General features: G+C 43.9%; 4 protein-coding genes and 1 long non-coding RNA gene across 8 annotated transcripts; all 5 read right to left on the reverse strand.

Annotated features, from left to right (window-relative positions):
• Positions 1–11,117: 11,117 nt before the first annotated feature.
• On the reverse strand, positions 11,118–20,936 carry LOC123482864. The gene is made up of 3 exons (XR_006657953.1): positions 20,851–20,936; positions 11,874–11,929; positions 11,118–11,705 (listed from the first exon to the last, which is right to left on the reverse strand). It is a non-coding gene; the product is annotated as an uncharacterized LOC123482864 (long non-coding RNA).
• Positions 20,937–21,926: 990 nt separating this feature from the next.
• On the reverse strand, positions 21,927–33,941 carry LOC121554396 (mucin-5AC). 3 transcript variants are annotated; one of them, XM_045211833.1, is made up of 11 exons: positions 31,572–33,941; positions 31,356–31,471; positions 31,188–31,249; positions 30,929–31,059; positions 29,946–30,017; positions 27,653–27,818; positions 26,995–27,150; positions 25,517–25,635; positions 24,969–25,087; positions 24,610–24,750; positions 21,927–22,814 (listed from the first exon to the last, which is right to left on the reverse strand). In XM_045211833.1, exons 1-11 carry the CDS (start codon positions 33,895–33,897, stop codon positions 22,782–22,784), a joined length of 3,441 nt encoding a protein of 1,146 aa, XP_045067768.1. In that variant the 5' UTR covers positions 33,898–33,941; the 3' UTR covers positions 21,927–22,781. The 3 variants fall into 3 exon arrangements, with proteins under 3 accessions (XP_045067768.1, XP_045067767.1, XP_041723898.2); XM_045211832.1 differs by having other exon boundaries at positions 21,927–22,819; positions 31,572–33,939; XM_041867964.2 differs by lacking the exon at positions 31,572–33,941 and having other exon boundaries at positions 21,927–22,819; positions 31,356–31,550.
• Positions 33,942–45,311: 11,370 nt separating this feature from the next.
• Positions 45,312–49,378, reverse strand: LOC123482845 (mucin-5AC-like). The gene has a single exon (XM_045211779.1). The coding sequence runs from the start codon at positions 49,359–49,361 to the stop codon at positions 45,312–45,314; it is 4,050 nt and encodes a 1,349-aa protein (XP_045067714.1). The 5' UTR covers positions 49,362–49,378.
• A 3,206-nt stretch (positions 49,379–52,584) lies between these two features.
• On the reverse strand, positions 52,585–58,175 carry LOC123482846 (mucin-2-like). Its single transcript, XM_045211780.1, has one exon. It carries the CDS (start codon positions 58,075–58,077, stop codon positions 52,585–52,587), a length of 5,493 nt encoding a protein of 1,830 aa, XP_045067715.1. The 5' UTR covers positions 58,078–58,175.
• Positions 58,176–95,711: 37,536 nt separating this feature from the next.
• LOC123482865 (mucin-5AC-like) lies at positions 95,712–105,828 on the reverse strand. Of its 2 annotated transcripts, XM_045211837.1 has the most exons (11): positions 104,127–105,828; positions 103,911–104,026; positions 103,742–103,803; positions 103,483–103,613; positions 102,500–102,571; positions 99,528–99,693; positions 98,986–99,141; positions 97,683–97,801; positions 97,134–97,252; positions 96,754–96,951; positions 95,712–96,546 (listed from the first exon to the last, which is right to left on the reverse strand). In XM_045211837.1, the coding sequence occupies exons 1-11, from the start codon at positions 105,691–105,693 to the stop codon at positions 96,502–96,504; spliced, it is 2,751 nt and encodes a 916-aa protein (XP_045067772.1). In that variant the 5' UTR covers positions 105,694–105,828; the 3' UTR covers positions 95,712–96,501. The 2 variants fall into 2 exon arrangements, with proteins under 2 accessions (XP_045067772.1, XP_045067773.1); XM_045211838.1 differs by lacking the exon at positions 104,127–105,828 and having other exon boundaries at positions 103,911–104,108.
• Positions 105,829–129,811: the final 23,983 nt, after the last annotated feature.

A 129,811-nucleotide genomic window follows, 5' to 3' on the forward strand; every position in this document is an offset into this window, starting at 1 on the left:
TAAAGCACGTAAAACCGTCTGTCCTCGGTTGCAACACTCACTACCGAGTTCCAAACTGCCTTTGGAAGCAACATCAGCACAAGATCTATTTGTTGGGAGCTTTATGAAATGGGATTCCATGGGCAAGCAGCCGCACACAAGCCTAAGATCACCATGCGCAATTCCAAGCTTCGTCTGGAGTGGTGTAAAGCTCGCCGCCATTGGACTCTGGAGCAGTGGAAACACCTTCTCTGGAGTGATGAATCACACTTCACCATCTGGCAGTCCGACAAACGAATCTAGGTTTGGCGGATGCCAGCAGAACGCTACCTGCCCGAATGTGTAGTGCCAACTGTAAAGTTTGGTGTAGGAGGAATAATGGTCTCTGGCTGTTTTTCATGGTTCGGGCTAGGCCCCTTAGTTCCAGTGAAGGGAAATCTTAACGCTACAGGATACAATGACATTCTAGATGATTCTGTGCTTCCAACTTTTGTGGCAACAGGTTGGGGAAGGCCCTTTCCTGTTTCAGCATGACAATGCCCCCGTGCACAAAGCGAGGTCCATACAGAAATGGTTTGTCGAGATCAGTGTGGAAGAACTTGACTGGCCTGCACAGAGCCCTGACCTCAACCCCATCGAACACCTTTGGGATGAATTGGAACGCTGACTACGAGCAAGGCCTAATCGCCCAACATCAGTGCCCGACCTCACTAATTCTCTTGAGGCTAAATGGAAGCAAGTCCTCGCAGCAATGTTCCGACATCTAGTGGAACGCCTTCCCAGAAGAGTGGAGGCTGTTATAGCAGCAAAGGGGGGACCAACTCCATATTAATTCCCATGACTTTGGAATGAGATGTTCGACGAGCAGGTGTCAACATACTTTTGGCCATGTAGTGTATCATTTTGATATCATGCATGGTCAGTCCTTGCATCCATAACACTGTTTATGAATTTGAGAGTGGTTACATTTATCCAGCCCCATCCCTCAGCTTTTTACTGAAACGGGTGGGGAGTACACTTTGTTATTGTTTCTACTGCTGATTGCCCTTTTAAGCTAGAGATACCTTTTTTGCATCGGCTGCATCATCTGCCGATGTCAGCCTTCCGCTTCTGTAGTGGAAGGTGACAGAGCTACAGCGGTGTTTGTCAGACAAGGAGACATCCGAAAATTGGTCTTCAAAAACGTCTGTAGTGTCCGAATAGTTTGATAATAATATGACCCCACCATCGAAAAGTGAGACTCTCACAAACACGTACGTCGGTTGTTTTGCTCTAGGATGCCCAAAAGCCTCACAAGACTCGTCTGAAGGAAGTCCGGTACCCGTTCAAAAAATGAATGGAAGTACAGTGCTTTCAGAAAGTATTCTGACCCCTTGACTTTTTCCACATTTTGTTACGTTACATCCTTATTCTAAAATGGATTAAAAAAAAAATAAATCCTCATCAATCTACACACAATACCCCATAATGATAAAGCGAAAGACAGGTTTTTAGAAATGTTTGCAATTGTATTAAAATAAAAACCGAAATACCTTATTTACATAAGTATTAAGACAATTTGCTTTGAGACTCGAAATTCAGATCAGGTGCATCTGAACAAAAAAGGGCACTTATTAGATACAGGCTTCTTTTTGACCCAGGTGTCTATTTTCTTAATGCACACAGCTTTTACTCATCTGAATAGTTAATTGTTCCAGCATTCACTTCCAGCATTTTAACCCTCTACAGACTAAGCTCTGTCTAAGCCGGCGGAGGGGGGGGGGGGGGTTTCTTCTAAGCTAACATTTGGAATTGTTTTAAGACGATCATACCAAGGATCATTTAGCTATTTGATTTTGAATTTTAAGACCCTTTAAGGTATCAAAAAAATTATAATATTTGATGAAACATTGAATTTGGCATTAATGCTATTAGCCAATAGAAACACATTGACTAACAGATTCAAGAAAATCTAAAGGAAGTTTGTTCTGAAGTGTCTATCCTATATCTGAGAGATATAAGAAAGATCAGGAAACTATTAAAATTATACTTCCATTCATTTTTTTTACTGATACTGGGGACCTTCAGACAAGTCTTTTGAGGCTTGTGGGCGTCCTAGAGCAAACGCCATCGTCTCAGCTTTCCACAGAGGGGTCATATTAGTGTGTGGCCCAAACCGTTAGTACACTACAGATGTTTTCGTGAAAAGACCGATTTTCAGGATGTCTCATGGTCTGACAAACACCTTTCACTGCAGATGCGGAAGGGCGATATTGCCGGATGCGGTCGATTGAGTCGTAACCCATGCAAAAAAAACAGATATCTCTAGCTTAAACAGATTTTTTTATTATGTTAACTACATTTCTGCAGGGCCACTTTGAATTTGCATTTTAGTCAGTTATTAGTTTTGCCAATAGAAGTTGTTGACTGGTTTTGTGCTTGCTAGTTAGCTAGCAGTTCACAGCTGTTAGCAGCCAATGGCTAGTAGTGTCTTACTGATGATAAAAACAGATGATTGCTATTACAGAATTATTTAATGTAACAAATCAAACCTTAAACCTTATAAACAATCCATGGTAATTCATAGTATCCTCATAAACAATTTTAGACCCTGCGTTTATTTGAAAGAGGTGTTTATTTGCTGAAATGTGTGCTGTTGCCTGGCTAGTAAAAGGGACAGGCAGCTATTTGAGACTCAGTATTTAATTGAAGTTTTACGGTAGATAGATTATGTCATCAATACAGTCCAATCTTAAAACTGTTTTGTCTCATTGGAGTCTCTCACCAGGCTAGCACCCTTCAGTTCCACAGACACCTGTAAGAGAAATGACATACAAGAAACTCTTTCATGTACTAATTGAGTTTTTACTAGCTAACACGTTCTGTTCTTACAATAACAACTTGGCAATAAGATAATAGGACCCAGAGTTAGGGTTGATTTCATTTTAATTCAGTCAATTCAGGAAATGGAATAGACCCCAACTCTGATAAAAGCACAATGTCTTCATTGCCTGTCTGTGGCAATAAGGAAAACAGTCTATAATATGCTTCTTGTTGTTACCTGTCTGAGTGGGTCCATCCTCCTTCTCTTCTTCCTCATGGTGGAAAGTCTGTCCATCTGGTTGGGTCCTCCAGCACAGTTGAATGTCAGACACACCCTGCTTCAGGAGCTCTACATGCAGCTAGATTAAAGCAAAAGCAGTTAGATTATATTTTCTCCCTCTCTCTCACCTGCTGTAGGAGCTGGTCACCGACTGCCTGGTCTGTCAGATCAGCATCTGATTGGATCTTCATCCTCACCACCGTTCTCTTTGACTTGGGGGCTGAAATACATTTGGTGATTTTTTTCATGGTGCAAAATATTTCAAATCTGTGCAAAATACTGGAAATACTACAAAATTCATTATGACTTGACAGTATGATTTAATTTGACATATTACTTTAACAATGCTCTGCACAAAAAGGTGATTGTTTTACTAGAGTTTATTAAGCTGAGCAATGCATAACTAGTGTTATTTTTTTTAAACGCACGTTGTTGCTGAACATGTTTTTCACACTGCCAGATTATAATGACTTTTACGGTATTTTTTTACACAGATTTGTACTAGTGAGAGAGAGAGAGAAGGGTGGGGGACAAAGAGAGAAGGAGGTGGGGGAGAGAGAGAAAGAGGGGGGGTGAGAGAGGGTGGTGGGGGTGAGAGAGAGCAAAAGGGGGGTGGGAGAGAGAGAGAGGGGGTGTGGGAGAGAGAGAGGGGGTGGGGGAGAGAGAGAGAAGGGGATTGGGGAGAGAGCAAAGGACATGATTATTGTACAGAAAGAGAGGTGGGGGACCGAGAGAGGGAGGTTGGAGAGAGAGAAAGGGGGGTGGGGGTTGGGGAAGAGAGGGAGGGAGGGACATGATTATTGTACAGTTCGTTGCTATAGTGAAAATGCCTCTTCACTACAGGAAGACTGAACATATCAACATATTTCATGAATAACAGTTTTTTTATTGAATCACATAAACTGCTGAATTACAGTACAATGTTTTTTATTCTATTTCACTACTCACCTGGGGTTGTTGATGCCGTTGTTCTCCAGTGAATTACCAATGCGGATCTCAGCACCATCAAGCCTCTCAGGAACAACATCTCTTCTGTTAGTGATGCTGACAGCTGTCACTCTGGTCACATTCAGCAGGTCCACTCTCCACCAGGGGTTGATGTTAAACACAGTGCTGCTGCAGGATCCACCACTCGATGACTTTGCTTGGACTACACCATAAATCCCAAAGGGAAGACTGAGCGGCCACTCCTCTCAACGCCACGTTGTCTATTTGAGTGACAGAGACAGATACAGTGGGGGAAAAAAGTATTTAGTCAGCCACCAATTGTGCAAGTTCTCCCACTTAAAAAGATGAGAGAGGCCTGTAATTTTCATCATAGGTACACGTCAACTATGACAGACAAAATGAGAAAAAAAATTCCAGAAAATCACGTTGTAGGATTTTTAATGAATTTATTGGCATATGATGGTGGAAAATAAGTATTTGGTCAATAACAAAAGTTTCTCAATACTTTGTTATATACCCTTTGTTGGCAATGACACAGGTCAAACGTTTTCTGTAAGTCTTCACAAGGTTTTCACACACTGTTGCTGGTATTTTGGCCCATTCCTCCATGCAGATCTCCTCTAGAGCAGTGATGTTTTGGGGCTGTCGCTGGGCAACACAGACTTTCAACTCCCTCCAAAGATTTTCTATGGGGTTGAGATCTGGAGACTGGCTAGGCCACTCCAGGACCTTGAAATGCTTCTTACGAAGCCACTCCTTCGTTGCCCGGGCGGTGTGTTTGGGATCATTGTCATGCTGAAAGACCCAGCCACGTTTCATCTTCAATGCCCTTGCTGATGGAAGGAGGGTTTCACTCAAAATCTCACGATACATGGCCCCATTCATTCTTTCCTTTACACGGATCAGTCGTCCTGGTCCCTTTGCAGAAAAAACAGCCCCAAAGCATGATGTTTCCAACCCCATGCTTCACAGTAGGTATGGTGTTCTTTGGATGCAACTCAGCATTCTTTGTCCTCCAAACACGACTTGAGTTGAGTTTTTACCAAAAAGTTATATTTTGGTTTCATCTGACCATATGACATTCTCCCAATCCTCTTCTGGATCATCCAAATGCACTTCAGACGGGCCTGGACATGTACTGGCTTAAGCAGGGGGACACGTCTCGCACTGCAGGATTTGAGTCCCTGGTGGCGTAGTGTGTTACTGATGGTTGGCTTTGTTACTTTGGTCCCAGCTCTCTGCAGGTCATTCACTAGGTCCCCCCGTGTGGTTCTGGGATTTTTGCTCACCGTTCTTGTGATCATTTTGACCCCACGGGGTGAGATCTTGCGTGGAGCCCCAGATCGAGGGAGATTATCAGTGGTCTTGTATGTCTTCCATTTCCTAATAATTGCTCCCACAATTGATTTCTTCAAACCAAGCTGCTTACCTATTGCAGATTCAGTCTTCCCAGCCTGGTGCAGGTCTACAATTTTGTTTTTGGTGTCCTTTGACAGCTCTTTGGTCTTGGCCATTGTGAAGTTTGGAGTGTGACTGTTTGAGGTTGTGGACAGGTGTATTTTATACTGATAACAAGTTCAAACAGGTGCCATTAATACAGGTAACGAGTGGAGGACAGAGGAGCCTCTGAAAGAAGAAGTTACAGGTCTGTGAGAGCCAGAAATCTTGCTTGTTTGTAGGTGACCAAATACTTATTTTCCACCATAATTTGCAAATAAATTCATTAAAAATCCTACAATGGGATTTTCTGGATTTTTTTCCCTCAATTTGTCTGTCATAGTTGACGTGTACCTATGATGAAAATTACAGGCCTCTCTCATCTTTTTAAGTGGGAGAACTTGCACAATTGGTGGCTGACTAAATACTTTTTTTCCCCACTGTATAATACACAGGTTTATTCATTAGTGGACACAAAGTATCAGGCATAAAACCGTTTTGCAGCTTAGTTCGGTGTCTACAGTACTTACCAGGCATAAAAGAAAGCTACATCAAAGTTGATACTGTGAGATTTCAAAATGTTTAAAACGATGACTAGAGAGAGACTGTCGACGAATACAGCAAAGAGATGCTGTGTTTATGAGTGAGTTCATGTTTACGTTGTTACTCAGCACTGTCAACACTTCGAATTCAACACTTTTATAAGCTATAAAATGTGCGTTCTTCCTATTTCCACTCAGCGCTACAACAAGCACTGCAGCAGTAATGAATGAGTAGGAAAGTGTATCGATAGGCTTGTTATTGTTGTTATTATTAGCAGATTTGGTCTTTTTTAATATTGAGGAATATTTACCTTCCTCTGTTCGTAGGAGTAACAACATGAATTTGTGCAAGAGGCAGAAATAATGTGGTGTGACTTGAGTTTTCACCATCTGAAGGATGGTGTCCCTTTTTGGTCAGTGTCAGTGGAGGAAAGGGAGAGTGGAGTGGTGTTAAGAGGTGGACCCTCAGTCTGCTGTTCTCTCCCTCTGCTGAGACTGACCATCAGATGCAGGCATCATCAGCCCAGTAAAATAAAAATAAAAAGCACATTATTTAAACGAATTAATAAGCTAAATCATGCAAATATAACTTGTCTGTATATAAGAGATCTAACGGGACTGCCCCAGTAGAGCACCTGAACAAACGTTCAGTATGGTGCATCAAGTTTGTTGGAAACTCTCTAGTTTACTGTTAATAAACAGTGTTTCATTTAAGATTGATTTTGAGTGTCCTTGTGTAAGAATTTCCACAATAGTTGCATTCTACATTATTCTCCATTATTCTCCATTATTCTCCATTATTCTCCATTATTCTCCATTATTCTACATTATTCTCCATTATTCTACATTATTCTACATTATTCTACATTATTCTCCAAACTTTTGACTGGTACTGTATATTATCATCCTAATTTTTCATAGAATTAGCCAAGGTTATAAAACAGTATATCCAAACATAAAATAAACATACCTGTATTGAGAGGGCTATCTTGTCCTCAGCTGAATCCCGCGCTTGTCACACCCTGTTTCACCTGTCTTTGTGATTGTCTCCACCCCCCTCCAGGTGTCGGCCATCTTCCCCATTATCCCTAGTGTATTTATACCTGTGTTCCCTGTTTGTCTGTTGCCAGTTCGTTTTGTTTGGTCAAGCCTACCAGCGGTTTCCCCCTTGTTCTTGTTTTCTAGTTTTGACCATTTTGCATGCCGTTTTGTACCTTTTGGACTCTGCTCTGGATTACTGACCTCTGTCTGCCCTTGACCTGTCATTTGCCTAGCCCCAGTTTTTTTGTTTTTGTTTTTTTAATAAACTTTTGTTACTTTGACACTGCATGCATCTTCTCCTGAAACGTGATATCGGTCCTCTCCTCCTCCTCAGTGTGTGTGATCGATTCTTCTTGCACTTTTTTTTAAAAATCACTCTGGCCAACATGCAAACCTGGGTCATGTTCATTAGTGCACACAACAGAAAAGGAGCAACTTTTTGCAACTGAAAACAAAAATGAGTGTTTGTTATTGGATAAGATCAGGTAGTCCCTCACTCCCTACTTCAATCTGTTTTCTTCCGTTTGGTGCCGTCTGAACACAACCCTGTATTAGCCAAACATGGGGAGGGAAAGGTGAGGTGTATTTGGTTAGCAGTGGTCCATAGCCCACCACCCTGTGTGTGTGTGTGTGTGTGTGTGTGTGTGTGTGTGTGTGTGTGTGTGTGTGTGTGTGTGTGTGTGTGTGTGTGTGTGTGTGTGTGTGTGTGTGTGTGGTGTTGTTTCCCGGGGGGATTTGGTTAGCAGTCATCCATAGAACCTAATCCACTCCCTGAGGTGACAATAGTTACACAACTTAAACCTTTTCTAAATAACCCCTTTGGACACTGAATCTGTTGCAAATTAAATACTTCATTGTAAATATTCAAAAACCATGAAGGCAGAAACAAGTTGGTTCTACCTTAAACAAGAATGAAGCTCTTTAATTTGTTTCCATTAACCTTCAATTTGCCTCCTTACCACCTAACCATTCATTTATTTTTACTTATATATTATCATTCTTTTTTATAGTATTAGCCAAGGTTATGAATAATCCAACATTATATCCAATCATAAAATAAACATACCCGTATTGAGTCACTCACTCCCTGTTTCAATCTTTTTTCTTCCGTTTGGTGCCTTAAATACACAACCCTGTATTAGCCAAACATTGGGAGGGTATGATGTTTTTGGTTGGCAGTGTTCCGTAGCCCACCACCCTGTGTGTGTGTGTGTGTGTGTGTGTGTGTGTGTGTGTGTGTGTGTGTGTGTGTGTGTGTGTGTGTGTGTGTGTGTGTGTGTGTGTATGAGGTGCTGCTTCCTAGGTGTATTTGATTATCAGTCATCCATAGAACCTTAACCCCTCCCTGAGGTGAAATAAGTCAACAGTGGTTTATCTAATAACAGCACTTTTACATTTAATGTTTCTTTAGAATAAAAAAATTAAACTATTAAATTGAGGCTCAGATATACTGTAGTATTAAAAGAGGGGATGTCTTTATTTCATGCATATGTATAAATTCGGTCAAATGCAGAATTTAGACTAACTGTAAAAGATAAAACATAGTGTGAAAATTGACTGTTGGGAACCAAACATTGCAGGTTCAAAACATGTTCAGATTGTCAACATATGAAGTGTAAAACATATTTTTGTGTTTGAATAATTAATAAATGCTGTACAAATGTCCTATGAATGAAATTGAAATGCCTTGTGTCTCTATATCACCTACAATACAGTCCTCAAATGTTAATTTTAATCTGGAAACAAATATAAAAAGGATGTATTCCAATCTGCTTTAATTTGCATGCTGAGAAATGCAAATACCACATTTTCTAAATATTCTTGAAATGTTCTGAGGACCTCCAAGACAAGGTAAAAGTTCCTCCAGAAAGTATTCACCCTCATTTACATTTTTGTCATTTAGCAAACGCTCTTATCCAGAGCGACTTACAGGAGCAATTAGGGTTAAGTGCCTTGCTTAAGGGCACCTTGACAGATTTTTCACCTAGTCGGCTCGGGGATTAGAACCAGCGACCTTTCGGTTACTGGCACAACGCTCTTACCCACTAAGCTACCTGCCGCCACCCCTTGACTTTTTCCACATTTGGTTTTGGTACAGCCTGAATTTAAAATGTAAATTGAGAATTTGTGTCACTGGCCTAAACACAATACCTCATAATGTCTAAGTGGAATTATGTTTGCAGAAATGTTTGCAAATTAATTCAAAATGAGAGCTGAAATATCTTGAATCAATAAGTATTAAATCCCTTGAATTGATTATAACATGTATTGACTCAGGGGGTTGACTACTCATCTAATGAAGATATATTAGTGTTTTATATTTTATAACGTTTTTACAAATGTTAATATTTTTCTTCCACTTTGACATTACAGAGTAATCTGTGTAGATCATTGACCTAAAAAGTACAATTACATCCATGTGAATCCCACATTGTACACAACAAAATGTGGAAAAAGTGAAGGGGTGTGAATACTTTCTGAAGGCTGTACAGTGGGGAAAAAAAGTATTTAGTCAGCCACAAATTCTGCAAGTTCTCCCACTTAAAAAGATGAGCGAGGCCTGTAATTTTCATCATAGGTACACGTCAACTATGACAGACAAAATGAGGAAAAAATAATTCAGAAAATCACATTGTAGGATTTTTTATGAATTTATTTGCAAATTATGGTGGAAAATAAGTATTTGGTCAATAACAAAAGTTTCTCAATACTTTGTTATATACCCTTTGTTGGCAATGACACAGGTCAAACGTTTTCTGTAAGTCTTCACAAGGTTTTCACACACTGTTGCTGGTATTTTGGCCCATTCCTCCATGCAGATCTCCTCTAGAGCAGTGATGTTTTGGGGCTGTCGCTGGGCAACACGGACTTTCAACTCCCTCCAAAGATTTTCTATGGGGTTGAGATCTGGAGACTGGCTAGGCCACTCCAGGACCTTGAAATGCTTCTTACGAAGCCACTCCTTCGTTGCCGGGCGGTGTGTTTGGGATCATTGTCATGCTGAAAGACCCAGCCACGTTTAATCTTCAATGCCCTTGCTGATGGAAGGAGGTTTTCACTCAAAATCTCACGATACATGGTCCCATTCATTCTTTCCTTTACACGGATCAGTCGTCCTGGTCCATTTGCAGAAAAACAGCCCCAAAGCATGATGTTTCCACCCCAATGCTTCACAGTAGGTATGGTGTTCTTTGGATGCAACTCAGCATTCTTTGTCCTCCAAACACAACGAGTTGAGTTTTTACCAAAAAGTTCTATTTTGGTTTCATATGACATTCTCCCAATCCTCTTCTGGATCATCCAAATGCACTCGAGCAAACTTCAGACGGGCCTGGACATGTACTGGCTTAAGCAGGGGGGACACGTCTGGCACTGCAGGATTTTAGTCCCTGGCGGGCGTAGTGTGTTACTAATGGTAGGCTTTGTTACTTTGGTCCCAGCTCTCTGCAGGTCATTCACTAGGTCCCCCTGTGTGGTTCGGGATTTTTGCTCACCGTTCTTGTGATCATTTTGACCCCACGGGGTGAGATCTTGCGTGGAGCCCCAGATCGTGGGAGATTATCAGTGGTCTTGTATGTCTTCCATTTCCTAATAATTGCTCCCACAGTTGATTTCTTCAAACCAAGCTGCTTACCTATTGCAGATTCAGTCATCCCAGCCTGGTGCAGGTCTACAATTTTGTTTCTGGTGTCCTTTGACAGCTCTTTGGTCTTGGCCATAGTGGAGTTTGGAGTGTGACTGTTTGAGGTTGTGGACAGGTGTCTTTTATACTGATAACAAGTTCAAACAGGTGCCATTAATACAGGTAACGAGTGGAGGACAGAGGAGCCTCTTAAAGAAGAAGTTACAGGTCTGTGAGAGCCAGAAATCTTGCTTGTTTGTCGGTGACCAAATACTTATTTTCCACCATCATTTGCAAATAAATTCATTAAAAATCCTACAATGTGATTTTCTGGATTTTTTTTCCTCAATTTGTCTGTCATAGTTGACATGTACCTATGATAAAAATTACAGGCCTCTCTCATCTTTTTAAGTGGGAGAACTTGCACAATTGGTGGCTGACTAAATACTTTTTTTCCCCACTGTATGTGTTCAAGAGAAAGTTCCAGAGTAGAGAGACCCACATTAGCATCTATAATTGAGTACTCACAGTGTCTGCTATGGCAGGTGGGAAAGTGTAAATTCCCTGAAAAAGATCTAATCTCTCAATGTTCTAATCTCTCCATGTTAAACAATTATTAGTAGGTTGATTGGTAAGCTTAATGTGGCTCATTTCACTGTGTTTTCAGAGTCCCGCAATATGAGCTACGATGCTAATATTTGTTTAAACTCTTCACAGTTGTGTTCTGTGGTTGTCACTGAGTAGACTGATACCCCATTTCATTGATCCACAATCCATAGGTGATGCTGTTCAGTGAAATATAAGTATGCCCCAATGCAATTCTGAAGTCTAATCCATCCACAGTGAGATTTGATGTGATTTGATCATATGATGAAAAACGCAGCATCATATGATGCAAAATGCGTCATATGATGCAAAATGCGTCATAGGGGGATGATTTCTCTATTTTGAAAGTTAAATATCTTGAAAACTTGAGTGCTCCATTCGCAAGCAGAGGAGCGCAGACAGCAGTGCACTTAAGGGTTTCCACGGTCTTCATCTTACTGCGTTTCTACTGCAGAGGAATACGGGTTAGGGAAAGAGGGTCAAAAGGTTAGAGAGATTTTACTCGTTGATTTTGGCTCTGAGGAGAGATTATGTTCATGGGACAGTTATACTGTAAGAGTTTGTGAGGGAGTGAGTTGAGAATTTCTTTGAATTGTGGACACTGTTCCATCCATACCTTTTTATTAGCTTGTGGAGAATTCAGTTGTTCAACAGTGTGCGATGACTCTGGACCTGCGAGGAAGAGAAAGAGGAAACCAAGTAAATTATACTGAACAAAAATATCAACTCAACATGCAACAATTTCAACGATTTTACTGAGTTACAGTTCATATTAGGAAATCAGTCAATTGGAATTAATTCATTAGGCCCTAATATATGTATTTCACATGATTTGGCAGGGGCGCAGCCATGGGTTGGAGGGCATAGGCCCACCCACACGGGAGCCAGGCCCACCCACTGGGGAGCTAGGCCCAGCCAATCAGAATGAGTTTTTCTCCACAAAAGGGCTCTATTACAGACATAAATACTCCTCAGTTTCATCAGCTGTCTGGGTGGCTGGTCTCAGACGATCCTGCAGATGAAGAAGCCGGATGTGGAGGTCCTGGGCTGGAGTGGTTACACGTGATCTGCGGTTGTGATGCCGGTTGGACGTACTGCTAAATTCTCTAAAACTACATTGGAGGCAGCTTATTGTAGAGACTTGAACATTTAATTATCTGGCAACAGATCTGGTGGACATTCCTGCAGTCAGTATGCCAATTGCATGCTCCCTCAAAACTTGAGACATCTGTGGCATTGTGTTGTGTGACAAAATTGCAGATTTTAGAGTGTCTTCTATTATCCCCAGCACAAGGTGCACCTGCGTAATGATCATGCTGTTTAATTAGCTTCTTGATATTCCACATGTCACGATCGTTATGAACAGCGGACCAAGGCGCAGCGTGATATGCGTACATCTTTTAATGAGTACTTTACAATACAACAAAACAAAACAACAAAACGATACGTGAAGTCCTAAGGTTAACAAAACACAAACCTCTCCGGAACAAGATAATCCGTGAATGTTGACCTGTTTAAAGGTCTTACTCACATCGGCTACGGAGAGCGTGATCACACAGTCGTCCGGAACAGCTGATGCTCTCATGAATGCTTCAGCGTTGCTTGCCTCGACGCGAGCATAGAAGTAATTTAGCTCGTCTGGTAGGCTCATGTCGCTGGGCAGCTCTCGGCTGTGCTTCCCTTTGTAGTCTGTAATAGTTTGCAAGCCCTGCCACATCCGACGGGCGTCAGAGCTGGTGTAGTACGACTCAATCTTAGTCCTGTATTGACACTTCACCTATTTGATGGTTCGTCGGAGGGCATAGCAGGATTTCTTATAAGCGTCCGGGTTAGAGTCCCGTTCTTTGAGAGTGGCAGCTCTACCCTTTAGCTCAGTGCGGATGTTGCCTGTAATCCATGGCTTCTGGTTGGGGTATGTACGTACGGTCAGTGTGGGGACAACGTCATCGATGCCCTTATTGATGAAGCCAGTGACTGATGTGGTGTACTCCTCAATACCATCGGAAGAATCCCAGAACATATTCCAGTCTGTGCTAGCAAAACAGTCCTGTAGCTTAGCATCTGCGTCATCTCACTTCTTTATTGACAGAGTCACTGGTGCTTCCTGCTTTAGTTTTTGCTTGTAAGCAGGAATCCGGAGGATATAATTATGGTCAGATTTGTCAAATGGAGGGAGAGCTTTGTACACGTCTCTGTGTGTGGAGTAAAGGTGGTCTAGAGTTTTCTTTCCTCTGGTTGCACATTTAACATGCTGGTAGAAATGAGGTAATATGGATTAAAGTTTCCCTGCATTAAAGTCCCCGGCCACTAGGAGCGCCGCCTCTGGATGAGCGTTTTCCTGTTTGCTAATGGCCTTATACAGCTCATTGAGTGTGGTCTTAGTGCCAGCATCGGTTTGTGGTGGTAAATAGATAGCTACGATAAAATATAGATGAAACTCTCTTGGTAAATAGTTTGGTCTACAGCTGTCACACCCTGGTTCTGGGACTCTATATGTTGAGCCAGGGTGTGTTCATTCTATGTGTTATATTTCTATGTTGGGAGTTCTAGTTTGGTTATTTCTATGTTGGCCAGAGTGGCTCCCAATCAGAGGCAACGAGTGTCAGCTGTTGTGGGTTGTCTCTGATTGGGAGCCATATTTAAACTGTCTGTTTTCCCTTTGTGTTTGTGGGTTCTTGTTCCGTGTTGGTCTATGTTACCTAGGACGTTACGAGTCGTTTGTTGTTTTGTTCATTGTCAGAATTTATCACTATAGATAAATAAACATGTTCGTTCATCACGCTGCGCCTTGGTCTATTCCCTACGACGATCGTGACAGAAGAACCCACCATACCAGGACCAAGCAGCGTGTCCAGGAGCAGGCAGCCTGGACATGGGAGGCGCGCCGTAGAGAGGAGCAGCGGCGGCAAACGGGTCAACGTCAGACAGGCGAGAGGCAACCCCAAGACATTTTTAGGGGGGGGGCACATGGCATGGACGACGGGGCTGACGGAGGCAGACAAGGGGCGAATTCAGAAGGCCACCAGGTTACGGGGGTCACTGGTCAAAGAAGGGAAGGAAGGTGTAGAGGCACGGCGAGAGGTACTGGGGTGTGTTACCAGTCCGGTCCGGCCCGTTCCAGATCCCGGTGTAGGGCCAGTGGTGTGTGTCCCCAGTACGGTCCGGCCTGTTCCTGCCCCTCGCACCAAGTGTACGGTGCGCGTCGCCAGCCCGGCCCGGCCTGTTCCTGCCCCTCGCACCAAGTGTACGGTGCGCGTCGCCAGCCCGGCCCGGCCTGTTCCTGCCCCTCGCACCAAGTGTACGGTGCGCGTCGCCAGCCCGGCCCGGCCTGTTCCTGCCACTCGCACCAAGTCTACGGTGCGCGTCGCCAGCCCGGCCCGGCCTGTTCCTGCTCCTCGCACCAAGCCTACGGTGCGCATCGCCAGCCCGGCCCGGCCTGTTCCTGCCCCTCGCACCAAGCCTACGGTGCGCTGTCGCCAGCCCGGCCCGGCCTGTTCCTGCCACTCGCACCAAGTCTACGGTGCGGCGTCGCCAGCCCGGCCCGGCCTGTTCCTGCCACTCGCACCAAGTCTAAGGTGCGCGTCGCCAGCCCGGCCCGGCCTGTTCCTGCCACTCGCACCAAGTCTACGGTGCGCGTCGCCAGCCCGGCCCGGCCTGTTCCTGCTCCTCGCACCAAACCTACGATGTGCGTCGCCAGCCCGGCCCGGCCTGTTCCTGCCACTCGCACCAAAGCTACGGTGCGCGTCGCCAGCCCGGCCCGGCCTGTTCCTGCCACTCGCACCAAGCCAGGGGTGCGAGTCGTCAGCCTGGTCCAGCCTGTTCCTGCCACTCGCACCAAGCCAGGGGTGCGAGTCGTCAGCCTGGTAAGGCCCGTTCCTCCTCCACGCACCAAGCCAGGGGTGCGAGTCGTCAGCCTGGTAAGGCCCGTTCCTCCTCTACGCACCAAGCCAGGGGTGCGAGTCGTCAGCCTGGTAAGACCCGCTCCTACAATGTCCAGTTCAGCTCCAGCCAGCGGGACCGGACCAGGGGCGCTATGGGGGGATTATTGGAGGGTGGTGGGCAAGCCCGGAGCCAGAACCGCCGCCGAGGAGGAATGCCCACCCAGCCCTCCCCTGTTTTGCTCTGGTTGAGGCGCGGTCGCAGTCCGCGCCTTTAGGGGGGGTACTGTCACACCCTGGTTCTGGGACTCTATATGTTGAGCCAGGGTGTGTTCATTCTATGTGTTATATTTCTATGTTGGGAGTTCTAGTTTGGTTATTTCTATGTTGGCCAGAGTGGCTCCCAATCAGAGGCAACGAGTGTCAGCTGTTGTGGGTTGTCTCTGATTGGGAGCCATATTTAAACTGTCTGTTTTCCCTTTGTGTTTGTGGGTTCTTGTTCCGTGTTGGTCTATGTTACCTAGGACGTTACGAGTCGTTTGTTGTTTTGTTCATTGTCAGAATTTATCACTATAGATAAATAAACATGTTCGTTCATCACGCTGCGCCTTGGTCTATTCCCTACGACGATCGTGACAACAGCTTATCATGAGATACTCTACCTCAGGCGATCAAAACCTTGAGACTTCCTTAATATTAGATTTTGTGCACCAGTTGTTGTTTACAAATATATACAGACCGCCACCCTTTGTCTTACCGGAGGCCGCTCTTCTATCTTGCCGATGCAGCGTAAACCCAGCCAGCTTTATATTATCCATGTCATCGTTCAGCCACGAATCAATGAAACATAAGATATTACAGTTTTTAATGTCCTGTTGGTAGGATATTCGAGATCGTACCTCGTCTATTTTGATATCCAATGATTGTACATTGGCTAATAGGACTGATGTTAAGAGGCAGCTTACCCACTTGTTGTCGGATCCTTACAACGAACCCCCACCTACGTCCCCAATATCTCCTTCTCTCTCCTGGGAATGACGGGGATTTGAGCTTTGTCGGGTGTCTGAAGTAAATCCTTCGCGTCCGACTCGTTAAATAAAAAATATTCTTCCATTACGAGGTGAGTAATCGCTGTCCTGATATCAGAAGCTCTTTTTGTTCATTAGAGACTGTGGCAGAAACATTGTGTACAAAATAAGTTACAAATAACGTGAAAAAACACACACAATAGCACAATTGGTTAGGATCCCGTAAAACGGCAGCCATCTCCTCCGGCGCCATTACATTATGATGCCATTCCATTTGCGCCGTTCCGGCCATTATAATGAGCCGTCCTCCCCTCAGCAGTTTGCAATTGTATTATTGGTTTGATATTATGCAGTTTACAAAAATGAGTGGGGAAATAACTATTCGTTTTTGGTACACATTTGAAATATGTTTTGTGTGTGTAAGAACTACCACAGTGCAATATCTCTTCTCTATATACAGACCCATTGTTAGGCCATATTATTATATACATGTGATATTACAACATTATTTACATTCATTTGTTTTAGTACCAAAGTAGTACCAAAGTGCAAAACAAGATATGCTAATTGGCAAACTGGTATAAGTAAGATATCATATCACTGGGCAGACTAATTGTAAACATGGATCACTGTATATCAATATGAATACAATTAAAATATGTTGTTTCCTTAGATGTCCTGATAAGTACAGTGAGGGAAAAAAGAATTTGATCCCCTGCTGATTTTGTACGTTTGCCCACTAACAAAGAAATGATCAGTCTATCATTTTAATGGTAGGTATATTTTAACAGTGAGAGACAGAATAACAACAAAAAAATCCAGAAAAACGCATGTTATAAATTGATTTGCATTTTAATGAGGGAAATATGTATTTGACCCCCTCTCAATCAGAAAGATTTCTGGCTCCCAGGTGTCTTTTTATACAGGTAAGGAGCCGAGATTAGGAGCACACTCTTAAAGGGAGTGCTCCTAATCTCAGTTTGTTACCTGTATAAAAGACACCTGTCCACAGAAGCAATCAATCAATCAGATTCCAAACTCTCCACCATGGCCAAGACCAAAGAGCTCTCCAAGGATGTCAGGGTCAAGATTGTACACCTACACAACGCTGGAATGGGCTACAAGACCATCGCCAAGCAGCTTGGTGAGAAGGTGACAACAGTTGGTGCGATTATTCGCAAATGGAAGAAACACAAAATAACTGTTAATCTCCCTCGGCCTGGGGCTCCATGCACGATCTCACCTCGTGGAGTTGCAATGATCATGAGAACGGTGAGGAATCAGCCCAAAACTACACGGGAGGATCTTGTCAATGATCTCAAGGCAGCTGGGACCATAGTCACCAAGAAAACAATTGGTAACACACTACGCCGTGAAGGACTGAAATCCTGCAGCGACGATGGACCGTCAAACCTTGGGTGAGAACCTCCTTCCCTCAGCCAGGGCATTGAAAATGGGTCGTGGATGGGTATTCCAGCATGACAATGACCCAAAACACACGGCCAAGGCAACAAAGGAGTGGCTCAAGAAGAAACACATTAAGGTCCTGGAGTGGCCTAGCCAGTCTCCAGACCTTAATCCCATAGAAAATCTGTGGAGGGAGCTGAAGGTTCAAGTTGCCAAACGTCAGCCTCGAAACCTTAATGACTTGGAGAAGATCTGCAAAGAGGAGTGGGACAAAATCCCTCCTGAGATGTGTGCAAACCTGGTGGCCAACTACAAGAAATGTCTGACCTCTGTGATAGCCAACACAGGTTTTGCCACCAAGTACTAAGTCATGTTTTGCAGAGGGGTCAAATACTTATTTCCCTCATTAAAATGCAAATCAACTTATAACATTTTTTACATGCGTTTTTCTGGATTTTTTTGTCTCTCACTGTTCAAATAAACCTACCATTCAAATTATAGACTGATCATTTCTTTGTTAGTGGGAAAACGTACTAAATCAGCAGGGGATCAAATACTTCTTTCCCTCACTGTAATTGATTTGAGATCAGATTATTCCATTAATGAACCTGAGGTTGGGTTTCACGTCCACCTGTATCAGTGAGTCCATGGAAACCATACAGCTTTGGACAATCCGATGTAGTGTTTTTTTAAAGCATTGTCCCACAACCGTTATTCAGGCTTCACTCCCAAAGACGAGACTGTCCCATAGAGATCGTTTTTCCGTCTGTTTTATTCCGTTGGTCGATGAGAAACACTTCTTTAAATGTATTATCCTGTTATTTTTCCAGTCCTGATGTTTTAAGAGTTGAGAATGTCCCTCTAGATCTCAGAGTAAGTAAAAAAAAAGGTTTTTGAATATGGAAAAGGTTTTTGAATATGGAATAGGTTTCTAAACTGATCATTAGCTCCTCTGTGTGTCCTCAATCACTTAGTAATTTACTTGGAAAGTGCACACCCAGAAGGCTGAAAAGGTTCATGAGGGGCAACCATACCTATTACTTACATACATACAGTGAGGAGAACAAGTATTTGATACACTGCCGATTTTGCAGGTTTTCCTACTTACAAAGCATGTAGAGGTCTGTAATTTATATCATAGGTACACTTCAACTGTGAGAGACGGAATCTAAAACAAAAATCCAGAAAATCACATTGTATGATTTTTAAGTAATGAATTTGCATTTTATTGCATGACATAAGTATTTGATACATCAGAAAAGCAGAACTTAATATTTGGTACAGAAACCTTTGTTTGCAATTACAGAGATCATACGTTTCCTGTAGGTCTTAACAAGGTTTGCACACACTGCAGCAGGGATTTTGGCCCACTCCTCCATACAGACCTTCTCCAGATCCTTCAGGTTTCGGGGCTTTCGCTGGGCAATACGGACTTTCAGCTCCCTCCAAAGATGTTCTATTGGGTTCAGGCCTGGAGACTGGCTAGGCCACTCCAGGACCTTGAGATGCTTCTTACGGAGCCACTCCTTAGTTGCCCTGGCTGTGTGTTTCGGGTCGTTGTCATTCTGGAAGACCCAGCCACGACCCATCTTCAATGCTCTTACTGAGGGAAGGAGGTTGTTGGCCAAGATCTCGCGATACATGGCCCCTTCCATCCTCCCCTCCATACGGTGCAGTCGTCCTGTCCCCTTTGCAGAAAAGCATCCCCAAAGAATGATTTTTCCACCTCCATGCTTCACGGTTGGGATGGTGTTCTTGGGGTTGTACTCATCCTTCTTCTTCCTCCAAACACGGCGAGTGGAGTTTAGACCAAAAAGCTCTATTTTTGACTCATCAGACCACATGACCTTCGCCCATTCCTCCTCTGGATCATCCAGATGGTCATTGGCAAACTTCAGACGGGCCTGGACATGCGCTGGCTTGAGCAGGGGGACCTTGCGTGCGCTGCAGGATTTTAATCCATGACGGCGTAGTGTGTTACTAATGGTTTTCTTTGAGACTGTGGTCCCAGCTCTCTTCAGGTCATTGACCAGGTCCTGCCGTGTAGTTCTGGGCTGATCCCTCACCTTCCTCATGATCATTGATGCCCCACGAGGTGAGATCTTGCATGAAGCTCCAGACCGAGGGTGATTGACCGTCATCTTGAACTTCTTCAATTTTCTAATAATTGCGCCAACAGTTGTTGCCTTCTCACCAAGCTGCTTGCCTATTGTCCTGTAGCCCATCCCAGCCTTGAGCAGGTCTACAATTTTAACCCTGATGTCCTTACACAGCGCTCTGGTCTTGGCCATTGTGGAGCGGTTGGAGTCTGTTTGATTGAGTGTGTGGACAGGTGTCTTTTATACAGGTAACGAGTTCAAACAGGTGCAGTTAATACAGGTAATGAGTGGAGAACAGGAGGGCTTCTTAAAGAAAAACTAACAGGTCTGTGAGAGCCGGAATTCTTACTGGTTGGAAGGTGATCAAATACTTATGTCATGCAATAAAATGCAAATTAATTACTTAAAAATCATACATTGTGATTTTATGGATTTTTGTTTTAGATTCCGTCTCTCACAGTTGAAGTGTACCTATGATAAAGATTACAGACCTCTACATGCTTTGTAAGTAGGAAAACCTGCAAAATCGGCAGTGTATCAAATACTTGTTCTCCCCACTGTACATACATACATACATACATACTTGACAGCTTTATGATTAACATTCCCTTCTTCTACCCACCTCTGATTGGCTGCCAGGGTCACTTAATGTAAAATTAGCCTTCCTCCCCTCAGCAGCCTCCTTTGATGGCCACGTCCATTGTGATATCAGTGCAAATGTCTGCCACAGCCACTGTACAATCAGTGCAGTCCCTTTCTGCCTCATCATTTATCTGGTCCTACTACAAAACTGCAGTCCCAGTCTCTGCCACAAGGTGATGCTCACACTTGCAAGTCCAACGTGCCTTCCACTCAGCCAGCCATTCAGCTGGCAGGAGCATTCTCTCCAGCCTCCGCTGGTGTATCAAAACAACAACAAACCTCTGTTACCCCGGTGTCCTCTACCTCCACTGGGCCAACTGCTGCCAGTATGTCAAGAACAACAACAGCCCTCTGCTGCAGCCTCCTCTACGGGGCCACAGCATCCCGGGCCGAGAAAAAGTAAACATGGGAGATGCCAGGGGAGCATGTTCCTGTGTACGGTCCGCATGCTGAGTGAATGTTTCAGACTGACTCTTATGGTTAAGATGATAACTAATGTTGGTATGTGTCTGTGTGGGTGTCAGTTATACACTTTGTACCTTATAACAGATGCCAGTCATACATGATAATCTGGTTTCTTTCAGTCAGTCCCATTTTCCTCATCACAACCTTCTTCTTCTTCTTCTTCTTCTTCTTCTTCACATAAAGTGCTGTCATGCTGGATCTGCTGATGTCTCTGTCTGAACAGCGCCCCCTCCTGCTCCAGATACGGTATACTCAAACCACAGATCTACGATCCGATTGCCCTGCCCCTAGAGTAAGAGTGCTGATCTAGGATCAGTTTTGCTTTTTAATTCATATTAAATAAGAGTTGGAACCTGATCCTAGATCAATACTCGTATTCTGATGCGCTTTGTGAGTACGGGCCCAGGTCTAGAAATACGGATGGGTAATAGATCTTCACCTCAGTCATTTCAGTGTGAGGGAGTTTGCGCCACCATCTTAAATTTGTTCTCTTTAATATATTATTTCCAACATCTCTCCCTTTTGAGATATACAGAGTGTACAAACATCAGGAACACCTTCCTAATATTAAGTTGCACCCCCTTTTGCCTACAGAACAGCTTCAATTTGTAACTGTTGAGCATGGAAAACCCAGCAGTGTTGCAGATCTTGACACACTCACACCGGTGTGCCTGGCACCTACTACCATACCCCGTTCAAAGACACTTAAATATTTTGTCTTGCCCATTCACCCTCTGAATGACACACATACACTATTCATATCTCAATTGTCTCGGCTTAAAAATCCTGTAACCTGTCTCCTCCCCTTCATCTACACTGATTGAAGTGGATTTTACAGGTGATATCAATAAGGGATCATAGCCAAGGACAGGGCTGGTTGTGTTGCAGGAGAGGACAGAGGAAAGAGCCAGAACTGAAACTGTCTGCCCTTTGCATGCCAATGGAGAAGCACAAGGACAAACGCCCAAATGACGAGTCAGCAAAGTCAGGGACAAGGAAGCCTGACTGGGAGAAGGCGGGGACTATGTCCCCTTAACGGTGCACTTGAAACTGTTGGCACGGCGACAGATCCATTTGGTGGAAGAGGTGTTGACGTAGTGTCCATTTTGTTTGTTTTAATATTCTGAGAGAATCAAAATGGCTGACAATCTTGAGGATTTCATAGAATGTTTATATGCACTTGATTAGTAAAAATTGAGATATACAGTCATATTACAGCAGTATTTATTTGATCAGAAATGTCTCACTTGGGCCTTCAATCATGGTTCATTTGATTGCCAATTTCATCAAGTGCGATTATTGTTCTATTTGTGTGTGAATAGTGTTAAAGCCGTATATATTCTAAACACAATTTGCAATTGTATTATTGGTTTGATATTATGCAGTTTACAAAAATGAGTGGGGAAATAACCATTTGTTTTTGGTACACATTTGAAATATGTTTTGTGTGTGTAAGAACTACCACAGTGCAATATCTGTTCTCTATAAACAGACACATTGTTAGGCCATATTATTATATACATGTGATATTACAACATTATTTACATTCATTCGTTTTAGTACCAAAGTAGTACCAAAGTGCAAAACATGATATGCTAATTGGCAAACTGGTATAAATAAGATATCATATCACTGGGCAGACTAATTGTAAACATGCATCACTGAAGTACAGTATATAAAATATGTTGTTTCCTTAGATGTCCTGATAGGTAATTGATTTGAGAGCAGATTATTCCATTAATGAACCTGAGGTTGGGTTTCAAGTCCACCTGTATCAGTGAGTCCATGGAAACCATACAGCTTTGGACAATCCTATGTAGTGCTTTTTAAAGCATTGTCCCACAACCATTATTCAGGCTTCACTCCCAAAGACGAGACTGTCCCATAGAGATCGTTTTTCCGTCTGTTTTATTCCATTGGTCGATGAGAAACACTTCTTTAAATGTATTATCCTGTTCTTTGTCCAGTCCTGATGTTTTAAGAGATCAGGATGTTCCACTAGATCTCAGAGTAAGTCCTTATCCCCGGTCTGCTGATCCTAAACTGTCAGGGAATATTTAAAAAAGGTTTTTGAGTATGGAATAGGTTTCTAAAGTGATCACTAGCTCCTCTGTGTGTCCTCAATCAAGTAGTAATTTACTTGGAAAGTGCACACCCAAAAGGCTGAAACGGTTTGAGCGGCAACCATACCTATTACATAAATACACTGCTCAAAAAAATAAAGGGAACACTTAAACAACACAATGTAACTCCAAGTCAATCACACTTCTGTGAAATCAAACTGTCCACTTAGGAATCAACACTGATTGACAATACATTTCACATGCTGTTGTTCAAATGGAATAGACAACAGGTGGAAATTATTGGCAATTAGCAAAACACTCCCCAAAAAAGGACTGGTTTTGCAGGTGGTGACCACAGACCACTTCTCAGTTCCTATGCTTCCTGGCTGATGTTTTGGTCACTTTTGAATGCTGGCGGTGCTTTCACTCTAGTGGTAGCATGAGACGGAGTCTACAACCCACACAAGTGGCTCAGGTAGTGCAGCTCATCCAGGATGGCACATCAATGCGAGCTGTGGCAAGAAGGTTTGCTGTGTCTGTCAGAGTAGTGTCCAGAGCATGGAGGTGCTACCAGGAGACAGGCCAATACATCAGGAGACGTGGAGGAGGCCGTAGGAGGGCAACAACCCAGCAGCAGGACTGCTACCTCCGCCTTTGTGCAAGGAGGAGCAGGAGGAGCACTGCCAGAGCCCTGCAAAATAACCTCCAGCAGGCCACAAATGTGCATGTGTCTGCTCAAACGGTCAGAAACAGACTCCATGAGGGTGGTATGAGGGCCCGACGTCCACAGGTGGGGGTTGTGCTTACAGCCCAACACCGTGCAGGACGTTTGGCATTTGCCAGAGAACACCAAGATTGGCAAATTCGCCACTGGCGCCCTGTGCTCTTCACAGATGAAAGCAGGTTCACACTGAGCACGTGACAGACGTGACAGAGTCTGGAGACGCCGTGGAGAACGTTCTGCTGCCTGCAACATCCTCCAGCATGACCGGTTTGGCGGTGGGTCAGTCATGGTGTGGGGTGGCATTTCTTTGGGGGGGGGTCGCACAGCCCTCCATGTGCTCGCCAGAGGTAGCCTGACTGCCATTAGATACCGAGATGAGATCCTCAGACCCCTTGTGAGACCATATGCTGGTGCGGTTGGCCCTGGGTTCCTCCTAATGCAAGACAATGCTAGACCTCATGTGGCTGGAATGTGTCAGCAGTTCCTGCAAGAGGAAGGCATTGATGCTATGGACTGGCCTGCCCGTTCCCCAGACCTGAATCCAATTGAGCACATCTGGGACATCATGTCTCGCTCCATCCACCAACGCCACCTTGCACCACAGACTGTCCAGGAGTTGGCGGATGCTTTAGTCCAGGTCTGGGAGGAGATCCCTCAGGAGACCATCCGCCACCTCATCAGGAGCATGCCCAGGCGTTGTAGGGAGGTCATACAGGCATGTGGAGGCCACACACACTACTGAGCCTCATTTTGACTTGTTTTAAGGACATTACATCAAAGTTGGATAAGTCTGTAGTGTGGTTTTCCACTTTAATTTTTAGGGTGACTCCAAATCCAGACCTCCATGGGTTGATACATTTGATTTCCATTGATAATTTTTGTGTGATTTTGTTGTCAGCACATTCTACTATGTAAAGAAAAAAGTATTTAATAAGATTATTTCATTCATTCAGATCTAGGATGTGTTATTTTAATGTTCCCTTAATTTTTTTGAGCAGTGTACATATTTGACAGCTTTATGATTAACTTTCCATTCTTCTACCCACCTCTGATTGGCTGCCAGGGTCACTCAATGTAAAATGCTGCCCTGACGGGTTGGCAGTAGTCTGTATGACTTGTATGGCGTCCCTATCAGCACCCCAGGAACTGTAGTCATGGCAGATGGTCTCAGACCTCCTCCTGGACATCTTTTGAAGAAGAAAAAGAAGACTTGATTGTCCACTGTCATTTTCAGATCATGGAATTTCATTTTTTGCTTTTTTAATCCCTTAAGTAACACACTCGTCTCACACACACACAGCCGGAGGGGTCGGAAGCCAGGGTCAGCCATGGGTTAAGTCAAGTGCCTTGCTCAAAGGCACCACAGCAGGAGATGATATCTAGGATAGCTAGAATAGATCCCCACCTGTGCCTGTGTTCCATGTAAGGGAGACGGCAGCCTTGTACTGGAGCATGACAGGGAATCTGCCTCTGCGTCGTACTGCAAGCCCACTCGGCCACCATAAGGTGGGTTAGGGTCGTTCTCTTTATAATAGGGGACAGAAATTATATTTACAAATGGTCCTCTGAAGCTACTCATGTTTTAAAACATGCCAAGGTAATCTACAGATAAGATTATTTTAAAATAAATTGTTCGGAAGGGGGCAGCATAATGCCACACTTTCTAAAGTAAAATGAAATCAATGTTTACGTGTTACGTGCACAGGATACAGCAGGTGTAAACAGTACAGATAAATGCTCACTGACAAACTCTTCCTCAGCAATGCAGTGCTCAATATCAAAGTAAGAAATAGAAAATCCAGAATATGATCATAAAAGAGCACGGAATCAAAACTAGGTCAGATAAAAGTTACAGACCGTATAACAATGGCATATTATTAATTAACCCCTTAAAAACACAATTACAGCAACAACCTATGACAGGTGAGGCAGAGTAGGCTTCAGACAGTGTACCTGTTAGGACTGTGGTACTACTTGAACAAACCAAGTGGCCACTGATATTTGGCCTGTTGGGCCATTCAAAGTCTTCCTCCAGCCACTGGTTAACTTGTTCAGTATGGACGTCTTTCACCCTGAAGGAAAGGGGGAGAGAGGAAACTTAGTTCATGAGCTTACATTACTGATCATCGGAGTATGATCATTGTTTTGAGAATAATTATTGGCTGGTGTCATTGATTGCTACAACTATTTGTTTTAAAGTTCCAACTTTTTACACAGTTCTATATGTGTTGGAGGTTAGAGTTCATCGTATTCTTACACAGTTCTATATGTGTTGGAGGTTAGAGTTCATCGTATTCTTACACAGTTCTATATGTGTTGGAGGTTAGAGTTCATCGTATTCTTACACAGTTCTATATGTGTTGGAGGTTAGAGTTCATCGTATTCTTACACAGTTCTATATGTGTTGGAGGTTAGAGTTCATCGTATTCTTACACAGTTCTATATGTGTTGGAGGTTAGAGTTCATCGTATTCTTACACAGTTCTATATGTGTTGGAGGTTAGAGTTCATCGTATTCTTACACAGTTCTATATGTGTTGGAGGTTAGAGTTCATCGTATTCTTACACAATTCGGTATGTGTTGGAGGTTGGAGTTCATCGTATCCAAATTCGGTACAAATGCAGAGTTCTGTGATACATTTTTGAGTCTCACCTGCAGGCTTGTCGTCTGTGCCAACATCTTACACCAGTTCTTTATCTTTACAAATCCACACATTAGCTTCTCTTATGACTAGACGGTGAAAGGCTTCTCTCATGATTAAATGGTGAAGGCTTCTCTCATGAGTAGATGGTGAAGGCTTCTCTCATGACTAGATGGTGAAGGCTTCTCTCATGACTAGATGGTGAAGGCTTCTCTCATGACTAGATGGTGAAGGCTTCTCTCATGACTAGATGGTGAAGGCTTCTCTCATGACTAGATGGTGAAGGCTTCTCGTATGAATAGATGGTGAAGGCTTCTCTTATGAGTAGATGGTGAAGGCTTCTCTCATTAGTAAATGGTGAAGGCTTCTCTCATGACTAGATGGTGAAGGCTTCTCTCATGACTAGATGGTGAAGGCTTCTCTCATGACTAGATGGTGAAGGCTTCTCTCATGACTAGATGGTGAAGGCTTCTCTCATGACTAGATGGTGAAGTCTTCTCTCATGACTAGATGGTGAAGGCTTCTCTCATGACTAGTTGGTGAAGGCTTCTTTCATGACTAGATGGTGAAGGCTTCTCTTATGACTAGATGGTGAAGGCTTCTCTCATGACTAGATGGTGAAGGCTTCTCTCATGACTAGATGGTGAAGGCTTCTCTCATGACTAGATGGTGAAGGCATCTCTTATGACTAGATGGTGAACGCTTCACTTACTGCACATAAACATCTATGTCACTCTCTGTGTTGTCCCTGATATTTTTAGCTGCTGTGTTGATCTGTAGTCAGTCTCACCTGTGTAATTGTCGTCTATGCCAGGTTACGTAGACCACCATGACCCCCACAGCTGCTATCACCAGTCCTGTCAGGGTCAGTAACGCGGCAAAGAGGTCCCTCTTCAGGATAGGACTGTAGCAGTCGGAGTCTAGGTACCAGTAGTCCTGGTTACATCTGTGTGGGTGGTGGATGGGACACAGAGGGATGGAGGGTTAAGTGGAGTCATTGGGCTGGTTTTATGTTGGCTATTTGTTATATGTTGGCTATATGTTGTATGTTGGCTATATGTTGTATGTTGGCTATATGTTAAATGTTGGCTATATGTTATATGTTGGCTATATGTTATATGTTGGCTATATGTTATATGTTGGCTATATGTTATATGTTCGCTATTTGTAAAATGTAAATGTATTTGTTATATGTTGGCTATATGTTGTATGTTGGCTATATGTTGTATGTTGGCTATATGTGGTGCTATGTTGTGTTATGGTACTATCCAGTTGCATAATTTTGCGACCCAACTGGAGAAATGTCAAGCTGTGGAGAGATCTTACCGGTACAATCTTAACTCCATTAGATATGCTGTGCTATGTGTTATGTAATGTTATGCTATGTAATGTCATGTTATGTTATGCTATGTCATGTTATAAGAAGTCATAAGATGTAATGCTCTTACCTGCAGACCGGGCCGTCCTGTGACATACTACAGGTGCCGGTGTTGCAGTTCTTTGTCCTGTTGTGTCGGGAGGAACAGGGAGAGACGCAGCTCAGTCGCCCATCTATTTCTGCTGCATGGTAGTATATCCTCAAGTCCTTATCTAGTCTGGCCTGGTCGCATACCGCTACACAAAGATGATGGTAAGTTTAAAATAATATTAAGTTTGAAGTTTAAAAGTAAATTACTGTTATGTTAAAAAGCATGTTAAGTCAATGCAGGAGATTAATTTGAATTTTTCAATTCACTATAGCCAATTGAATATATATACAGTACCTGTAAAAAGATTGGACACACCTACTCATTCAATTGTTTTTCTTTATTTTTTACTATTTTCTACATTGTAGAATAATAATGAAGACATCAGAACTATCAAATAACACATATGGAATCATGTAGTAACCAAAAAAGTGTTAAACAATTCAAAACATATTTTATATTTGAGATTCTTCAAATAGCCACCCTTTGCCTTGATGACAGCTTTGAACACTCTGGGCACAAAAGAACTGTCAATCTCCCTCGGCCTGGGGCTCCATGCAAGATCTCACCTCATGGAATCAGCCCAGAACTACACAGGAGGATCTTGTCAATGATCTCAAGGCAGCTGGGACCATAGTCACCAAGAAAACAATTGGTAACACACTACGCCGTGAAGGATTGAAATCTTGCAGCGCCCGCAAGGTCCCCCTGCTCAAGAAAGCACATATACATGCCCGTCTGAAGTTTGCCAATGAACATCTGAATGATTCAGAGGAGAACTGGGTGAAAGTGTTGTGGTCAGATGAGACCAAAATGGAGCTCTTTGGCATCAACTCAACTCGCCATGTTTGGAGGAGGAAGAATGCTGCCTATGACCCCAAGAACACCATCCCCATGTCAAACATGGAGGTGGAAACATTATGCTTTGGGGGTGTTTTTCTGCTAAGGGGACAGGACAACTTCACCGCATCAAAGGGACGATGGACGGGGCCATGTACCGTCAAATCTTGGGTGAGAACCTCCTTCCCTCAGCCAGGGCATTGAAAATGGGTCGTGGATGGGTATTCCAGCATGACAATGACCCAAAACACACGGCCAAGGCAACAAAGGAGTGGCTCAAGAAGAAGCACATTAAGGTCCTGGAGTGGCCTAGCCAGTCTCCAGACCTTAATCCCATAGAAAATCTGTGGAGGGAGCTGAAGGTTCGAGTTGGCAAACGTCAGCCTCGAAACCTTAATGACTTGGAGAAGATCTGCAAAGAGGAGTGGGACAAAATCCCTCCTGAGATGTGTGCAAACCTGGTGGCCAACTACAAGAAACGTCTGACCTCTGTGATTGCCAACAAGGGTTTTGCCACCAAGTACTAAGTCATGTTTTGCAGAGGGGTCAAATACTTATTTCCCTCATTAAAATGCAAATCAATTTATAACATTTTTGACGTGTTTGTCTGGATTTTTTGTTGTTGTTATTCTGTCTCTCACTGTTCAAATAAACCTACCATTAAAATTATAGACTGATCATTTCTTTGTCAGTGGGCAAACGTACAAAATCAGCAGGGGATCAAATACTTTTTTCCCTCACTGTACACAGCCTGGAGCTGTGTTGGGTCATTGTCATTTTGAAAAACAAATGATAGTCCCACTAAGCCCAAACCAGATGGGATGGCGTACTGCTGCAGAATTCTGTGGTAGCCATGCTGGTTAAATGTGCCTTAAATTCTAAGTAAATCACAGACAGTGTCACCAGCAATGCACCCCCACACCATAACACCTCCTCCTCCATGCTTTACGGTGGGAACTACACATGCGGAGAACATCCGTTCACCTACTCTGCGTCTCACAAAGACACGGCAGTTGGAACCAAAAATCTCAAATGTTTGGTTTGTGGGAAGCTGGTTGAGAGAATGCCAAGAGTGTGCAAAGCTGTCATCAAGGCAAAGGGTGGCAACTTTGAAGAATCTGAAATATATTTGGATTAACACATTTTTGGTTACTACATGATTCCATATGTGTTATTTCATAGTTTTGATGTCTTCACTATTATTCTACAATGTAGAAAATAGTTTTAAAAAATAAAGAAAAACCCTTGAATGAGTAGGTGTGTCCAAACGTTTGACTGGTACTGTATATTTAAATGAACTTGCAGAATTACAGTAACTGACCCCAACCCTGGTAGGAACAGCTTTACAGTATAACCCCTTTCACTAAAATGTGTTGAAAGGATAACCATAGATACCCTGGTGTGGACTCACAAATATAGGCTTTAGTATACTTACATTCTTTATCAAACGTGGAATTCTTTACTATGACATCTCCTATGATGTCCAAGTCAAGACAGCCGTCTTGGCCTGTGGATGCAACAGAAATGTTTGTTATGCAAAACAAATGATTTGACAAGTGATTTGTCAATAATACCATATTTTAACGCAGTATAATTGTTTTGTGAATGTAAAGTTCAAGAGTGATAATTTCTCTCTCTCTTCTTTTCTTTCATACACATTGGTCAGCTAACCTGGCCCAGGTCTAATATGTGATTTTAACAACGGTGGGTGTGTTCGTAAATTCAACGTGGAGTGCCACAGTGAGCTCTGGGCGTTCGTACATTCAGAACTTTGTCAGATTGTCCATTCATAAATTCAGAGCTTTTTGAACGCTCTGGCTGGGGAGTTGGGTTGACCTCACAAATGAAGTCATGTACCCAAGCTAACTGGCTAACTACTTCCAGACACAAATGAGAGAACACCTCACTCTGACCATTTTACTCGCCCTAGCAGAGCTCGTTAGGCTGTTTTCATGTTATCCAGAGCGTTGGTGACTGTAACTGTGCTGCTGAGAACAATTTAATTACGCTTTTTTGCGGACGTTGACTGACACCAAACATATTCAACTGGTGTTGAGCGTCAGTAAATTAATCAGTTATTCTGCGCTCTGGCACACTCAGACCAGAGTGCTCTAGAATCGGAGTAATTTAGATAGCCAGATCGAATTTACGAACGCTAGTCAGAGTTAGTTAGTTGGCTAAAACTGTGTAGCTCAGTGGGTAAGAACATGGCGCTAGTAAGGCCAGGTTGGCGGCTTCATTTCCCGCAGGGCCTACCCATACCACAATGTATACGCTCAGTGTCGTAAGTCGCTTTGGATAAAACCGTCTGCTAAATGGCATATGTAAAATGGCACAAACAGCAGATCTTGGATAAGCCAAATGGCCTACTTAACAACCGGTTTCTGATATCGTAAGTGTCTGTAGTCGGTTACTGACCTGTGGTGCAGTTTTTGGCCTCATTGAGAATGTCCTTGATCTGTTCTTCTGACTCAGCAATGTCATTAGTTAGGTTCTTCCCATTCACTATGCGCAGTAGAACCTCATGCTCCACCACGACACTGCCCTTCCTAATAGAGAGAGAAGAGATTCCAAAAAGAGGTTCCACATTTAAATAGAAGTTCTAAAAAGAGATTGAACTAACTTGTTTAATTCATACTATTTCTGTGTTGAGACGTTTCCTCAAATGTTCACATACCTGAGTCCTATTATCACTATGCCGATAAAATTCTTAATAGTTCTGTTGTATAGTAAGGTCATCTGGAAAACAAAAGTTGTTATAGCTCAGTTAGTTACTATTAATGAGCTCATTAAGATTATACATGTATGATTTTAAAAAAAGACTGTATGTAAATTAAGCACGTACCGTGTTAGTGAAATCTTTTGTAAAATTTTTATATTCCTGTGTTGATGGGTCACGGAACTCTTCTTTAAATGTTTTGTTGAGTCTAACAATGACATCTGTTGATACTTCAATGGTGTCTGTAGTTCATTAACATGAAAAGGACAATAAGGAACAACAATTAGAACCTCCAAGCCCTAGTAGTATCACAGAGTATTTCCTGGTCATGTGATCACTCACCCAAAGTCACATTAATCGGAGGTGTAGGTCCAGTTGTTGAGGGTGAAGGTGACGTCAGTGAAGGAGGTGCAGTTGTAGAAGTTGGACTGGGTGTAGTAGTTAGGGTAGTTGGAGAAGGTGTGGTAGGTGTAGTTGGTGCCCTTGTTGTGTGCTCATCAGGGGTTCCAGCAGTGCTAGTAAGAGACTCACTCGTAACGTCAGAGGGCGCTGTTGTGTGACCAGAAGTCATTGAGGGAGATGGGCTTGTCAAAGTCTCTTGGCTAGCCGATGGTTCTTGTGTGACAGTGGTTGTTGCTTCACCTGGCATTGTTGTCATTTCTGCCTTTGTTGTGTGCTCATCATGGGTCGTTCCAGCTTCAGTTGTTGTGTCAGTTGGCTGTGTAGTTGTACTTTCAGTTCCCTGGGTAGATGAGAGTCCAACGGTGGTGGCTGATATTTGCCCATCCGTGACTGCTGAAGTTTGTTCATTTGCAGTGGCAGTCTCACTGGTAACCGTAGAAGGTTGTGAGGGACTTGTTTCCGGCGAGATACTGGTTGAAGTTTCTGTTGCACTTGAGGACATAGCTGTAGTTGTTTCCATTGTGTCTTTGGTTGATTCTTGTGTCATAGTCACTCCCGATGTTGAAAACGTAGCTTCCACAGTTACAGTTGTGAAACCATCTGTGGTCGCTGTTGATTCTTCAGGAGATGTTTTTGCTTCATAAGTTGTTGTTGATGCCTCACTTGGAGTTGAGGTTCCAGCAGTGCTAGTAAGAGACTCACTCGTAACGTCAGAGGGCGCTGTTGTTTGACCAGAAGTCATTGAGGAAGATGGGCTTGTCAAAGTCTCTTGGCTAGCCGATGGTTCTTGTGTGACAGTGGTTGTTGCTTCAGCTGGCATTGTTGTCATTTCTGCCTTTGTTGTGTGCTCATCATGGGTCGTTCCAGCTTCAGTTGTTGTGTCCGTTGGCTGTGTAGTTGTACTTTCAGTTCCCTGGGTAGATGAGAGTCCAACGGTGGTGGCTGATATTTGCCCATCCGTGACTGCTGAAGTTTGTTCATTTGTAGTGGCAGTCTCACTGGTAACCGTAGAAGGTTGTGAGGGACTTGGTTCTGGCGAGGCACTGGTTGAAGTTTCTATTGCACTTGAGGACATAGCTGTAGTTGTTTCCATTGTGTCTTTGGTGTATTCTTGTGTCATAGTCACTCCCGATGTTGAAAACGTAGCTTCCACAGTTACAGTTGTGAAACCATCTGTGGTCGCTGTTGATTCTTCAGGAGATGTTTTTGCTTCATAAGTTGTTGTTGATGCCTCACTTGGAGTTGAGGTTCCAGCAGTGCTAGTAAGAGACTCACTCGTAACGTCAGAGGGCGCTGTTGTGTGACCAGAAGTCATTGAGGAAGATGGGCTTGTCAAAGTCTCTTGGCTAGCCGATGGTTCTTGTGTGACAGTGGTTGTTGCTTCACCTGGCATTGTTGTCATTTCTGCCTTTGTTGTGTGCTCATCATGGGTCGTTCCAGCTTCAGTTGTTGTGTCAGTTGGCTGTGTAGTTGTACTTTCAGTTCCCTGGGTAGATGAGAGTCCAATGGTGGTGGCTGATATTTGCCCATCCGTGACTGCTGAAGTTTGTTCATTTGTAGTGGCAGTCTCACTGGTAACCGTAGAAGGTTGTGAGGGACTTGGTTCTGGCGAGGCACTGGTTGAAGTTTCTGTTGCACTTGAGGACATAGCTGTAGTTGTTTCCATTGTGTCTTTGGTGTATTCTTGTGTCATAGTCACTCCCGATGTTGAAAACGTAGCTTCCACAGTTGCAGTTGTTAAACCATCTGTGGTCGCTGTTGATTCTTCAGGAGATGTTTTTGCTTCATACGTTGTTGTTGATGCCTCACTTGGAGTTGAGGTTCCAGCAGTGCTAGTAAGAGACTCACTCGTAACGTCAGAGGGCGCTGTTGTGTGACCAGAAGTCATTGAGGAAGATGGGCTTGTCAAAGTCTCTTGGCTAGCCGATGGTTCTTGTGTGACAGTGGTTGTTGCTTCAGCTGGCATTGTTGTCATTTCTGCCTTTGTTGTGTGCTCATCATGGGTCGTTCCAGCTTCAGTTGTTGTGTCAGTTGGCTGTGTAGTTGTACTTTCAGTTCCCTGGGTAGATGAGAGTCCAATGGTGGTGGCTGATATTTGCCCGTCCGTGACCGCTGAAGTTTGTTCATTTGTAGTGACAGGCTCACTGGTAACCGTAGAAGGTTGTGAGGGACTTGGTTCTGGCGAGATACTGGTTGAAGTTTCTGTTGCACTTGAGGACATAGCTGTAGTTGTTTCCATTGTGTCTTTGGTTGATTCTTGTGTCATAGTCACTCCCGATGTTGAAAACGTAGGTTCCACAGTTGCAGTTGTTAAACCATCTGGGGTCGCTGTTGATTCTTCAGGAGATGTTTTTGCTTCATAAGTTGTTGTTGATGCCTCACTTGGAGTTGAGGTTCCAGCAGTGCTAGTAAGAGACTCATTCGTAACGTCAGAGGGCACTGTTTTGTGACCAGAAGTCATTGAGGAAGATGGACTTGTCAAAGTCTCTTGGCTAGCCGATGGTTCTTGTGTGACAGTGGTTGTTGCTTCAGCTGGCATTGTTGTCATTTCTGCCTTTGTTGTGTGCTCATCATGGGTCGTTCCAGCTTCAGTTGTTGTGTCAGTTGGCTGTGTAGTTGTACTTTCAGTTCCCTGGGTAGATGAGAGTCCAATGGTGGTGGCTGATATTTGCCCGTCCGTGACCGCTGAAGTTTGTTCATTTGTAGTGACAGGCTCACTGGTAACCGTAGAAGGTTGTGAGGGACTTGGTTCTGGCGAGATACTGGTTGAAGTTTCTGTTGCACTTGAGGACATAGCTGTAGTTGTTTCCATTGTGTCTTTGGTTGATTCTTGTGTCATAGTCACTCCCGATGTTGAAAACGTAGGTTCCACAGTTGCAGTTGTTAAACCATCTGGGGTCGCTGTTGATTCTTCAGGAGATGTTTTTGCTTCATAAGTTGTTGTTGATGCCTCACTTGGAGTTGAGGTTCCAGCAGTGCTAGTAAGAGACTCATTCGTAACGTCAGAGGGCACTGTTTTGTGACCAGAAGTCATTGAGGAAGATGGACTTGTCAAAGTCTCTTGGCTAGCCGATGGTTCTTGTGTGACAGTGGTTGTTGCTTCACCTGGCATTGTTGTCATTTCTGCCTTTGTTGTGTGCTCATCATGGGTCGTTCCAGCTTCAGTTGTTGTGTCAGTTGGCTGTGTAGTTGTACTTTCAGTTCCCTGGGTAGATGAGAGTCCAATGGTGGTGGCTGATATTTGCCCGTCCGTGACCGCTGAAGTTTGTTCATTTGTAGTGGCAGGCTCACTGGTAACCGTAGAAGGTTGTGAGGGACTTGGTTCTGGCGAGATACTGGTTGAAGTTTCTGTTGCACTTGAGGACATAGCTGTAGTTGTTTCCATTGTGTCTTTGGTTGATTCTTGTGTCATAGTCACTCCCGATGTTGAAAACGTAGCTTCCACAGTTGCAGTTGTTAAACCATCTGTGGTCGCTGTTGATACTTCAGGAGATGTTTTAGCTTCATAAGTTGTTGTTGATGCCTCACTTGGAGTTGAGGTTCCAGCAGTGCTAGTAAGAGACTCACTCGTAACGTCAGAGGGCACTGTTGTTTGACCAGAAGTAATTGAGGGAGATGGGCTTGTCAAAGTCTCTTGGCTAGCCGATGGTTCTTGTGTGACAGTGGTTGTTGCTTCAGCTGGCATTGTTGTCATTTCTGCCTTTGTTGTGTGCTCATCATGGGTCGTTCCAGCTTCAGTTGTTGTGTCCGTTGGCTGTGTAGTTGTACTTTCAGTTCCCTGGGTAGATGAGAGTCCAATGGTGGTGGCTGATATTTGCCCGTCCGTGACTGCTGAAGTTTGTTCATTTGTAGTGGCAGTCTCACTGGTAACCGTAGAAGGTTGTGAGGGACTTGTTTCCGGCGAGATACTGGTTGAAGTTTCTGTTGCACTTGAGGACATAGCTGTAGTTGTTTCCATTGTGTCTTTGGTGTTTTCTTGTGTCATAGTCACTCCCGATGTTGAAAACGTAGCTTCCAGAGTTGCAGTTGTTAAACCATCTGTGGTCGCTGTTGATTCTTCAGGAGATGTTTTTGCTTCATAAGTTGTTGTTGATTCCTCACTTGGAGTTGAGGTTCCAGCAGTGCTAGTAAGAGACTCACTCGTAACGTCAGAGGGCGCTGTTGTGTGACCAGAAGTCATTGAGGAAGATGGGCTTGTCAAAGTCTCTTGGCTAGCCGATGGTTCTTGTGTGACAGTGGTTGTTGCTTCAGCTGGCATTGTTGTCATTTCTGCCTTTGTTGTGTGCTCATCATGGGTCGTTCCAGCTTCAGTTGTTGTGTCAGTTGGCTGTGTAGTTGTACTTTCAATTCCCTGGGTAGATGAGAGTCCAACGGTGGTGGCTGATATTTGCCCATCCGTGACTGCTGAAGTTTGTTCATTTGTAGTGGCAGTCTCACTGGTAACCGTAGAAGGTTGTGAGGGACTTGGTTCTGGCGAGGCACTGGTTGAAGTTTCTGTTGCACTTGAGGATATAGCTGTAGTTGTTTCCATAGTGTCTTTGGTGTATTCTTGTGTCACAGTCACTCCCGATGTTGAAAACGTAGCTTCCACAGTTGCAGTTGTTAAACCATCTGTGGTCGCTGTTGATTCTTCAGGAGATGTTTTAGCTTCATAAGTTGTTGTTGATGCCTCACTTGGAGTTGAGGTTCCAGCAGTGCTAGTAAGAGACTCACTCGTAACGTCAGAGGGTGCTGTTGTTTGACCAGAAGTCATTGAGGAAGATGGGCTTGTCAAAGTCTCTTGGCTAGCCGATGGTTCTTGTGTGACAGTTGTTGTTGCTTCAGCTGGCATTGTTGTCATTTCTGCCTTTGTTGTGTGCTCATCATGGGTCATTCCAGCTTCAGTTGTGTCAGTTGAATGTGTAGTTGTACTTTCAATTCCCTTCGTAGATGAGAGTCCAATGGTAGAGTCCGATATTTGCCCATGTGTGACTGCTGAAGTTTGTTCATTTGTAGTGGAAGTCTCACTGGTAACCGTAGAAGGTTGTGAGGGACTTGTTTCCGGCGAGGGACTGGTTGAAGTTTCTGAGGGAATGGTTGAAGTTTCTGTTGCACTTGAGGACATAGCTGTAGTTGTTTCCATTGTGTCTTTAGTTGATTCCGGTGTCATAGTCACTCCCGATGTTGAAAACGTAGCTTCCACAGTTGCAGTTGTTAAACCATCTGTGGTCGCTGTTGATACTTCAGGAGATGTTTTTGCTTCAGAAGTTGTTGTTGATGTCTCACTTGGTGTTGAGGTGCCAGCAGTGCTAGTGAGAGACTCACTTGTAACCTCAGAGGGTGCTGTTGTGTGGCCTGAAATCATTGTGGGAGATGGGCTTGTCAAAGTATCTGGGCTAGCCGATTGCTCTTGTGTGACTACGGTTGTTGTTTCATCTGTCATTGTTGTCATTTCAACTCTTGTTGTATGCTCATCAGGGGTCATTCCCGTTTCAGTCGTTGTGTCAGTTGGCTGTGTAGTTGTACTTTCAGTTCCCTGGGTAGATGAGAGTTCAATGGTAGAGTCCGATATTTGCCCATGAGTGACTGCTGAAGTTTGTTCATTTGTAGTGGCAGTCTCACTGGTAACCGTAGAAGGTTGTGAGGGACTTGTTTCCGGCGAGGGACTGGTTGAAGTTTCTGAGGGAATGGTTGAAGTTTCTGTTGCACTTGAGGACATAGCTGTAGTTGTTTCCATTGTGTCTTTGGTTGATTCCGGTGTCATAGTCACTCCCGATGTTGAAAACGTAGCTTCCACAGTTGCAGTTGTTAAACCATCTGTGGTCGCTGTTGATACTTCAGGAGATGTTTTAGCTTCAGAAGTTGTTGTTGATGCCTCACTTGGTGTTGAGGTGCCAGCAGTGCTAGTAATAGACTCACTTGTAACCTCAGAGGGTGCTGTTGTGTGGCCTGAAATCATTGTGGGAGATGGGCTTGTCAAAGTCACTGGGCTAGCCGATTGCTCTTGTGTGACTACGGTTGTTGTTTTTTCTGTCATTGTTGTCATTTCAACTCTTGTTGTGTCCTCATCAGGGGTCATTCCCGTTTCAGTTGTTGTGTCAGTTGGCTGTGTAGTTGTACTTTCAGTTCCCTGGGTAGATGAGAGTCCAATGGTGGTGGCTGATATTTGCCCATCCGTGACTGCTGAAGTTTGTTCATTTGTAGTGGCAGTCTCACTGGTAACCGTAGAAGGTTGTGAGGGACTTGGTTCTGGCGAGAAACTGGTTGAAGTTTCTGTTGCACTTGAGGACATAGCTGTAGTTGTTTCCATTGTGTCTTTGGTGTATTCTTGTGTCATAGTCACTCCCGATGTTGGAAACGTAGCTTCCACAGTTGCAGTTGTTAAACCATCTGTGGTCGCTGTTGATACTTCAGGAGATGTTTTAGCTTCAGAAGTTGTTGTTGATGCCTCACTTGTTGTTGAGGTGCCAGCAGTGCTAGTAATAGACTCACTTGTAACCTCAGAGGGCGCTGTTGTGTGGCCTGAAATCATTGTGGGAGATGGGCTTGTCAAAGTCGCTGGGCTAGCCGATTGCTCTTGTGTGACTACGGTTGTTGTTTCATCTGTCATTGTTGTCATTTCAACTCTTGTTGTGTCCTCATCAGGGGTCATTCCCGTTTCAGTTGTTGTGTCAGTTGGCTGTGTAGTTGTACTTTCAGTTCCCTGGGTAGATGAGAGTCCAATGGTGGTGGCTGATATTTGCCCGTCCGTGACTGCTGAAGTTTGTTCATTTGTAGTGGCAGTCTCACTGGTAACCGTAGAAGGTTGTGAGGGACTTGTTTCCGGCAAGGGACTGGTTGAAGTTTCTGAGGGAATGGTTGAAGTTTCTGTTGCACTTGAGGACATAGCTGTAGTTGTTTCCATTGTGTCTTTGGTTGATTCCGGTGTCATAGTCACTCCTGATGTTGAAAACGTAGCTTCCACAGTTGCAGTTGTTAAACCATCTGTGGTCGCTGTGGATACTTCAGGAGATGTTTTAGCTTCAGAAGTTGTTGTTGATGCCTCACTTGGTGTTGAGGTGCCAGCAGTGCTAGTAATAGACTCACTTGTAACCTCAGAGGGCGCTGTTGTGTGGCCTGAAATCATTGTGGGAGATGGGCTTGTCAAAGTCACTGGGCTAGCCGATTGCTCTTGTGTGACTACGGTTGTTGTTTCATCTGTCATTGTTGTCATTTCAACTCTTGTTGTGTGCTCATCAGGGGTCATTCCCGTTTCAGTTGTTGTGTCAGTTGGCTGTGTAGTTGTACTTTCAGTTCCTTGGGTAGATGAGAGTCCAATGGTGGTGGCTGATATTTGCCCGTCCGTGACTGCTGAAGTTTGTTCATTTGTAGTGGCAGTCTCACTGGTAACCGTAGAAGGTTGTGAGGGACTTGTTTCCGGCGAGGGACTGGTTGAAGTTTCTGAGGGAATGGTTGAAGTTTCTGTTGCACTTGAGGACATAGCTGTAGTTGTTTCCATTGTGTCTTTGGTTGATTCCGGTGTCATAGTCACTCCCGATGTTGAAAACGTAGCTTCCACAGTTGCAGTTGTTAAACCATCTGTGGTCGCTGTTGATACTTCAGGAGATGTTTTAGCTTCAGAAGTTGTTGTTGATGTCTCACTTGGTGTTGAGGTGCCAGCAGTGCTAGTGAGAGACTCACTTGTAACCTCAGAGGGTGCTGTTGTGTGGCCTGAAATCATTGTGGGAGATGGGCTTGTCAAAGTATCTGGGCTAGCCGATTGCTCTTGTGTGACTACGGTTGTTGTTTCATCTGTCATTGTTGTCATTTCAACTCTTGTTGTGTGCTCATCAGGGGTCATTCCCGTTTCAGTTGTTGTGTCAGTTGGCTGTGTAGTTGTACTTTCAATTCCTTGGGTAGATGAGAGTCCAATGGTGGTGGCTGATATTTGCCCGTCCGTGACTGCTGAAGTTTGTTCATTTGTAGTGGCAGTCTCACTGGTAACCGTAGAAGGTTGTGAGGGACTTGTTTCCGCGAGGGACTGGTTGAAGTTTCTGAGGGAATGGTTGAAGTTTCTGTTGCACTTGAGGACATAGCTGTAGTTGTTTCCATTGTGTCTTTGGTTGATTCCGGTGTCATAGTCACTCCCGATGTTGAAAACGTAGCTTCCACAGTTGCAGTTGTTAAACCATCTGTGGTCGCTGTTGATACTTCAGGAGATGTTTTTGCTTCAGAAGTTGTTGTTGATGTCTCACTTGGTGTTGAGGTGCCAGCAGTGCTAGTGAGAGACTCACTTGTAACCTCAGAGGGTGCTGTTGTGTGGCCTGAAATCATTGTGGGAGATGGGCTTGTCAAAGTATCTGGGCTAGCCGATTGCTCTTGTGTGACTAAGGTTGTTGTTTCATCTGTCATTGTTGTCATTTCAACTCTTGTTGTGTGCTCATCAGGGGTCATTCCCGCTTTCAGTTGTTGTGTCAGTTGGCTGTGTAGTTGTACTTTCAGTTCCTTGGGTAGATGAGAGTCCAATGGTGGTGGCTGATATTTGCCCGTCCGTGACTGCTGAAGTTTGTTCATTTGTAGTGGCAGTCTCACTGGTAACCGTAGAAGGTTGTGAGGGACTTGTTTCCGGCGAGGGACTGGTTGAAGTTTCTGAGGGAATGGTTGAAGTTTCTGTTGCACTTGAGGACATAGCTGTAGTTGTTTCCATTGTGTCTTTGGTTGATTCCGGTGTCATAGTCACTCCCGATGTTGAAAAGGTAGCTTCCACAGTTGCAGTTGTTAAACCATCTGTGGTCGCTGTTGATACTTCAGGAGATGTTTTAGCTTCAGAAGTTGTTGTTGATGCCTCACTTGGTGTTGAGGTGCCAGCAGTGCTAGTAATAGACTCACTTGTAACCTCAGAGGGCGCTGTTGTGTGGCCTGAAATCATTGTGGGAGATGGGCTTGTCAAAGTATCTGGGCTAGCCGATTGCTCTTGTGTGACTACGGTTGTTGTTTCATCTGTCATTGTTGTCATTTCAACTCTTGTTGTGTGCTCATCAGGGGTCATTCCCGTTTCAGTTGTTGTGTCAGTTGGCTGTGTAGTTGTACTTTCAGTTCCTTGGGTAGATGAGAGTCCAATGGTGGTGGCTGATATTTGCCCGTCCGTGACTGCTGAAGTTTGTTCATTTGTAGTGGCAGTCTCACTGGTAACCGTAGAAGGTTGTGAGGGACTTGTTTCCGGCGAGGGACTGGTTGAAGTTTCTGTTGCACTTGAGGACATAGCTGTAGTTGTTTCCATTGTGTCTTTGGTTGATTCCGGTGTCATAGTCACTCCCGATGTTGAAAACGTAGCTTCCACAGTTGCAGTTGTTAAACCATCTGTGGTCGCTGTTGATACTTCAGGAGATGTTTTAGCTTCAGAAGTTGTTGTTGATGCCTCACTTGGTGTTGAGGTGCCAGCAGTGCTAGTAATAGACTCACTTGTAACCTCAGAGGGCGCTGTTGTGTGGCCTGAAATCATTGTGGGAGATGGGCTTGTCAAAGTCACTGGGCTAGCCGATTGCTCTTGTGTGACTACGGTTGTTGTTTTTTCTGTCATTGTTGTCATTTCAACTCTTGTTGTGTCCTCATCAGGGGTCATTCCCGTTTCAGTTGTTGTGTCAGTTGGCTGTGTAGTTGTACTTTCAGTTCCCTGGGTAGATGAGAGTCCAATGGTGGTGGCTGATATTTGCCCGTCCGTGACTGCTGAAGTTTGTTCATTTGTAGTGGCAGGCTCACTGGTAACCATAGAAGGTTGTGAGGGACTTGGTTGCTGGAACTGGTTGAAGTTTCTGTTGCACTTGAGGACATAGCTGTAGTTGTTTCCATTGTGTCTTTGGTTGATTCCGGTGTCATAGTCACTCCCGATGTTGAAAACGTAGCTTCCACAGTTGCAGTTGTTAAACCATCTGTGGTCGCTGTTGATACTTCAGGAGATGTTTTAGCTTCAGAAGTTGTTGTTGATGCCTCACTTGGTGTTGAGGTGCCAGCAGTGCTAGTAATAGACTCACTTGTAACCTCAGAGGGCGCTGTTGTGTGGCCTGAAATCATTGTGGGAGATGGGCTTGTCAAAGTCGCTGGGCTAGCCGATTGCTCTTGTGTGAATACGGTTGTTGTTTCATCTGTCATTGTTGTCATTTCAACTCTTGTTGTGTGCTCATCAGGGGTCATTCCCGTTTCAGTTGTTGTGTCAGTTGGCTGTGTAGTTGTACTTTCAGTTCCTTGGGTAGATGAGAGTTCAATGGTGGTGGCTGATATTTGCCCGTCCGTGACTGCTGAAGTTTGTTCATTTGTAGTGGCAGTCTCACTGGTAACCGTAGAAGGTTGTGAGGGACTTGTTTCCGGCGAGGGACTGGTTGAAGTTTCTGAGGGAATGGTTGAAGTTTCTGTTGCACTTGAGGACATAGCTGTAGTTGTTTCCATTGTGTCTTTGGTTGATTCCGGTGGCATAGTCACTCCCGATGTTGAAAACGTAGCTTCCACAGTTGCAGTTGTTAAACCATCTGTGGTCGCTGTTGATACTTCAGGAGATGTTTTTGCTTCAGAAGTTGTTGTTGATGTCTCACTTGGTGTTGAGGTGCCAGCAGTGCTAGTGAGAGACTCACTTGTAACCTCAGAGGGTGCTGTTGTGTGGCCTGAAATCATTGTGGGAGATGGGCTTGTCAAAGTATCTGGGCTAGCCGATTGCTCTTGTGTGACTACGGTTGTTGTTTCATCTGTCATTGTTGTCATTTCAACTCTTGTTGTGTGCTCATCAGGGGTCATTCCCGTTTCAGTTGTTGTGTCAGTTGGCTGTGTAGTTGTACTTTCAGTTCCCTGGGTAGATGAGAGTCCAATGGTGGTGGCTGATATTTGCCCGTCCGTGACTGCTGAAGTTTGTTCATTTGTAGTGGCAGTCTCACTGGTAACCGTAGAAGGTTGTGAGGGACTTGTTTCCGGCGAGGGACTGGTTGAAGTTTCTGAGGGAATGGTTGAAGTTTCTGTTGCACTTGAGGACATAGCTGTAGTTGTTTCCATTGTGTCTTTGGTTGATTCCGGTGTCATAGTCACTCCCGATGTTGAAAACGTAGCTTCCACAGTTGCAGTTGTTAAACCATCTGTGGTCGCTGTTGATACTTCAGGAGATGTTTTTGCTTCAGAAGTTGTTGTTGATGCCTCACTTGGTGTTGAGGTGCCAGCAGTGCTAGTAATAGACTCACTTGTAACCTCAGAGGGCGCTGTTGTGTGGCCTGAAATCATTGTGGGAGATGGGCTTGTCAAAGTCACTGGGCTAGCCGATTGCTCTTGTGTGACTACGGTTGTTGTTTTTTCTGTCATTGTTGTCATTTCAACTCTTGTTGTGTCCTCATCAGGGGTCATTCCCGTTTCAGTTGTTGTGTCAGTTGGCTGTGTAGTTGTACTTTCAGTTCCCTGGGTAGATGAGAGTCCAATGGTGGTGGCTGATATTTGCCCGTCCGTGACTGCTGAAGTTTGTTCATTTGTAGTGGCAGGCTCACTGGTAACCGTAGAAGGTTGTGAGGGACTTGGTTCTGGCGAGAAACTGGTTGAAGTTTCTGTTGCACTTGAGGACATAGCTGTAGTTGTTTCCATTGTGTCTTTGGTTGATTCCGGTGTCATAGTCACTCCCGATGTTGAAAACGTAGCTTCCACAGTTGCAGTTGTTAAACCATCTGTGGTCGCTGTTGATACTTCAGGAGATGTTTTAGCTTCAGAAGTTGTTGTTGATGCCTCACTTGGTGTTGAGGTGCCAGCAGTGCTAGTAATAGACTCACTTGTAACCTCAGAGGGCGCTGTTGTGTGGCCTGAAATCATTGTGGGAGATGGGCTTGTCAAAGTCGCTGGGCTAGCCGATTGCTCTTGTGTGAATACGGTTGTTGTTTCATCTGTCATTGTTGTCATTTCAACTCTTGTTGTGTGCTCATCAGGGGTCATTCCCGTTTCAGTTGTTGTGTCAGTTGGCTGTGTAGTTGTACTTTCAGTTCCTTGGGTAGATGAGAGTTCAATGGTGGTGGCTGATATTTGCCCGTCCGTGACTGCTGAAGTTTGTTCATTTGTAGTGGCAGTCTCACTGGTAACCGTAGAAGGTTGTGAGGGACTTGTTTCCGGCGAGGGACTGGTTGAAGTTTCTGAGGGAATGGTTGAAGTTTCTGTTGCACTTGAGGACATAGCTGTAGTTGTTTCCATTGTGTCTTTGGTTGATTCCGTGGCATAGTCACTCCCGATGTTGAAAACGTAGCTTCCACAGTTGCAGTTGTTAAACCATCTGTGGTCGCTGTTGATACTTCAGGAGATGTTTTTGCTTCAGAAGTTGTTGTTGATGTCTCACTTGGTGTTGAGGTGCCAGCAGTGCTAGTGAGAGACTCACTTGTAACCTCAGAGGGTGCTGTTGTGTGGCCTGAAATCATTGTGGGAGATGGGCTTGTCAAAGTAACTGGGCTAGCCGATTGCTCTTGTGTGACTACGGTTGTTGTTTCATCTGTCATTGTTGTCATTTCAACTCTTGTTGTGTGCTCATCAGGGGTCATTCCCGTTTCAGTTGTTGTGTCAGTTGGCTGTGTAGTTGTACTTTCAGTTCCCTGGGTAGATGAGAGTCCAATGGTGGTGGCTGATATTTGCCCGTCCGTGACTGCTGAAGTTTGTTCATTTGTAGTGGCAGTCTCACTGGTAACCGTAGAAGGTTGTGAGGGACTTGTTTCCGGCGAGGGACTGGTTGAAGTTTCTGAGGGAATGGTTGAAGTTTCTGTTGCACTTGAGGACATAGCTGTAGTTGTTTCCATTGTGTCTTTAGTTGATTCCGGTGTCATAGTCACTCCCGATGTTGAAAACGTAGCTTCCACAGTTGCAGTTGTTAAACCATCTGTGGTCGCTGTTGATACTTCAGGAGATGTTTTTGCTTCAGAAGTTGTTGTTGATGTCTCACTTGGTGTTGAGGTGCCAGCAGTGCTAGTGAGAGACTCACTTGTAACCTCAGAGGGTGCTGTTGTGTGGCCTGAAATCATTGTGGGAGATGGGCTTGTCAAAGTATCTGGGCTAGCCGATTGCTCTTGTGTGACTACGGTTGTTGTTTCATCTGTCATTGTTGTCATTTCAACTCTTGTTGTGTGCTCATCAGGGGTCATTCCCGTTTCAGTTGTTGTGTCAGTTGGCTGTGTAGTTGTACTTTCAGTTCCCTGGGTAGATGAGAGTCCAATGGTGGTGGCTGATATTTGCCCGTCCGTGACTGCTGAAGTTTGTTCATTTGTAGTGGCAGTCTCACTGGTAACCGTAGAAGGTTGTGAGGGACTTGTTTCCTGCGAGGGACTGGTTGAAGTTTCTGAGGGAATGGTTGAAGTTTCTGTTGCACTTGAGGAAATAGCTGTAGTTGTTTCCATTGTGTCTTTGGTTGATTCCGGTGTCATAGTCACTCCCCATGTTGAAAACGTAGCTTCCACAGTTGCAGTTGTTAAACCATCTGTGGTCGCTGTTGATACTTCAGGAGATGTTTTAGCTTCAGAAGTTGTTGTTGATGCCTCACTTGGTGTTGAGGTGCCAGCAGTGCTAGTAATAGACTCACTTGTAACCTCAGAGGGCGCTGTTGTGTGGCCTGAAATCATTGTGGGAGATGGGCTTGTCAAAGTCACTGGGCTAGCCGATTGCTCTTGTGTGACTACGGTTGTTGTTTCATCTGTCATTGTTGTCATTTCAACTCTTGTTGTGTGCTCATCAGGGGTCATTCCCTGTTTCAGTTGTTGTGTCAGTTGGCTGTGTAGTTGTACTTTCAGTTCCCTGGGTAGATGAGAGTCCAATGGTGGTGGCTGATATTTGCCCGTCCGTGACTGCTGAAGTTTGTTCATTTGTAGTGGCAGTCTCACTGGTAACCGTAGAAGGTTGTGAGGGACTTGTTTCCGGCAAGGGACTGGTTGAAGTTTCTGAGGGAATGGTTGAAGTTTCTGTTGCACTTGAGGACATAGCTGTAGTTGTTTCCATTGTGTCTTTGGTTGATTCCGGTGTCATAGTCACTCCCGATGTTGAAAACGTAGCTTCCACAGTTGCAGTTGTTAAACCATCTGTGGTCGCTGTTGATACTTCAGGAGATGTTTTAGCTTCAGAAGTTGTTGTTGATGCCTCACTTGGTGTTGAGGTGCCAGCAGTGCTAGTAATAGACTCACTTGTAACCTCAGAGGGCGCTGTTGTGTGGCCTGAAATCATTGTGGGAGATGGGCTTGTCAAAGTCACTGGGCTAGCCGATTGCTCTTGTGTGACTACGGTTGTTGTTTCATCTGTCATTGTTGTCATTTCAACTCTTGTTGTGTGCTCATCAGGGGTCATTCCCGTTTCAGTTGTTGTGTCAGTTGGCTGTGTAGTTGTACTTTCAGTTCCCTGGGTAGATGAGAGTCCAATGGTGGTGGCTGATATTTGCCCGTCTGTGACTGCTGAAGTTTGTTCATTTGTAGTGGCAGTCTCACTGGTAACCGTAGAAGGTTGTGAGGGACTTGTTTCCGGCAAGGGACTGGTTGAAGTTTCTGAGGGAATGGTTGAAGTTTCTGTTGCACTTGAGGACATAGCTGTAGTTGTTTCCATTGTGTCTTTGGTTGATTCCGGTGTCATAGTCACTCCCGATGTTGAAAACGTAGCTTCCACAGTTGCAGTTGTTAAACCATCTGTGGTCGCTGTTGATACTTCAGGAGATGTTTTAGCTTCAGAAGTTGTTGTTGATGCCTCACTTGGTGTTGAGGTGCCAGCAGTGCTAGTAATAGACTCACTTGTAACCTCAGAGGGCGCTGTTGTGTGGCCTGAAATCATTGTGGGAGATGGGCTTGTCAAAGTCACTGGGCTAGCCGATTGCTCTTGTGTGACTACGGTTGTTGTTTCATCTGTCATTGTTGTCATTTCAACTCTTGTTGTGTGCTCATCAGGGGTCAGTCCCGTTTCAGTTGTTGTGTCAGTTGGCTGTGTAGTTGTACTTTCAGTTCCCTGGGTAGATGAGAGTCCAATGGTGGTGGCTGATATTTGCCCGTCCGTGACTGCTGAAGTTTGTTCATTTGTAGTGGCAGTCTCACTGGTAACCGTAGAAGGTTGTGAGGGACTTGTTTCCGGCAAGGGACTGGTTGAAGTTTCTGAGGGAATGGTTGAAGTTTCTGTTGCACTTGAGGACATAGCTGTAGTTGTTTCCATTGTGTCTTTGGTTGATTCCGGTGTCATAGTCACTCCCCATGTTGAAAACGTAGCTTCCACAGTTGCAGTTGTTAAACCATCTGTGGTCGCTGTTGATACTTCAGGAGATGTTTTAGCTTCAGAAGTTGTTGTTGATGCCTCACTTGGTGTTGAGGTGCCAGCAGTGATAGTAATAGACTCACTTGTAACCTCAGAGGGCGCTGTTGTGTGGCCTGAAATCATTGTGGGAGATGGGCTTGTCAAAGTCACTGGGCTAGCCGATTGCTCTTGTGTGACTACGGTTGTTGTTTCATCTGTCATTGTTGTCATTTCAACTCTTGTTGTGTGCTCATCAGGGGTCATTCCCGTTTCAGTTGTTGTGTCAGTTGGCTGTGTAGTTGTACTTTCAGTTCCCTGGGTAGATGAGAGTCCAATGGTGGTGGCTGATATTTGCCCGTCCGTGACTGCTGAAGTTTGTTCATTTGTAGTGGCAGTCTCACTGGTAACCGTAGAAGGTTGTGAGGGACTTGTTTCCGGCAAGGGACTGGTTGAAGTTTCTGAGGGAATGGTTGAAGTTTCTGTTGCACTTGAGGACATAGCTGTAGTTGTTTCCATTGTGTCTTTGGTTGATTCCGGTGTCATAGTCACTCCCGATGTTGAAAACGTAGCTTCCACAGTTGCAGTTGTTAAACCATCTGTGGTCGCTGTTGATACTTCAGGAGATGTTTTAGCTTCAGAAGTTGTTGTTGATGCCTCACTTGGTGTTGAGGTGCCAGCAGTGCTAGTAATAGACTCACTTGTAACCTCAGAGGGCGCTGTTGTGTGGCCTGAAATCATTGTGGGAGATGGGCTTGTCAAAGTCACTGGGCTAGCCGATTGCTCTTGTGTGACTACGGTTGTTGTTTCATCTGTCATTGTTGTCATTTCAACTCTTGTTGTGTGCTCATCAGGGGTCATTCCCGTTTCAGTTGTTGTGTCAGTTGGCTGTGTAGTTGTACTTTCAGTTCCCTGGGTAGATGAGAGTCCAATGGTGGTGGCTGATATTTGCCCGTCCGTGACTGCTGAAGTTTGTTCATTTGTAGTGGCAGTCTCACTGGTAACCGTAGAAGGTTGTGAGGGACTTGTTTCCGGCAAGGGACTGGTTGAAGTTTCTGAGGGAATGGTTGAAGTTTCTGTTGCACTTGAGGACATAGCTGTAGTTGTTTCCATTGTGTCTTTGGTTGATTCCGGTGTCATAGTCACTCCCGATGTTGAAAACGTAGCTTCCACAGTTGCAGTTGTTAAACCATCTGTGGTCGCTGTTGATACTTCAGGAGATGTTTTAGCTTCAGAAGTTGTTGTTGATGCCTCACTTGGTGTTGAGGTGCCAGCAGTGCTAGTAATAGACTCACTTGTAACCTCAGAGGGCGCTGTTGTGTGGCCTGAAATCATTGTGGGAGATGGGCTTGTCAAAGTCACTGGGCTAGCCGATTGCTCTTGTGTGACTACGGTTGTTGTTTCATCTGTCATTGTTGTCATTTCAACTCTTGTTGTGTGCTCATCAGGGGTCAGTCCCGTTTCAGTTGTTGTGTCAGTTGGCTGTGTAGTTGTACTTTCAGTTCCCTGGGTAGATGAGAGTCCAATGGTGGTGGCTGATATTTGCCCGTCCGTGACTGCTGAAGTTTGTTCATTTGTAGTGGCAGTCTCACTGGTAACCGTAGAAGGTTGTGAGGGACTTGTTTCCGGCAAGGGACTGGTTGAAGTTTCTGAGGGAATGGTTGAAGTTTCTGTTGCACTTGAGGACATAGCTGTAGTTGTTTCCATTGTGTCTTTGGTTGATTCCGGTGTCATAGTCACTCCCCATGTTGAAAACGTAGCTTCCACAGTTGCAGTTGTTAAACCATCTGTGGTCGCTGTTGATACTTCAGGAGATGTTTTAGCTTCAGAAGTTGTTGTTGATGCCTCACTTGGTGTTGAGGTGCCAGCAGTGCTAGTAATAGACTCACTTGTAACCTCAGAGGGCGCTGTTGTGTGGCCTGAAATCATTGTGGGAGATGGGCTTGTCAAAGTCACTGGGCTAGCCGATTGCTCTTGTGTGACTACGGTTGTTGTTTCATCTGTCATTGTTGTCATTTCAACTCTTGTTGTGTGCTCATCAGGGGTCATTCCCGTTTCAGTTGTTGTGTCAGTTGGCTGTGTAGTTGTACTTTCAGTTCCCTGGGTAGATGAGAGTCCAATGGTGGTGGCTGATATTTGCCCGTCCGTGACTGCTGAAGTTTGTTCATTTGTAGTGGCAGTCTCACTGGTAACCGTAGAAGGTTGTGAGGGACTTGTTTCCGGCAAGGGACTGGTTGAAGTTTCTGAGGGAATTGTTGAAGTTTCTGTTGCACTTGAGGACATAGCTGTAGTTGTTTCCATTGTGTCTTTGGTTGATTCCGGTGTCATAGTCACTCCCGATGTTGAAAACGTAGCTTCCACAGTTGCAGTTGTTAAACCATCTGTGGTCGCTGTTGATACTTCAGGAGATGTTTTAGCTTCAGAAGTTGTTGTTGATGCCTCACTTGGTGTTGAGGTGCCAGCAGTGCTAGTAATAGACTCACTTGTAACCTCAGAGGGCGCTGTTGTGTGGCCTGAAATCATTGTGGGAGATGGGCTTGTCAAAGTCACTGGGCTATCCGATTGCTCTTGTGTGACTACGGTTGTTGTTTCATCTGTCATTGTTGTCATTTCAACTCTTGTTGTGTGCTCATCAGGGGTCATTCCCGTTTCAGTTGTTGTGTCAGTTGGCTGTGTAGTTGTACTTTCAGTTCCCTGGGTAGATGAGAGTCCAATGGTGGTGGCTGATATTTGCCCGTCCGTGACTGCTGAAGTTTGTTCATTTGTAGTGGCAGTCTCACTGGTAACCGTAGAAGGTTGTGAGGGACTTGTTTCCGGCAAGGGACTGGTTGAAGTTTCTGAGGGAATGGTTGAAGTTTCTGTTGCACTTGAGGACATAGCTGTAGTTGTTTCCATTGTGTCTTTGGTTGATTCCGGTGTCATAGTCACTCCCGATGTTGAAAACGTAGCTTCCACAGTTGCAGTTGTTAAACCATCTGTGGTCGCTGTTGATACTTCAGGAGATGTTTTAGCTTCAGAAGTTGTTGTTGATGCCTCACTTGGTGTTGAGGTGCCAGCAGTGCTAGTAATAGACTCACTTGTAACCTCAGAGGGCGCTGTTGTGTGGCCTGAAATCATTGTGGGAGATGGGCTTGTCAAAGTCACTGGGCTAGCCGATTGCTCTTGTGTGACTACGGTTGTTGTTTCATCTGTCATTGTTGTCATTTCAACTCTTGTTGTGTGCTCATCAGGGGTCAGTCCCGTTTCAGTTGTTGTGTCAGTTGGCTGTGTAGTTGTACTTTCAGTTCCCTGGGTAGATGAGAGTCCAATGGTGGTGGCTGATATTTGCCCGTCCGTGACTGCTGAAGTTTGTTCATTTGTAGTGGCAGTCTCACTGGTAACCGTAGAAGGTTGTGAGGGACTTGTTTCCGGCAAGGGACTGGTTGACGTTTCTGAGGGAATGGTTGAAGTTTCTGTTGCACTTGAGGACATAGCTGTAGTTGTTTCCATTGTGTCTTTGGTTGATTCCGGTGTCATAGTCACTCCCGATGTTGAAAACGTAGCTTCCACAGTTGCAGTTGTTAAACCATCTGTGGTCGCTGTTGATACTTCAGGAGATGTTTTAGCTTCAGAAGTTGTTGTTGATGCCTCACTTGGTGTTGAGGTGCCAGCAGTGCTAGTAATAGACTCACTTGTAACCTCAGAGGGCGCTGTTGTGTGGCCTGAAATCATTGTGGGAGATGGGCTTGTCAAAGTCACTGGGCTAGCCGATTGCTCTTGTGTGACTACGGTTGTTGTTTCATCTGTCATTGTTGTCATTTCAACTCTTGTTGTGTGCTCATCAGGGGTCATTCCCGTTTCAGTTGTTGTGTCAGTTGGCTGTGTAGTTGTACTTTCAGTTCCCTGGGTAGATGAGAGTCCAATGGTGGTGGCTGATATTTGCCCGTCCGTGACTGCTGAAGTTTGTTCATTTGTAGTGGCAGTCTCACTGGTAACCGTAGAAGGTTGTGAGGGACTTGTTTCCGGCAAGGGACTGGTTGAAGTTTCTGAGGGAATTGTTGAAGTTTCTGTTGCACTTGAGGACATAGCTGTAGTTGTTTCCATTGTGTCTTTGGTTGATTCCGGTGTCATAGTCACTCCCGATGTTGAAAACGTAGCTTCCACAGTTGCAGTTGTTAAACCATCTGTGGTCGCTGTTGATACTTCAGGAGATGTTTTAGCTTCAGAAGTTGTTGTTGATGCCTCACTTGGTGTTGAGGTGCCAGCAGTGCTAGTAATAGACTCACTTGTAACCTCAGAGGGCGCTGTTGTGTGGCCTGAAATCATTGTGGGAGATGGGCTTGTCAAAGTCACTGGGCTAGCCGATTGCTCTTGTGTGACTACGGTTGTTGTTTCATCTGTCATTGTTGTCATTTCAACTCTTGTTGTGTGCTCATCAGGGGTCAGTCCCGTTTCAGTTGTTGTGTCAGTTGGCTGTGTAGTTGTACTTTCAGTTCCCTGGGTAGATGAGAGTCCAATGGTGGTGGCTGATATTTGCCCGTCCGTGACTGCTGAAGTTTGTTCATTTGTAGTGGCAGTCTCACTGGTAACCGTAGAAGGTTGTGAGGGACTTGTTTCCGGCAAGGGACTGGTTGAAGTTTCTGAGGGAATGGTTGAAGTTTCTGTTGCACTTGAGGACATAGCTGTAGTTGTTTCCATTGTGTCTTTGGTTGATTCCGGTGTCATAGTCACTCCCCATGTTGAAAACGTAGCTTCCACAGTTGCAGTTGTTAAACCATCTGTGGTCGCTGTTGATACTTCAGGAGATGTTTTAGCTTCAGAAGTTGTTGTTGATGCCTCACTTGGTGTTGAGGTGCCAGCAGTGCTAGTAATAGACTCACTTGTAACCTCAGAGGGCGCTGTTGTGTGGCCTGAAATCATTGTGGGAGATGGGCTTGTCAAAGTCACTGGGCTAGCCGATTGCTCTTGTGTGACTACGGTTGTTGTTTCATCTGTCATTGTTGTCATTTCAACTCTTGTTGTGTGCTCATCAGGGGTCATTCCCGTTTCAGTTGTTGTGTCAGTTGGCTGTGTAGTTGTACTTTCAGTTCCCTGGGTAGATGAGAGTCCAATGGTGGTGGCTGATATTTGCCCGTCCGTGACTGCTGAAGTTTGTTCATTTGTAGTGGCAGTCTCACTGGTAACCGTAGAAGGTTGTGAGGGACTTGTTTCCGGCAAGGGACTGGTTGAAGTTTCTGAGGGAATGGTTGAAGTTTCTGTTGCACTTGAGGACATAGCTGTAGTTGTTTCCATTGTGTCTTTGGTTGATTCCGGTGTCATAGTCACTCCCCATGTTGAAAACGTAGCTTCCACAGTTGCAGTTGTTAAACCATCTGTGGTCGCTGTTGATACTTCAGGAGATGTTTTAGCTTCAGAAGTTGTTGTTGATGCCTCACTTGGTGTTGAGGTGCCAGCAGTGCTAGTAATAGACTCACTTGTAACCTCAGAGGGCGCTGTTGTGTGGCCTGAAATCATTGTGGGAGATGGGCTTGTCAAAGTCACTGGGCTAGCCGATTGCTCTTGTGTGACTACGGTTGTTGTTTCATCTGTCATTGTTGTCATTTCAACTCTTGTTGTGTGCTCATCAGGGGTCATTCCCGTTTCAGTTGTTGTGTCAGTTGGCTGTGTAGTTGTACTTTCAGTTCCCTGGGTAGATGAGAGTCCAATGGTGGTGGCTGATATTTGCCCGTCCGTGACTGCTGAAGTTTGTTCATTTGTAGTGGCAGTCTCACTGGTAACCGTAGAAGGTTGTGAGGGACTTGTTTCCGGCAAGGGACTGGTTGAAGTTTCTGAGGGAATTGTTGAAGTTTCTGTTGCACTTGAGGACATAGCTGTAGTTGTTTCCATTGTGTCTTTGGTTGATTCCCGGTGTCATAGTCACTCCCGATGTTGAAAACGTAGCTTCCACAGTTGCAGTTGTTAAACCATCTGTGGTCGCTGTTGATACTTCAGGAGATGTTTTAGCTTCAGAAGTTGTTGTTGATGCCTCACTTGGTGTTGAGGTGCCAGCAGTGCTAGTAATAGACTCACTTGTAACCTCAGAGGGCGCTGTTGTGTGGCCTGAAATCATTGTGGGAGATGGGCTTGTCAAAGTCACTGGGCTAGCCGATTGCTCTTGTGTGACTACGGTTGTTGTTTCATCTGTCATTGTTGTCATTTCAACTCTTGTTGTGTGCTCATCAGGGGTCATTCCCGTTTCAGTTGTTGTGTCAGTTGGCTGTGTAGTTGTACTTTCAGTTCCCTGGGTAGATGAGAGTCCAATGGTGGTGGCTGATATTTGCCCGTCCGTGACTGCTGAAGTTTGTTCATTTGTAGTGGCAGTCTCACTGGTAACCGTAGAAGGTTGTGAGGGACTTGTTTCCGGCAAGGGACTGGTTGAAGTTTCTGAGGGAATGGTTGAAGTTTCTGTTGCACTTGAGGACATAGCTGTAGTTGTTTCCATTGTGTCTTTGGTTGATTCCGGTGTCATAGTCACTCCCGATGTTGAAAACGTAGCTTCCACAGTTGCAGTTGTTAAACCATCTGTGGTCGCTGTTGATACTTCAGGAGATGTTTTAGCTTCAGAAGTTGTTGTTGATGCCTCACTTGGTGTTGAGGTGCCAGCAGTGCTAGTAATAGACTCACTTGTAACCTCAGAGGGCGCTGTTGTGTGGCCTGAAATCATTGTGGGAGATGGGCTTGTCAAAGTCACTGGGCTAGCCGATTGCTCTTGTGTGACTACGGTTGTTGTTTCATCTGTCATTGTTGTCATTTCAACTCTTGTTGTGTGCTCATCAGGGGTCAGTCCCGTTTCAGTTGTTGTGTCAGTTGGCTGTGTAGTTGTACTTTCAGTTCCCTGGGTAGATGAGAGTCCAATGGTGGTGGCTGATATTTGCCCGTCCGTGACTGCTGAAGTTTGTTCATTTGTAGTGGCAGTCTCACTGGTAACCGTAGAAGGTTGTGAGGGACTTGTTTCCGGCAAGGGACTGGTTGACGTTTCTGAGGGAATGGTTGAAGTTTCTGTTGCACTTGAGGACATAGCTGTAGTTGTTTCCATTGTGTCTTTGGTTGATTCCGGTGTCATAGTCACTCCCGATGTTGAAAACGTAGCTTCCACAGTTGCAGTTGTTAAACCATCTGTGGTCGCTGTTGATACTTCAGGAGATGTTTTAGCTTCAGAAGTTGTTGTTGATGCCTCACTTGGTGTTGAGGTGCCAGCAGTGCTAGTAATAGACTCACTTGTAACCTCAGAGGGCGCTGTTGTGTGGCCTGAAATCATTGTGGGAGATGGGCTTGTCAAAGTCACTGGGCTAGCCGATTGCTCTTGTGTGACTACGGTTGTTGTTTCATCTGTCATTGTTGTCATTTCAACTCTTGTTGTGTGCTCATCAGGGGTCAGTCCCGTTTCAGTTGTTGTGTCAGTTGGCTGTGTAGTTGTACTTTCAGTTCCCTGGGTAGATGAGAGTCCAATGGTGGTGGCTGATATTTGCCCGTCCGTGACTGCTGAAGTTTGTTCATTTGTAGTGGCAGTCTCACTGGTAACCGTAGAAGGTTGTGAGGGACTTGTTTCCGGCAAGGGACTGGTTGAAGTTTCTGAGGGAATGGTTGAAGTTTCTGTTGCACTTGAGGACATAGCTGTAGTTGTTTCCATTGTGTCTTTGGTTGATTCCGGTGTCATAGTCACTCCCCATGTTGAAAACGTAGCTTCCACAGTTGCAGTTGTTAAACCATCTGTGGTCGCTGTTGATACTTCAGGAGATGTTTTAGCTTCAGAAGTTGTTGTTGATGCCTCACTTGGTGTTGAGGTGCCAGCAGTGCTAGTAATAGACTCACTTGTAACCTCAGAGGGCGCTGTTGTGTGGCCTGAAATCATTGTGGGAGATGGGCTTGTCAAAGTCACTGGGCTAGCCGATTGCTCTTGTGTGACTACGGTTGTTGTTTCATCTGTCATTGTTGTCATTTCAACTCTTGTTGTGTGCTCATCAGGGGTCATTCCCGTTTCAGTTGTTGTGTCAGTTGGCTGTGTAGTTGTACTTTCAGTTCCCTGGGTAGATGAGAGTCCAATGGTGGTGGCTGATATTTGCCCGTCCGTGACTGCTGAAGTTTGTTCATTTGTAGTGGCAGTCTCACTGGTAACCGTAGAAGGTTGTGAGGGACTTGTTTCCGGCAAGGGACTGGTTGAAGTTTCTGAGGGAATGGTTGAAGTTTCTGTTGCACTTGAGGACATAGCTGTAGTTGTTTCCATTGTGTCTTTGGTTGATTCCGGTGTCATAGTCACTCCCCATGTTGAAAACGTAGCTTCCACAGTTGCAGTTGTTAAACCATCTGTGGTCGCTGTTGATACTTCAGGAGATGTTTTAGCTTCAGAAGTTGTTGTTGATGCCTCACTTGGTGTTGAGGTGCCAGCAGTGCTAGTAATAGACTCACTTGTAACCTCAGAGGGCGCTGTTGTGTGGCCTGAAATCATTGTGGGAGATGGGCTTGTCAAAGTCACTGGGCTAGCCGATTGCTCTTGTGTGACTACGGTTGTTGTTTCATCTGTCATTGTTGTCATTTCAACTCTTGTTGTGTGCTCATCAGGGGTCATTCCCGTTTCAGTTGTTGTGTCAGTTGGCTGTGTAGTTGTACTTTCAGTTCCCTGGGTAGATGAGAGTCCAATGGTGGTGGCTGATATTTGCCCGTCCGTGACTGCTGAAGTTTGTTCATTTGTAGTGGCAGTCTCACTGGTAACCGTAGAAGGTTGTGAGGGACTTGTTTCCGGCAAGGGACTGGTTGAAGTTTCTGAGGGAATTGTTGAAGTTTCTGTTGCACTTGAGGACATAGCTGTAGTTGTTTCCATTGTGTCTTTGGTTGATTCCGGTGTCATAGTCACTCCCGATGTTGAAAACGTAGCTTCCACAGTTGCAGTTGTTAAACCATCTGTGGTCGCTGTTGATACTTCAGGAGATGTTTTAGCTTCAGAAGTTGTTGTTGATGCCTCACTTGGTGTTGAGGTGCCAGCAGTGCTAGTAATAGACTCACTTGTAACCTCAGAGGGCGCTGTTGTGTGGCCTGAAATCATTGTGGGAGATGGGCTTGTCAAAGTCACTGGGCTAGCCGATTGCTCTTGTGTGACTACGGTTGTTGTTTCATCTGTCATTGTTGTCATTTCAACTCTTGTTGTGTGCTCATCAGGGGTCATTCCCGTTTCAGTTGTTGTGTCAGTTGGCTGTGTAGTTGTACTTTCAGTTCCCTGGGTAGATGAGAGTCCAATGGTGGTGGCTGATATTTGCCCGTCCGTGACTGCTGAAGTTTGTTCATTTGTAGTGGCAGTCTCACTGGTAACCGTAGAAGGTTGTGAGGGACTTGTTTCCGGCAAGGGACTGGTTGAAGTTTCTGAGGGAATGGTTGAAGTTTCTGTTGCACTTGAGGACATAGCTGTAGTTGTTTCCATTGTGTCTTTGGTTGATTCCGGTGTCATAGTCACTCCCGATGTTGAAAACGTAGCTTCCACAGTTGCAGTTGTTAAACCATCTGTGGTCGCTGTTGATACTTCAGGAGATGTTTTAGCTTCAGAAGTTGTTGTTGATGCCTCACTTGGTGTTGAGGTGCCAGCAGTGCTAGTAATAGACTCACTTGTAACCTCAGAGGGCGCTGTTGTGTGGCCTGAAATCATTGTGGGAGATGGGCTTGTCAAAGTCACTGGGCTAGCCGATTGCTCTTGTGTGACTACGGTTGTTGTTTCATCTGTCATTGTTGTCATTTCAACTCTTGTTGTGTGCTCATCAGGGGTCAGTCCCGTTTCAGTTGTTGTGTCAGTTGGCTGTGTAGTTGTACTTTCAGTTCCCTGGGTAGATGAGAGTCCAATGGTGGTGGCTGATATTTGCCCGTCCGTGACTGCTGAAGTTTGTTCATTTGTAGTGGCAGTCTCACTGGTAACCGTAGAAGGTTGTGAGGGACTTGTTTCCGGCAAGGGACTGGTTGACGTTTCTGAGGGAATGGTTGAAGTTTCTGTTGCACTTGAGGACATAGCTGTAGTTGTTTCCATTGTGTCTTTGGTTGATTCCGGTGTCATAGTCACTCCCGATGTTGAAAACGTAGCTTCCACAGTTGCAGTTGTTAAACCATCTGTGGTCGCTGTTGATACTTCAGGAGATGTTTTAGCTTCAGAAGTTGTTGTTGATGCCTCACTTGGTGTTGAGGTGCCAGCAGTGCTAGTAATAGACTCACTTGTAACCTCAGAGGGCGCTGTTGTGTGGCCTGAAATCATTGTGGGAGATGGGCTTGTCAAAGTCGCTGGGCTAGCCGATTGCTCTTGTGTGAATACGGTTGTTGTTTCATCTGTCATTGTTGTCATTTCAACTCTTGTTGTGTGCTCATCAGGGGTCATTCCCGTTTCAGTTGTTGTGTCAGTTGGCTGTGTAGTTGTACTTTCAGTTCCTTGGGTAGATGAGAGTTCAATGGTGGTGGCTGATATTTGCCCGTCCGTGACTGCTGAAGTTTGTTCATTTGTAGTGGCAGTCTCACTGGTAACCGTAGAAGGTTGTGAGGGACTTGTTTCCGGCGAGGGACTGGTTGAAGTTTCTGAGGGAATGGTTGAAGTTTCTGTTGCACTTGAGGACATAGCTGTAGTTGTTTCCATTGTGTCTTTGGTTGATTCCGGTGGCATAGTCACTCCCGATGTTGAAAACGTAGCTTCCACAGTTGCAGTTGTTAAACCATCTGTGGTCGCTGTTGATACTTCAGGAGATGTTTTTGCTTCAGAAGTTGTTGTTGATGTCTCACTTGGTGTTGAGGTGCCAGCAGTGCTAGTGAGAGACTCACTTGTAACCTCAGAGGGTGCTGTTGTGTGGCCTGAAATCATTGTGGGAGATGGGCTTGTCAAAGTATCTGGGCTAGCCGATTGCTCTTGTGTGACTACGGTTGTTGTTTCATCTGTCATTGTTGTCATTTCAACTCTTGTTGTGTGCTCATCAGGGGTCATTCCCGTTTCAGTTGTTGTGTCAGTTGGCTGTGTAGTTGTACTTTCAGTTCCCTGGGTAGATGAGAGTCCAATGGTGGTGGCTGATATTTGCCCGTCCGTGACTGCTGAAGTTTGTTCATTTGTAGTGGCAGTCTCACTGGTAACCGTAGAAGGTTGTGAGGGACTTGTTTCCTGCGAGGGACTGGTTGAAGTTTCTGAGGGAATGGTTGAAGTTTCTGTTGCACTTGAGGAAATAGCTTTAGTTGTTTCCATTGTGTCTTTGGTTGATTCCGGTGTCATAGTCACTCCCCATGTTGAAAACGTAGCTTCCACAGTTGCAGTTGTTAAACCATCTGTGGTCGCTGTTGATACTTCAGGAGATGTTTTAGCTTCAGAAGTTGTTGTTGATGCCTCACTTTGTGTTGAGGTGCCAGCAGTGCTAGTAATAGACTCACTTGTAACCTCAGAGGGCGCTGTTGTGTGGCCTGAAATCATTGTGGGAGATGGGCTTGTCAAAGTCACTGGGCTAGCCGATTGCTCTTGTGTGACTACGGTTGTTGTTTCATCTGTCATTGTTGTCATTTCAACTCTTGTTGTGTGCTCATCAGGGGTCATTCCCGTTTCAGTTGTTGTGTCAGTTGGCTGTGTAGTTGTACTTTCAGTTCCCTGGGTAGATGAGAGTCCAATGGTGGTGGCTGATATTTGCCCTTTCGTGACTGCTGAAGTTTGTTCATTTGTAGTGGCAGTCTCACTGGTAACCGTAGAAGGTTGTGAGGGACTTGTTTCCGGCGAGGGACTGGTTGAAGTTTCTGAGGGAATGGTTGAAGTTTCTGTTGCACTTGAGGACATAGCGGTAGTTGTTTCCATTGTGTCTTTGGTTGATTCCGGTGTCATAGTCACTCCCGATGTTGAAAACGAGCTTCCACAGTTGCAGTTGTTAAACCATCTGTGGTCGCTGTTGATACTTCAGGAGATGTTTTAGCTTCAGAAGTTGTTGTTGATGCCTCACTTGGTGTTGAGGTGCCAGCAGTGCTAGTAATAGACTCACTTGTAACCTCAGAGGGCGCTGTTGTGTGGCCTGAAATCATTGTGGGAGATGGGCTTGTCAAAGTCACTGGGCTAGCCGATTGCTCTTGTGTGACTACGGTTGTTGTTTCATCTGTCATTGTTGTCATTTCAACTCTTGTTGTGTGCTCATCAGGGGTCATTCCCGTTTCAGTTGTTGTGTCAGTTGGCTGTGTAGTTGTACTTTCAGTTCCCTGGGTAGATGAGAGTTCAATGGTAGAGTCCGATATTTGCCCATGAGTGACTGCTGAAGTTTGTTCATTTGTAGTGGCAGTCTCACTGGTAACCGTAGAAGGTTGTGAGGGACTTGTTTCCGGCGAGGGACTGGTTGAAGTTTCTGAGGGAATGGTTGAAGTTTCTGTTGCACTTGAGGACATAGCTGTAGTTGTTTCCATTGTGTCTTTGGTTGATTCCGGTGTCATAGTCACTCCCGATGTTGAAAACGTAGCTTCCACAGTTGCAGTTGTTAAACCATCTGTGGTCGCTGTTGATACTTCAGGAGATGTTTTAGCTTCAGAAGTTGTTGTTGATGTCTCACTTGGTGTTGAGGTGCCAGCAGTGCTAGTGAGAGACTCACTTGTAACCTCAGAGGGTGCTGTTGTGTGGCCTGAAATCATTGTGGGAGATGGGCTTGTCAAAGTATCTGGGCTAGCCGATTGCTCTTGTGTGACTACGGTTGTTGTTTCATCTGTCATTGTTGTCATTTCAACTCTTGTTGTGTGCTCATCAGGGGTCATTCCCGTTTCAGTTGTTGTGTCAGTTGGCTGTGTAGTTGTACTTTCAGTTCCTTGGGTAGATGAGAGTCCAATGGTGGTGGCTGATATTTGCCCGTCCGTGACTGCTGAAGTTTGTTCATTTGTAGTGGCAGTCTCACTGGTAACTGTAGAAGGTTGTGAGGGACTTGTTTCCGGCGAGGGACTGGTTGAAGTTTCTGAGGGAATGGTTGAAGTTTCTGTTGCACTTGAGGACATAGCTGTAGTTGTTTCCATTGTGTCTTTGGTTGATTCCGGTGTCATAGTCACTCCCGATGTTGAAAAGGTAGCTTCCACAGATGCAGTTGTTAAACCATCTGTGGTCGCTGTTGATACTTCAGGAGATGTTTTAGCTTCAGAAGTTGTTGTTGATGCCTCACTTGGTGTTGAGGTGCCAGCAGTGCTAGTAATAGACTCACTTGTAACCTCAGAGGGCGCTGTTGTGTGGCCTGAAATCATTGTGGGAGATGGGCTTGTCAAAGTCGCTGGGCTAGCCGATTGCTCTTGTGTGAATACGGTTGTTGTTTCATCTGTCATTGTTGTCATTTCAACTCTTGTTGTGTGCTCATCAGGGGTCATTCCCGTTTCAGTTGTTGTGTCAGTTGGCTGTGTAGTTGTACTTTCAGTTCCCTGGGTAGATGAGAGTTCAATGGTAGAGTCCGATATTTGCCCATGAGTGACTGCTGAAGTTTGTTCATTTGTAGTGACAGTCTCACTGGTAACCGTAGAAGGTTGTGAGGGACTTGTTTCCGGCAAGGGACTGGTTGAAGTTTCTGAGGGAATGGTTGAAGTTTCTGTTGCACTTGAGGACATAGCTGTAGTTGTTTCCATTGTGTCTTTGGTTGATTCCGGTGTCATAGTCACTCCCGATGTTGAAATCGTAGCTTCCACAGTTGCAGTTGTTAAACCATCTGTGGTCGCTAAAGATACTTCAGGAGATGTTTTAGCTTCAGAAGTTGTTGTTGATGCCTCACTTGGTGTTGAGGTGCCAACAGTGCTAGTAATATACTCACTTGTAACCTCAGAGGGCGCTGTTGTGTGGCCTGAAATCATTGTGGGAGATGGGCTTGTCAAAGTATCTGGGCTAGCCGATTGCTCTTGTGTGACTACGGTTGTTGTTTCATCTGTCATTGTTGTCATTTCAACTCTTGTTGTGTCCTCATCAGGGGTCATTCCCGTTTCAGTTGTTGTGTCAGTTGGCTGTGTAGTTGTACTTTCAGTTCCCTGGGTAGATGAGAGTCCAATGGTGGTGGCTGATATTTGCCCGTCCGTGACTGCTGAAGTTTGTTCATTTGTAGTGGCAGTCTCACTGGTAACCGTAGAAGGTTGTGAGGGACTTGTTTCCGGCAAGGGACTGGTTGAAGTTTCTGAGGGAATGGTTGAAGTTTCTGTTGCACTTGAGGACATAGCTGTAGTTGTTTCCATTGTGTCTTTGGTTGATTCCGGTGGCATAGTCACTCCCGATGTTGAAAACGTAGCTTCCACAGTTGCAGTTGTTAAACCATCTGTGGTCGCTGTTGATACTTCAGGAGATGTTTTAGCTTCAGAAGTTGTTGTTGATGCCTCATTTGGTGTTGAGGTGCCAGCAGTGCTAGTAATAGACTCACTTGTAACCTCAGAGGGCGCTGTTGTGTGGCCTGAAATCATTGTGGGAGATGGGCTTGTCAAAGTCACTGGGCTAGCCGATTGCTCTTGTGTGAATACGGTTGTTGTTTCATCTGTCATTGTTGTCATTTCAACTCTTGTTGTGTCCTCATCAGGGGTCATTCCCGTTTCAGTTGTTGTGTCAGTTGGCTGTGTAGTTGTACTTTCAGTTCCCTGGGTAGATGAGAGTTCAATGGTAGAGTCCGATATTTGCCCATGAGTGACTGCTGAAGTTTGTTCATTTGTAGTGACAGTCTCACTGGTAACCGTAGAAGGTTGTGAGGGACTTGTTTCCGGCGAGGGACTGGTTGAAGTTTCTGAGGGAATGGTTGAAGTTTCTGTTGCACTTGAGGACATAGCTGTAGTTGTTTCCATTGTGTCTTTGGTTGATTCCGGTGGCATAGTCACTCCCGATGTTGAAAACGTAGCTTCCACAGTTGCAGTTGTTAAACCATCTGTGGTCGCTGTTGATACTTCAGGAGATGTTTTAGCTTCAGAAGTTGTTGTTGATGCCTCATTTGGTGTTGAGGTGCCAGCAGTGCTAGTAATAGACTCACTTGTAACCTCAGAGGGCGCTGTTGTGTGGCCTGAAATCATTGTGGGAGATGGGCTTGTCAAAGTCGCTGGGCTAGCCGATTGCTCTTGTGTGACTACGGTTGTTGTTTCATCTGTCATTGTTGTCATTTCAACTCTTGTTGTGTCCTCATCAGGGGTCATTCCCGTTTCAGTTGTTGTGTCAGTTGGCTGTGTAGTTGTACTTTCAGTTCCCTGGGTAGATGAGAGTTCAATGGTAGAGTCCGATATTTGCCCATGAGTGACTGCTGAAGTTTGTTCATTTGTAGTGACAGTCTCACTGGTAACCGTAGAAGGTTGTGAGGGACTTGTTTCCGGCGAGGGACTGGTTGAAGTTTCTGAGGTAATGGTTGAAGTTTCTGTTGCACTTGAGGACATAGCTGTAGTTGTTTCCATTGTGTCTTTGGTTGATTCCAGTGTCATAGTCACTCCCGATGTTGAAAACGTAGCTTCCACAGTTGCAGTTGTTAAACCATCTGTGGTCGCTGTTGATACTTCAGGAGATGTTTTAGCTTCAGAAGTTGTTGTTGATGCCTCATTTGGTGTTGAGGTGCCAGCAGTGCTAGTAATAGACTCACTTGTAACCTCAGAGGGCGCTGTTGTGTGGCCTGAAATCATTGTGGGAGATGGGCTTGTCAAAGTCACTGGGCTAGCCGATTGCTCTTGTGTGAATACGGTTGTTGTTTCATCTGTCATTGTTGTCATTTCAACTCTTGTTGTGTGCTCATCAGGGGTCATTCCCGTTTCAGTTGTTCTGTCAGTTGGCTGTGTAGTTGTACTTTCAGTTCCCTGGGTAGATGAGAGTTCAATGGTAGAGTCCGATATTTGCCCATGAGTGACTGCTGAAGTTTGTTCATTTGTAGTGACAGTCTCACTGGTAACCGTAGAAGGTTGTGAGGGACTTGTTTCCGGCGAGGGACTGGTTGAAGTTTCTGAGGGAATGGTTGAAGTTTCTGTTGCACTTGAGGACATAGCTGTAGTTGTTTCCATTGTGTCTTTGGTTGATTCCAGTGTCATAGTCACTCCCGATGTTGAAAACGTAGCTTCCACAGTTGCAGTTGTTAAACCATCTGTGGTCGCTGTTGATACTTCAGGAGATGTTTTAGCTTCAGAAGTTGTTGTTGATGTCTCACTTGGTGTTGAGGTGCCAGCAGTGCTAGTGAGAGACTCACTTGTAACCTCAGAGGGTGCTGTTGTGTGGCCTGAAATCATTGTGGGAGATGGGCTTGTCAAAGTATCTGGGCTAGCCGATTGCTCTTGTGTGACTACGGTTGTTGTTTCATCTGTCATTGTTGTCATTTCAACTCTTGTTGTGTGCTCATCAGGGGTCATTCCCGTTTCAGTTGTTGTGTCAGTTGGCTGTGTAGTTGTACTTTCAGTTCCCTGGGTAGATGAGAGTTCAATGGTAGAGTCCGATATTTGCCCATGAGTGACTGCTGAAGTTTGTTCATTTGTAGTGGCAGTCTCACTGGTAACCGTAGAAGGTTGTGAGGGACTTGTTTCCGGCAAGGGACTGGTTGAAGTTTCTGAGGGAATGGTTGAAGTTTCTGTTGCACTTGAGGACATAGCTGTAGTTGTTTCCATTGTGTCTTTGGTTGATTCCGGTGTCATAGTCACTCCCGATGTTGAAATCGTAGCTTCCACAGTTGCAGTTGTTAAACCATCTGTGGTCGCTAAAGATACTTCAGGAGATGTTTTAGCTTCAGAAGTTGTTGTTGATGCCTCACTTGGTGTTGAGGTGCCAACAGTGCTAGTAATATACTCACTTGTAACCTCAGAGGGCGCTGTTGTGTGGCCTGAAATCATTGTGGGAGATGGGCTTGTCAAAGTATCTGGGCTAGCCGATTGCTCTTGTGTGACTACGGTTGTTGTTTCATCTGTCATTGTTGTCATTTCAACTCTTGTTGTGTCCTCATCAGGGGTCATTCCCGTTTCAGTTGTTGTGTCAGTTGGCTGTGTAGTTGTACTTTCAGTTCCCTGGGTAGATGAGAGTTCAATGGTGGTGTCTGATATTTGCCCGTGCGTGACTGCTGAAGTTTGTTCATTTGTAGTGGCAGTCTCACTGGTAACCGTAGAAGGTTGTGAGGGACTTGTTTCCGGCAAGGGACTGGTTGAAGTTTCTGAGGGAATGGTTGAAGTTTCTGTTGCACTTGAGGACATAGCTGTAGTTGTTTCCATTGTGTCTTTGGTTGATTCCGGTGGCATAGTCACTCCCCGATGTTGAAAACGTAGCTTCCACAGTTGCAGTTGTTAAACCATCTGTGGTCGCTGTTGATACTTCAGGAGATGTTTTAGCTTCAGAAGTTGTTGTTGATGCCTCACTTGGTGTTGAGGTGCCAGCAGTGCTAGTAATAGACTCACTTGTAACCTCAGAGGGCGCTGTTGTGTGGCCTGAAATCATTGTGGGAGATGGGCTTGTCAAAGTCGCTGGGCTAGCCGATTGCTCTTGTGTGAATACGGTTGTTGTTTCATCTGTCATTGTTGTCATTTCAACTCTTGTTGTGTGCTCATCAGGGGTCATTCCCGTTTCAGTTGTTGTGTCAGTTGGCTGTGTAGTTGTACTTTCAGTTCCCTGGGTAGATGAGAGTTCAATGGTAGAGTCCGATATTTGCCCATGAGTGACTGCTGAAGTTTGTTCATTTGTAGTGGCAGTCTCACTGGTAACCGTAGAAGGTTGTGAGGGACTTGTTTCCGGCGAGGGACTGGTTGAAGTTTCTGAGGGAATGGTTGAAGTTTCTGTTGCACTTGAGGACATAGCTGTAGTTGTTTCCATTGTGTCTTTGGTTGATTCCGGTGGCATAGTCACTCCCGATGTTGAAAACGTAGCTTCCACAGTTGCAGTTGTTAAACCATCTGTGGTCGCTGTTGATACTTCAGGAGATGTTTTAGCTTCAGAAGTTGTTGTTGATGTCTCACTTGGTGTTGAGGTGCCAGCAGTGCTAGTAATAGACTCACTTGTAACCTCAGAGGGTGCTGTTGTGTGGCCTGAAATCATTGTGGGAGATGGGCTTGTCAAAGTGCTGGGCTAGCCGATTGCTCTTGTGTGAATACGGTTGTTGTTTCATCTGTCATTGTTGTCATTTCAACTCTTGTTGTGTGCTCATCAGGGGTCGTTCCGCTTCAGTTGTTCTGTCAGTTGGCTGTGTAGTTGTACTTTCAGTTCCCTGGGTAGATGAGAGTTCAATGGTAGAGTCCGATATTTGCCCGTGAGTGACTGCTGAAGTTTGTTCATTTGTAGTGGCAGTCTCACTGGTAACCGTAGAAGGTTGTGAGGGACTTGTTTCCGGCGAGGGACTGGTTGAAGTTTCTGAGGTAATGGTTGAAGTTTCTGTTGCACTTGAGGACATAGCTGTAGTTGTTTCCATTGTGTCTTTGGTTGATTCCGGTGGCATAGTCACTCCCGATGTTGAAAACGTAGCTTCCACAGTTGCAGTTGTTAAACCATCTGTGGTCGCTGTTGATACTTCAGGGAGATGTTTTTGCTTCAGAAGTTGTTGTTGATGTCTCACTTGGTGTTGAGGTGCCAGCAGTGCTAGTGAGAGACTCACTTGTAACCTCAGAGGGCGCTGTTGTGTGGCCTGAAATCATTGTGGGAGATGGGCTTGTCAAAGTATCTGGGCTAGCCGATTGCTCTTGTGTGACAGTGGTTGTTGCTTCAGCTGGCATTGTTGTCATTTCTGCCTTTGTTGTGTGCTCATCATGGGTCGTTCCAGCTTCAGTTGTTGTGTCCGTTGGCTGTGTAGTTGTACTTTCAGTTCCCTGGGTAGATGAGAGTCCAATGGTGGTGGCTGATATTTGCCCGTCCGTGACTGCTGAAGTTTGTTCATTTGTAGTGGCAGTCTCACTGGTAACCGTAGAAGGTTGTGAGGGACTTGTTTCCGGCGAGGGACTGGTTGAAGTTTCTGAGGGAATGGTTGAAGTTTCTGTTGCACTTGAGGACATAGCTGTAGTTGTTTCCATTGTGTCTTTGGTTGATTCCGGTGTCATAGTCACTCCCGATGTTGAAAACGTAGCTTCCACAGTTGCAGTTGTTAAACCATCTGTGGTCGCTGTTGATACTTCAGGAGATGTTTTAGCTTCAGAAGTTGTTGTTGATGCCTCACTTGGTGTTGAGGTGCCAGCAGTGCTAGTAATAGATTCACTTGTAACCTCAGAGGGCGCTGTTGTGTGGCCTGAAATCATTGTGGGAGATGGGCTTGTCAAAGTCGCTGGGCTAGCCGATTGCTCTTGTGTGACTACGGTTGTTGTTTCATCTGTCATTGTTGTCATTTCAACTCTTGTTGTGTGCTCATCAGGGGTCATTCCCGTTTCAGTTGTTGTGTCAGTTGGCTGTGTAGTTGTACTTTCAGTTCCCTGGGTAGATGAGAGTTCAATGGTAGAGTCCGATATTTGCCCATGAGTGACTGCTGAAGTTTGTTCATTTGTAGTGGCAGTCTCACTGGTAACCGTAGAAGGTTGTGAGGGACTTGTTTCCGGCGAGGGACTGGTTGAAGTTTCTGAGGGAATGGTTGAAGTTTCTGTTGCACTTGAGGACATAGCTGTAGTTGTTTCCATTGTGTCTTTGGTTGATTCCGGTGTCATAGTCACTCCCGATGTTGAAAACGTAGCTTCCACAGTTGCAGTTGTTAAACCATCTGTGGTCGCTGTTGATACTTCAGGAGATGTTTTAGCTTCAGAAGTTGTTGTTGATGCCTCACTTGGTGTTGAGGTGCCAGCAGTGATAGTAATAGACTCACTTGTAACCTCAGAGGGCGCTGTTGTGTGGCCTGAAATCATTGTGGGAGATGGGCTTGTCAAAGTCGCTGGGCTAGCCGATTGCTCTTGTGTGAATACGGTTGTTGTTTCATCTGTCATTGTTGTCATTTCAACTCTTGTTGTGTGCTCATCAGGGGTCATTCCCGTTTCAGTTGTTGTGTCAGTTGGCTGTGTAGTTGTACTTTCAGTTCCCTGGGTAGATGAGAGTCCAATGGTGGTGGCTGATATTTGCCCGTCCGTGACTGCTGAAGTTTGTTCATTTGTAGTGGCAGTCTCACTGGTAACCGTAGAAGGTTGTGAGGGACTTGTTTCCGGCGAGGGACTGGTTGAAGTTTCTGAGGGAATGGTTGAAGTTTCTGTTGCACTTGAGGACATAGCTGTAGTTGTTTCCATTGTGTCTTTGGTTGATTCCGGTGTCATAGTCACTCCCCATGTTGAAAACGTAGCTTCCACAGTTGCAGTTGTTAAACCATCTGTGGTCGCTGTTGATACTTCAGGAGATGTTTTAGCTTCAGAAGCTGTTGTTGACGCCTCACTTGGTGTTGAGGTGCCAGCAGTGCTAGTAATAGACTCACTTGTAACCTCAGAGGGCGCTGTTGTGTGGCCTGAAATCATTGTGGGAGATGGGCTTGTCAAAGTCACTGGGCTAGCCGATTGCTCTTGAGTGACTACGGTTGTTGTTTCATCTGTCATTGTTGTCATTTCAACTCTTGTTGTGTGCTCATCAGGGGTCATTCCCGTTTCAGTTGTTGTGTCAGTTGGCTGTGTAGTTGTACTTTCAGTTCCCTGGGTAGATGAGAGTTCAATGGTAGAGTCCGATATTTGCCCATGAGTGACTGCTGAAGTTTGTTCATTTGTAGTGGCAGTCTCACTGGTAACCGTAGAAGGTTGTGAGGGACTTGTTTCCGGCGAGGGACTGGTTGAAGTTTCTGAGGTAATGGTTGAAGTTTCTGTTGCACTTGAGGACATAGCTGTAGTTGTTTCCATTGTGTCTTTGGTTGATTCCGTGGCATAGTCACTCCCGATGTTGAAAACGTAGCTTCCACAGTTGCAGTTGTTAAACCATCTGTGGTCGCTGTTGATACTTCAGGAGATGTTTTTGCTTCAGAAGTTGTTGTTGATGTCTCACTTGGTGTTGAGGTGCCAGCAGTGCTAGTGAGAGACTCACTTGTAACCTCAGAGGGTGCTGTTGTGTGGCCTGAAATCATTGTGGGAGATGGGCTTGTCAAAGTATCTGGGCTAGCCGATTGCTCTTGTGTGACAGTGGTTGTTGCTTCAGCTGGCATTGTTGTCATTTCTGCCTTTGTTGTGTGCTCATCATGGGTCGTTCCAGCTTCAGTTGTTGTGTCCGTTGGCTGTGTAGTTGTACTTTCAGTTCCCTGGGTAGATGAGAGTCCAATGGTGGTGGCTGATATTTGCCCGTCCGTGACTGCTGAAGTTTGTTCATTTGTAGTGGTAGTCTCACTGGTAACCGTAGAAGGTTGTGAGGGACTTGTTTCCGGCGAGGGACTGGTTGAAGTTTCTGAGGGAATGGTTGAAGTTTCTGTTGCACTTGAGGACATAGCTGTAGTTGTTTCCATTGTGTCTTTGGTTGATTCCGGTGTCATAGTCACTCCCGATGTTGAAAACGTAGCTTCCACAGTTGCAGTTGTTAAACCATCTGTGGTCGCTGTTGATACTTCAGGAGATGTTTTAGCTTCAGAAGTTGTTGTTGATGCCTCACTTGGTGTTGAGGTGCCAGCAGTGCTAGTGAGAGACTCACTTGTAACCTCAGAGGGTGCTGTTGTGTGGCCTGAAATCATTGTGGGAGATGGGCTTGTCAAAGTATCTGGGCTAGCCGATTGCTCTTGTGTGACTACGGTTGTTGTTTCATCTGTCATTGTTGTCATTTCAACTCTTGTTGTGTGCTCATCAGGGGTCATTCCCGTTTCAGTTGTTGTGTCAGTTGGCTGTGTAGTTGTACTTTCAGTTCCTTGGGTAGATGAGAGTCCAATGGTGGTGGCCGATATTTGCCCATGAGTGACTGCTGAAGTTTGTTCATTTGTAGTGGCAGTCTCACTGGTAACCGTAGAAGGTTGTGAGGGACTTGTTTCCGGCGAGGGACTGGTTGAAGTTTCTGAGGGAATGGTTGAAGTTTCTGTTGCACTTGAGGACATAGCTGTAGTTGTTTCCATTGTGTCTTTGGTTGATTCCGGTGGCATAGTCACTCCCGATGTTGAAAACGTAGCTTCCACAGTTGCAGTTGTTAAACCATCTGTGGTCGCTGTTGATACTTCAGGAGATGTTTTAGCTTCAGAAGTTGTTGTTGATGCCTCACTTGGTGTTGAGGTGCCAGCAGTGCTAGTAATAGACTCACTTGTAACCTCAGAGGGCGCTGTTGTGTGGCCTGAAATCATTGTGGGAGATGGACTTGTCAAAGTCACTGGGCTAGCCGATTGCTCTTGTGTGAATACGGTTGTTGTTTCATCTGTCATTGTTGTCATTTCTGCCTTTGTTGTGTGCTCATCAGGGGTCATTCCCGTTTCAGTTGTTGTGTCAGTTGGCTGTGTAGTTGTACTTTCAGTTCCCTGGGTAGATGAGAGTTCAATGGTAGAGTCCGATATTTGCCCATGAGTGACTGCTGAAGTTTGTTCATTTGTAGTGGCAGTCTCACTGGTAACCGTAGAAGGTTGTGAGGGACTTGTTTCCGGCGAGGGACTGGTTGAAGTTTCTGAGGGAATGGTTGAAGTTTCTGTTGCACTTGAGGACATAGCTGTAGTTGTTTCCATTGTGTCTTTGGTTGATTCCGGTGGCATAGTCACTCCCGATGTTGAAAACGTAGCTTCCACAGTTGCAGTTGTTAAACCATCTGTGGTCGCTGTTGAAACTTCAGGAGATGTTTTAGCTTCAGAAGTTGTTGTTGATGCCTCATTTGGTGTTGAGGTGCCAGCAGTGCTAGTAATAGACTCACTTGTAACCTCAGAGGGCGCTGTTGTGTGGCCTGAAATCATTGTGGGAGATGGGCTTGTCAAAGTCGCTGGGCTAACCGATTGCTCTTGTGTGAATACGGTTGTTGTTTCATCTGTCATTGTTGTCATTTCAACTCTTGTTGTGTGCTCATCAGGGGTCATTCCCGTTTCAGTTGTTCTGTCAGTTGGCTGTGTAGTTGTACTTTCAGTTCCCTGGGTAGATGAGAGTTCAATGGTAGAGTCCGATATTTGCCCATGAGTGACTGCTGAAGTTTGTTCATTTGTAGTGGCAGTCTCACTGGTAACCGTAGAAGGTTGTGAGGGACTTGTTTCCGGCGAGGGACTGGTTGAAGTTTCTGAGGGAATGGTTGAAGTTTCTGTTGCACTTGAGGACATAGCTGTAGTTGTTTCCATTGTGTCTTTGGTTGATTCCGGTGGCATAGTCACTCCCGATGTTGAAAACGTAGCTTCCACAGTTGCAGTTGTTAAACCATCTGTGGTCGCTGTTGATACTTCAGGAGATGTTTTTGCTTCAGAAGTTGTTGTTGATGTCTCACTTGGTGTTGAGGTGCCAGCAGTGCTAGTGAGAGACTCACTTGTAACCTCAGAGGGTGCTGTTGTGTGGCCTGAAATCATTGTGGGAGATGGGCTTGTCAAAGTATCTGGGCTAGCCGATTGCTCTTGTGTGACAGTGGTTGTTGCTTCAGCTGGCATTGTTGTCATTTCTGCCTTTGTTGTGTGCTCATCATGGGTCGTTCCCATTTCAGTTGTTGTGTCAGTTGGCTGTGTAGTTGTACTTTCAGTTCCCTGGGTAGATGAGAGTTCAATGGTAGAGTCCGATATTTGCCCATGAGTGACTGCTGAAGTTTGTTCATTTGTAGTGGCAGTCTCACTGGTAACCGTAGAAGGTTGTGAGGGACTTGTTTCCGGCGAGGGACTGGTTGAAGTTTCTGAGGGAATGGTTGAAGTTTCTGTTGCACTTGAGGACATAGCTGTAGTTGTTTCCATTGTGTCTTTGGTTGATTCCGGTGTCATAGTCACTCCCCATGTTGAAAACGTAGCTTCCACAGTTGCAGTTGTTAAACCATCTGTGGTCGCTGTTGATACTTCAGGAGATGTTTTAGCTTCAGAAGTTGTTGTTGATGCCTCACTTGGTGTTGAGGTGCCAGCAGTGCTAGTAATAGACTCACTTGGAACCTCAGAGGGACTTTTTTCCGGCAAGGCACTGGTTGCTGACACTTTATTCCTCACAGATGCAGTTATATTTGTTTTGAGTCTGTTTGGGATTTGCACCCACGTTTTTAATGTTATAATCCCATCTGGTAGTGGAACATTTTTCTCTTCAGATGTTATAGTAAAACCAGTTGATGAGGCTGTATTTGCTGTTTTGGGTGGTAGAGAATGAATCATTAGGACAGTTTTATAGTTATTTCAACATTAACAAATACAGTGAGGGAAAAAAGTATTTGATCCCCTGCTGATTTTGTACGTTTGCCCACTGACAAAGAAATGATCAGTCTATAATTTTAATGGTAGGTTTATTTGAACAGTGAGCGACAGAATAACAATACAAAATTCCAGAAAAACATATTTCAAAAATGTTATAAATTGATTTGCATTTTAATGAGGGAAATGAGTATTTGACCCCCTCTCAATCAGAAAGATTTCTGGCTCCCAGGTGTCTTTTATACAGGTAACGAGCTGAGATTAGGAGCACACTCTTAATGGGAGTGCTCCTAATCTCAATTTGTTACCTGTATAAAAGACACCTGTCCACAGAAGCAATCAATCAATCAGATTCCAAACTCTCCACCATGGCCAATACCAAAGAGCTCTCCAAGGATGTCAGGGACAAGATTGTAGACCTACACAAGGCTGGAATGGGCTACAAGACCATCGCCAAGCAGCTTGGTGAGAAGGTGACAACAGTTGTTGTGATTATTTGCAAATGGAAGAAACACAAAAGAACTGTCAATCTCCCTCGGCCTGGGGCTCCATGCAAGATCTCACCTCGTGGAGTTGCAATGATAATGAGAACGGTGAGGAATCAGCCCAGAACTACACAGGAGGATCTTGTCAATGATCTCAAGGCAGCTGGGACAATAGTCACCAAGAAAACAATTGGTAACACACTATGCCGTGAAGGACTGAAATCCTGCAGTGCCCGCAAGGTCCCCCTGCTCAAGAAAGCACATATACAGGCCCGTCTGAAGTTTGCCAATGAACATCTGAATGATTCAGAGGAGAACTGGGTGAAAGTGCTGTGGTCAGATGAGACCAAAATTGAGCTCTTTGGCATCAACTCAACTCGCCGTGTTTGGAGGAGGAGGAATGCTGCCTATGACCCCAAGAACACCATCCCCACTGTCAAACATGGAGGTGGAAACATTATGCTTTGGGGGTGTTTTTCTGCTAAGGGGACAGGACAACTTCACCGCATCAAAGGGATGATGGACGGGGCCATGTACCGTCAAATCTTGGGTGAGAACCTCCTTCCCTCAGCCAGGGCATTGAAAATGGGTCGTGGATGGGTATTCCAGCATGACAATGGCCCAAAACACACGGCCAAGGCAACAAAGGAGTGGCTCAAGAAGAAGCACATGAAGGTCCTGGAGTGGCTTTGCCAGTCTCCAGACCTTAATCCCATAGAAAATCTGTGGAGGGAGCTGAAGGTTCGAGTTGCCAAACGTCAGGCTCGAAACCTTAATGACTTGGAGAAGATCTGCAAAGAGGAGTGGGACAAAATCCCTCCTGAGATGTGTGCAAACCTGGTGGCCAATTACAAGAAACGTCTGACCTCTGTGATTGCCAACAAGGGTTTTGACACCAAGTACTAAGTCATGTTTTGCAGAGGGGTCAAATACTTATTTCCCTCATTAAAATGCAAATCAATTCATAACATTTTTGACATGCGTTTTTCTGGATTTTTTTGTTGTTATTCTGTCTCTCACTGTTCAAATAAACCTACCATAAAAATTATAGACTGATCATGTCTTTGTCAGTGGGCAAATGTACAGAATCTGCAGGGGATCAAATACTTTTTTTCCCTCACTGTATATCATTAGGACTACTTTCACACATCATCTTTATTTTCCTTGCCAGTTAAATACAAACCTTTATCAACTCTTTATTGAATGAAAGATTTCAATAGAATGTTTTTGTAACTTCTCATCCCAATAACATAATTACATACGTTCTCCCATCTCAGATCATGTCAAATGATTAATAAGCATTGAACAGTTCATTTAACTCCTTTGACATTTTTCAATTGGTTAATTTCATGGTAGTTTCAAAGTATGTAACAACATACAAGATTATATGGCTATGAAAGCTGCTGAAACGAAACTCTAGGAGTCTAGAGTTCCCTGTAAATGCCACTCCCGTCCTCCTATCAGCAGAACCCTACCAAATTACCTTTATCGTAATTGTAAAAATGTACTAACATTTCCTCATAGCATTGGTTGGCTTGTTGCACAAATGTCTTAAGGTTCTCTACATGTGCATGTCCACTGTCCTGCTACAGAAACAGAAGTTCTTGCCGTATGGGTTGTTCTGGCTTGAACAAGGCTTACTTGAATGGCTATAGTTTGACTATAAAGTGGAATTACTACAATTTGACTAATCACATTGCATGTTTTTTTACAAACTCTCAGGTCATATTAACATTTCCATAAATTGCCAGTTCACTCACTGATACTCTTCACATTCATAATAAATATTGTGCATGTATTTGAGTGTGTTTTTCAGAAGTTCAATACGTTTGGTTTTGATCTTCATTGCAGTTTTGCAATATGTTGTATATTATATTTTACCTTACAAATGCACTGAAAATGGACACATTTACACATCTTGTAGTCTCCATGAGTTGCATTAAACAAAATGCATCTGTTTTTGAAAATTGCTTCATAAGAACTGTATTATTATTATTATGATTTCAATGTAAAAACATTCTGAAATCTAAATGCCATGTAAAATACACTCCAGGGCCTGTATTCACAAATTGTCTCAGAGTAGGATCAGGTCCTCCATATCTTGTTCATTATGATCTCAAAGGCAAAACTGATCCTAGATCAGCACTAAACCAGACCTAAATTCCAGGTGAGATATTTCAAACCATTATTGAAATTCAATATTTTCTTTTCAGTTTTAAGAATTAAATGTGCTATCCATACCAGCAAATTAGCTTTTACAGTGGGGAAAAAATGTATTTAGTCAGCCACCAATTGTGCAAGTTCTCCCACTTAAAAAGATGAGAGAGTCCTGTAATTGTCATCATAGGTACACGTCAACTATGACAGACAAAATGAGGAAAAAAAATCCAGAAAATCACATTGTAGGATTTTTCATGAATTTATTTGCAAATTATGGTGGAAAATAAGTATTTGGTCAATAACAAAAGTTTCTCAATACTTTGTTATATACCCTTTGTTGGCAATGACACAGGTCAAACGTTTTCTGTAAGTCTTCACAAGGTTTTCACACACTGTTGCTGGTATTTTGGCCCATTCCTCCATGCAGATCTCCTCTAGAGCAGTGATGTTTTGGGGCTGTCGCTGGGCAACACGGACTTTCAACTCCCCTCCAAAGATTTTCTATGGGGTTGAGATCTGGAGACTGGCTAGGCCACTCCAGGACCTTGAAATGCTTCTTACGAAGCCACTCCTTCGTTGCCCGGGCGGTGTGTTTGGGATCATTGTCATGCTGAAAGACCCAGCCACGTTTCATCTTCAATGCCCTTGCTGATGGAAGGAGGTTTTCACTCAAAATCTCACGATACATGGCCCCATTCATTCTTTCCTTTACACGGATCAGTCGTCCTGGTCCCTTTGCAGAAAAACAGCCCCAAAGCATGATGTTTCCATCCCCATGCTTCACAGTAGGTATGGTGTTCTTTGGATGCAACTCAGCATTCTTTGTCCTCCAAACACGACGAGTTGAGTTTTTACCAAAAAGTTCTATTTTGGTTTCATCTGACCATATGACATTCTCCCAATCCTCTTCTGGATCATCCAAATGCACTCTAGCAAACTTCAGACGGGCCTGGACATGTACTGGCTTAAGTAGGGGGACACGTCTGGCACTGCAGGATTTGAGTCCCTGGCGGCGTAGTGTGTTACTGATGGTAGGCTTTGTTACTTTGGTCCCAGCTCTCTGCAGCTCACTAGGTCCCCCCGTGTGGTTCTGGGATTTTTGCTTGTGATCATTTTGACCCCACAGGGTGAGATCTTGCGTGGAGCCCCAGATCGAGGGAGATGATCAGTGGTCTTGTATGTCTTCCATTTCCTAATAATTGCTCCCACAGTTGATTTCTTCAAACCAAGCTGCTTACCTATTGCAGATGTCTTCCCAGCCTGGTGCAGGTCTACAATTTTGTTTCTGGTGTCCTTTGACAGCTCTTTGGTCTTGGCCATAGTGGAGTTTGGAGTGTGACTGTTTGAGGTTGTGGACAGGTGTCTTTTATACTGATAACAAGTTCAAACAGGTGCCATTAATACAGGTAACGAGTGGAGGACAGAGGAGCCTCTTAAAGAAGAAGTTACAGGTCTGTGAGAGCCAGAAATGTTGCTTGTTTGTAGGTGACCAAGTAGGTGACCAAATTCTCAATTTGTCTGTCATAGTTGACGTGTACCTATGATGAAAATTACAGGCCTCTCTCATCTTTTTAAGTGGGAGAACTTGCACAATTGGTGGCTGACTAAATACTTTTTTCCCCCACTGTATATATTCATAACATTCATCTATTATCATTACATATAATGCATAATCAAAATAATTCAATAAAAATGTATTATTTTCTCAAAATGTCACCAAGTATAAACGATAACCCCTTACCATTCCCTATACACCCTGCCTACCGTTTGCCTAAATGCCCAAAGTTGGGAAACATTTAAAACATGTTTTCACAAGATATTGATTATCAGCATCAACTGATAAATACATTACTATATACATTACAATACATAAATGCATCAATTACATATATATTGTATTGCTGACTATAACTTCACCAGCAGTTAAATGCAGTTTATAACCACACCTATCATTACAGAATATTCCATGCAACTTAATTAGCCTTTCCATTAAGTATGGGGTCTTACAGCGATCGATAAGAGATAACATAGTTGTATATCCATTGCATTTATATTGCTGATGACTAATACTAACATAAGTTACCAGCTGTTAAACGCAGTTTAAAATCACACCTACCATTAAAAAATGCAATACTGAAAATTTGAATGGGGTCTTACCTATAAAGGTCAACAATAGTAGAAAACTCCATAGTATATCCATAGCATGGTCTCCCAGGAAACCCATGATTGCTAAGGAGCAACCACTCCGTTAAAATGATGTTCAGCAAGAGCTGAGACACATATGATACTTTATATGCAATGTCAAAGTGACTACAGGTAGGTTGTCATGGTCAAACAGGCTGTTACTTGTTTTATTGTTCAGCCACTTGACAGTCACCTCTCTATAAGCTCTATAATAATTTTTTATAGCCGTTGTGTAAGTGCACAAGGGCACAGTCAGAGATAAGGGATCTGTAGCTTTGATGGAGCTCCCATTGTAAAAATATGACAAAGGGTTGTAAATATCAACGCAAATAGCTTTTTATCAATGCAAGAAGCTTCAATAAATGTTCTTTCTTTCTTCTTTGCTTTCTCCACCCTACTGGTAATGATTGACTTAATATCGTCTTACAATAGACGGATCAAGCCAATAAAAACTGCAGAATCCATCTGTAGTGTACATGTACACAAGATATTGAGATATTGTTTATTTTGCTAATTCAAAGATATTGCATTTCACCATCCTTATCCCATCAAAAACATTATCCACAGTATCCACTTGTTGTAGACATCATATCGATGGATAGGTTTGAACACTGAATTATTATTTCAGACTCTTACTCCAAGGAGTTGATTGATAACCCGTTAGGATTCCAACTCCTGTTGCATAAGTAAGTGATTACGATGGAGGGGTCAGTGAGGGCTATATGACATTTGTTTTGCTGGTAACTAGGATGCATCATGATACTATCTTCAACCAACCAACTGCCATGGTCACGTTTGAGAATGTTCTGCATTGTTTGATTAGGACCCATCTCTAGTGTTTGCTGTTCTCTTGTGACGGGAATAATAACAAAATAATAATTTCATGGACACATTTAAAGATACATTCTGCGATAAAAAAAACAACTAAACTGCACCTCTCCCCCTTACGGGAAAAAAACATGTGATTTCACATGTGGAAAATCACATGATTTCACATGTAAAATTCTCACATTTCACACATGTAAAATTGTATATCAAATGTGAAACCATATGGCTTTAGAACACTTCACATCTGATGATATTTCATATGAAGTTTCACATGTGGATTTTCAAGTGATCAAATCAAATTTTATTTGTCAGATACACGTGTTTAGCAGATGTTATTGTGTGTGTAGCGAAAATGCTTGTGCTTCTAGCTCCGACAGTGCAGTAATATCTAACAAGTAATATCTAACAATTTCACAACATATACCCAATACACACAATCTAAGTAAGGAATGGAATTAAGAATATATACATATATGGACGAGCAATGACAGAGCGGCATGGACTAAGATACAGTAGAATATTATAGAATACAGTATATACTGTACACATGAGATGAATAATGCAAGATATGTAAACATTATTAAAGTGACTAGTGTTCCATTTCTTAAAGTGGCCAGTGATTTCTAGTCTATGTTATAGGCAGCAGCCTCAAATGTGCTAGTGATCACATAACCTTTCACATGTGAAAATCATGTGGTTTTGGAACAACTTCGCAGGTGATGATATTTCACACGTGGATTTTCACGTGATCACATAACCTATTCAAATTTTCACATGATGCCCTGCAAAGAAAATGAGTCGTTAGGATGTCCCTGGAACGTGACGAAATAGCCACAGTGTTTTCAACGTACATATTTGACACACAATATTGTAAATGTTTATTTATACGGTAATTATTATTGTCCTCACCTGTGATTTGCACTCTTTTGCTAAGTGCAGAGATGTATTATAGGTAATGAATGTGTAGGGGACTTCTGAGAATGCATTAGTCTTTGTGTCCCAGCAGGAACATCAGTTTACCCCCAATCCAGAGGTTGTGAGTTCAAATCCCAGGTGGGGTCATATTGAAAACTAAGCCCTAAGTGATCAAGTCAAACGTAATCATATTTATTAAAGATGTTTACATTGTTTAGCTCTGAAAGATTCCAAAAAGCGGCCAATTATTTCAGGCCCGGTACCATCACTGGGCCGTGACTGTGAAAGATTCAGCAGGCTACTGGCATTACGCACCTGGCTAAAATACTACTCTATTGGCATAACTTTTATAGATAACTTTGACACCTTTTGGAAACAGAAGACGTTCTACAGGTAAGACTGAGTCAATCCAAATAATTTGGCTCCTGGACCCTGTCTGCGCATTTCAAGGATACGTTGAGACAATGACTTATCAGTGACCCAAGCCCTGCTCAGATAATCCCTACCATTATCTTACTGAGTTGTCGTAGTGCTGCTGCAAATGTACATTGTCCCAGGGGTCATAGTCCTGTAATGCTTAACGATGATCTCATATCAAATGCTGTTGAAGTAATATGGCTACAGGTTCATCTGCCTCACCTAAAGCCCATTCTTTTGGGAAGCCACTATAAACCACCAAGTGCTAACAGTCAGTATCTGGATAATATGTGAACTAAACTGCATGACCAAAATTATTTGGACACCTGCTAGTCAAATATCTAATTCCAAAATCATGGGGATTAATATAGCTCCCGAGTGGCGCAGCAGTCTAAGGCACTGCATCTCAGTGCTAGGGGCATCACGACAGACCCTGGTTTGATTCCAGGCTGTATCACAATCCGTATAGAGCGGCGCACAATTGGCCCAGCATCGTCTGGGTTTGGCCGGGGGAAGGCCGTCATTGTAAATACGAATTTGTTCTTTACTGACTTGCCTAGTTCAATAAAAAATTATATGAAGTTGGTCCCCCCTTTGCTGCTATACCAGCCTCCACTCTTCTGGGAAGGATTTCCACTAGATGTTGGAACAGTGCTGCGGGGACTTGCTTCCATTCAGCCAGAAGAGCATTAGTGAGGTTGGGCGATTAGGCCTGGCTCGCAGTCAGCTTTCCAATTCATTCCAAAGTTGTTCGATGGGGTTGAGTTCAAGGCTCTGTGCAGGCCAGTCAAGTTCTTCCACACCGATCTCAACAAACCATTTCTGTATGAACCTCGCTTTGTGCACAGGGGCATTGCCATGCTGAAACACGAGAAGGGCCTTCCCCAAAATGTTGCCACAAAGTTGGAAGCACAGAATCGTCTAGAATGTCATTGTATGCTGTAGCGTTAAGATTTCCCTTCACTGGAACTAAGGGGCCTAACCCGAACCATGAAAAACAGCCCCAGACCATTATTCCTCCTCCACCAAACTTTACAGTTGGCACTATGCATTGGGGCAGGTAGCGTTCTCCTGGCGGAGGAGGAGGAATAATGGTCTGAGGCTGTTTTTCATGGTTTGTGCTAGGCCCCTTAGTACCAGTGAAGGGAAATCTTAACGCTTCAACATACAATGAGATTCTAGACGATTCTGTGCTTCCAACTTTGTGGCAAGAGTTTGTGGAAGGCCCTTTCCTGTTTCAGCATAACAAGGCCCCTGTGCAAACCATACAGAAATGGTTTGTCGAGATCGGTGTGGAAGAACTTGACTGGCCTGCAGAGAGCCCTGACCTCAACCCCATCGAACACCTTTGGGATGAATTGGAACGCCTACTGAGAGCCAGGCCTAATTGTCCAACATCAGTGCCCGACCTCACTAATGCTCTTGTGGCTGAATGGAGGCAAGTCACAGCAGCAATGTTCCAACATCTAGTGGAAATCCTTCCCAGAAGAGTGGACGCTGTTATACAGTGGGGGAAAAATGTATTTAGTCAGCCACCAATTGTGCAAGTTCTCCCACTTGAAAAGATGAGAGAGGCCTGTAATTTTCATCATAGGTACACGTCAACTATGACAGACAAATTGAGACATTTTTTTTCCAGAAAATCACATTGTAGGATTTTTAATGAATTTATTTGCAAATTATGGTGGAAAATAAGTATTTGGTCACCTACAAACAAGCAAGATTTCTGGCTCTCACAGACCTGTAACTTCTTATTTAAGAGGCTCCTCTGTCCTCCACTAGTTACCTGTATTAATGGCACCTGTTTGAAATTGTTATCAGTATAAAAGACACCTGTCCACAACCTCAAACAGTCACACTCCAAACTCCACTATGGCCAAGACCAAAGAGCTGTCAAAGGACGAGAGAAACAAAATTGTAGACCTGCACCAGGCTGGGAAGACTGAATCTGCAATAGGTAAGCAGCTTGGTTTGAAGAAATCAACTGTGGGAGCAATTATTAGGAAATGGAAGACATACAAGACCACTGATAATCTCCCTCGATCTGGGGCTCCACGCAAGATCTCACCCCGTGGGGTCAAAATGATCACAAGAACGGTGAGCAAAAATCCCAGAACCACACGGGGGGACCTAGTGAATGACCTGCAGAGAGCTGGGACCAAAGTAACAAAGCCTACCATCAGTAACACACTACGCCGCCAGGGACTCAAATCCTGCAGTGCCAGACGTGTCCCCCCTGCTTAAGCCAGTACATGTCCAGGCCCGTCTGAAATTTGCTAGAGTGCATTTGGATGATCCAGAAGAGGATTGGGAGAATGTCATATGGTCAGATGAAACCAAAATAGAACTTTTTGGTAAAAACTCAACTCGTCGTGTTTGGAGGACAAAGAATGCTGAGTTGCATCCAAAGAACACCATACCTACTGTGAAGCATGGGGATGGAAACATCATGCTTTGGGGCTGTTTTTCTGCAAAGGGACCAGGACGACTGATCCGTGTAAAGGAAAGAATGAATGGGGCCATGTATCGTGAGATTTTGAGTGAAAACCTCCTTCCATCAGCAAGGGCATTGAAGATGAAACGTGGCTGGGTCTTTCAGCATGACAATGATCCCAAACACACCGCCCGGGCAACGAAGGAGTGGCTTTGTAAGAAGCATTTCAAGGTCCTGGAGTGGCCTAGCCAGTCTCCAGATCTCAACCCCATAGAAAATCTTTGGAGGGAGTTGAAAGTCTGTGTTGCCCAGCGACAGCCCCAAAACAGCGACAGCCCCAAAACATCACTGCTCTAGAGGAGATCTGCATGGAGGAATGGGCCAAAATACCAGCAACAGTGTGTGAAAACCTTGTGAAGACTTACAGAAAACGTTTGACCTGTGTCATTGCCAACAAAGGGTATATAACAAAGTATTGAGAAACTTTTGTTATTGACCAAATACTTATTTTCCACCATAATTTCCAAATAAATTCATGAAAAATCCTACAATGTGATTTTCTGGATTTTTTTTCCTCATTTTGTCTGTCATAGTTGACGTGTACCTATGATGAAAATTACAGGCCTCTCTCATCTTTTTAAGTGGGAGAACTTGCACAATTGGTGGCTGACTAAATACTTTTTTCCCCCACTGTAGCAGCAAAGGGGGGACCAACTCCATATTAATGCCCATGATTTTGGAATGAGATGTTCGACGAGCAGGTGTCCAAATACTTTTGGTCATGCAGTGTAGTTCAGTACTTGAATTATTTATTTTCTACAGTCATTATTGCTCATCTTTATCAAGGGTGGCATAATTTCGGACCCCACTGTGTACCGTACTGTATCAGGTTTCAAAGAGAACTTAGAACTTAAAAGTTCTAACAATTACAACTGACATTGGAACATTTTCAGAAACCATTTTAATTCTTGATAACAAAAATCTTAGTTATCAATTTCTGATTACAATTTCCATATTTCAATAACAATATTTACAGTGATACAAATTGTTTAGTAGACCGCATACAGTGTGATACAGAGCTAATATACAATAACAAGTAAATAAATAAAAATAAATAAAATAAAAGCTATATTACATTTTAGTCATTTAGCAGACGCTCTTATCCAGAGCGACTTACAGTTAGTGAGTGCATACATTCTTTTTTATTTTTTCATACTGGCCCCCCGTGGGAATCGAACCCACAACACTGGCGTTGCTCTACCAACTGAGCTACAACCCTACATAACTATTTTTAGGCATAGAACGATCAAATACAAATTGATCAATTCAATGTTAAAGTGCACTAAAAGAAAATTTGATTTGATTGATCACCCTGTCATCTCAGAACAGAGTACCTAGGCAGCTTTAAACCTCTATAGTCCAATTTTCTTTTGATGAAACATTGAATTTGGCCTTAATGCTATTAACTCATAGAAACGTATTGAATAACAGATTCATACATGGAAAAACAGTCCCCAAAATTTTTTTTAAGGCAGTTTGTTTTGAAGTGTCCTGATTTTTGGATGTCTCCTGTTCTGACGAACACCACTTGCCACCTTTCACAGCAGATGTGGAAGGACGATATCGGCGGATGTGATGGATTGAGACGCAGTCCATTAATAGAAACTCAAGCTTAAACAGACAAATTTGTACAGGGATTTTTGTAATTGCTAATTAGATTTATGAAATTGACTCGAGGGTTAACAAACAACAGAGAGCTATGGCAATCCTATGTTTATTTATCACATTTACATTAAATTTGTTCATATAGATGTACGATCTTAATTTGATTACCCTGTTGCAGGAGACCTTTCCTGCAATGCAGGAAATGTCAAACTTGTAGTGTATTTGAGGTTTAAAAAGGCTTCTGAAGTTTGTATTTTACCTTTTCAAATGCCAGACTTGATTTTCCCTTATGAAAAATGTATCAACCCCTACAAAAGTGTGATAGAATTATAATCCACATAATTAACATTTCCTATTGCTGCAGGATTATTTTCTGTAACAAACTGGCTCAAATTAAGATCCTGCATCTGTAGGCACTTTTTCTTGCGAATAAGAGGAGGCTACAAGTCATAAGATGTTCTGATCTGCGGTCTGTTGATCCTTACCTGAGGAGATAGAGATAGAAATTGAGATTTAGTGTGTGTCTGTGGTGATGTGCACTCATGCATGTATACTTCTGTTACCGTTTATCTTATGACATGGGCTAGCCTATAACTAAGGCCCAGAGTTTTCCCCGACCACAAGACCTGACCAGGAAACACTCCTGGCCCTACACATACTTTATACCAGGGGTCTCCAACCTTTTCTAGCAAGAGAGCTCATTTTTAAAAAATGAAACGTCGCGAGCTACACATTGTTTTCTAGCTTTCAAATAGGCACATTCTTCTCCTCTCCCCTGCAACTCTTCCCCGGGTCCTTAGTGTACAAGAGAAAGTAGTGCACTATGGTTTTTGTCAATATACCTGGTAAACAGTGGAGGCTGGTGGGAAGAGCTATAGGAGGATGGGCTCATTGTAATGGCTGGAATGGAGTAAATGTAATGGAGTCAAACATGTGTTTTCTATATCTTTGATGTGTTTGATACCGTTCCATTTACACCATTCCAGCCATTACAATGAGCCAATCCTCCTATAGCTCCTCCCACCAGCCTCCACTGCTGATAAAAATCATGTTTAAAACAACTCTAAGGGTGGCCCTATAAAATATGCGATTTGTTTCTCCCAAATTCTGTTTTCCCAGTTGTATTTTTCCTGTTTTAGATTGTTGATTTTTTACTCTCAAAATTACGATTGTTCATAGAGAAACAACGAAATTGGAAATTCCATGCCAATGCTTAAATCACATCAGAAGACCATTTTTTTATGTCTGAAAGAAAACGAACACATTTAGATTTTTTTGTGCAATTCCCCTTTAATTGCGCATCTAGCGAGTGAGGAACGTGCCATCTAATGTCCTGGTCTAGCAATGATTCTGTACTGCTGCTGCACATTTCATGGCAAAGTTTGCAAATAACAAATAATAGATACAAATTATATACTTACTCATTATATACGTCTGCCAGGTAAGCCTACTTTGCAGTTAACATTTAACTGAGAAGGTTTTGGGGAATGTATTTCTGTCAACCCACAAGACGCGTATCACACCAACTGGCTACACATTGAGTGATAGACAAACGCACGCACCACACAGACAGACAGACAGACCGACAGACAGGCAATATTGGTAGCTATTGTGTAAGGTTAGACTTTTTAAGCCAATAGTGGCGAACCAGTGGTGGTATAATGTCAATGTTGCCTTGATTAGATAGTAGATGGGAGCTTGCGGTGTCTGATACTTGTCAGATTTGTTAATGACCGTTTGCGGTGGAACACGTGAAAATGCATGTACTTTCAGAATAGTTTGGTGAGCTACTCATAGGTGGGCTGCCAGCTAATGGTAGCTGGCGAACGACCTATTGGAGACCCTGCTTTATACAGTAGTAGTATAGTAGAAATCGTTATCAATAAAACGTCACAATGCTGTTCAGAGCGTTCGATTTGGATGCTGGGGTGCAAGGAGACCCAGCTCCGCTAAACCATGTGCCGTTTTTTAAGGGATTGTTAAATAAATGCTAACTATTTGGTTGTAATATCATCCTCTTGAAGAGCATAGTCAGAACTAAACATTTCCGAGCTAGCGAAACAAACAACGTGTAATTTAGCTTGCTTCATCAGAGATTAGGTTTTTGTCATCACCACTATAGATGGCAAGGAAATCAAACAATATTTGGAAATAGTTATCTAGTTTATCCCCCGAAAGTTAGCTTGTTTACTAGCCATATTGACGTGATCCATCAATCAATGTAGCCTATCATGTCTGGCAGAAGCAATCGTGATAAACACTTAAAAACAATGTTGAAAAGGATATTCGGTAACTTCGCTACATTTTTTACATTTTAGTCATTTAGCAGATGCTCTTATCCAGAGCGACTTACAGGAGCAATTAGGGTTAAGTGCCTTGCTCAAGGGCACATCGACAGATTTTTCACCTAGTTGGCTCGGGGGTTAGAACCAGCGACCTTTCGGTTACTGGCTTTACGGTCTTAACCACTAAGCTACCTGCCGCCTATGGTGCATTACCGCCACCTACCGTACTGGAGTGTGGGCCAGAGACAGGGATAAACTAAATCCTACCTGCCAACCAAGTTTCTCTTAAAAAAGACAACAAAATATGTGATACTATATCTAATGACGTTCTACTCAATCAATCAATCAATCAATTTTATTTTATATAGCCCTTCTTACATCAGCTAATATCTCGAAGTGCTGTACAGAAACCCAGCCTAAAACCCCAAACAGCTAGTAATGCAGGTGTAGAAGCACTACTCAATATACTCTTTAAACTAATTTCCTGTATCCCCTTCTCCCTCTTCCTAAATCTCATCCTCTCTCTTTCCCTCTGATACTGCCCACACTGTAGCAATACATGCTCCACAGTCTCTATTTCCTGACAATAATCAAATTTTCCTGATGGATGCTTTCCTATCACGCTTAGTGTCTTATTTACAAGATTATTACGGCTGTGTCCCACCCGTAATCTTGTAAATATAGCCTCCTCTCTTCTGTCCCTTCCTGCCGCCCTCCCCTCCCCGACTTTCCTCTGTACTTGAAATAAATGCCTTCCCTTAATATTTATATTCCACTGCTCCTGCCATCTCTGCACCATCACTGTATATATCAGTCTTTTTGCCTCTGCCTTGCTCATTGACACTTCAACATAAACATCCCCACTACTAAGTGCTTGTTTAGCCTGTGCATCTACTGCCTCGTTCCCCTCCACCACCACATGGGCTGGAACCCAAGTAAATCTTATCTGTATACCCATCTGTTTAATCCTGCCATGGGTTTGTAGCACCTCATAAAGCAGGTCTTGTCTGCCACGTGAGCTAAAGGACTGGAGACTCATTAACAATGCGCATGAGTCAGAGCAAATAACTACTCTGTCTGGCTTAGCTTCCTCCACCCACTGCAAGGCCAACAGTATACATCAGCTCCGCCGTATATACAGCCAGATGATCTGTAATACGTTTCCTGACTTCCACCCCACATTCCTGCACTACAAATGCTGACCCAGTACGTCCTGTCCTTGGAATAAAAAATGGGGGGATATTTTATATATTTTTTATCACCTAATAGCAGAAATAGCAGCATCTAGTGGTCAGAACCTGGTACTATCATAATGTAGAATGGGACATAAACCGACCTTAATTTGGGAGGAGGGGCTCGTGGTAATGGTTGGAGCGGAATGAGTGGAATGGTATCAAATACATCAAACACATGGTTTCCATGTATATCAAATCAAAATGTATTTGTCACAAGCACCGGATACAACAGGTGTAGACCAGTTTCCTGACTTCCACCCCACATTCCTGCACTACAAATGCTGACCCAGTACGTGCTGTCCTTGGATCTTTTGAACCATCTTTGTAAATGGTCACAAAATCCTGATACACAGTTTTCAGACGTCTCTTAAAGAAATCAGCTGTACTTGTAGCCTATATTGTCAGCTAACAGTACACAGGCAAAAGCACCCTTTTGCTGCTTGACAGGCAGAGCCCACAAAGGATGGGAAATTAACCTAAACCACTGATACCTGCCAGGTATAGTTCACTTTTATTTTAAAAGCATGATGTTACTTGCTGTATAACTGATGATAGAGCTAAATTTAGAATAATCAGAATGTGTAGTTCTGACTATGCTGTTCAAGAGGTGATGATATTACAACCAAATAGTTAACATTTATTTAACAATCCCTTGAAAGCGGCATGCAGTTGTCAATGGTTTTAGCAGAGATGGGAGACTCCTTGCCCCCACCAGGCAAATAGAAAGTTTTGCACCTTATTTTGACGTTTTATTGATAACGATCTATACTCACAGGCTGGTTGCCTAAATACAGTCGTGGTCAAAAGTTTTGGTCTTCACAAAGTTCAGTATTTTTAGCTATTTTTGTCAGATGTTACTATGGTATACTGAAGTATAATTACAAGCATTCCATAAGTGTCAAAGGCTTTTATTGACAATTACATTAAGTTTATGCAAAGAGTCAATATTTGCAGTGTTGACCCTTCTTTTTCAAGACCTCTGCAATCCGCCCTGGCATGCTGTCAATTAACTTCTGGGCCACATCCTGACTGATGGCAGCCCATTCTTGCAATCTATACATCCTTAAAATAAATGTAACATAAAACATCACAATTTGAAACACTTAAGAGTATCAATTGATTTCGATACCTTCTTATTCTTACAGAGCATACTATTCTATGTGGCAAAGTAATTATTTTAGTCTAACTTAAAAAATATTGAATAAGATGTTTTTTCTTAAAATTGTCATTTTATGGATGTGATATTTAGCAAAAATTATAATCAAATGTATCACATACTTTTTGTTAGTGGAGAATCTTGGACTATCAAAAACAAAAAGAACATCACAAGCTTGCAGATGGATGTCTCTACTAAATATTTTACCCAAGTCCAGCCAAAGATCCACCCAGTAAATAGTCACATACAGTGAGGGAAAAAAGTATTCGATCCCCTGCTGATTTTGTACGTTTGCCCACTGAAAAAGGTGGTAGGTTGGTAGGTTTATTTGAACAGTGAGAGACAGAATAACAACAAAAAAATCCAGAAAAACGCATGTCAAAAATGTTATAAATTGATTTGAATTTTAATGAGGGAAATAAGTATTTGACCCCCTCTCAATCAGAAAGATTTCTGGCTCCCAGGTGTCTTTTATACAGGTAACGAGCTGAGATTAGGAGCACACCCTTAAAGGGAGTGCTCCTAATCTCAGTTTGTTAACTGTATAAAAGACACCTGTCCACAGAAGGAATCAATCAATCAGATTCCAAACTCTCCACCATGGCCAAGACCAAAGAGCTCTCCAAGGATGTCAAGGACAAGATTGTAGACCTACACAAGGCTGGAATGGGCTACAAGACCATCGCCAAGCAGCTTGGTGAGAAGGTGACAGTTGGGAGGATCTTGTCAATGATCTCAAGGCAGCTGGGACCATAGTCAGCAAGAAAACAATTGGTAACACACTACGCGGTGAAGGACTGAAATCCTGCAGCGCCCGCAAGGTGCCCCTGCTCAAGAAAGCACATATACAGGGCCGTCTGGGTCATTGTCATGCTGGAATACCCATCCACAACCCATTTCAATGGCCTGGCTGAGAGAAGGAGTTTCTCACCCAAGATTTGACGGTACATGGCCCCCGTCCATCGTCCCTTTGATGCGGTGAAGTTGTCCTGTCCCCTTAGCAGAAAAACACCCCCAAAGCATAATGTTTCCACCTCCATGTTTGACGGTGAAGATGGGACATAAACCCAACGACTTCGACTCCAGAAGCCTCAATCAGACTTCAACAAGGTTGGCCACCACATGAGGTTGGGGGCACCTTAATTGGGGAGGATGGGCTCGTGGTAATGGTTGGAACGGAATAAGTAGTCCGGGTAGCCATTTGATTAGCTGTTCAGGAGTCTTATGGCTTGGGGGTAGAAGCTGTTAAGAAGCCTTTTGGACCTAGACTTGGCTCTCCGGTACCGCTTGCCATGCTGAGTCAGAGAGAACAGTCTATGACTAAGGTGGCTGGAGTCTTTGACAATTTTTAGGGCCTTCCTCTGACACCGCCTGGTATAGAGGTCCTGGATGGCAGGAAGCTTGGCCACAGTGATGTACTGGACTGTACGCACTACCCTCTGTAGTGCCTTGCGGTCGGAGGCCGAGCAGTTGCCATACCAGGCAGTGATGTAACCAGTCTGGATGCTCTCGATGGTGCAGCTGTAGAACATTTTGAGGATCTGAGGACCCATACCAAGTCCTTTCAGTCTCCTGAGGTGGAATAGGCTTTGTCGTGCCCTCTTCACGTGTTTGGACTATGAGAGTTTGTTGGTGATGTGGACACTAAGGAACTCAAAGCTCTCAACCTGCTCCACTACAGCCCCGTCAATGAGAATGGGGGCATGCTCGGTCCTCCTTTTCCCCTAGTCCACAATCATCTCCCTTGTCTTGATCACGTTGAGGGAGAGGTTGTTATCCTGGCACCACACGGCCAGGACTCTGACCTCCACCCTATAGGCTGTCTCGTCGTTGTCGGTGATCACTGTTGTTTCGTCTGCAAACTTAATGATGGTGTTGGAGTCGTGCCTGGCCATGCAGTCATGGGTGAACAGGGAGTACAGGAGGGGACTGAGCACGCACCCCTGAGGGGCCCCCGTGTTGAGGATTAGCGTGGCAGATGTGTTGTTACTACCCTAATCACCTGGGGGCGGGCCATCAGGAAGTCCAGGATCCAGTTGCAGAGGGAGGAGTTTAGTCCCAGGGTCCTTAGCTTAGTGATGAGCTTTGAGGGCACTATGGTGTTGAACGCTGAGCTGTAGTCAATGAATAGCTTAGGGTCATTGTCCTGCTGGAAGGTGAACCTCAAGAATTTCCCTGTATTTAGCGCCATCCATCATTCCTTCAATTCTGACCAGTTTCCCAGTCCCTGCCGATGAAAATCATCCCCACAGCATGATGCTGCCACCACCATACTTCACTGTGGGGATGGTGTTCTCGGGGTGATGAGAGGTGTTGGGTTTGCGCCAGATATAGCGTTTTCCTTGATGGCCAAAAAGCTCAATTTTAGTCTCATCTGACCAGAGTACCTTCTTCCATATGTTTGGGGAGTCTCCCACATGCCTTTTGGCGAACACCAAACGTGTTTGCTTATTTTTTTTCTTTAAGCAATGGCTTTTTTCTGGCCACTCTTCTATAAAGCCCAGCTCTGGGGAGTGTATGGCTTAAAGTGGTCCTATGGACAGATACTCCAATCTCCGCTGTGGAGCTTTGCAGCTCCTTCAGGGTTATCTTTGGTCTCTTTGTTGCCTCGCTGATTAATTCCCTCCTTGCCTGGTCCGTGAGTTTTGGTGGGCGGCCCTATCTTGGCAGGTTTGTTGTGGTGCCATATTCTTTCAATTTTTTAATAATAGATTTATTTAATGGTGCTCCGTGGGATGTTCAAAGTTTATAAGTTTATTTTTCACTTATAATTCACTGCATCACAATTCCAGTGGGTCAGAAGTTTACATACAGTAAGTTGACTGTGCCTTTAAAAAGCTTGGAAAATTACAGAAAATTATGTCATGGCTTTAGAAGCTTCTGATAGGCTAATTGACATAATTTGAGTCAATTGGAGGTGTACCTATGGATGTATTTGAAGGCCTACCTTCAAACTCAGTGCCTATTTGCTTGACATCATGGGAAAACCCAATGAAATCCGCCAAGACCTCAGAAAGAAAATTGTAAACCTCCACAAGTCTGGTTCATCCTTGGGAGCAATTTCCAAATGCCTGAAGGTACCACGTTCATCTGTACAAACAATTGTACGCAAGTATAAACACCATGGGACCACACAGCCGTCATACCACTCAGTAAGGAGACGCATTCTGTCTCCTAGAGATGAACGTACTTTGGTGCTAAAAGTGCAAATAAATCCCAGAACAACAGCAAAGGACCTTGTGAAGATGCTGGAGGAAACAGGTACAAAAGTATCTATATCCACAGTAAAACAAGTCCTATATCGACATAACCTGAAAGGCCGCTGAGCATGGAAGAAGCCACTGCTCCAAAACCGCCATAGGAAAGCCAGACTACGGTTTGCAACTGCAAAGATCGTACTTTTTGGAGAAATGTCCTCTGGTCTAATGAAACAAAAATAGAACTGTTTGGCCATAATGACCTTCATTATGTTTGGAGGAAAAAGGGGGTTGCTTGCAAGCCAAAGAACACCATCCCAACCGTGAAGCACGGGGGTGGCAGCATCATGCTGTGGGGGTGCTTTGCTGTAGGAGGGACTGGTGCACTTCACAACATAGATAGCATCATGAGGAAGGAAAATTATGTGGAAATATTGATGCAACATCTCAAGACATCAGTCAGGAAGTTAAAGCTTGGTCGCAAATGGGTCTTCCAAATGGACAATGACCCCAAGCATACTTCCAAAGTTGTGGCAAAATGGCTTAAGGACAACAAAGTCAAGGTATTGGAGTGGCCATCACAAAGCCCTGACCTCAATCCTATAGAACATTTGTGGGCAGAACTGAAAAAGCATGTGCGAGCAAGGAGGCCTACAAACCTGACTCAGTTACACCAGCTCTGTAAGGAGTAATGGGCCAAAATTCACCCAACTTATTATGGGAAGCTTGTGGAAGGCTACCCGAAACGTTTGACCCAAGTTAAACAATTTAAGGCAATGCTACCAAATATTAACTTAGTGTATGTAAACGTCTGACCCACTGGGAATGTGATGAAAGAAATAAAAGCTTCCGACTTCAACTGTATGCACGCACCATTTTTCCGTAATTCTTTTTTTCTAATTTTTTGAAACAAGTTATTATTTTCATTTCACATCACCAATTTGGACTATTTTGTGTATGTCCATTACATGAAACACAAATAAAAATCAATTTCAATTACAGGTTGTAATGCAACAAAATAGGAAAAACGCCAAGAGGGATGAATACCTTTGCAAGGCACTGTAGGTGTTCCTTTTGTCCAGGTGGGAAAGGGCAGTGTGGAGTGCAATAGAGATTGCATCATCTGTGGATCTGTTGGGGCGGTATGCAAATTGGAGTGGGTCTAGGGTTTCTGGGATAATGGTGTTGATGTGAGCCATGACCAGCCTTTCAAAGCACTTCATGGCTACAGGTCGGTTGTCATTTAGGCAGGTTATCTTAGTGATCTTGGGAACAGGGACTATGGTGGTCTGCTTGAAACATGTTGGTATTACAGATTCAGTCAGGGATAGGTTGAAAATGTCAGTGAAGACACTTGCCAGTTGGTCAGCGCATGCTCAGACTACACGTCCTGGTAATCCGTGAATGTTGACCTGCTTAAATTGTCTTACTCACATTGGCTACAGAGAGCGTGATCACACAGTCGTCCGGAACAGCTGATGCTCTCATGCATGCTTCAGCGTTGCTTGCCTCGAAGCGAGCATATAAGTAATTTAGCTTGTCTGGTAGGCTCATGTCGCTTGGCAGCTCTCGGCTATTCTTCCCTTTGTAGTCTGTAATAGTTTGCAAGCCCTGCCACATCCGACGAGCATCGGAGCCGGTGTAGTATGATTCAATCTTAGTCATGTATTGACACTTTGCCTATTTGATGGTTCGTCAAAGGGCATAGCGGGATTTCTTATAAGCGTCCGGGTTAAGAGTCCCGCTCCATGAAAGTGGCAGCTCTACCCTTTAGCTCAGTGCGGATGTTGCCTGTATCCATGGCTTCTGGTTGGGGTACGTACGCTCACTGTGGGGACAACGTCATCGATGCACTTATTGATGAAGCCAGAGACTGATGTGGTGTATTCCTCAATACCATCGGAAGAATCCCAGAACATATTCCAGTGCTAGCAAAACAGTCCTGTAGCTTAGCATCTGCGTCATCTGACCACTTCTTTATTGACAGTGTCACTGGTGCTTCCTGCTTTAGTTTTTGCTTCTAAGCAGGAATCAGAAGGATAGAGTTATGGTCAGATTTGCCAAATGGAGGGCGAGGGAGAGCTTTGTATGCGTCTCTGTGTGTGGAGTAAAGGTGGTCTAGAGTTTTTTTTCCTCTGGTTGCACATTTAACATGCTGGTAGAAATTAGGTAGAACGGATTAATGTTTCCCTGCATTAAAGTCCCCGGCCACTAGGAGCGCTGCCTCTGGATGAGCATTTTCCTGTTTGCTTATGGCCTTATACAGCTCATTGAGTGTGGTGTTAGTGGCAGCATCGGTTTGTGGTGGTAAATAGACAGCTACGAAAAATATAGATGAAAACTCTCTTGGTAAATAGTTTGGTCTACAGCTTATCAGGCGAGCAAAACCTTGAGACTTCCTTAATATTAGATTTTGTGCACCAGCTGTTGTTTACAAATATACACAGACCGCCACCACTTGTCTTACCGTAGGCTGCTCTTCTATCTTGCCGATGCAGCGTAAACCCAGCCAGCTTTATATTATCCATGTCTTCGTTCAGCCGCGATTTGGTGAAACATAAGATATTACAGTTTTTAATGTCCTGTTGGTAGGATATTCGAGATCGTAGCTCGTCTATTTTGTTATCCAATGATTGTACGTTGGCTAATAAGACTGATGGTAAGAGGCAGCTTACCCACTAGTTGTCGGATCCTTACAACGCACCCCGACCTACGTCCCCAATATCTCCTTCTCTCTCCTGGGAATGACGGGGATTTTAGCCTTGTCGGGTGTCTGAAGTAAATCCTTCGCCTCCGACTCGTTAAAGAAAAAATCTTTGTCCAGTACGAGGTGAGTAATCGCTGTCCTGATATCCAGAAGCTCTTTTTGGTCATAAGAGACGGTGGCAAAAACATTATGTACAGAATAAATTACAAATAACGTGAAAATACACACACAATAGCACAATTGGTTAGGATCCCGTAAAACGGCAGCCATCTCCTCCGGCGCCATTATATTATGATGCCATTCCATTTGCGCCGTTCCGGCCATTATTATGAGCCGTCCTCCCCTCAGCAGTTTGCAATTGTATTATAAGGTTTGATATTATGCAGTTTACAAAAATGAGTCGGAAAATAACTATTTGTTTTTGGTACACATTTGAAATATGTTTTGTGTGTGTAGAACTACCACAGTGCAATATATGTTCTCTATATACAGACACATTGTTAGGCCACATTATTATATTACAACATTATTTACGTTCATTCGTTTTAGTACCAAAGTAGTACCAAAGTGCAAAACAAGATATGCTAATTGGCAAACTGGTATAAGTAAGATATCATATCATTAGGCAGACTAATTGTAAACATGCATCACTGTATATAAATAAAAAATATAATATGTTGTTTCCTTAGATGTCCTGATAGGTAATTGATTTGAGAGCAGATTATTCTATTAATGAACCTGAGGTTGGGTTTCACGTCCACCTGTATCAGTGGAAACCATACAGCTTTGGACAATCCTATGTAGTGCTTTTTTAAAGCATTGTCCCACAACCGTTATTCAGGCTTCACTCCCAAAGACGAGACTGTCCCATAGAGATCGTTTTTCCGTCTGTTTTATTCCATTGGTCGATGAGAAACACTTCTTTAAATGTATTATCCTGTTCTTTGTCCAGTCCTGGTGTTTTAAGAGATGAGGATGTTCCACTAGATCTCAGAGTAAGTCCTTATCCCTGCTCTGCTGATCCTAAACTTTCAGGGAATAGTAATAATTTTGAGTATGGAATAGGTTTCTAAACTGATCACTAGCTCCTCTGTGTGTCCTCAATCACGTAGTAATTTACTTGGAAAGTGCACACCCAGAAGGCTCAAACGGTTTATGAGGGGCAACCATACCTAATATATACCAGTCCCGTGTAGCTCAGTTGGTAGAGCATGGCGCTTGCAACGCCAGGGTTGTGGGTTTGATTCCCACGGGGGGGCAGTATGATTATATATTTTTTAATGTATGCACTCACTAACTGTAAGTCGCTCTGGATAAGAGCGTCTGCTAAATGACTAAAATGTAAATACATACTTGACAGCTTTATGATTAACATTCCGTTCTCTTACCCACCTCTGATTGGCTGCCAGGGTCATTCAATGTAAAATGAGCCGTCCTCCCCTCAGCAGCCTCCTTTGATGGCCATGTCATTGTGATATCAGTGCAAATGTCTGCCACAGCCACTGTACAATCAGTGCAGTCCCTTTCTGCCTCATCATGTATCTGGTCCTACTACAAAACTGCAGTCCCAGTCTCTGCCACAAGGTGATGCTCACACTTGCAAGTCCAACGTGCCTTCCACTCAGCCAGCCATTCAGCTGGCAGGAGCATTCTCTCCAGCCTCTGCTGGTGTATCAAAACAACAACAAACCTCTGCTACCCCGGTGTCCTCTACCTCCACTGGGCCAACTGCTGCCAGTATGTCAAGAACAACAACAGCCCTCTACTGCAGCCTCCTCTACGGGGCCACAGCATCCCGGGCCGAGAAAAAGTAAACATGGAGATGCCTGGGGAGCATGTTCCTGTGTACGGTCCGCATGCTGAGTGAATGTTTCAGACTGACTCTTATGGTTAAGATGATAACTAATGTTGGTCTGTGTCTGTGTGGGTGTCAGTTATACACTTTGTACCTTATAACAGATGCCAGTCATCAATGATAATCTGGTTTCTTTCAGTCAGTCCCATTTTCCTCATCACTACCTTCTTCTTCTTCTTCTTCTTCTTCACATAAAGTGCTCTCATGCTGGATCTGCTGATGTCTCTGTCTGAACAGCGCCCCCTCCTGCTCCAGATACGGTATACTCAAACCACAGATCTACGATCAGATTGCCCTGCCCCTAGAGTAAGAGTGCTGATCTAGGATCAGTTTAGCTTTTTAATTCATATTAAATAAGAGTTGGAACCTGATCCTAGATCAGTACTCGTATTCTGATGCGCTTTGTGAGTACGGGCCCAGGTCTAGAATTACGGATGGGTAATAGATCTTCACCTCAGTCATTTCAGTGTGAGGGAGTTTGCGCCACCATCTTAAATGTGTTCTCTTTAATATATTCTTTCCACCATCTCTCCCTTTTGAGATATACAGAGTGTACAAACATTAGGAACACCTTCCTAATATTAAGTTGCACCCCCTTTTGCCTACAGAACAGCTTCAATTCGTAACTGTTGAGCGTGAAAAACCCAGCAGCGTTGCAGTTCTTGACACTCACACCGGTGTGCCTGGCACCTACTACCATACCCCGTTCAAAGACACTTAAATATTTTGTCTTGCCTATTCACCCTCTGAATGACACACATACACTATTCATATCTCAATTGTCTCGGCTTAAAAATCCTGTAACCTTTCTCCTCCCCTTCATCTACACTGATTGAAGTGGATTTTGCAGGTGATATCAATAAGGGATCATAGCCAAGGACAGGGCTGGTTGTGTTGCAGGAGAGGACAGATGAAAGAGACAGAACTGAAACTGTCAGCCCTTCGGATGCCAATTGACAAGCACAAGGACAAACGCCCAAATGACGAGTCAGCAAAGTCAGGGACAGGTACGCAAAGGAAGCCTGACTGGGAGAAGGCGGGGACTATGTCCCCTTAACGGTGCACTTGAAACTGTTGGCACGGCGACAGATCCATTTGGTGGAAGAGGTGTTGAAATAGTGTCCATTTTGTTTGTTTTCATATTCTGAGAGAAACAAAATGGCTGACAATCTTGAGGATTTCATAGAATGTTTATATGCACTTGATTAGTAAAAAAGGAGATATACAGTCATATTACAGCAGTATTTATTTGATCAGAAATGTCTCACTTGGGCCTTCAATCATGGTTCATTTGATTGCCAATTTCATCAATTGCGTTTATTGTTCTATTTGTGTGTGAAGTGTTAATGCCGTATATTTTCTAAACACAATTTGCAATTCTATTATTGGTTTGATATTATGCAGTTTACAAAAATGAGTGGGGAAATAACTATTTGTTTTTGGTACACATTTGAAATATGTTTTGTGTGTGTAAGAACTACCACAGTGCAATATCTCTTCTCTATATACAGACACATTGTTAGGCCATATTATTATATACATGTGATATTACAACATTATTTACATTCATTCGTTTTAGTACCAAAGTAGTACCAAAGTGCAAAACATGATATGCTAATTGGCAAACTGGTATAAATAAGATATCATATCATTGGGGCAGACTAATTGTAAACATGCATCACTGAAGTACAGTATATAAAATATGTTGTTTCCTTAGATGTCCTGATAGGTAATTGATTTGAGAGCAGATTATTCCATTAATGAACCTGAGGTTGGGTTTCACGTCCACCTGTATCAGTGAGTCCATGGAAACCATACAGCTTTGGACAATCCTATGTAGTGCTTTTTAAAGCATTGTCCCACAACCATTATTCAGGCTTCACTCCCAAAGACGAGACTGTCCCATAGAGATCGTTTTCCCGTCTGTTTTATTCCATTGGTCGATGAGAAACACTTCTTTAAATGTATTATCCTGTTCTTTGTCCAGTCCTGATGTTTTAAGAGATCAGGATGTTCCACTAGATCTCAGAGTAAGTCCTCATCCCCGGTCTGCTGATCCTAAACTGTCAGGGAATATTTAAAAAAGGTTTTTGAGTATGGAATAAGTTTCTAAAGTGATCACTAGCTCCTCTGTGTGTCCTCAATCACGTAGTAATTTACTTGGAAAGTGCACACCCAGAAGGCTGAAACGGTTTATGAGGGGCAACCATACCTATTACTTACATACATATTTGACAGCTTTATGATTAACATTCCGTTCTTCTACCCACCTCTGATTGGCTGCCAGGGTTACCCAATGTAAAATGCTGCCCTGACGGGTTGGCAGTAGTCTGTATGACTTGTAAGTCGCTCTGGATAAGAGCGTCTGCTAAATGACGTAAATGTAAATGTAAATGTGGTATGGCGTCCCTATCAGCACCCCGGGAACTGCAGTCATGGCACATGGTCTCAGACCTCCTCCTGGACACCTTTTGAAGAAGAAAAAGAAGAAGACTTGATTGTCCACTGTCATTTTCAGATCATGGAATTTCATTTTCTGTTGTTGCTTTTTTAACCCCTTAAGTAACACACTCGTCTCTCACATACACAGCCTTGCTCAAAGGCACCACAGCAGGAGATGGCATCTAGGATAGCTAGAATAGATCCCCACCTGTGCCTGTGTTCCATGTAAGGGAGACGGCAGCCTTGTACTGGAGCATGACAGGGAATCTGCCTCTGCGTCGTACTGCAAGCCCACTCGGCCACCATAAGGTGGGTTAGGGTCATTCTCTTTATAGTAGGGGACAAAAATTATATTTACAAATGGTCCTCTGAAGCTACTCATGTTTTAAAACATGCCAAGGTACTCTACAGATAAGAATATTTTAAAAGAAATTGTTCGGAAGGGGGCAGCATTATGCCACACTTTCTAAAGTAAAATGAAATCAATGTTTACGTGTTACGTGCACAGGATACAGCAGGTGTAAACAGTACAGAGAAATGCTCACTGACAAACTCTTCCTCAGCAATGCAGTGCTCAATATCAAAGGTAAGAAATAGAAAATCCAGAATATGATCATAAAAGAGCACGGAATCAAAACTAGGTCAGATAAAAGTTACAGACCGTATAACAATGGCATATTATTAATTAACCCCTTAAAAACACAATTACAGCAACAACCTATGACAGGTGAGGCAGAGTAGGCTTCAGACAGTGTACCTGTTAGGACTGTGGTACTATTTGAACAAACCAAGTGGCCACTGATATTTGGCCTGTTGGGCCATTCAAAGTCTTCCTCCAGCCACTGGTTAACTTGTTCAGTATGGACGTCTTTCACACTGAAGGAAAGGGGGAGAGAGGAAACTTAGTTCATGAGCTTACATTACTGATCATCGGAGTATGATCATTGTTTTGAGAATAATTATTGGCTGGTGTCATTGATTGCTACATCGTTTTGTTTCAAAGATCCAACTTCTTACACAGTTCTATATGTGTTGGAGGTTAGAGTTCATCGTATTCTTACACAGTTCTATATGTGTTGGAGGTTAGAGTTCATCGTATTCTTACACAGTTCTATATGTGTTGGAGGTTGGAGTTCATCGTATTCTTACACAATTCTATATGTGTTGGAGGTTAGAGTTCATCGTATTCTTACACAGTTCTATATGTGTTGGAGGTTAGAGTTCATCGTATTCTTACACAGTTCTATATGTGTTGGAGGTTAGAGTTCATCGTATTCTTACACAGTTCTATATGTGTTGGAGGTTAGAGTTCATCGTATTCTTACACAGTTCTATATGTGTTGGAGGTTAGAGTTCATCGTATCCAAATTCGGTACAAATGCAGAGTTTTGTGATACATTTTTGAGTCTCACCTGCAGGCTTGTCGTCTGTGCCAACATCTTACACCAGTTCTTTATCTTTACAAATCCACACATTAGCTTCTCTTATGACTAGATGGTGAAGGCTTCTCTCATGACTAGATGGTGAAGGCTTCTGTCATAACTAGATGGTGAAGCCTTCTCTCATGATTAAATGGTGAAGGCTTCTCTCATGACTAGATGGTGAAGGCTTCTCTCATGACTAGATGGTGAAGGCTTCTCTCATGACTAGATGGTGAAGGCTTCTCTTATGATTAAATGGTGAAGGCTTCTCTTATGATTAAATGGTGAAGGCTTCTCTCATGATTAAATGGTGAAGGCTTCTCTCATGATTAAATGGTGAAGGCTTCTCTCATGACTAGATGGTGAAGGCTTCTCTCATGACTAGATGGTGAAGGCTTCTTTCATGACTAGATGGTGAAGGCTTCTCTCATGACTAGATGGTGAAGGCTTCTTTCATGACTAGATGGTGAAGGCTTCTCTCGTGACTAGATGGTGAAGGCTTCTCTCGTGACTAGATGGTGAAGGCTTCTCTCGTGACTAGATGGTGAAGGGTTCACTTACTGCACATAAACATATATGCCACTCTCTGTGTTGTACCTGATATTTTCAGCTGCTTTGTTGATCTGTAGTCAGTCTCACCTGTGTAATTGTCGTCTATGCCAGGTTACGTAGACCACCATGACCCCCACAGCTGCTATCACCAGTCCTGTCAGGGTCAGTAACCCGGCAAAGAGGTCCCTCTTCAGGATAGGACTGTAGCAGTCGGAGTCTAGGTACCAGTAGTCCTGGTTACATCTGTGTGGGTGGTGGATGGGACACAGAGGGATGGAGGGTTAAGTGGAGTCATTGTGCTGGTTTTATGTTGGCTATTTGTTATATGTTGGCTATATGTTGTATGTTGGCTATTTGTTGTATGTTGGCTATATGTTATATGTTGGCTATATGTTATATGTTGGCTATATGTTGTATGTTGGCTATATGTTGTATGTTGGCTATATTTGGTGTTATGTTGTGTTATGTTATGCTACTATCCAGTTGCATAATTTGGCGACCCAAGTGGAGACATTTCAAGCTGTGGAGAGATCTTACCGGTACAATCTTAACTCCATTAGATATGCTGTCCATTATGTAATGTTATGCTATGTCATGTTATAATAAGTCATAAGATGTAATGCTCTTACCTGCAGACCGGGCCGTCCTGTGACATACTACAGGTGCCGGTGTTGCAGTTCTTTGCCCTGTTGTGTCGGGAGTAACAGGGAGAGATGCAGACCAGTTGCCCATCTATTTCTGCTGCATGGTAGTACATCCTCAAGTCCTTATCTAGTCTGGCCTGGTCGCATACCGCTACACAAAGATGATGGTAAGTTTAAAAGAATATTAAGTTTGAAGTTTAAAAGTAAGTTACTGTGATGTTAAAAAGCATGTTAAGTCAATGCAGGAGATTAATTTGAATTTTTCAATTCACTATAGCCAATTGAATATATATACAGTACCTGTAAAAAGTTTGGACAAACCTACTCATTCAATTGTTTTTCTTAATTTTTTACTATTTTCTACATTGTAGAATAATAATGAAGACATCAGAACTATTAAATAACACATATGGAATCATGTAGTAACCAAAAAAGTGTTAAACAAATAGCCACCCTTTGCCTTGATGACAGCTTTGCACACTCTGGGCATTCTCTCAACCAGCTTCACCCGGAATGCTTTTCCAACAGTCTTGAAGGAGTTCCCACATATGCTGAGCACTTGTTGGCTTATTTTCCTTCACTCTGCAATCCGACTCATCCCAAACCATCTCAATTGGGTTGAGGTCGGGGATTGTGGAGGCCAGGTCATCTGATGCAACACTCCATCGCTCTCCTTCTTAGTCAAATAGCCCTTACAGTGAGGGAAAAAAGTATTTGATCCCCTGCTGATTTTGTATGTTTGCCCACTGACAAAGAAATGATCAGTCTATAATTTCAATGGTAGGTTTATTTGAACAATGAGAGACAGAATAACAACAAAAAAATCCAGAAAAACGCATGTTATAAATTGATTTGCATTTTAATGAGGGAAATAAGTATTTGACCCCCTCTCAATCAGAAAGATTTCTGGCTCCCAGGTGTCTTTTATACAGGTAATAAACTGAGATTAGGAGCACACTCTTAAAGGGAGTACTCCTAATATCAGCTTGTTACCTGTATAAAAGACACCTGTCCACAGAAGCAATCCATCAATCAGATTCCAAACTCTCCACCATGGCCAAGACCAAAGAGCTCTCCAAGAATGTCAGGGACAAGATTGTAGACCTACACAAGGCTGGAATGGGCTACAACACCATCGCCAAGCAGCTTGGTGAGAAGGTGACAACAGTTGGTGCGATTATTCGCAAATGGAAGAAACACAAAAGAACTGTCAGTCTCCCTCGGCCTGGGGCTCCATGCAAGATCTCACCTCATGGAATCAGCCCAGAACTACACGGGAGGATCTTATCAATGATCTCAAGGCAGCTGGGACCATAGTCACCAAGAAAACAATTGGTAACACACTACGCCGTGAAGGTCTGAAATCCTGCAGCGCCCGCAAGGTCCCCCTGCTCAAGAAAGCACATATACATGCCCGTCTGAAGTTTGCCAATGAACATCTGAATGATTCAGAGGAGAACTGGGTGAAAGTGTTGTGGTCAGATGAGACCAAAATGGAGCTCTTTGGCATCAACTCAACTCGCCATGTTTGGAGGAGGAGGAATGCTGCCTATGACCCCAAGAACACCATCCCCACCATCAAACATGGAGGTGGAAACATTATGCTTTGGGGGTGTTTTTCTGCTAAGGGGACAGGACAACTTCACCGCATCAAAGGGACGATGGACGGGCCATGTACCGTCAAATCTTGGGTGAGAACCTCCTTCCCTCAGCCAGGGCATTGAAAATGGGTCGTGGATGGGTATTCCAGCATGACAATGACCCAAAACACACGGCCAAGGCAACAAAGGAGTGGCTCAAGAAGAAGCACATTAAGGTCCTGGAGTGGCCTAGCCAGTCTCCAGACCTTAATCCCATAGAAAATCTGTGGAGGGAGCTGAAGGTTCGAGTTGGCAAACGTCAGCCTCGAAACCTTAATGACTTGGAGAAGATCTGCAAAGAGGAGTGGGACAAAATCCCTCCTGAGATGTGTGCAAACCTGGTGGCCAACTACAAGAAACGTCTGACCTCTGTGATTGCCAACAAGGGTTTTGCCACCAAGTACTAAGTCATGTTTTGCAGAGGGGTCAAATACTTATTTCCCTCATTAAAATGCAAATCATTTTATAACATTTTTGACATGTGTTTGTCTGGATTTTTTGTTGTTGTTATTCTGTCTCTCACTGTTCAAATAAACCTACCATTAAAATTATAGACTGATCATTTCTTTGTCAGTGGGCAAACGTACAAAATCAGCAGGGGATCAAATACTTTTTTCCCTCACTGTACACAGCCTGGAGCTGTGTTGGGTCATTGTCATTTTGAAAAACAAATGATAGTCCCACTAAGCTCAAACCAGATGGGATGGCGTATTGCTGCAGAATTCTGTGGTAGCCATGCTGGTTAAATGTGCCTTAAATTCTAAGTAAATCACAGACAGTGTCACCAGTAATGCACCCCCACACCATAACACCTCCTCCTCTATGCTTTACGGTGGGAACTACACATGCGGAGTACATCCGTTCACCTACTCTGCGTCTCACAAAGACACGGCAGTTGGAACCAAAAATCTCAAATGTTTGGTTTGTGGGAAGCTGGTTGAGAGAATGCCAAGAGTGTGTAAAGCTGTCATCAAGGCAAAGGGTGGCAACTTTGAAGAATCTCAAATATATTTGGATTAACACTTTTTTGGTTACTACATGATTCCATATGTGTTATTTCATAGTTTTGATGTCTTCACTATTATTCTACAATGTAGAAAATAGTTTTAAAAAATAAAGAAAAACCCTTGAATGAGTAGGTGTGTCCAAACGTTTGACTGGTACTATATATTTAAATGAACTTGCAGAATTACAGTAACTGACCCCAACCCTGGTAGGAACAGCTTTACAGTATAACCCCTTTCACTAAAATGTGTTGAAAGGATAACCATAGATACCCTGGTGTGGACTCACAAATATATGCTTAAGTATACTTACATTCTTTATCAAACGTGGAATTCTTTACTATGATATCTCCTATGATGTCCAAGTCAAGACAGCCGTCTTGGCCTGTGGATGCAATAGAAATGTTTGTTATGCAAAACAAATGATTTGACAAGTGATTTGTCAATAATACCATATTTTAACGCAGTATAATTGTTTTGTGAATGTAAAGTTCAAGAGTGATAATTTCTCTCTCTCTTCTTTTCTTTCATTCACATTGGTCAGCTAACCTGGCCCAGGTCTAATATGTGATTTTAACAACGGTGGGTGTGTTCGTAAATTCAACGTGGAGTGCCACAGTGAGCTCTGGGCGTTCGTACATTCAGAACTTTGTCAGATTGTCCATTCATAAATTCAGAGCTTTTTGAACGCTCTGGCTGTGGAGTTGGGTTGACCTCACAAATGAAGTCATGTACCCAAGCTAACTGGCTAACTACTTCCAGACACAAATGAGAGAACACCTCACTCTGACCATTTTACTCGCCCTAGCAGAGCTCGTTAGGCTGTTTTCATGTTATCCAGAGCGTTGGTGACTGTAACTGTGCTGCTGGCAACAATTTAATTACGCTTTTTTGCGGACGTTGACTTACACCCAACATATTCAACTGGTGTTGAGCGTCAGTAAATTAATCAGTTATTCTGCGCTCTGGCACACTCAGACCAGAGTGCTCTAGAATCGGAGTAATTTAGATAGCCAGATCGAATTTACGAACGCTAGTCAGAGTTAGTTAGTTGGCTAAAACTGTGTAGCTCAGTGGGTAAGAACATGGCGCTAGTAAGGCCAGGTTTGCGGCTTCATTCCCCGCAGGGCCTACCCATACCACAATGTATACGCTCAGTGTCGTAAGTCGCTTTGGATAAAACCGTCTGCTAAATGGCATATGTAAAATGGCACAAACAGCAGATCTTGGATAAGCCAAATGGCCTACTTAACAACCGGTTTCTGATATCGTAAGAGTCTGTAGTCGGTTACTGACCTGTGGTGCAGTTTTTGGCCTCATTGAGAATGTCCTTGATCTGTTCTTCTGACTCAGCAATGTCATTAGTTAGGTTCTTCCCATTCACTATGCGCAGTAGAACCTCATGCTCCACCACGACACTGCCCTTCCTAATAGAGAGAGAAGAGATTCCAAAAAGAGGTTCCACATGTAAATAGAAGTTCTAAAAAGAGATTGAACTAACTTGTTTAATTCATACTATTTCTGTGTTGAGACGTTTCCTCAAATGTTCACATACCTGAGTCCTATTATCACTATGCCGATAAAATTCTTAATAGTTCTGTTGTATAGTAAGGTCATCTGGAAAACAAAAGTTGTTATAGCTCAGTTAGTTACTATTAATGAGCTCATTAAGATTATACATGTATGATTTAAAAAAAGACTTTGTATGTAAATTAAGCACGTACCGTGTTAGTGAAATCTTTTGTAAAATTTTTATATTCCTGTGTTGATGGGTCACGGAACTCTTCTTTAAATGTTTTGTTGAGTCTAACAATGACATCTGTTGATACTTCAATGGTGTCTGTAGTTCATTAACATGAAAAGGACAATAAGGAACAACAATTAGAACCTCCAAGCCCTAGTAGTATCACAGAGTATTTCCTGGTCATGTGATCACTCACCCAAAGTCACATTAATCGGAGGTGTAGGTCCAGTTGTTGAGGGTGAAGGTGACGTCAGTGAAGGAGGTGCAGTTGTAGAAGTTGGACTGGGTGTAGTAGTTAGGGTAGTTGGAGAAGGTGTGGTAGGTGTAGTTGGTGCCTTTGTTGTGTGCTCATCAGGGGTCGTTCCAGCTTCAGTTGTTGTGTCAGTTGGCTGTGTAGTTGTACTTTCAGTTCCCTGGGTAGATGAGAGTCCAATGGTGGTGGCTGATATTTGCCCGTCCGTGACTGCTGAAGTTTGTTCATTTGTAGTGGCAGTCTCACTGGTAACCGTAGAAGGTTGTGAGGGACTTGTTTCCGGCGAGGGACTGGTTGAAGTTTCTGTTGCACTTGAGGACATAGCTGTAGTTGTTTCCATTGTGTCTTTGGTGTATTCTTGTGTCATAGTCACTCCTGATGTTGAAAACGTAGCTTCCACAGTTGCAGTTGTTAAACCATCTGTGGTCGCTGTTGATTCTTCAGGAGATGTTTTTGCTTCATAAGTTGTTGTTGCCTCACTTGGAGTTGAGGTTCCAGCAGTGCTAGTAAGAGACTCACTCGTAACGTCAGAGGGCGCTGTTGTGTGACCAGAAGTCATTGAGGAAGATGGGCTTGTCAAAGTCTCTTGAGTAGCCGATGGTTCTTGTGTGACAGTGGTTGTTGCTTCAGCTGGCATTGTTGACATTTCTGCCTTTGTTGTGTGCTCATCATGGGTCGTTCCAGCTTCAGTTGTTGTGTCAGTTGGCTGTGTAGTTGTACTTTCAGTTCCCTGGGTAGATGAGAGTCCAATGGTGGTGGCTGATATTTGCCCGTCCGTGACTGCTGAAGTTTGTTCATTTGTAGTGGCAGTCTCACTGGTAACCGTAGAAGGTTGTGAGGGACTTGGTTCTGGCGAGATACTGGTTGAAGTTTCTGTTGCACTTGAGGACATAGCTGTAGTTGTTTCCATTGTGTCTTTGGTGTATTCTTGTGTCATAGTCACTCCCAATGTTGAAAACGTAGCTTCCACAGTTGCAGTTGTTAAACCATCTGTGGTCGCTGTTGATTCTTCAGGAGATGTTTTTGCTTCATAAGTTGTTGTTGATGCCTCACTTGGAGTGTAGGTTCCAGCAGTGCTAGTAAGAGACTCACTCGTAACGTCAGAGGGCACTGTTGTGTGACCAGAAGTCATTGAGGGAGATGGGCTTGTCAAAGTATCTGGGCTAGCCGATGGTTCTTGTGTGACAGTGGTTGTTGCTTCAGCTGGCATTGTTGTCATTTCTGCCTTTGTTGTGTGCTCATCATGGGTCGTTCCAGCTTCAGTTGTTGTGTCAGTTGGCTGTGTAGTTGTACTTTCAGTTCCCTGGGTAGATGAGAGTCCAATGGTGGTGGCTGATATTTGCCCGTCCGTGACTGCTGAAGTTTGTTCATTTGTAGTGGCAGTCTCACTGGTAACCGTAGAAGGTTGTGAGGGACTTGTTTCCGGCGAGATACTGGTTGAAGTTTCTGTTGCACTTGAGGACATAGCTGTAGTTGTTTCCATTGTGTCTTTGGTGTATTCTTGTGTCATAGTCACTCCCGATGTTGAAAACGTAGCTTCCACAGTTGCAGTTGTTAAACCATCTGTGGTCGCTGTTGATTCTTCAGGAGATGTTTTTGCTTCATAAGTTGTTGTTGCCTCACTTGGAGTTGAGGTTCCAGCAGTGCTAGTAAGAGACTCACTCGTAACGTCAGAGGGTGCTGTTGTGTGACCAGAAGTCATTGAGGAAGATGGGCTTGTCAAAGTCTCTTGGCTAGCCGATGGTTCTTGTGTGACAGTGGTTGTTGCTTCAGCTGGCATTGTTGACATTTCTGCCTTTGTTGTGTGCTCATCATGGGTCGTTCCAGCTTCAGTTGTTGTGTCAGTTGGCTGTGTAGTTGTACTTTCAGTTCCCTGGGTAGATGAGAGTCCAACGGTGGTGGCCGATATTTGCCCGTCCGTGACTGCTGAAGTTTGTTCATTTGTAGTGGCAGTCTCACTGGTAACCGTAGAAGGTTGTGAGGGACTTGGTTCTGGCGAGATACTGGTTGAAGTTTCTGTTGCACTTGAGGACATAGCTGTAGTTGTTTCCATTGTGTCTTTGGTGTATTCTTGTGTCATAGTCACTCCCGATGTTGAAAACGTAGCTTCCACAGTTGCAGTTGTTAAACCATCTGTGGTCGCTGTTGATTCTTCAGGAGATGTTTTTGCTTCATAAGTTGTTGTTGATGCCTCACTTGGAGTTGAGGTTCCAGCAGTGCTAGTAAGAGACTCACTCGTAACGTCAGAGGGCACTGTTGTGTGACCAGAAGTCATTGAGGAAGATGGGCTTGTCAAAGTCTCTTGGCTAGCCGATGGTTCTTGTGTGACAGTGGTTGTTGCTTCAGCTGGCATTGTTGACATTTCTGCCTTTGTTGTGTGCTCATCATGGGTCGTTCCAGCTTCAGTTGTTGTGTCAGTTGGCTGTGTAGTTGTACTTTCAGTTCCCTGGGTAGATGAGAGTCCAATGGTGGTGGCTGATATTTGCCCGTCCGTGACTGCTGAAGTTTGTTCATTTGTAGTGGCAGTCTCACTGGTAACCGTAGAAGGTTGTGAGGGACTTGTTTCCGGCGAGATACTGGTTGAAGTTTCTGTTGCACTTGAGGACATAGCTGTAGTTGTTTCCATTGTGTCTTTGGTGTATTCTTGTGTCATAGTCACTCCCGATGTTGAAAACGTAGCTTCCACAGTTGCAGTTGTTAAACCATCTGTGGTCGCTGTTGATTCTTCAGGAGATGTTTTTGCTTCATAAGTTGTTGTTGATGCCTCACTTGGAGTTGAGGTTCCAGCAGTGCTAGTAAGAGACTCACTCGTAACGTCAGAGGGTACTGTTGTTTGACCAGAAGTCATTGAGGAAGATGGGCTTGTCAAAGTCTCTTGGCTAGCCGATGGTTCTTGTGTGACAGTGGTTGTTGCTTCAGCTGGCATTGTTGTCATTTCTGCCTTTGTTGTGTGCTCATCATGGGTCGTTCCAGCTTCAGTTGTTGTGTCAGTTGGCTCTGTAGTTGTACTTTCAGTTCCCTGGGTAGATGAGAATCCAACGGTGGTGGCCGATATTTGCCCGTCCGTGACTGCTGAAGTTTGTTCATTTGTAGTGGCAGTCTCACTGGTAACCGTAGAAGGTTGTGAGGGACTTGGTTCTGGCGAGATACTGGTTGAAGTTTCTGTTGCACTTGAGGACATAGCTGTAGTTGTTTCCATTGTGTCTTTGGTGTATTCTTGTGTCATAGTCACTCCCGATGTTGAAAACGTAGCTTCCACAGTTGCAGTTGTTAAACCATCTGTGGTCGCTGTTGATTCTTCAGGAGATGTTTTTGCTTCATAAGTTGTTGTTGATGCCTCACTTGGAGTTGAGGTTCCAGCAGTGCTAGTAAGAGGCTCATTCGTAACGTCAGAGGGCACTGTTGTGTGACCAGAAGTCATTGAGGAAGATGGGCTTGTCAAAGTCTCTTGGCTAGCCGATGGTTCTTGTGTGACAGTGGTTGTTGCTTCAGCTGGCATTGTTGACATTTCTGCCTTTGTTGTGTGCTCATCATGGGTCGTTCCAGCTTCAGTTGTTGTGTCAGTTGGCTGTGTAGTTGTACTTTCAGTTCCCTGGGTAGATGAGAGTCCAATGGTGGTGGCTGATATTTGCCCGTCCGTGACTGCTGAAGTTTGTTCATTTGTAGTGGCAGTCTCACTGGTAACCGTAGAAGGTTGTGAGGGACTTGTTTCCGGCGAGATACTGGTTGAAGTTTCTGTTGCACTTGAGGACATAGCTGTAGTTGTTTCCATTGTGTCTTTGGTGTATTCTTGTGTCATAGTCACTCCCGATGTTGAAAAAGTAGCTTCCACAGTTGCAGTTGTTAAACCATCTGTGGTCGCTGTTGATTCTTCAGGAGATGTTTTTGCTTCATAAGTTGTTGTTGATGCCTCACTTGGAGTTGAGGTTCCAGCAGTGCTAGTAAGAGACTCACTCGTAACGTCAGAGGGCACTGTTGTGTGACCAGAAGTCATTGAGGAAGATGGGCTTGTCAAAGTCTCTTGGCTAGCCGATGGTTCTTGTGTGACAGTGGTTGTTGCTTCAGCTGGCATTGTTGACATTTCTGCCTTTGTTGTGTGCTCATCATGGGTCGTTCCAGCTTCAGTTGTTGTGTCAGTTGGCTGTGTAGTTGTACTTTCAGTTCCCTGGGTAGATGAGAGTCCAACGGTGGTGGCTGATATTTGCCCGTCCGTGACTGCTGAAGTTCGTTCATTTGTAGTGGCAGTCTCACTGGTAACCGTAGAAGGTTGTGAGGGACTTGGTTCCGGCGAGATACTGGTTGAAGTTTCTGTTGCACTTGAGGACATAGCTGTAGTTGTTTCCATTGTGTCTTTGGTGTATTCTTGTGTCATAGTCACTCCCGATGTTGAAAACGTAGCTTCCACAGTTGCAGTTGTTAAACCATCTGTGGTCGCTGTTGATTCTTCAGGAGATGTTTTTGCTTCATAAGTTGTTGTTGATGCCTCACTTGGAGTGTAGGTTCCAGCAGTGCTAGTAAGAGGCTCACTCGTAACGTCAGAGGGCGCTGTTGTGTGACCAGAAGTCATTGAGGAAGATGGGCTTGTCAAAGTCTCTTGGCTAGCCGATGGTTCTTGTGTGACAGTGGTTGTTGCTTCAGCTGGCATTGTTGTCATTTCTGCCTTTGTTGTGTGCTCATCATGGGTCGTTCCAGCTTCAGTTGTTGTGTCAGTTGGCTGTGTAGTTGTACTTTCAGTTCCCTGGGTAGATGAGAGTCCAATGGTGGTGGCTGATATTTGCCCGTCCGTGACTGCTGAAGTTTGTTCATTTGTAGTGGCAGTCTCACTGGTAACCGTAGAAGGTTGTGAGGGACTTGTTTCCGGCGAGATACTGGTTGAAGTTTCTGTTGCACTTGAGGACATAGCTGTAGTTGTTTCCATTGTGTCTTTGGTGTATTCTTGTGTCATAGTCACTCCCGATGTTGAAAAAGTAGCTTCCACAGTTGCAGTTGTTAAACCATCTGTGGTCGCTGTTGATTCTTCAGGAGATGTTTTTGCTTCATAAGTTGTTGTTGATGCCTCACTTGGAGTTGAGGTTCCAGCAGTGCTAGTAAGAGACTCACTCGTAACGTCAGAGGGCGCTGTTGTGTGACCAGAAGTCATTGAGGAAGATGGGCTTGTCAAAGTCTCTTGGCTAGCCGATGGTTCTTGTGTGACAGTGGTTGTTGCTTCAGCTGGCATTGTTGACATTTCTGCCTTTGTTGTGTGCTCATCATGGGTCGTTCCAGCTTCAGTTGTTGTGTCAGTTGGCTGTGTAGTTGTACTTTCAGTTCCCTGGGTAGATGAGAGTCCAATGGTGGTGGCTGATATTTGCCCGTCCGTGACTGCTGAAGTTTGTTCATTTGTAGTGGCAGTCTCACTGGTAATCGTTGAAGGTTGTGAGGGACTTGTTTCCGGCGAGATACTGGTTGAAGTTTCTGTTGCACTTGAGGACATAGCTGTAGTTGTTTCCATTGTGTCTTTGGTGTATTCTTGTGTCATAGTCACTCCCGATGTTGAAAAAGTAGCTTCCACAGTTGCAGTTGTTAAACCATCTGTGGTCGCTGTTGATTCTTCAGGAGATGTTTTTGCTTCATAAGTTGTTGTTGATGCCTCACTTGGAGTTGAGGTTCCAGCAGTGCTAGTAAGAGACTCACTCGTAACGTCAGAGGGCGCTGTTGTGTGACCAGAAGTCATTGAGGAAGATGGGCTTGTCAAAGTCTCTTGGCTAGCCGATGGTTCTTGTGTGACAGTGGTTGTTGCTTCAGCTGGCATTGTTGACATTTCTGCCTTTGTTGTGTGCTCATCATGGGTCGTTCCAGCTTCAGTTGTTGTGTCAGTTGGCTGTGTAGTTGTACTTTCAGTTCCCTGGGTAGATGAGAGTCCAATGGTGGTGGCTGATATTTGCCCGTCCGTGACTGCTGAAGTTTGTTCATTTGTAGTGGCAGTCTCACTGGTAACCGTAGAAGGTTGTGAGGGACTTGTTTCCGGCGAGATACTGGTTGAAGTTTCTGTTGCACTTGAGGACATAGCTGTAGTTGTTTCCATTGTGTCTTTGGTGTATTCTTGTGTCATAGTCACTCCCGATGTTGAAAAGTAGCTTCCACAGTTGCAGTTGTTAAACCATCTGTGGTCGCTGTTGATTCTTCAGGAGATGTTTTTGCTTCATAAGTTGTTGTTGATGCCTCACTTGGAGTGTAGGTTCCAGCAGTGCTAGTAAGAGACTCACTCGTAACATCAGAGGGCGCTGTTGTGTGACCAGAAGTCATTGAGGAAGATGGGCTTGTCAAAGTCTCTTGGCTAGCCGATGGTTCTTGTGTGACAGTGGTTGTTGCTTCAGCTGTCATTGTTGTCATTTCTGCCTTTGTTGTGTGCTCATCATGGGTCGTTCCAGCTTCAGTTGTTGTGTCAGTTGGCTGTGTAGTTGTACTTTCAGTTCCCTGGGTAGATGAGAGTCCAATGGTGGTGGCTGATATTTGCCCGTCCGTGACTGCTGAAGTTTGTTCATTTGTAGTGGCAGTCTCACTGGTAACCGTAGAAGGTTGTGAGGGACTTGTTTCCGGCGAGATACTGGTTGAAGTTTCTGTTGCACTTGAGGACATAGCTGTAGTTGTTTCCATTGTGTCTTTGGTGTATTCTTGTGTCATAGTCACTCCCGATGTTGAAAAAGTAGCTTCCACAGTTGCAGTTGTTAAACCATCTGTGGTCGCTGTTGATTCTTCAGGAGATGTTTTTGCTTCATAAGTTGTTGTTGATGCCTCACTTGGAGTTGAGGTTCCAGCAGTGCTAGTAAGAGACTCACTCGTAACGTCAGAGGGCGCTGTTGTGTGACCAGAAGTCATTGAGGAAGATGGGCTTGTCAAAGTCTCTTGGCTAGCCGATGGTTCTTGTGTGACAGTGGTTGTTGCTTCAGCTGGCATTGTTGTCATTTCTGCCTTTGTTGTGTGCTCATCATGGGTCGTTCCAGCTTCAGTTGTTGTGTCAGTTGGCTGTGTAGTTGTACTCTCAGTTCCCTGGGTAGATGAGAGTCCAATGGTGGTGGCTGATATTTGCCCGTCCGTGACTGCTGAAGTTTGTTCATTTGTAGTGGCAGTCTCACTGGTAACCGTAGAAGGTTGTGAGGGACTTGGTTCTGGCGAGATACTGGTTGAAGTTTCTGTTGCACTTGAGGACATAGCTGTAGTTGTTTCCATTGTGTCTTTGGTGTATTCTTGTGTCATAGTCACTCCCGATGTTGAAAAAGTAGCTTCCACAGTTGCAGTTGTTAAACCATCTGTGGTCGCTGTTGATTCTTCAGGAGATGTTTTTGCTTCATAAGTTGTTGTTGATGCCTCACTTGGAGTTGAGGTTCCAGCAGTGCTAGTAAGAGACTCACTCGTAACGTCAGAGGGCGCTGTTGTGTGACCAGAAGTCATTGAGGAAGATGGGCTTGTCAAAGTCTCTTGGCTAGCCGATGGTTCTTGTGTGACAGTGGTTGTTGCTTCAGCTGGCATTGTTGTCATTTCTGCCTTTGTTGTGTGCTCATCATGGGTCGTTCCAGCTTCAGTTGTTGTGTCAGTTGGCTGTGTAGTTGTACTTTCAGTTCCCTGGGTAGATGAGAGTCCAATGGTGGTGGCTGATATTTGCCCGTCCGTGACTGCTGAAGTTTGTTCATTTGTAGTGGCAGTCTCACTGGTAACCGTAGAAGGTTGTGAGGGACTTGTTTCCGGCGAGATACTGGTTGAAGTTTCTGTTGCACTTGAGGACATAGCTGTAGTTGTTTCCATTGTGTCTTTGGTGTATTCTTGTGTCATAGTCACTCCCGATGTTGAAAAAGTAGCTTCCACAGTTGCAGTTGTTAAACCATCTGTGGTCGCTGTTGATTCTTCAGGAGATGTTTTTGCTTCATAAGTTGTTGTTGATGCCTCACTTGGAGTGTAGGTTCCAGCAGTGCTAGTAAGAGACTCACTCGTAACGTCAGAGGGCGCTGTTGTGTGACCAGAAGTCATTGAGGAAGATGGGCTTGTCAAAGTCTCTTGGCTAGCCGATGGTTCTTGTGTGACAGTGGTTGTTGCTTCAGCTGGCATTGTTGTCATTTCTGCCTTTGTTGTGTGCTCATCATTGGTCGTTCCAGCTTCAGTTGTTGTGTCCGTTGGCTGTGTAGTTGTACTTTCAGTTCCCTGGGTAGATGAGAGTCCAATGGTGGTGGCTGATATTTGCCCGTCCGTGACTGCTGAAGTTTGTTCATTTGTAGTGGCAGTCTCACTGGTAACCGTAGAAGGTTGTGAGGGACTTGTTTCCGGCGAGATACTGGTTGAAGTTTCTGTTGCACTTGAGGACATAGCTGTAGTTGTTTCCATTGTGTCTTTGGTGTATTCTTGTGTCATAGTCACTCCCGATGTTGAAAAAGTAGCTTCCACAGTTGCAGTTGTTAAACCATCTGTGGTCGCTGTTGATTCTTCAGGAGATGTTTTTGCTTCATAAGTTGTTGTTGATGCCTCACTTGGAGTTGAGGTTCCAGCAGTGCTAGTAAGAGACTCACTCGTAACGTCAGAGGGCGCTGTTGTGTGACCAGAAGTCATTGAGGAAGATGGGCTTGTCAAAGTCTCTTGGCTAGCCGATGGTTCTTGTGTGACAGTGGTTGTTGCTTCAGCTGGCATTGTTGACATTTCTGCCTTTGTTGTGTGCTCATCATTGGTCGTTCCAGCTTCAGTTGTTGTGTCAGTTGGCTGTGTAGTTGTACTTTCAGTTCCCTGGGTAGATGAGAGTCCAATGGTGGTGGCTGATATTTGCCCGTCCGTGACTGCTGAAGTTTGTTCATTTGTAGTGGCAGTCTCACTGGTAACCGTAGAAGGTTGTGAGGGACTTGTTTCCGGCGAGATACTGGTTGAAGTTTCTGTTGCACTTGAGGACATAGCTGTAGTTGTTTCCATTGTGTCTTTGGTGTATTCTTGTGTCATCGTCACTCCCAATGTTGAAAAACGTAGCTTCCACAGTTGCAGTTGTTAAACCATCTGTGGTCGCTGTTGATTCTTCAGGAGATGTTTTTGCTTCATAAGTTGTTGTTGATGCCTCACTTGGAGTTGAGGTTCCAGCAGTGCTAGTAAGAGACTCACTCGTAACGTCAGAGGGCGCTGTTGTGTGACCAGAAGTCATTGAGGAAGATGGGCTTGTCAAAGTCTCTTGGCTAGCCGATGGTTCTTGTGTGACAGTGGTTGTTGCTTCAGCTGGCATTGTTGTCATTTCTGCCTTTGTTGTGTGCTCATCATGGGTCGTTCCAGCTTCAGTTGTTGTGTCAGTTGGCTGTGTAGTTGTACTTTCAGTTCCCTGGGTAGATGAGAGTCCAATGGTGGTGGCTGATATTTGCCCGTCCGTGACTGCTGAAGTTTGTTCATTTGTAGTGGCAGTCTCACTGGTAACCGTAGAAGGTTGTGAGGGACTTGTTTCCGGCGAGATACTGGTTGAAGTTTCTGTTGCACTTGAGGACATAGCTGTAGTTGTTTCCATTGTGTCTTTGGTGTATTCTTGTGTCATAGTCACTCCCGATGTTGAAAAAGTAGCTTCCACAGTTGCAGTTGTTAAACCATCTGTGGTCGCTGTTGATTCTTCAGGAGATGTTTTTGCTTCATAAGTTGTTGTTGATGCCTCACTTGGAGTTGAGGTTCCAGCAGTGCTAGTAAGAGACTCACTCGTAACGTCAGAGGGCGCTGTTGTGTGACCAGAAGTCATTGAGGAAGATGGGCTTGTCAAAGTCTCTTGGCTAGCCGATGGTTCTTGTGTGACAGTGGTTGTTGCTTCAGCTGGCATTGTTGTCATTTCTGCCTTTGTTGTGTGCTCATCATGGGTCGTTCCAGCTTCAGTTGTTGTGTCAGTTGGCTGTGTAGTTGTACTTTCAGTTCCCTGGGTAGATGAGAGTCCAATGGTGGTGGCTGATATTTGCCCGTCCGTGACTGCTGAAGTTTGTTCATTTGTAGTGGCAGTCTCACTGGTAACCGTAGAAGGTTGTGAGGGACTTGTTTCCGGCGAGATACTGGTTGAAGTTTCTGTTGCACTTGAGGACATAGCTGTAGTTGTTTCCATTGTGTCTTTGGTGTATTCTTGTGTCATCGTCACTCCCAATGTTGGAAAACGTAGCTTCCACAGTTGCAGTTGTTAAACCATCTGTGGTCGCTGTTGATTCTTCAGGAGATGTTTTTGCTTCATAAGTTGTTGTTGATGCCTCACTTGGAGTGTAGGTTCCAGCAGTGCTAGTAAGAGACTCACTCGTAACGTCAGAGGGCGCTGTTGTGTGACCAGAAGTCATTGAGGAAGATGGGCTTGTCAAAGTCTCTTGGCTAGCCGATGGTTCTTGTGTGACAGTGGTTGTTGCTTCAGCTGGCATTGTTGTCATTTCTGCCTTTGTTGTGTGCTCATCATGGGTCGTTCCAGCTTCAGTTGTTGTGTCAGTTGGCTGTGTAGTTGTACTTTCAGTTCCCTGGGTAGATGAGAGTCCAATGGTGGTGGCTGATATTTGCCCGTCCGTGACTGCTGAAGTTTGTTCATTTGTAGTGGCAGTCTCACTGGTAACCGTAGAAGGTTGTGAGGGACTTGGTTCTGGCGAGATACTAGTTGAAGTTTCTGTTGCACTTGAGGACATAGCTGTAGTTGTTTCCATTGTGTCTTTGGTGTATTCTTGTGTCATAGTCACTCCCGATGTTGAAAAAGTAGCTTCCACAGTTGCAGTTGTTAAACCATCTGTGGTCGCTGTTGATTCTTCAGGAGATGTTTTTGCTTCATAAGTTGTTGTTGATGCCTCACTTGGAGTTGAGGTTCCAGCAGTGCTAGTAAGAGACTCACTCGTAACGTCAGAGGGCGCTGTTGTGTGACCAGAAGTCATTGAGGAAGATGGGCTTGTCAAAGTCTCTTGGCTAGCCGATGGTTCTTGTGTGACAGTGGTTGTTGCTTCAGCTGGCATTGTTGTCATTTCTGCCTTTGTTGTGTGCTCATCATGGGTCGTTCCAGCTTCAGTTGTTGTGTCAGTTGGCTGTGTAGTTGTACTCTCAGTTCCCTGGGTAGATGAGAGTCCAATGGTGGTGGCTGATATTTGCCCGTCCGTGACTGCTGAAGTTTGTTCATTTGTAGTGGCAGTCTCACTGGTAACCGTAGAAGGTTGTGAGGGACTTGTTTCCGGCGAGATACTGGTTGAAGTTTCTGTTGCACTTGAGGACATAGCTGTAGTTGTTTCCATTGTGTCTTTGGTGTATTCTTGTGTCATAGTCACTCCCGATGTTGAAAAAGTAGCTTCCACAGTTGCAGTTGTTAAACCATCTGTGGTCGCTGTTGATTCTTCAGGAGATGTTTTTGCTTCATAAGTTGTTGTTGATGCCTCACTTGGAGTTGAGGTTCCAGCAGTGCTAGTAAGAGACTCACTCGTAACGTCAGAGGGCGCTGTTGTGTGACCAGAAGTCATTGAGGAAGATGGGCTTGTCAAAGTCTCTTGGCTAGCCGATGGTTCTTGTGTGACAGTGGTTGTTGCTTCAGCTGGCATTGTTGACATTTCTGCCTTTGTTGTGTGCTCATCATGGGTCTTTCCAGCTTCAGTTGTTGTGTCAGTTGGCTGTGTAGTTGTACTTTCAGTTCCCTGGGTAGATGAGAGTCCAATGGTGGTGGCTGATATTTGCCCGTCCGTGACTGCTGAAGTTTGTTCATTTGTAGTGGCAGTCTCACTGGTAACCGTAGAAGGTTGTGAGGGACTTGTTTCCGGCGAGATACTGGTTGAAGTTTCTGTTGCACTTGAGGACATAGCTGTAGTTGTTTCCATTGTGTCTTTGGTGTATTCTTGTGTCATCGTCACTCCCAATGTTGAAAACGTAGCTTCCACAGTTGCAGTTGTTAAACCATCTGTGGTCGCTGTTGATTCTTCAGGAGATGTTTTTGCTTCATAAGTTGTTGTTGATGCCTCACTTGGAGTGTAGGTTCCAGCAGTGCTAGTAAGAGACTCACTCGTAACGTCAGAGGGCGCTGTTGTGTGACCAGAAGTCATTGAGGAAGATGGGCTTGTCAAAGTCTCTTGGCTAACCGATGGTTCTTGTGTGACAGTGGTTGTTGCTTCAGCTGGCATTGTTGTCATTTCTGCCTTTGTTGTGTGCTCATCATGGGTCGTTCCAGCTTCAGTTGTTGTGTCCGTTGGCTGTGTAGTTGTACTTTCAGTTCCCTGGGTAGATGAGAGTCCAATGGTGGTGGCTGATATTTGCCCGTCCGTGACTGCTGAAGTTTGTTCATTTGTAGTGGCAGTCTCACTGGTAACCGTAGAAGGTTGTGAGGGACTTGTTTCCGGCAAGATACTGGTTGAAGTTTCTGTTGCACTTGAGGACATAGCTGTAGTTGTTTCCATTGTGTCTTTGGTGTATTCTTGTGTCATAGTCACTCCCGATGTTGAAAACGTAGCTTCCACAGTTGCAGTTGTTAAACCATCTGTTGTCGCTGTTGATTCTTCAGGAGATGTTTTTGCTTCATAAGTTGTTGTTGATGCCTCACTTGGAGTTGAGGTTCCAGCAGTGCTAGTAAGAGACTCACTCGTAACGTCAGAGGGCGCTGTTGTGTGACCAGAAGTCATTGAGGAAGATGGGCTTGTGAAAGTCTCTTGGCTAGCCGATGGTTCTTGTGTGACAGTGGTTGTTGCTTCAGCTGGCATTGTTGTCATTTCTGCCTTTGTTGTGTGCTCATCATGCGTCGTTCCAGCTTCAGTTGTTGTGTCAGTTGGCTGTGTAGTTGTACTTTCTGTTCCCTGGGTAGATGAGAGTCCAATGGTGGTGGCTGATATTTGCCCGTCCGTGACTGCTGAAGTTTGTTCATTTGTACTGGCAGTCTCACTGGTAACCGTAGAAGGTTGTGAGGGACTTGTTTCCGGCGAGATACTGGTTGAAGTTTCTGTTGCACTTGAGGACATAGCTGTAGTTGTTTCCATTGTGTCTTTGGTGTATTCTTGTGTCATAGTCAATCCCGATGTTGAAAACGTAGCTTCCACAGTTGCAGTTGTTAAAACATCTGTGGTCGCTGTTGATTCTTCAGGAGATGTTTTAGCTTCATAAGTTGTTGTTGATGCCTCACTTGGAGTTGAGGTTCCAGCAGTGCTAGTAAGAGACTCACTCGTAACGTCAGAGGGCGCTGTTGTGTGACCAGAAGTCATTGAGGAAGATGGGCTTGTCAAAGTCTCTTGGCTAGCCGATGGTTCTTGTGTGACAGTGGTTGTTGCTTCAGCTGGCATTGTTGTCATTTCTGCCTTTGTTGTGTGCTCATCATGGGTCGTTCCAGCTTCAGTTGTTGTGTCAGTTGGCTGTGTAGTTGTACTTTCAGTTCCCTGGGTAGATGAGAGTTCAATGGTGGTGGCTGATATTTGCCCGTCCGTGACTGCTGAAGTTTGTTCATTTGTAGTGGCAGTCTCACTGGTAACCGTAGAAGGTTGTGAGGGGCTTGGTTCTGGCGAGATACTGGTTGAAGTTTCTGTTGCACTTGAGGACATAGCTGTAGTTGTTTCCATTGTGTCTTTGGTTGATTCTTGTGTCATAGTCACTCCGGATGTTGAAAACGTAGCTTCCACAGTTGCAGTTGTTAAACCATCTGTGGTCGCTGTTGATTCTTCAGGAGATGTTTTAGCTTCATAAGTTGTTGTTGATGCCTCACTTTGAGTTGAGGTTCCAGCAGTGCTAGTAAGAGACTCACTCGTAACGTCAGAGGGCACTGTTGTTTGACCAGAAGTTATTGAGGGAGATGAGCTTGTCAAAGTCTCTTGGCTAGCCGATGGTTCTTGTGTGACAGTGGTTGTTGCTTCAGCTGGCATTGTTGACATTTCTGCCTTTGTTGTGTGCTCATCATGAGTCGTTCCAGCTTCAGTTGTTGTGTCAGTTGGCTGTGTAGTTGTACTTTCAGTTCCCTGGGTAGATGAGAGTCCAATGGTGGTGGCTGATATTTGCCCGTCCGTGACTGTTGAAGTTTGTTCATTTGTAGTGGCAGTCTCACTGGTAACCGTAGAAGGTTGTGAGGGACTTGTTTCCGGCGAGATACTGGTTGAAGTTTCTGTTGCACTTGAGGACATAGCTGTAGTTGTTTCCATTGTGTCTTTGGTGTATTCTTGTGTCATCGTCACTCCCAATGTTGAAAACGTAGCTTCCACAGTTGCAGTTGTTAAACCATCTGTGGTCGCTGTTGATTCTTCAGGAGATGTTTTTGCTTCATAAGTTGTTGTTGATGCCTCACTTGGAGTGTAGGTTCCAGCAGTGCTAGTAAGAGACTCACTCGTAACGTCAGAGGGCGCTGTTGTGTGACCAGAAGTCATTGAGGAAGATGGGCTTGTCAAAGTCTCTTGGCTAACCGATGGTTCTTGTGTGACAGTGGTTGTTGCTTCAGCTGGCATTGTTGTCATTTCTGCCTTTGTTGTGTGCTCATCATGGGTCGTTCCAGCTTCAGTTGTTGTGTCCGTTGGCTGTGTAGTTGTACTTTCAGTTCCCTGGGTAGATGAGAGTCCAATGGTGGTGGCTGATATTTGCCCGTCCGTGACTGCTGAAGTTTGTTCATTTGTAGTGGCAGTCTCACTGGTAACCGTAGAAGGTTGTGAGGGACTTGTTTCCGGCAAGATACTGGTTGAAGTTTCTGTTGCACTTGAGGACATAGCTGTAGTTGTTTCCATTGTGTCTTTGGTGTATTCTTGTGTCATAGTCACTCCCGATGTTGAAAACGTAGCTTCCACAGTTGCAGTTGTTAAACCATCTGTTGTCGCTGTTGATTCTTCAGGAGATGTTTTTGCTTCATAAGTTGTTGTTGATGCCTCACTTGGAGTTGAGGTTCCAGCAGTGCTAGTAAGAGACTCACTCGTAACGTCAGAGGGCGCTGTTGTGTGACCAGAAGTCATTGAGGAAGATGGGCTTGTGAAAGTCTCTTGGCTAGCCGATGGTTCTTGTGTGACAGTGGTTGTTGCTTCAGCTGGCATTGTTGTCATTTCTGCCTTTGTTGTGTGCTCATCATGCGTCGTTCCAGCTTCAGTTGTTGTGTCAGTTGGCTGTGTAGTTGTACTTTCTGTTCCCTGGGTAGATGAGAGTCCAATGGTGGTGGCTGATATTTGCCCGTCCGTGACTGCTGAAGTTTGTTCATTTGTACTGGCAGTCTCACTGGTAACCGTAGAAGGTTGTGAGGGACTTGTTTCCGGCGAGATACTGGTTGAAGTTTCTGTTGCACTTGAGGACATAGCTGTAGTTGTTTCCATTGTGTCTTTGGTGTATTCTTGTGTCATAGTCAATCCCGATGTTGAAAACGTAGCTTCCACAGTTGCAGTTGTTAAAACATCTGTGGTCGCTGTTGATTCTTCAGGAGATGTTTTAGCTTCATAAGTTGTTGTTGATGCCTCACTTGGAGTTGAGGTTCCAGCAGTGCTAGTAAGAGACTCACTGCGTAACGTCAGAGGGCGCTGTTGTGTGACCAGAAGTCATTGAGGAAGATGGGCTTGTCAAAGTCTCTTGGCTAGCCGATGGTTCTTGTGTGACAGTGGTTGTTGCTTCAGCTGGCATTGTTGTCATTTCTGCCTTTGTTGTGTGCTCATCATGGGTCGTTCCAGCTTCAGTTGTTGTGTCAGTTGGCTGTGTAGTTGTACTTTCAGTTCCCTGGGTAGATGAGAGTTCAATGGTGGTGGCTGATATTTGCCCGTCCGTGACTGCTGAAGTTTGTTCATTTGTAGTGGCAGTCTCACTGGTAACCGTAGAAGGTTGTGAGGGGCTTGGTTCTGGCGAGATACTGGTTGAAGTTTCTGTTGCACTTGAGGACATAGCTGTAGTTGTTTCCATTGTGTCTTTGGTTGATTCTTGTGTCATAGTCACTCCGGATGTTGAAAACGTAGCTTCCACAGTTGCAGTTGTTAAACCATCTGTGGTCGCTGTTGATTCTTCAGGAGATGTTTTAGCTTCATAAGTTGTTGTTGATGCCTCACTTTGAGTTGAGGTTCCAGCAGTGCTAGTAAGAGACTCACTCGTAACGTCAGAGGGCACTGTTGTTTGACCAGAAGTTATTGAGGGAGATGAGCTTGTCAAAGTCTCTTGGCTAGCCGATGGTTCTTGTGTGACAGTGGTTGTTGCTTCAGCTGGCATTGTTGACATTTCTGCCTTTGTTGTGTGCTCATCATGAGTCGTTCCAGCTTCAGTTGTTGTGTCAGTTGGCTGTGTAGTTGTACTTTCAGTTCCCTGGGTAGATGAGAGTCCAATGGTGGTGGCTGATATTTGCCCGTCCGTGACTGTTGAAGTTTGTTCATTTGTAGTGGCAGTCTCACTGGTAACCGTAGAAGGTTGTGAGGGACTTGTTTCCGGCGAGATACTGGTTGAAGTTTCTGTTGCACTTGAGGACATAGCTGTAGTTGTTTCCATTGTGTCTTTGGTGTATTCTTGTGTCATAGTCACTCCCAATGTTGAAAACGTAGCTTCCACAGTTGCAGTTGTTAAACCATCTGTGGTCGCTGTTGATTCTTCAGGAGATGTTTTTGCTTCATAAGTTGTTGTTGATGCCTCACTTGGAGTGTAGGTTCCAGCAGTGCTAGTAAGAGACTCACTCGTAACGTCAGAGGGCGTTGTTGTGTGACCAGAAGTCATTGAGGAAGATGGGCTTGTCAAAGTCTCTTGGCTAGCCGATGGTTCTTGTGTGACAGTGGTTGTTGCTTCAGCTGGCATTGTTGTCATTTCTGCCTTTGTTGTGTGCTCATCATGGGTCGTTCCAGCTTCAGTTGTTGTGTCCGTTGGCTGTGTAGTTGTACTTTCAGTTCCCTGGGTAGATGAGAGTCCAATGGTGGTGGCTGATATTTGCCCGTCCGTGACTGCTGAAGTTTTTTCATTTGTAGTGGCAGTCTCACTGGTAACTGTAGAAGGTTGTGAGGGACTTGGTTCTGGCGAGATACTGGTTGAAGTTTCTGTTGCACTTGAGGACATAGCTGTAGTTGTTTCCATTGTGTCTTTGGTTGATTCTTGTGTCATAGTCACTCCGGATGTTGAAAACGTAGCTTCCACAGTTGCAGTTGTTAAACCATCTGTGGTCGCTGTTGATTCTTCAGGAGATGTTTTAGCTTCATAAGTTGTTGTTGATGCCTCACTTGGAGTTGAGGTTCCAGCAGTGCTAGTAAGAGACTCACTCGTAACGTCAGAGGGCACTGTTGTTTGACCAGAAGTTATTGAGGGAGATGAGCTTGTCAAAGTCTCTTGGCTAGCCGATGGTTCTTGTGTGACAGTGGTTGTTGCTTCAGCTGGCATTGTTGTCATTTCTGCCTTTGTTGTGTGCTCATCATGGGTCGTTCCAGCTTCAGTTGTTGTGTCCGTTGGCTGTGTAGTTGTACTTTCAGTTCCCTGGGTAGATGAGAGTCCAATGGTGGTGGCTGATATTTGCCCGTCCGTGACTGCTGAAGTTTGTTCATTTGTAGTGGCAGTCTCACTGGTAACTGTAGAAGGTTGTGAGGGACTTGGTTCTGGCGAGATACTGGTTGAAGTTTCTGTTGCACTTGAGGACATAGCTGTAGTTGTTTCCATTGTGTCTTTGGTTGATTCTGGTGTCATAGTCACTCCCGATGTTGAAAACGTAGCTTCCACAGTTGCAGTTGTTAAACCATCTGTTGTCGCTGTTGATTCTTCAGGAGATGTTTTTGCTTCATAAGTTGTTGTTGATGCCTCACTTGGAGTGTAGGTTCCAGCAGTGCTAGTAAGAGACTCACTCGTAACTTCAGAGGGCGTTGTTGTGTGACCAGAAGTCATTGAGGAAGATGGGCTTGTCAAAGTCTCTTGGCTAGCCGATGGTTCTTGTGTGACAGTGGTTGTTGCTTCAGCTGGCATTGTTGTCATTTCTGCCTTTGTTGTGTGCTCATCATGGGTCGTTCCAGCTTCAGTTGTTGTGTCCGTTGGCTGTGTAGTTGTACTTTCAGTTCCCTGGGTAGATGAGAGTCCAATGGTGGTGGCTGATATTTGCCCGTCCGTGACTGCTGAAGTTTGTTCATTTGTAGTGGCAGTCTCACTGGTAACCGTTGAAGGTTGTGAGGGACTTGTTTCCGGCAAGATACTGGTTGAAGTTTCTGTTGCACTTGAGGACATAGCTGTAGTTGTTTCCATTGTGTCTTTGGTGTATTCTTGTGTCATAGTCACTACCGATGTTGAAAACGTAGCTTCCACAGTTGCAGTTGTTAAACCATCTGTTGTCGCTGTTGATTCTTCAGGAGATGTTTTTGCTTCATAAGTTGTTGTTGATGCCTCACTTGGAGTTGAGGTTCCAGCAGTGCTAGTAAGAGACTCATTCGTAACGTCAGAGGGCGCTGTTGTGTGGCCTGAAATCATTGTGGGAGATGGGCTTGTCAAAGTATCTGGGCTAGCCGATTGCTCTTGTGTGACTACGGTTGTTGTTTCATCTGTCATTGTTGTCATTTCAACTCTTGTTGTGTGCTCATCAGGTGTCATTCCCGTTTCAGTTGTTGTGTCAGTTGGCTGTGTAGTTGTACTTTCAGTTCCCTGGGTAGATGAGAGTTCAATGGTGGTGGCTGATATTTGCCCATGCGTGACTGCTGAAGTTTGTTCATTTGTAGTGGCAGTCTCACTGGTAACTGTAGAAGGTTGTGAGGGACTTGTTTCCGGCGAGGGACTGGTTGAAGTTTCTGTTGCACTTGAGGACATAGCTGTAGTTGTTTCCATTGTGTCTTTGGTTGATTCTGGTGTCATAGTCACTCCCGATGTTGAAAACGTAGCTTCCACAGTTGCAGTTGTTAAACCATCTGTGGTCGCTGTTGATACTTCAGGAGATATTTTAGCTTCAGAAGTTGTTGTTGATGCCTCACTTGGTGTTGAGGTGCCAGCAGTGCTAGTAATAGACTCACTTGTAACCTCAGAGGGCGCTGTTGTGTGGCCTGAAATCATTGTGGGAGATGGGCTTGTCAAAGTCTCTTGGCTAGCCAATGGTTCTTGTGTGACAGTGGTTGTTGCTTCAACTGGCATTGTTGTCATTTCTGCCTTTGTTGTGTGCTCATCAGGGGTCGTTCCAGCTTCAGTTGTTGTGTCAGTTGGCTGTGTAGTTGTACTTTCAGTTCCCTGGGTAGATGAGAGTCCAATGGTGGTGGCTGATATTTGCCCGTCCGTGACTGCTGAAGTTTGTTCATTTGTAGTGGCAGTCTCACTGGTAACTGTAGAAGGTTGTGAGGGACTTGGTTCTGGCGAGATACTGGTTGAAGTTTCTGTTGCACTTGAGGACATAGCTGTAGTTGTTTCCATTGTGTCTTTGGTTGATTCTGGTGTCATAGTCACTCCCGATGTTGAAAACGTAGTTTCCGCAGTTGCAGTTGTTAAACCATCTGTGGTCGCTGTTGGTTCTTCAGGAGATGTTTTAGCTTCAGAAGTTGTTGTTGATGCCTCACTTGGTGTTGAGGTGCCAGCAGTGCTAGTAATAGACTCACTTGTAACCTCAGAGGGTGCTGTTGTGTGGCCTGAAATCATTGTGTGAGATGGGCTTGTCAAAGTATCTGGGCTAGCCGATTGCTCTTGTGTGACTACGGTTGTTGTTTCATCTGTCATTGTTGTCATTTCTGCCTTTGTTGTATGCTCATCTTGGGTCGTTCCAGCTTCAGTTGTTGTGTCAGTTGGCTGTGTAGTTGTACTTTCAGTTCTCTGGGTAGATGAGAGTCCAATGGTGGTGGCTGATATTTGCCCGTCCGTGACTGCTGAAGTTTGTTCATTTGTAGTGGCAGTCTCACTGGTAACCGTAGAAGGTTGTGAGGGACTTGTTTCCGGCGAGATACTGGTTGCTGACACTTTATTCCTCACAGATGCAGTTATATTTGTTTTGAGTCTGTTTGGGATTTGCACCCACGTTTTTAATGTTATAATCCCATCTGGTAGTGGAACATTTTTCTCTTCAGATGTTATAGTAAAACCAGTTGATGAGGCTGTATTTGCTGTTTTGGGTGGTAGAGAATTAATCATTAGGACAGTTTTATAACAGTTATTTCAACATAAACAAATATATCATTAGGACTACTTTCACATATCGTCTTTATTTTCCTTGCCAGTTAAATACAAACCTTTATCAACTCTTTATTGAATGAAAGATTTCAATAGAATGTTTTTGTAACTTGTCATCTCAACAACATAATTACATACGTTCTCCCATCTCAGATCATGTCAAATGATTAATGAGCATTGAACAGTTCATTTAACTCCTTTGACATTTTTCAATTGGTTAATTTCATGGCAGTTTCAAAGTATGTAGCAACATACAAGGTTATATGGCTATGAAAGCTGCTGAAACGAAACTCTAGGAGTCTAGAGTTCCCTGTAAATGCCACTCCCGTCCTCCTATCAGCAGAACCCTACTAAAAAACCTTTGTAAAAATGTATTAACATTTCCTCATAGCATTGGTTGGCTTGTTGCACAAATGTCTTAAGGTTCTCTACATGTGCGTGTCCACTGTCCTGCTACAGAAACAGAAGTTTGTAATACATTTGTAATAAATATTGTGCATGTATTTGAGTGTGTTTTTCAGAAGTTCAATACGTTTGGTTTTGAGCTTCATTGCAGTTTTGCAATATGTTGTATATAATATTTTACCTTACAAATGCACTGAAAATGGACACATTTACACATCTTGTAGTCTCCATGAGTTGCATTAAATAAAATGCATCTGTTTTTGAAAATTGCTTTATAAGAACTGTATTATTATTATGATTTCAATGTAAAAACATTCTGAAATCTAAATGCCATGTAAAATACACTCCAGGGCCTGCATTCACAAATTGTCTCAGAGTAGGATCAGGTCCTCCATATCTTGTTCATTATGATCTCAAAGGCAAAACTGATCCTAGATCAGCACTAAACCAGACCTAAATTCCAGGTGAGATATTTCAAACCATTATTGAAATTCAAGATTTTTTTTCTCCAGTTTTTTTAAAATAATCAAATGTGCTATCCATACCAGCAAATTAGCTTTTATATATTCATATCATTCATCATTAATCTATTATCATTACATATAATGCATAATCATAATCAAAATAATTCAATTAATTCACCCCTTACCGTTCCCTATACACCCTGCCTACCATTTGCCTAAATGCACAGTTTGAAAACATTTAAAACATATTTTCACAAAATATTGATTATCAGCATCAACTGATAAATACATTACTACATACATTAGATACATAAATGCATCAATTACAAATACATAAAAAATGCATTGTATCATAAATGCCTATTACAATAATCAGAAGTGCAGTATATATATTGTATTGCTGACTATAACTTCACCAGCAGTTAAATGCAGTTTATAACCACACCTATCATTATAGAATATTCCATGCAACTTAATTAGCCTTTCCATTAAGTATGGGGTCTTACAGCGATCAATAAGAGAACATAGTTGTATATCCATTGCATTTGTATTGCTGATGACTAATACTAACTTAAGTTACCAGCTGTTAAATGCAGTTTAAAATCACACCTACCATTAAAAAATGTAATACTGAAAATTTGAATGGGGTCTTACCTATAAAGGTCAACAATAGTAGAAAACTCCATAGTATATTCATAGCATGGTCTCCCAGGAAACCCATGATTGCTAAGGAGCAACCACTCCGTTAAAATGATGTTCAGCAAGAGCTCAGACACATATGATACTTTATATGCAATGTCAAAGTGACTACAGGTAGGTTGTCAGGGTCAAAAAGGCTGTGACGTGTTTTAATGTTCAGTTAATTAACAATCACCTCTCTATAAGCTCTATAATAATTTTTTATAGCCGTTGTGTAAGTGGACAAGGGCACAGTCAGAGATAAGGGATCTGGAGCTCTGATGGAGCTCCCATTGTAAAAAATATGACAAAGGGTTGTAAATATCAACGCAAAAAGCTTTTTTTTTAAACGCAAGTAGCTTCAATAAATGTTATTTATTTCTTATTTACTTTCTCCATCCTACTGGTAATGATTGACTTAATATCGTCTTACAATAAACGGATCAATCCAATAAAAACAGCAAAATCCATCTGTAGTGAACATTACTGTAAGATATTGAGATATTGTTTATTATGCTAATTCAAAGATATTGCATTTCACCATCCTTATCCCATCAAAAACACTATCCACAGTATCCACTTGTTGTAGACATCATATCGATGGATAGGTTTGAACACTGAATGATTATTTAAGACTCTTACCCCAAGGAGTTGATTGATAACCCGTTAGAATTGCAACTCCTGTTGCATAAGTACAGTGAGGGAAAAAAGTATTTGATCCCCTGCTGATTTTGTACGTTTGCCCACTGACGAAGAAATGATCAGTCTACAATTTTAATGGTAGGTTTATTTGAACAGTGAGAGACAGAATAACAACAAAAAAATCCTGAAAAACGCATGTCAAAAATGTTATAAATTGATTTGCATTTTAATGAGGTAAATAAGTATTTGACCCCCTCTCAATCAGAAAGATTTCTGGCTCCCAGGTGTCTTTTATACAGGTAACGAGCTGAGATTATGAGCACACTCTTAAAGGGAGTGGAGGGAGTTGAATGTCGTAACAAACGTGGAGGGAGTTGAAAGTCCGTGTTGCCCAGCGACAGCCCCAAAACATCACTGCTCTAGAGGAGATCTGCATGGAGGAATGGGCCAAAATACCAGCAACAGTGTGTGAAAACCTTGTGAAGACTTACAGAAAACGTTTTACCTGTGTCATTGCCAACAAAGGGTATATAACAAAGTATTGAGAAACTTTTGTTATTGACCAAATACTTATTTTCCACCATAATTTGCAAATAAATTCATAAAAAATCCTACAATGTGATTTTCTGGATTTTTTTTTCTCAATTTGTCTGTCATAGTTGACGTGTACCTATGATGAGAATTACAGGCCTCTCATCTTTTTAAGTGGGAGAACTTGCACAATTGGTGACTGACTAAGTACTTTTTTTCCCCATTGTACACGTCAACTATGACAGACAAATTGAGGAAAAAAAATCCTGAAAATCACATTGTAGGATTTGAAATGAATTTATTTGCAAATTATGGTGGAAAATAAGTATTTGGTCAATAACAAAAGTTTCTCAATACTTTGTTATAAACCCACAGCAGTGATGTTTTGGGGCTGTCGCTGGGCAACACGGACTTTCAACTCCCTCCAAAGATTTTCTATGGGGTTGAGATCTGGAGACTTGCTAGGCCACTCCAGGACCTTGAAATGCTTCTTACGAAGCCACTCCTTCGTTGCCCGGGCGGTGTGTTTGGGATCATTGTCATGCTGAAAGACCCAGCCACGTTTCATCTTCAATGCCCTTGCTGATGGAAGGAGGTTTTCACTCAAAATCTCACGATACATGGCCCCATTCATTCTTTACTTTACACGGATCAGTCGTCCTGGTCCCTTTGCAGAAAAACAGCCCCAAAGCATGATGTTTCCACCCCCATGCTTCACAGTAGGTATGGTGTTCTTTGGATGCAACTCAGCATTCTTTGTCCTCCAAACACGACGAGTTGAGTTTTTACCAAAAAGTTATATTTTGGTTTCATCTGACCATATGACATTCTCCCAATCTTCTTCTGGATCATCCAAATGCACTCTAGCAAACTTCAGACGGGCCTGGACATGTACTAGCTTAAGCAGGGGGACACGTCTTTCACTGCAGGATTTGAGTCCCTGGCGGCGTAGTGTGTTACTAATGGTAGGCTTTGTTACTTTGGTCCCAGCTCTCTGCAGGTCATTCACTAGGTCCCCCCGTGTGGTTCTGGGATTTTTGCTCACCGTTCTTGTGATCATTTTGTCCCCACGGGGTGAGATCTTGCATGGAGCCCCAGATCGAGGGAGATTACCAGTGGTCTTGTATGTCTTCCATTTCCTAATAATTGCTCCCACAGTTGATTTCTTCAAACCAAGCTGCTTACCTAGTGCAGATTCAGTCTTCCCAGCCTGGTGCAGGTCTACAATTTTGTTTCTGGTGTCCTTTGACAGCTCTTTGGTCTTGGCCATAGTGGAGTTTGGAGTGTGACTGTTTGAGGTTGTGGACAGGTGTCTTTTATACTGATAATAAGTTCAAACAGGTGCCATTAATACACGTAACGAGTGGAGGACAGAGGAGCCTCTTAAAGAGGAAGTTACAGGTCTGTGAGAGCCAGAAATCTTGCTTGTTTGTAGGTGACCAAATACTTATTTTCCACCATAATTTGCAAATAAATTCATAAAAAATCATACAATGTGATTTTCTGGAATTTTCTTTCTCAATTTGTCTGTCATAGTTGACGTGTACCTATGATGAAAATTACAGGCCTCTCTCATCTTTTTAAGTGGGAGAACTTGCACAATTGGTGGCTGACTAAATACTTTTTTCCCCCACTGTATACCTTGGTTGTTTACATTTACATTTACATTTACGTCATTTAGCAGACGCTCTTATCCAGAGCGACTTACAAATTGGTGCATTCACCTTATAGCCAGTGGGATAACCACTTTACAATATGTTTTTTTATTTTATTTAAAAACAAATTGGAGGGTGGGGTAAGGGGGGGTAGAAGGATTACTTTATCCTATCCCAGGTATTCCTTAAAGAGGTGGGGTTTCAAGTGTCTCCGGAAGGTGGTGAGTGACTCCGCTGTCCTGGCGTCGTGAGGGAGCTTGTTCCACCATTGGGGTGTCAGAGCAGCGAACAGTTTTGACTGGGCTGAGCGGGAACTGTGCTTCCGCAGAGGTAGGGGGGCCAGCAGGCCAGAGGTGGATGAACGCAATGCCCTCGTTTGGAATGAATGGATGAATGCATGAATGAATGAATGCATGAATTAATTAATTAATTAACAAATGAGCGAACAAATTAATGTTTCTTGTTTTGGATCCAAGGTTTCCAGTTTCTACATAGTACAGGTTATTTGAGGTGATTGCTTGTTGAAAACTCATTACTATATCTATAAATTGTATCCTTAAGTTTACAATATATCAATGTTGGACCATCCTTGAAGTGTGATATGTGGCCGGCGTCACTAACCTCTTCCCCAGGCTCAATTGATAGAGAGAGCCGGCTGATGGATGAGATTGCAGCAGAACTGACTCCAGTTTCATTTGCTCGATCCCTGCCACTTTTTCTTGGTAAACAGCAGATGGACCAATCCCAGAACGCCTCTTTAAATGCTAGCAAAACAAGATAAGTAATTGGACGTTGGATCCAACTCACTAGTCTTCTTATGGAATTGACCTATGTTTTTATGTGCATTTTACCTGCTTGTGAAAAAGTGTGACTACTACCTATAATCCAGATGTTTTATTTACAGTGTATTTGAAATTGTATTTCAGGTTGTGACAGGATAGAACAAATATGCTAAAGTAGTCCAAAGTTTATTATTTGGTCCCATATTCCTAGCACGCAACGATTACATCAAGCTTGTGACTCTACAAACTTGTTGGATGCATTTGCAGTTCGTTTTGGTTTTGTTTCTGATTATTTTGTGCCCAATAAAAATGTATGGTAAATAATGTATTGTGTCAATTTGGAGTCACTTTTATTATAAATAAGAATAGAATATGTTTCTAAACACTTCTACATTCATGTGGATGCTACCATGATTACGGATAATCCTGAAATAATCTTAAAATGAGGATGTCAAATAGGGTCAAAGATTATACCCCAA

The sequence above is a fragment of the Coregonus clupeaformis genome, chromosome 39 (genome assembly GCF_020615455.1).
Source record: "Coregonus clupeaformis isolate EN_2021a chromosome 39, ASM2061545v1, whole genome shotgun sequence".
Classification (NCBI taxonomy): domain Eukaryota; kingdom Metazoa; phylum Chordata; class Actinopteri; order Salmoniformes; family Salmonidae; genus Coregonus; species Coregonus clupeaformis.

Excerpts from the sequence above, each read along its gene's own strand:
- LOC121554396 (XM_045211832.1), bottom strand. The coding sequence starts at position 33,897 with ATGACACAAGAATCAACCAAAGACACAATGGAAACAACTACAGCTATG. Across the intron at positions 25,636-26,994 it reads CATAGACGACAATTACACAG|GGTGAAAGACGTCCATACTG; the intron begins GTGAGACTGACT and ends CCTTTCCTTCAG. Across the intron at positions 25,088-25,516 it reads TAGTACCACAGTCCTAACAG|AGAACGACCCTAACCCACCT; the intron begins GTACACTGTCTG and ends CCTATTATAAAG.
- LOC123482845 (XM_045211779.1), bottom strand. The coding sequence starts at position 49,361 with ATGATTTCAGGCCACACAACAGCGCCCTCTGAGGTTACAAGTGAGTCT.
- LOC123482846 (XM_045211780.1), bottom strand. The coding sequence starts at position 58,077 with ATGACACCGGAATCAACCAAAGACACAATGGAAACAACTAAAGCTATT.
- LOC123482865 (XM_045211837.1), bottom strand. The coding sequence starts at position 105,693 with ATGACACAAGAATACACCAAAGACACAATGGAAACAACTACAGCTATG. Across the intron at positions 103,804-103,910 it reads CAAAAGATTTCACTAACACG|ATGACCTTACTATACAACAG; the intron begins GTACGTGCTTAA and ends TTTGTTTTCCAG. Across the intron at positions 99,694-102,499 it reads TTCCACGTTTGATAAAGAAT|CGGTATGCGACCAGGCCAGA; the intron begins GTAAGTATACTT and ends ATCTTTGTGTAG.